General features: G+C 49.9%; 6 protein-coding genes across 10 annotated transcripts; 5 read left to right on the forward strand and 1 right to left on the reverse strand.

Moving 5' to 3' along the window:
* The first annotated feature begins 14,340 nt into the window (after nt 1-14,340).
* On the forward strand, nt 14,341-17,401 carry LOC143824359 (C-C motif chemokine 4 homolog). Its single transcript, XM_077311559.1, has 3 exons — nt 14,341-14,506; nt 15,620-15,734; nt 16,975-17,401. The coding sequence occupies exons 1-3, from the start codon at nt 14,422-14,424 to the stop codon at nt 17,060-17,062; spliced, it is 288 nt and encodes a 95-aa protein (XP_077167674.1). The 5' UTR covers nt 14,341-14,421; the 3' UTR covers nt 17,063-17,401.
* A 3,573-nt stretch (nt 17,402-20,974) lies between these two features.
* HIP1 (huntingtin interacting protein 1) lies at nt 20,975-67,826 on the forward strand. Of its 2 annotated transcripts, none has more exons than XM_077311794.1 (31): nt 20,975-21,177; nt 45,099-45,162; nt 45,601-45,743; nt 46,273-46,329; nt 46,445-46,525; nt 49,181-49,257; nt 50,099-50,160; nt 50,534-50,674; nt 51,879-51,936; nt 53,182-53,257; nt 53,491-53,625; nt 54,714-54,811; nt 55,090-55,162; nt 55,502-55,685; nt 56,828-56,916; nt 57,014-57,130; nt 57,447-57,548; nt 57,857-58,051; nt 58,516-58,663; nt 59,173-59,259; nt 59,572-59,679; nt 60,074-60,210; nt 60,427-60,537; nt 60,757-60,815; nt 61,348-61,441; nt 62,079-62,179; nt 62,315-62,420; nt 63,359-63,482; nt 63,718-63,782; nt 63,868-63,979; nt 64,785-67,826. In XM_077311794.1, the coding sequence occupies exons 1-31, from the start codon at nt 21,001-21,003 to the stop codon at nt 64,802-64,804; spliced, it is 3,201 nt and encodes a 1,066-aa protein (XP_077167909.1). In that variant the 5' UTR covers nt 20,975-21,000; the 3' UTR covers nt 64,805-67,826. The 2 variants fall into 2 exon arrangements, with proteins under 2 accessions (XP_077167909.1, XP_077167910.1); XM_077311795.1 differs by lacking the exon at nt 20,975-21,177 and adding an exon at nt 35,501-35,751.
* Nucleotides 67,827-69,291: 1,465 nt separating this feature from the next.
* On the forward strand, nt 69,292-81,810 carry LOC143824456 (nuclear envelope pore membrane protein POM 121C-like). The gene is made up of 13 exons (XM_077311793.1): nt 69,292-70,048; nt 72,862-73,071; nt 73,839-74,000; nt 74,551-74,631; nt 74,746-74,917; nt 75,142-75,254; nt 76,017-76,087; nt 76,437-76,561; nt 77,150-77,252; nt 77,509-77,679; nt 78,637-80,382; nt 81,092-81,211; nt 81,474-81,810. The coding sequence occupies exons 1-13, from the start codon at nt 69,615-69,617 to the stop codon at nt 81,566-81,568; spliced, it is 3,603 nt and encodes a 1,200-aa protein (XP_077167908.1). The 5' UTR covers nt 69,292-69,614; the 3' UTR covers nt 81,569-81,810.
* Nucleotides 81,811-85,287: 3,477 nt separating this feature from the next.
* On the reverse strand, nt 85,288-90,959 carry NSUN5 (NOP2/Sun RNA methyltransferase 5). The gene is made up of 10 exons (XM_077311797.1): nt 90,722-90,959; nt 90,328-90,450; nt 89,646-89,817; nt 89,019-89,124; nt 88,594-88,732; nt 88,268-88,383; nt 87,648-87,826; nt 86,446-86,647; nt 85,933-86,085; nt 85,288-85,563 (listed from the first exon to the last, which is right to left on the reverse strand). The coding sequence occupies exons 1-10, from the start codon at nt 90,860-90,862 to the stop codon at nt 85,467-85,469; spliced, it is 1,428 nt and encodes a 475-aa protein (XP_077167912.1). The 5' UTR covers nt 90,863-90,959; the 3' UTR covers nt 85,288-85,466.
* A 28-nt stretch (nt 90,960-90,987) lies between these two features.
* TRIM50 (tripartite motif containing 50) lies at nt 90,988-103,434 on the forward strand. The gene is made up of 7 exons (XM_077311796.1): nt 90,988-93,460; nt 94,433-94,968; nt 97,139-97,234; nt 99,170-99,400; nt 99,863-99,885; nt 100,687-100,811; nt 101,262-103,434. The coding sequence occupies exons 2-7, from the start codon at nt 94,564-94,566 to the stop codon at nt 101,873-101,875; spliced, it is 1,494 nt and encodes a 497-aa protein (XP_077167911.1). The 5' UTR covers nt 90,988-93,460; nt 94,433-94,563; the 3' UTR covers nt 101,876-103,434.
* Nucleotides 103,435-104,262: 828 nt separating this feature from the next.
* Nucleotides 104,263-115,710, forward strand: FKBP6 (FKBP prolyl isomerase family member 6 (inactive)). Of its 4 annotated transcripts, none has more exons than XM_077312132.1 (10): nt 104,263-104,383; nt 106,440-106,560; nt 107,627-107,716; nt 108,523-108,725; nt 109,400-109,519; nt 110,208-110,402; nt 110,585-110,694; nt 111,947-112,028; nt 114,309-114,364; nt 115,254-115,710. In XM_077312132.1, exons 1-9 carry the CDS (start codon nt 104,294-104,296, stop codon nt 114,351-114,353), a joined length of 1,056 nt encoding a protein of 351 aa, XP_077168247.1. In that variant the 5' UTR covers nt 104,263-104,293; the 3' UTR covers nt 114,354-114,364; nt 115,254-115,710. The 4 variants fall into 4 exon arrangements, with proteins under 4 accessions (XP_077168247.1, XP_077168248.1, XP_077168244.1 ...); XM_077312129.1 differs by having other exon boundaries at nt 104,271-104,443; XM_077312133.1 differs by lacking the exon at nt 114,309-114,364.
* Nucleotides 115,711-138,286: the final 22,576 nt, after the last annotated feature.

Here is a 138,286-nt window from a genome sequence, read left to right on the forward strand (position 1 = left end):
AGACAATAAATTCCTGCAAAGACTTCTCCAAGCTGGATTGTTTCCGAGGCCTAGCTCCAACTTAATGCTGTTTGAGACAACTCAAGTTGGGGAAGAAGAGGAAGAGGAAGAGGAAGAGGAAGAGGAAGAGGAAGAGGAAGAGGAAGAGGAAGAGGAAGAGGAAGAGGAAGAGGAAGAGTTGGCACTTATATGCCGCTTTTTTCTACCCAAAGGAGTCTCAAAATGGCTTATAGTCGACTTCCCTTTCCTCTCCCCACAACAGATACCCTGTGGGGTGGGTGAGGCTGAGAAAGCCCTGATATTACTGCTCGGTCAGAAAAGCTTTATCAGTGCCGTGGCAAGCCCAAGGTCACCCAGCTGGCTGCATGTGGGGGAACGCAGAATCGAACCCGGCTCGCCAGATTAGAAGTCCGCACTCCTAACCACTACACCAAACTCAATTGCCTCAATTATTCCAAGGAAACAGTGAATGTTATTCACTTATATATGGTTCAGTTTTTTATATGATACTCATGCCTAATGCAGGGACGGTAGGTCAACTTTTATAGTACGACCACTTACATGGGACTGGAATTTAGGGGCAAAGACCTCTTCCCAGATGGCCGTTCGTGCTGGTGGATAGTGGGGGAGCATAGGGTTGCCAACAGATTGAGAAATTCCTGGAGATTTGGGGATGGACCCTGGAGAGGGGCAAGTCCTAAGCAGCTTATAATGCCATAGAATCTATGCTCCACAGGAACCGTTTTGTGCAGGAGATGTGATCTCTGTCATCTGTAGATCAGTGCCTTTAAGACCCACAAAAATTTATTCAAAGTATAAGCTTTTGTGTTAATCCTTTGTATCTGAGGAAGTGTGCATGCACACAGAGGCTTATGCCTTGAATAAAATGTTGTGGGTCTTAAAGGTGCCCCTGGGCTCGAGCTTTGTTCTGTGGCTTCAGACCTACATGGCTACACACCTGTTGATCTGTTATGATTCCAGAGGATTTCCAGGCCCCACCTGGAGGCTGGCCTCCCTAGAGGGGGGAAATGTTAACAGTGGCCTAGTCGAGACTGAACAATGAGCCCAAGCAGGTGAACCAGGGAAAGGCAATATGGAACAATGCCATGCTAAAGCTCTGAGGTCAGCAGCTATTTCCCACTGCAAGTTGGATGCAGAGAAGTTTTCAGCAAGGAATGTGGAAAGTTACTCTCAAATCCTCCAGTTTGGAGGCAAAATGCTTCAGGTCCTGACTCCCGGTGCTTTTAAAGGGGCAGTTGCTTGTTCTTGCTCTCTCTCTCTCTCTCTGTCTCTCTCTCTCTGCATGACACTGTTGCAGGCCCTTGCTGATGGGGCCAGGTGTCTTAGGATCTCCAAAGAAGGGGGACAAGTGACAGTCAGGAGCTGGCATCACAGATATTCCTTCCTCTAGGAGCACCCTGTCATCTCCAGGAGGGGTCTTCTGCTGGATGGCTATTCCTTCCTACTCTGATTCTGAAGGCAGAGTTTGACTATGCAGACAGTGTGCAGCACCGGGCTGCTTTAAGAATAAAATAAGTTTTTATTCAGAAGAGAAACAACTAGGTACAGAAGGAGAGAGAGGGAGACCCAACTATCTTGCAAGCTCCAGTCATTCTTCATTCAACAACTGTTCCGAAGGCAAGCGGGGAGAAATAGTGCTCAGAAAGCAGGAATTCTCTTTGTTGAGCCCATCAGGACACTGGAGGAGATAATCTGAAAATCATCAGGAAGTTCCTAAGCTAGTTATGCTCAATATACATCTCCTCTGATGCCCCCTGCAGGACACCCTTTATATTCTGCCTAGTTAGGCACTGCAGAGCTTACATCTAGACCTTTGGCATGGAGTCATCTTACATGGTGCCAAGTCAGACTTCTGGCCTGCAGCATCTTCTGATATGGGTTTGGGGGAGAGTGCATGCTCCCATAACCATCTCAGCCTTGGGCTGCAGGAGGAGTTCACCAGTTCCTGCCAACTTCCTGTTGCAGCAGCTCTTGGCAAAGACGATCCCCAAAATCCAACAGCTGCGTATGGGCTCTTGTCACAGCTGGAAGTCAGGTGGGCTTTCCTGTTTCTCACTGCTTGTGAGAACGAGCTGGGATGTCTTGGAGAACAGGGCAAGGGGGAAGAAGCTTCCTCCAGCAAAAGCGCCACTCTGTTGTTCACTCGCTGTTCAGCGTGGCCGGAAGTCTCTTCCCCACTGCCTCCGCATGATTTGTGATGTGGCTAAATCAAGAAGCACCGCAATGACTAAGGAGTTTCACTTGAACTGATGTTCGTTCCATGCTCTGAGTTTGCCGGCAGTGCGCTCAAAGCAAATGCTTGGGGGTGGACTAGTTCAAGCAGGGTGCAGCTGACAATATTCGGCATAATTATTCATTTTATTATATTTATATTTATATTTATATACCGCTTTCCTCTTGCGGGTCAGGGAGGTTTACAGAGAACAAGAAACCCTAAGATAAACACAATATGTTCGATAACGACAGCATTTAAAGATAACAGTGATAGCAACAATAACGATTAATAATTAATAACAATTAATAACAATTATTTATTAATAACTATTAACTGAACTGTTACCATGTCGGCTGCAACTCCACAGATTGGTCAGTGCAGTTTGCCCCATGGTGTACTGAACATCCTCAAATGTTACATATAAGCAGAATGCAGGGGGTTTAAAGCAGGGATGGTCAACCTATGGTCCTCCAGATGTCCATGGACTACAATTCCCATGAGCCCCTGCCGACGTTTGCATAAACAGAACCCAGAGGCGGAAAGTAAAACCATAACCTCCTCCCCTTATTTATCAGCAATTCCCTCCTGGCACCTCAGGGAAGGTCCAGGGTGCCGTCAATCCAATCCTAATATAACAGATATCTAACCTGGAGGGGCCTTTCATAAAGAGTTAAAGGACAGACCAAGCAGATGTCTGAGTCCAGAATCAGCCCAGAGGTCAAGGAAGATCAACTCATCCGCTGGACCTGGGGGACTAGGCCTGTCCAAGCAGACACTCTCCAACTAACATAGCGTGTAAATCTGGTATCGGCCTCCCTTTATTCCTTAGTCAGTTGGAGAGAGGCCTAGGATGGCTGGTCCAGCATAACAACATCTACTGCTCGGTCAATGACACCACCACTGTCTTGCTCACCAGCTTCCCTAGAAAGGGTAAGGATCTTGGTGTTTCCTCAAACAAGTGCAAGGTCTTCTTCTGAACCTCTTCAGAAGCAGGAAGAGAGCTTTGTCAGAATCACGCCTGCAGGTTCTCTGCTGTTTTCCATGTATATGTGGACGCAAGAGAGGATTCTTTGAATGCACACTCAGCTCACATCCCTTTTTTTTTTTAATCAAAAAGGAAGTCTGAGGGCACGCAGCTCCCACTCGGTTGCAGGATAACGTTGCAAACTGTGGGCTGAATCAGTGGACACCTTGCTTTTGCCAATAAATATCTAGGAGAGTGATGTGGCTGTGGGGCCAAGCTCTTTTGCCATGCATCAGACCTCCCATTTAGATCCACCTGGCTGCCATATTCATTCCAGGAACTGGCCAGGTGGTTGCCGTGACAATGGTGAGGCATCTTGTTTCATTCTTCAGAACTCTTCCTCCTCCCCCCCCCCCCATGATGCTATTGTAATATTCTTCAGCAGAAAAGGGAATTGCAATGAGCTAACTGCTTGGGGGAAAGGACTCCAGGGCACACGTGGTATGATCTCACAGCCGGTCAAGTCTGCAAAGCTTTGGAATCATGGAGGAAATCGTACTGTGGCCATAGCTGGTGCTATTGTTATGCCCATTAAAGAAGACCAGCAATGCACAATGTGCATGGGAGAAATTAATATCATAGCAGTAGGTTGTAGGTTGAATAATTGTTATGCCATGAAATTAGGTTTGAGAACTTCACTTGCCTGGGATAGGGGAGAAAGCCAGTATATTTTTGAAATTTTTTCACAGTCAGAGTAGTTCAGCAGTGGAATAGGCTGCCTAAGGAGGTGATGAGCTCCCCCTCACTGGCAGTCTTCAAGCAAAGGTTGGATACACACTTTTCTTGGATGCTTTAGGATGCTTTGGGCTGATCCTGCGTTGAGCAGGGGGTTGGACTAGATGTCCTGTATGGCTCCTTCCAACTCTATGATTCTATGATTCTATATTTTGGAATTGTAGGTTTGGGTTGGTTTTTCAGACATGCATGTGTTTTCAGTTGTGTCTGGGTGCTGGGTAAAATAATCTGTATCGAATTTTTGGAGGGTAAACATAATCATTTTTTTTAATTTAAAAAAGGCAAAAAAAATGTTCCTGATCTCAGTCCAATCCAATAAAGGCATTGGTCAACACATGCAAAAGCAACAGTTGCTGTACTGGGATCGCCACATGCCTGCAGGCTATGCTGCTGATTTCATGTTTCCTTTTAGGCCGCAGAAAGTTTTTAACTTCCGATTTCTGCAAATAATGGATCTCTTCGAGGCAGAAGAGCCAGCCTAAGAATGTTTCACTTGGTCATTTGGCAACCTTAATAATAACAAAGGCAAAATGGGTGCCCAGTTTTTGCCCATCCCAGAAGAAAAAGGGTTATGCATGTCCCTACTTCACGGGAAAGACCCGGACGGAGTCTCGATAGGGCCAGATGAAGATGTCAGCACAGATCAATCAAACAGAGGAACTTGTTGAAAGTCCTGTGTTCAGCGAGGCCTTTGTTTTTCTTTCCAACTCCTTCGGGCCTTTGAAGAGCACAAATCATTTCCAGCCTTCTGGAAAGAGGCCTAGTTGGAAAATCCCAGAGAAACAGAAAGTGTGTTTTGATTCACTCACCCAGCAGAAGAGGCTGCTGGCTGCGACCCAAACGGAGCCACAGAGAGAAAGCACAGCGGCTCAGGGACTAAAATGAAACCGAGAGCAGGATGCGGGCTGGAAACGCTCCAGAGCAATTCCTGCCCTGTGGGTGTCATTCCCTCACCTCTGCTAAAGGCTTGAGTCCTTTCTTCCATGCTGTCTCCCGGCTGAAGCTCTCAAGGCCAGAGTTTGCAAATAATAAGGCACAACAAAGACGCCGTCACCAATAAAAGCAATCGAACTGACAACATTGGGCACAAAGGAAAGCAGCCAGAAAGAAGGAAAGGGTTTCTTATCTTTCTGCCTAATAAGTGAGTGTGGCTCATTTGGTAAAGGCCACATCTCAGGTGTGGCCATGGCTTAGTGGCAGAGGGTCTGCCTGACGTGCAGAAAGTCCCAGGTTCTATCCCTGGCGTTTCCAGTTTAAAAAGACCAGGCAGTAGGTCATGTGAAAGACGCCTGCCTGAGACCATGGTGAGCTTTGTCTTTAACTTCAGTATGCTCCAAAGATGTTCCTGGGTAGTAGCTGAGAAGCCGTGCCTGCTACTCTCTACAGATCAGGAATGTGCAAGAGCATGTTCTCCCATGTCAGCTTGGCATGCAGGCAGTCCCAAGCTCATATTGGCATCTCCAGCTAAAGGAGCTTGGGTAGGTGAGCTCAGAAAGACCCTCCATCTTGAAAACCTCCAGCTGTTTTTTTTCAGGGAGCCACTGAGATACAAGCACACGACAGGAAGTCATCAGAGTCATGTGACTGGAAGAGGAGCAGCCAAAGTTATGACTTCGTTGGTACCGAGGTCAGGACCATGGACAGCAGACCGGAAGACCCAAGGACAGAAAAATACAAGCCAGGCAGCATTAGGGCAGGGGTAACCAAACTATGGATATCCAGATGTCCATGAGCAGATGTCCATGAGCATGGCCAATTGGCAGGGGCTCCTGGTAACTGTAGTTCATGGACAAGAACTAGAGCGGTTTCTCAGTGGAACAGGCTTCCTCGGGAGGTGGTGGGTTCTCCATCTTTGGAGATTTTTAAACAGAGGCTGGAGAGCCATCTGACGGAGAGGCTGATTCTGTGAAGGCAAAGGAGTGGCAGGTTACAGTGGATGAGCAATTGGGATGTGAGTGTCCTGCATTGTGCAGGGGGCTGGACTAGATGACCCATGAGGTCCCTTCCAACTCTATTATTCTATGATTCAATGATTCTATGACATCTGGAGAGCCACAGTTTGGCCACCCCTGCATTAAGGGATCCCTCAGAATTAGAGCTCATCTCCAAACGACAGAGATGCTTTGGCACACAAACTCTATTGTATCCCACTGAGGTCCCTGGCTGCTCCTGGGTCCATCCCCCAATCTCCAAGAATTTCCCAACCTGGACCTGGCAGCCCTACCCCCATCTTCTCCTGGTGGCAAGGGGAGCCCTTGCAACTCTATGTACCAAGGTCCAGACACATGGAGGAACCTTTACTACCACTGAGTGCCTTCCTTTCACCGTCCTGTTCTTCTTAGCTTGCACACAAAGAGAGGCAAGAGGTATGGATCCCTTGCTCTCCACACAGCAGTGCTCTTTCAAAAGGCTTCCCCAAAAGTGTCAGCTGAACAGGGGCTCACTACCCATCAAGATGGCCTCCACAACCTATCCAAGTTGCCAAGCCATGGGTGGGAGGTCACTTTCCTTTAGCTTTTCCCTACAGCCCTCAACTTTGCTCCTAAACTAACTAATGCCCCCCCCCCAGGGAAAGGGCTCCAGTGTCTTGACTCTTTGGATTGTATTTTTCCAGTTCTAACACAACACTCAAAAGCTTAACATGACTGCACCATGCCAATCTGTAAAGGGTGAAGAGCAAAAAGTTTGCGATGGAACTACATGTCAGCATCTTTGGAGCCAGACAAACTAAAGAAATCCCCTCCGAGGAAGGGAAAAGAGGAAGGAAGGAAGCTGCCCAGTCTGCTTCAGAGCAGGAAAACCCGTGTTTCCCCCATCCTTTCCCCCCATGACATGTGGTTTGCCTTACTGGTTTGAATGGTCCTGAGCACAGCTCTCTGCTGACAGCGGACATCCGAAAGGGCGGGGCGTTGCCAGAGTGCAAACACTGTTTAGGGCCAGGTGAATCTGTAAAAATCTCCACGCAACTCTAAAAGGCACTCTTGATGGAAGGGGTTTCACATTGGCCAAGAAGCACCAAGGGCCTGTCCGTCATCTGGGGGCCTTTGAACTCCTTGGCCAGAAGACAGAATGGGTCAGCATCTTGTGCGTCAAGTGCTGTCAGGTCACATGGTCTTTGGGAGATAGCAGCAAAGGGCTTTCTTGGCAAGTGAGAGGCAGAGGTGAATGGCCTTGGCCAACTTTGGCAAAGTCTCCTTGGTGATCTCCCTTCCAAGTACTGACTCAACTTCCAAGATCTGATGAGACCGGTCTGAACCATGCCACTGTCCCTCTTGGTCAACGTCTTACTGAGCAAAAACAGAGCCTGAGTTTTTTGAGGTCTCTGAAACGAAAAACTTTAAAAGAAAACAACACCCTGAAAATTCAGGGATCTGGAGAATCCTTGGGGGGGGGGGATGTGCAAGTGCTTCCCCATTTTGCGGTTATACCCTTACTTCCCCCCCTCCTTGCTGGCTGTTTCAAAGCAGGGGTGGACTGGGAAGTGGAAATGCTCCTGGTAGGTTGCCAAGTCACAGGCACGGCCTGGAGTTTGCCCAGAATTGCAACAGGAGAGATTGGTTCCCCTGGAGAAAATAGCAACTTCAGGGGGTGGGTTACATGGCATTACATCCCTGCTGAGACACTGTTCTCTTCAGCAGCACCCCCCTCCCTCAATGTCCAGGGATTTCTCATCCTCGAGCTGGCACTCCTATCCTAAAGCAAGCCAAGCTGAGTGGCACCTGTGGAGTTACAAGCCCGCACTTCGGGGCCATTCAACTGAAAGGAGTCAGTGATGGGCAGCCATGCACAATGAACCCATTGGTAAACAGGGCCACAACCTCTAAGTGGGAACAGATAACTCTTCCACTGTGACATCTCCAGGCTACTGCGATCAGTTTCTATGGGGGGAAATGACTAAATCAGAGGGTGGACTCCGTGGCATGGTACCCTGCTGAGTGTTGGCAGAGTTTAAATATTCCAGGAGGAGCAGAGCACCAGGAAGCTTAAGAGAATAAAACAGTTTTATTTAGAAGAGAACTGTGCATCGAAAGAGAGAAGAGAGAGAGAGTCCTAAATAACAGTTCTGTTTTGTGTTAATTCAGTCTGTTGCGGACGTGAGCTCAAAGGAATAGGATGTCTCCTATTGGACACTGCAGGAGATGGTTTGAAAATCTTCAGGAGGTTCTAACTATGCTAAATACACATCGCCTCTGATGCCCCCTGCAGGACACTCTTTGCGTTCTGCTCAATCATGCACAGTGTAGATCTTGCGTCATCCAGCACTACGGTCCCTCCCCTTACCAGGGTCCGCCCCCAAAATTTCCAGGTGTTTCCCTACCCTAGCAGCAACCCACTAGGAACCCTCTCTATAAAATCATAGCCAGACTCTTCTCTCTTCCAGCTATCCCAGGCTGCAGTCACCTCCCCAGAGCTTCCCAAGCCATCCAGGCACCCTTGAATTGCTGTATAACCGACGCTGGAACCTGAGTCAGAAGTTCAAGTCCCGCTAACGGGGCAAGGCAGCTCTACGAGTTATCCACATCACGCTGTTGGCTGCATGGGAGTTTTTTCTGGGCATTGTGCAAGGGGGTGGGGGAGGGCTGGACCCCCAGGGTGTTGTGCTGAAAAAGAGTCCTTTTTGCTCGCACCAGTGAGATTTACAATAAAACCCGAAAGCAGATTCCTGGCACCCACGTGCAGGGCTTTTCCCCTCTGGAGGGTGCGGAGAAACCACAGCTGTGAGTGACGTTTCCCTGGCTCACGGAGGCCGTTCAGGAGCAAAAAATCCTTGGAACGCTTTGGCTGAATTGCTGGGACTCAGTCACTTCCCCTCCTCCGTCTCTGGAACATCTGGAGCTGGCCCGGCCTCAACATCGGGATGACTCGGTCACTCGGACATCCTCCGACACAAACCACAGGCTCCAGGTGGTTTGCAACTGTACTGCTCAGAGACCACTCTGAGGACTTCCTCTCCCTTCTCATGTGCTTGAAGCCTGTCCACCGGCCACAGAAATGACCTGGCTCCCTATAAAGCAGCATTGCCATAATATATGAAGCTAGCCAGATAAATGTGGCAGGATTTTCAGCCGGCTTGCCTCAAAGTATGTGCTGCACATCAACACATGAAGCTGCCTTCTAGCTCATCCTGTGATGGCTTTAACAATTCAATTGAATTAATTATTTTTAGAGAGGTGCTGGGGGCTTGAACCCAGCTTGCCCAGATCCTTGCCCAGCAATCTAACCAATTTTTGTAATTCGCTGTCAAGTCACCCCTGCCCGATGGTGACCCCATAAGGATTTCAAGGCAAGAGATGTTCAGAGAGAGTTGGCCACTGCCTTTCTCTGCATAGAGTCCCTGGATTTTCAAGGTGGTCTCCCATCCAAGTACCTACCAGGGCCAACCCTGCTTAGCTTTTAGGATGCAATGAGATAAGATAGCCTGAGCTATCCAGACCAAGGCAGCCCAGCCACTACACCACATGAAATGCAGGGATTTGGATGCCAACGTTATTCCTCACAGCAGCTCCCTTTTGGAATACTGGGCAGCTGGCATGCAAAGCTACTCCTTTAGGGTTGCCAGCTCTGGGCTGGGAATTATCTGGAAACTTTGGGGGTGGAGCCAGGAGTGGGTGGGAGGGACCTCACTGGAGTCTAATGCTATGGAGTCTACCCTCCAAAGGAACTGATCTCTTGAGTCTAGCGATGAGCCAGAATTCTGGGGATCCCCAGGTCTCCCCTGGAGGCTGGCATCCCTATGACTCCCCACTTGGTCAACTGTATGGAAGACCTACAAGGCTGATCTGATTGAAAGGGTTTTTGTTTTTCTTCCTCAGGGCTGTTTTACTGAGAGCTTGATGCTTAGTGCCTTTTATGGTTGGTGGTTTCTAATGCAAACTGGGTTTTTTTTTTTTACCTTATGGGCTCTTTGTAAAAAATGTTCCCGAGTTTTTGTAAAGGAAGAGCAATGAAAGGATTAGATTGAGAAGCTCCTAGGGATGCTTGGGGATGGTGTCAGTGTGGCACAAGCAGTTATTTCCTCCAGGGTATGATTCGGGGGGAAGGGGTTGCCAGGCCCTTCCTGGAGGCTGGCATCTCTGTGGAGTAAAGATGAAAGGAAACATGTGACCGGTTCTCTTGCGGTTAGGGAATATTTGGGCCGCTACAGCAAAAGTGAGGCATGGTCATCTGCCTGACAGGCTGTGTTTGCATTTCCTAAGTGGAGGCTTTAAATATTTGTTGGCTTTGTTTATTGTGGCAGATCAGGAGTTGTCCGCAAGACAACTTTTTGGTGGGTTGTGCAGGATGCAAATTTAAGTCGCAGTCATGTTGAATTGACTCGGGAGGCTCAATAATGGAAATCATGAAAATGCAGTTCAAGAATCTCTTACCAGGCTTTTTTGGGTTTCATACTAATGGACAAGATTATTCATAGAGAATCTTGATGGTTAATATTGCTTCCTGCTATTTATATGCAGGCATAATACTTCTGAGGAAACTATCCTGAAAACAGCATCTAGCTTGTGAGTGACTGAAGTGTTTCCTTACTGTTTCAAGAAAAAAAAACATTTTGTCACTCCCGAGGATTGTATTACTATCTCAAGAAAAATGCTTTATGGCTATTTCTTGACAAGCATTCGGTTTTCAGTTCAAGGAGAACCTTTAGTTACAATTTCAAGTATTTTTGCTCTCAATAAAGCATTTCAAGTGGATATTTTCTGCCTTGCATGGAATTGCTTTCTAAACTCCAGGAAGTAGGCAGAATAATCTTAAATGTATAGATTTCTACAAATGCCAGACATCTGGAGATTTGAGATCATTCTGCCTACCTCCTACGGGTACGAGAACTGAGTTGGGAAATACCCAGAGGTGGCAATCTGGAACTGGATGAAATTTGCAGAAATCACTAAACTTACCACTTTGATTAGAGGAAAAAACCATGTAACTCCAATTATTATTAATTGGAAACTCTTCATTGACATTTTGCAGAAAAGTGAAAAGAATAGCGCTAGGATGCTTGTGAATGTACGAAGTATGGGGAAAGAATCTAATTGTATTGAAGTTGATATTTATTAGAGATGTTAATAAATTTGTAACATCTGGTAATAATTTGTCGTTTGTCATAGTTTGAGCGTAAGTAAATTATTTCCAAGTAGACCACGCCACATTCTTTAATGCCAGCTTGGTGTAATGGTTAGGCATGTGGACTTCTAATCTGCTGAGCTGGGTTTGATTCCTCGCTCCCCCACATGCAGCCAGCTGGGTGACCTTGGGCTCATCACAGCTCTGATAAAGCTGTTCTGACCAAGCAGTAATATCAGGGCTCTCTCAGCCTCACCCACCTCACAGGGTGTCTGTTGTGGGGAGAGGAAAGGGAAGGTGAATGGAAGCCGCTTTGAGACTCCTTTGGGTAGAGAAAAGCGGCATATAAGAACCAACTCTTCTTCAGTAATATCAGGGTTCTCTCAGCCTCACCCACCTCACAGGGTGTCTGTTGTGGGGAGAGGAAAGGGAAGGCGACTGTAAGCCGCTTTGAGACTCCTTCGGGTAGAGAAAAGCGGCATAGAAGAACCAACTCTTCTTCTTCTTCTACTCGACTAATATATGCTGGATTGTAATCCGCATCTGAAACTGAGTTTGTCTTCACTTGCTTTCTTATTTGGATTATTTGCTTGGTCATGTTAGATTTCAAGGGAATTCATTTCACTGAAGCATTTTTGTGCTTAATCATAAACTCCGGCTGGCTTCTTAGAGGCTGAGTCAGAATGTCATCCTTTTAAAAAGAACTCGATTCAAGACTGTCTCTCCGAGTGATTCACAGCAATTGAAATTCTACGGACTGGGCATACGTGAAAACAAGATTCTGACTTACAATCACCTCAGGGAAGGGGCCGGAGGGAAAGATGGAGATCTGTTTGACCCACCAGAATAAAATGTGGTCTCCTTTCTAGGCATTAATATCCAGCTGGGGCAAGGCCAATGCCAACCCTAACCCAAAGGTCCTTAAACTCCAGTCTGTGATGTAGTGCCCTCCTACTAATCTGTGTAGTTACAAGCTGAATTTACTTTGAAATTACCTCTGAACAGGAAGAGAATATGGTTCGCTCGCTAGCGCTTTTCCTTGAGGGTATCCACACATCTGAGGTGACAAAGCAAAGCTGCCTGGTCACAGGGTGAGCCCCGGTACCTCCGTATTTAGAGGTTAACCACTCCTCTCCAGAAGTTAGTAGGTAGTTTCTTTGCTTCTGCATCTCGCCATCCAAGTCTGATCCTAAGGAATCTGAGAGAGCCCTGATACTACTGAAGAAGAAGAGTTGGTTCTTATATGCTGCTTTTCTCTATCTGAAGGAGGCTCAAAGAGGCTTACAATCGCCTTTCCTCTCCCCACAATAGACACCCTGTGAGGTGGGTGAGGCTGAGAGAGCCCTGATATCACTGCTCGGTCAGAACAGTTTTATCAGCGAGCCCAAGGTCACCCAGGTGGCTGCATGTGGGGGAGCGCAGAATCGAACCTGGCATGCCAGATTAGAAGTCCACACTCCTAACCACTACACCAAACTGGCTCTCAACAGGTGAGGAATGGGCCCTGCTCTCCACTGTTAGGAAGCCTAAATGGCAATCCTAAGCATAATTATTGTACAAATTTCTACCTCCATGAATATCAACAAAGCTTAGAAAGGAATAACTGTGGTTAGGACTGCACTCTTCGATGTGAGGGTGTCTATGCCCCCATGGCTTCATTGAGCCCAGAGATGTGAGCTAGTTTTGCCCGTGGGCTGGCGAAATTTCCGTCCTGCCCTGCTTTGTGATTTTAGTAAGTTTTCCTTAGACACTGCAGAAGCAGACACCAAATTTCTGTCGGTTCCGAAACCTCAACTCTTGCGCACATGAATATTTCAACACAGTGGTGAGCTCAAGGAAAGGGAAACCAAACACACGAGTTCGTTTTCTTTATGACGTTGCAAAAAGCTATACATCCACTTCATTTCTGCCCTGCAACTGGTCTCTCTCTCTCTCTCTCTCTCTCTCTCTCTCTCTCTCTCTCTCTCCCTCCCCCTCCCTCCCCCTCCCTCCCTCCCTTCCCAAGAACGGTGACAACAGAGTGAAGACCCTTCTTTGGGCAATGACTTGACATTTAGTTTTTTCCATCATATTATTAAAGTGGATGAGCTACAGCACTGATAACAGCATTAGGATGCTGTCTGATTTCTTTTCTGCCCTTTCCCGAATAATCCCAAATGTGAAATGTGCCCCTTTCACTCTACATTTTCACTGTACATCTCCACTGCAGCCCCAAAATGTGTATGGCTTTCTTCTAGTTTTTCTTTGGCTGCACCAGCCATTCTGTTGCCCGTTCACCTGAGCTGGAAGAGATCCTTCAAAAGGTCTTAGTCTTTTTGAGAAAGAGGAGGAAACTGTGGGCATTTGGACACTGATTCAAATGAGGGTTTCTGCTAGCCAAGGAACTGACCAATCAAAGGAACCTGATCACTCTGTTAGAGCCAATCCGATTGCTCTGCTTAGGGCCAATCCAACTGCTCCGCTTAGGGGCCAATCGGATTGCTCCACTAGAACCGATCGGATTGCTCTGCTTAAGGGCCAATTGGATTGCTCTGATTGCTCCACTAGGGCCAATCGGATTGCTCTGCTTAGAGCCAATCAGAGGCAGCAGCTGGCTGCCCGAAAGGTATAAAAGTGTAGGAGTTTGCCTGTTTTTCTCTGTTCAGTAGTTGTAGTCTGTTGCTGGAGTTGCTTAATAAAAAGAGCTGTTCTGAAGACTTGTGGAGTTTGGGATCACTGAACCTGCAGACTTAATAAAAACTGTATACTAGAGTACAGGCGTTGGAAATTTCACACACACTTTAAATAAATGTATGGTTTTCAGATGACAGCATCCCTCCCTCTCTTGCCCATGCCACAGAGATCCCCTCGATCTACTTTTAGCCCAGTTCCCCTAAATGAAAAAAAGAAAGAATTGAAAGAAAGATCTCTCTCTGCCTTTTGCCTCTTTCCTAGATTGCGCAAGTTAGCATTCTAAACTGAATGCTTTGTGAGGTTTTTTTTTTTTTTTAGGTTGACACAGCAAAACATTGTCTGGGGGAGAAAACCAAATCTCTCCCCCCCACCCCCCAGCTAATCTGCTCCCCTCTCCCTCCCTCTCTTGGCTACCCTGTGGTAAAATTCAAAAAGAAAAAACAGACTTGCAGCAAAGACTTGGAAGTCCTCTGTGTGAAAAGATGAGTCAGAGACTTCCTCTGCAGGTGATGAATTCTATTTTCTGCCTCATTTCAGAGTGACATCAGCTGGAAATTCCATTGCTTTCCTTGCTCAGCCCGTTCCAGCTGTGATATAAAGGCGGGTCGGGTGCCAGGAGAGGCTATCAGACATCGGCGCAGCCTCCAAGAGAATCTGGTTCCAGTCCAGCTCCTGCCACTCCTCTCTCCCAGCCATGAACATGAAGGTCAACGCGAGTGCCTGCACACTGACACTCATGCTTCTCTTCGCTATGTGCTGCCAGACCTTCGCTGCTCCAGGTCAGTTGCTTTCCATTGTGATCGCCATAGTAGATGAAGACAAGGTGTAGATATAAGAGGACCCCTTTTTCTCCTGGCCCAAGAAGGAGTCGACCCAGAAGAAGAAGCTTCAAACAGCGCCCTGCTTTGCTCCCAATCATTCCCACGGCTCACAACCTGCTGGGAAGTTCTCCTGTGCACGCCCTGTTGAAATCCAACAGGAAGAGTGCAAGAGCAACTTCTGTTCATTTCCATGTAGCAAAACGTCTTGGAGGACAGGAATCTGCCCTTCAAAACAGTGCGTGGAGCTTTGCCCCACAAAGAAGAGTGGGAAATCTGTGCTGTTAGATATTGGCAGCTAGATTTCCTACAGCATTTCTTCTACCAAAGTTTAGCCCAAAATATTATGCCATCTCCTTCTTCGTAGATTAATAGCAACCAACAGAAGCAGCGGACCATGCTTGGTGGCTTCAAAAGCTGCTGAGAGGTCCAGCAGAACTAACAGGGGCAATCTTGGTCCATCACCTCCCAGATAAACAAAGTATTGTCTGCCTCCAATTTCGGATGAGCATCTGTCTGAGTTGGTTTAGGTCGACGCAGAGAGTGGGAGACCCTTCAGGGCCTCCCGAGCTCTGCTTTGTTCAATTTTTCATGGGCTGGAAGATACCCTTGGGCTCCTTAGGCAGGGAGTGGATTAACCTCTGCCCCGTTTCCAAGGCCAGGCAAGCAAAGATGAAATGACCCCCAAGCTTTTGTGAGCATGTGCAGAGCCAGGAGGGTTCACTAGATCGGTGTGGTTGAAATTGCCTGAAACCGATTTGGACCATTAATTCACCTAGCCGTAAATCAAATAAGTAAGACAGACAGACAGACAGACAGACAGACAGACAGACAGACAGACAGACAGACAGACTACTAGAGGAAGCATCTCTCCAGATTTCTGGATCTGCTGTAGAAGATCCTTTAAGCAGAGATGCCAGTGCTTGAAACTGGATCCTTCTACATGAAGAGCAAGGACTGTGCCTCCAGATCAGCCAGTGCCTTACATTCGAGGACGAGAGATTCCAAGGCAGGATATCCCTGGTGGGTTCTCATTTTGGAATCCTGCTCATTTGTTTTCCTTTTCTCTTCCAGAGGGAATAGATCCCCCAACGTCTTGCTGCTTGAGCTACACATCAAAGAGAATCCCACGCCATTACCTTTCAAAGTACTATGAAACCAGCAGCAAGTGTCCTCAACCAGGTGTCGTGTAAGTAAAATGGCCATATTGCTTTAGAGGATGGGGAAAGGGGGAGCCGGGTATGTCCTCTGACTTAGCTAGAGGCCTGGCATCTGTAAGAGCTAGACGTCGTGATGTACGATGGACAGAAATCTAAACTTCTTTTGACCTGATGAGGTGCCTTCACTGGTTCATTCCACACTCATTTGTTAATGTGCTTTCATTGCATTTTAGTAGATTTTCCTGTTCCGCACAGGGACGTCCAGCTGCAAAAGCACATTGAAAGCGCATTATCCCATGTGTGCAGAATGGGCCCGGGATGGCCCAGGCTAGTATTTGGACGAGAGATCACCAAGGGAGTCCAAGGTTACTGTGCAGAGTCAGGCAACGGCAAGCCACCTCCGCTTCTCTTGCTTTGAAAACTCCACGGGGTTGACGTAAGCGGGCCGTGATTTAACGGCACTTGCACGGACCAGCAGCTAGTTTAGAAGAGCGGGGGAAATTTGGACACAAGTGGGTCAAAAATGAACCAGTCGTTCCTTTCACTGTGGCTTCTTCTGTGCGAAAGTCCCTTGGCATGGCAGATTCCTCTTCGGCAGCACAGTCGAAGGGGAACTCTCGCTGGCGTTCCACGCGGTTTCAAAAACGAACCCCGCACTCTACTCCCATTGATGTTGCCACGTTCCCACAAAACCTTATTTTGCTCAGAGCAGCCACCATATAGAAATGGTCAAGGTGCAGTGACATGGTGGAGGGCACTAATAAGTAACTCCAATTTCCAAATTAAGTCTAAAAGGGACTGTTTCTGTATCTGGAGGTGCCTGCAGCCATTGGCATCGCACGCCCTGGCAGAGGAAGCTTTGGGTTCTGTCCTTGAAGGCCCAGGACTGCCAAGAAATATTGGCAAATGGGCTGGCATCATTCAATACCTACCACTGAACATTTCTTTCCCATTTACTAAAGTTGTGGGGAGAACTAAAAGAAGGGGGCAGGAACAGGGAGGTCTTAAAGCAGGAGTAGTCAAACTGCGGCCCTCCAGATGTCCATGGACTGCAATTCCCATGAGCCCCTGCCAGCATTTGCTGGCAGGGGCTCATGGGAATTGTAGTCCATGGACATCTGGAGGGCCGCAGTTTGACTACCCCTGTCTTAGAGGAAGGGAAGGAGGCTGAAAATTCTCTCAGGCCAAGCAACGGCTAGAGGTTATCTGGTATCAAAAGAGGATAAGAAAATGAGTGTGCCATTTTGTTTTGTTTTTATTTTTGTCCAGGTTTGTTACAAGGAAAGGCGTTCTCATCTGTGCCAACCCCTTGGAGAAATGGGTCCAAGACCACATGGATTACTTGGGGCGCAAGTGAGCTGAGCTGGGATGGAATCGCTTCTAGAGTACTGTGAAATCCCCCGCCCACCCCAAGATTTCCTGCCAAGTAGAACAAAACTATTACCTCGAGTCTGCGTCGCCCTTTTCCAGGGGCGGCTGTCGTGGTATATTGACCCACTCAGGGATTTGTGAGGCTACTTTTAAGTTGTTTTGTCCGATCTGACGCTATTATTCCTGTTAATTATTTTATTTAAGTGAGCAGCCTTTTAAACTATCTTCTTATATGTATTTATTGGTGTGTGTTGTATGAGCTGGAACAAATAGAAAACAGGATTTTCTGCAATAAATATATATATATATATATATTTTTACAATATGGCTTTCCGAATGGTGACGTGTTTCTTTCCCTCTCCAAAACTCCGTACCTGACACCTCCGTACCTTCCCACCCCCTTGCAGGTCCATCACTGGCCACTCTGAGAGGGGACATTGTCCCCTATATACATGTGGGCAGAGGGAACAGCTTTAGCACTAGCAGAGTACTTAGAACTTGTGAACTTAGACAGATTGCAAGTGGATGGGCACAAGGGATTGTGTAAGTCTTGGCTCTTTTGGCCATTTCTTGCATTTTGCAGGGGGTTGGACTAAATGACCTTGGAGATCCCTTCCAATTCTATGATTCTAGAAGTAGAGGGCAAATAGTGGGAGAGTAGGGGAAGGCCAGGGGCTGAGGACAGATGTGTGTTTTCTCTCTCACTGCACGAACATACATGGAGTCAAGCCATGGCTTGTTCAGATCAGTTCTGCCATCTCTGATGGACAGCAGCTCTCCTGAGTTTTGGGCAGAGGTCTTTCCTGTCGCTGCTATCTGATCCTTTTGGCTGGGGATTGAACCGGGGACCTTTAGCTCGCCAAACATGCCAACCACTGAGCTGTGTCCCTTCTGCCACTTCACTGAGTGACGCTTTCCTACCATGTGCCTCTAGCCCAGTGGTTCTCAACCTGGGGGTCAGGACCCCTTTGGGGGTCGAACGACCCTTTCACAGGGGTTGTGGCAGGGCAAGCAGCTTGGCCGGGGGGGGGCGCCATCTACACAACAACCTTGCGGGGTAGATCGAGATAGAGCATTCGTCTGTCTGGAGCGAGATCGGCGTAGTGGGACAAGAGGCAGAGCTGAACTGAGAAACCCCAGGAAAAAAAAACAATTTATATACAATCATGAACAATGGGTCTTCAAGCCATTGGTCAGTTTTGGTTTAATTTCTGTGGAAGAACCCTTGCATAGTTTTATGGTTGGGGGGTCACCACAACATGAGGAACGGTATTAAAGGGTCGTGGCATTAGGAAGGTTGAGAACCACTGTTCTAGCCTCTGACTACAAAAGCCACAGGTCAGGTCGCTGTGAAAGATGGGGGCAGTGGGGGATTCTCACCCAAGTGTTCGAGAGAAACTTCAGCGGGGTGGGGAAGGACACTAAGCCATGGGCCGAATGCTAACATCTGGAAGCAGCTGTCCGAGAGCACCATCTAGTGGCTATTGCTGAAGAGCACTGTGTGAAGAAGCATGTGTAAGCATACCAAAGCTCCCACTTAAAAAAAACACACACACATGGTTGGTCTTTAGTTCTTGCGGAAGGAGATGCTTGAAGGACCTTGTGGAGAAAGCAAGGGTTTCTCACATGTGTTCCCCTTTGGGCAGGGGGTGCATAGACCCTCAGGACTGGGAGAAACCCGAGACTGCCTAGTCATAACTCCTACCCAATGATGATAGGGTCGCCAACTTCCTGGCGTGGCCTGGAGAGCCCCTGGACTTACTACTGACCACCAGATGGCAGCGATCAGTTTCCTTGGAGAAAAGGACTGCTTTGGTGGGTGCTCTGAATGCCATTACACCCCATAAAACCCCGATTTCACCTGGCAAACCTATAAGGTGATATGTTCTGTGCATGTTCTGTGAAGAGAAGTCTGAAGTCCCCGATATATTAGTTCTTATTCTTATGTATTTCTTTGGAAATAGCTTTTCTTTGGGCAGAGCCATTTTTCAAGGGGATGGTCACTACTCCAGCAGAGTTCAAGTCGTTATAGACCCAAATGGGGATCTTAGACAGACATGCACACCCCACTGCACATCGGCAGCTCAGGAGGGGGGGATCTGGCAATGCTATACCGTAGCAAGGTCCCAGCAATCCATCCTGTCATTCTTTGCATCCCCCACTATTATCAAAATGGGACTACAACTCCCAGGCTACATGCAGCCCAGGAATGGTATACCTGATGTTGGTCCTGTTGCTTTAAGTCACTTTTATCCTACGCTCTTTCAGGTTGAATCGCGGCACATACTTTTAAAACAACAACAACACTGAAGCATGCAAACCATAAAAAGTGCAGCAGGAAAAAAAAAAAACATTTTAGAACTCACAAGCCCCACTGTGAACAGCCAGACAAAAATATTAAAATGGCAGCAGGAGGATTAAAATACACACTGGCTCACAGTGTCAATAGCACGGATAGCCTAAAATTTATTTAAATGAACAAAACTCCTGGGTAGGTTTAAAAGAGTCTTAGGCTGGGGATGAAAACAACAGGCTCGGTGCCAGACAAATAGCTGTGGGAGAGAGTACTGCATAACGTATTATCTGCTCTGGTTACATTTTGGCATGCAGAGCGAAGCATTAGCAAATAAGACCTCTGCCCCATGGAGCATACAGTCTAAAGGCAGGCAATGGGGATTTTAAAATGCTGACAAAGGGGAGGATATGAACAAATGCAATTTTTCTGTCCCAGGAGGAGGACCAAAAGGGGTCAGAATCAAAAGTTTGCAAAAGAGGGAGGTTTTGAGGAGAGATTTACAGGAAAGGGGGAAGTGCCCCCTAGAACTGGCCCAGCACGCACTCGCTGCTGGAAATGACACATAGCTCTGCTTTCCTTCCTTGGCTTCCCCTCCGCAGCCCTCTGGGGCTTCCAGCATTTCAATTATTAATTGGCTGCTTTGTGCAGGCCCAGCTGTGGCGGCATGAAGTCCATTAGCTTCGTCTGGAACAGGCCCCAAACAAAGGGGGGCAGCTTTCTAAGCAACCCATTTAGAGAAGAGAGGACGGACAAGGTGGCGAGACGAGGAAGGGGTGGGCAGGAGGTGGCCTCGGTGAGCTTGCATGGCCCATAACATTTTTGACCAGCGGTGTACCAGTGGCTGAGGGGGAGGTGGAGAGGGGGCGCCACTATACTCACAACAGCCCTGTAAGGTAGGCGAGTTGCAAGGTGTGACTAGCCCAGCATCATCCAGCGGTGTACCAGTGGCTGGGGTGGAGGTGGAGAGGGGACGCCACTATGCTCACAACAGCCCTGTAAGGTAGGCGAGTTGCAAGGTGTGACTAGCCCAGCATCACCCAGCAAGCTCCCAGGAAGAGTCGGGATCCCAAATCCCAGTCTCCAAGATCGTGGTCCGGCACTCATCAGAATTGCCAAATTGGAGCAATGGGACGCAGAAGGTAATCTTGCACGTAATCAGAGAAAGTCCCATTCAAGAAGGTATTTCTGCACTTCTGTTTATATTTCTTCCTAAGCAGGCTGCCTTGGATGCGACTTGCGGCCGCTGCCAATCAAATCCTCCCCGTTTCCCTCCTTTGGGCGTGGCTAGCTCGAGGGGGCGTGTCCAAAATTGTCCCTTCCAGCGGCGACGGCAGGAGGAGAGCGGCAAAGGAGGAGGAACAATCAGGACACGAAACCCCGCCTCCTTCACCAATCTGCCCAATAGCGGCGAGCGATGCCCTCCGCGGACCAATGGGCAGAAACAGCAAGCCGTGCGGCTAATTCAGCGGCGAGGCGAGTCCGCCAGGGACGCGGATTGAAACACCGCCTCCTGCCGTCCGGCTGTCCAATAGCCGCACGGCGAGTGTGAGTGGCAGCCAGCGCGGGCCAATGGGCGGAGCGAACCGTGTCGCCGTCGAGCGGGCCGCCTGATCGCCCCGTGGCGGCTAATGGAGCGGCCGGGGGGCTCTGTCAGGCACGTCCCCAGCCCGCTGCCCAAAGGGCTCCTGAGCCGCCGCGGACTCTCCGGCCCGGCCTCGGCCCCAGCCGGAGGAGGAGCAGCGGCCGCTGTCGGCGGGACGGGTCTGGCGGACGCCGCCGAGAGAGAGGCGTTCGAGCGGGGGCAGGTACGGGAGGGAGGGGGCCTGAGGAGACTCCTGGGGAGGGGGAGGGGAGAGGCCCGGGGAGTGACGCGTCGTGACGTCAGCGCGTTCGGCTCTCGCGCCCCCCCCCCTCGCTGTGGGTGACCTTGGGGCTGACGCCTTACCTCCGCCTGGCTTCCCTTGCGGGGTTGTTGTGTAAGAAGAGAGGAGGAGGAGGAGGTGAGGGCCGGGTGTGTTGTCGCCCTGAGCTCCTTGGAGGAAGGTGTGGGATGGAGAGTGCATTTAAATGCTTGCTTTGAATAAATAAATCCATACGGCCTTGCTGTCTTGCGGTCATCCTTTAAAAACACAAAGCTAAACAAGAACAGAGTCCAATGCAGGCACATTTTCTTAGATGCAGTATAGTATATTGTATCAGAGGAATATAATGTATCAGAGGAAGTGTGGCTGCAAACTATAATATATTGTATCTGAGGAATGTAATATATATTGTATCGGGGGAAGTGTGGCTGCACAGGAAAGCTCATACCTTGAATAAAACTTTGTTGGTCTTAAAGGTGTCACTGGACTCTGCTGCTTCAGACCATGGCAACCCACTTGAATAAAAATTGGGAGACAGTGTCACAGTTAGAACAGACACGTTCAAATAGCTGGACCATACTTTTCATAGAAAATAACTTTGCCAAACAGTGTTATTTGTAATTGTGGGAGGTGTGAGGGCTTCCTTTTCAGACGGTCTGACCACTGTGCTGCACTTCTGCTTAATATAGTTCTTATCAATATACAGATAGTTTGTGTGGGCCAGATAGAAATAAAATATACATAGGATGATGTATAGCTAACACCATGCCTTTCTAAGGAGAATAGAGTGGAACAGCCTTGAAGAAAAGATTTCGACTTGGGTACATTCTCTTTCTGCTTCTTATCTAGTCTTACAGAAGCCACAACCCGATTAAGCAACACTAACTTACTTAAAAGAGCTGGGGTTTTTTTTATACACTGATTTTCACTACCCAAAGGGATTCCAAATCAGCTTACAAATACCTTTCCCTTCCTTTCCCAGCAACAGACATCCTGTTAGGTAGGGTGAGGCTGGGGGAGCTCTAAGAGAACTGTGACTAGCCCAAGATCACCCTACTGGCCTTATTTGGAAGAGTGGGAAATCAAACCCAGTTCTCCAGATTAGAGCCCTCCTCTCTAACCATTACATCATCCTGGCCTTAAAACCCTCACCTACCCATTCTTCCTTCTCTGTTGAAAATAGTCTCCTATCAGTTTTGTTGAGAAGCTAAATTTGTACGCAGGAAGTCAGGTTCTCTCAAAAGCGTCACAGCTATATTTGTTCTGAACAGCTATTTAAAGATCGCGTTGACACCAGTAGAGACAAAGGAGACGAACGGAAATGCTAGATATTTCACCTTCTAGTTTTTAGCTACTGTCTGATTGGCCACTATGCAGAGGTGTCTGTCTCCCGAATGAGATCCTAAATGCACGCAGTTGAGAGCAGTAAATGCTCACCCTACAAACTCTGCCTTTCTTCTTTCATTAACAGTTAACAGCCATGGGACTAAGCAAAGCATTTTAATCCTGGAGATGATGAGGTTCAAGCCTACTTGGTAAATGTAAACTGCCTTACTAGGTCAGATCAGTAGTCCATCTGTCTCTACATTCTGTCTGGGGCAATGGACAGCCAGGTGGCTTAGGGAAGCTCCCAGGAGGATGAGAATACTCCCCTTTGTTAAACCCAAGCCTCAGGTAATTGAAGGACTGTGCTTTCTTGGGCATAAAATCTCTCCCTGAGTGAAGAACTCTCTGTGTATGCAGTGAACAACAGACACACGTTTTGTGCTGCATCTAATATTGCTTTTGGAAGGTGAAGATTTCCTGAAGATGCAGAAAATGCTAAAACCCAAAGCGCGGGGGGGGGGGGGGAGGGGGGGGAGAAGTGGGCTACAGAACCAGCAAACACCATGCCCTTTTAACAAGGTGTGTTGAGAAGTAAAATATTTTCCTCAAACTATATTTGCACCACTAATCTCCATCTTATTTTGAACCATTTGTTAATTTAGTCTACCTTGGACCTCAAAGGATTTCTTGTCTAGCATCCAGGTACTTAGAATCATAGAGTTGGAAGGGACCTCATGGGTCATCTAGTCCAGACCCCTGCACTATGCAGGACACTCAAATCCCAATCGCTCATCCACTGTAACCTGCCACCCCCTTAAGCCTTCATTTAATGATTCAAAATCTGATGACATATGACAGAAGCAAGTGCCTGTAGTGCTCAGCCCATCTTATCATTTTAGAACAGTCTTAAATGGACTCAATACGGGCAAAGAGCTACAGCTCGGTGAAAACAGTGGGGAGGAAGCATGAGAACTAGTGGTGGGGAATTAAGACTGAAGCTCTGCTAGCTCCAGAACTGAGAGATGCAAGGGATTAGCATTGGTAGTGGGCTAGGGCAGAAGGCTCTTAGATAATGGGTTTAGGATGGAGGAGAGGATCTTCTGCTAGGCTCCACTAAAAAGGAATTCTGTAGCACCTAAAAAGCTAAAAAATATATTTTTGCATATACTTTCATGGGCTAGAACTTACGTTTTCAGATACTACACAGGGAGATATATATAAATGAGATCATGAAGAAGAAAAAATGTGAACCATAGGACAAAAGGGTCTTTAGAGGCAGGTATAATTATATAAAATTCACACCCCACAATTGATAGACCACTCAGCATAGCAGGGAATCTCCCTTTCTAAACAGTAGATATGAGACAATCAACCATTCAAGGAATACAGGGGCAGGGCAGAGAACTTGCTCAGTGGCAGAGAACTTGCTTTGCTTGCAGAATTTCCTGGATTGAGTACCTGGCATCTTCAGTTACCTTTCACTCAAGATGCCAGGGACGGAAGCCGGGAAATTCTGAAGTAGCAGGTGCTGGGAGAAGCCTTTGTGTGCCTGAGACCCTGGAGAGCTGACAACACGGGCTAATGGGGCCGGGTGGAGTTCCTGGAAGAGATGTCATCTGCTTGATAGCATAGTAGGAAGGCAGCAAAGATGAACTGTTCTCATTTGGGGTCAGCAGTGTCAACCCCATGGTGGTTTCTCATTTTCTGTCCCTAGGGTGCCTTCCTAATATGTGGATTTCACAGCCTGGCGCTCGCTTTTGCCGGATGACCTAATTCCTTTGTAGCAAGGCTGCGGCTTTGAAAGCCCGATCTGTAAGCTGCTGTGCGAATAACTCCATTATTCTGGCAGCTGGTGTCAACAACTATCAGTTGTAACACAGCAGAAGATGGCACATTAAATATTTAGCATACAGAAATGAGGCAACTTGCTGGAAATCGTTAGGGTTGGTAGAGCAACTGGTTTTAAGAGCTCTCTTGAATATGGCACAAGTAGCTTGGTTTTGTCTAGAATGTGCAGCCTTGGCCAATGGGGCTGTCCTGGGGGGGGGAGTAAGTACTGTATCTCATTAAAGAGCTTTTGCATGCTTAGTTTTTGCCCTTTGGGGAGGCCAAGGTACACTTTGAGTAGTGTGCCTGCTTAAATTGAGTGATTTCATAGTCTAGGTTATTTACTTATTTTACTTTTCGATTTATCCCCCCCCCCCCCGAGCATGCTGGCTTGGGGGGACTTCTACCATTTAAATTTGGCTTCCCACAATTGGAGTTTGTACAAAACTTCATAGCTCTTGTGGTAGTGACTAGTAGAAATTCTGATAATATCTGAGTATCAGGTTTAATAATGTCAAAAGAATCTGTTTTCTGAGAAGGAAGGGTATTGAGAGGTCCTTGTCTGAGATGTCATGTCCTCATCTAGGGAAGGCTAGGGGGATTATTGGAAGAAATTAGGGTACAATTAATTTGGCTAAAGTGACTGCAAGCTTAATACTTGCCACACCTTCACGGCTGAGGAGAGCAGATGAGTGGGGAACTACACCCAAAACTTTGTGCCAGCAAACTACCCTTATGTCATAGAACCCCCCCCAAGTTCCACAGAACCTTCACGTTGGCCCAGCTTAATCTTTTGGCATCTGCCCTTTGAGGACGGAGATACCTACATATTCGATGCTCCCAGTGCCTTTGCTTTTGTCAATCCAGCACAGTTGAAATGGTTGGGCATGTGTTACTACGTAAACTCTACAAAGGCATGTCCTCCATGCATCCCATCCCTCTTCTATCTAAATTCCCAGGCAGATTGGACAGATTATGCAAAGCCTTCCTCCTTGAAGACCACTCAAACAGTAATCTGCTCTTAAAACATCCTCTTTGTGATTTGCTCTGCAGAGGACAATTGGATCCAAGCTACCCTTCTATGTGGTTTAGTTAATGGTATCTTTTTCATAGATGACTTTTCCTAAGAATATTCTTGCAGCTGCTGCAGGGTGTTCAGTTTCCCGTGGTGCTCATTTCTGAGTGACGGTCAGTAGGTCACGATGACTTGAGTGACCCCATGTTCAGTTCTAGAGGAAGTCTCTTGGGGTGCAGGTGCTCTCACCCTGCAGTCTAGCTGTGTGGTTCTGCTTCTCACCAGTAGAAGGCAACAGATGATCACTATTAGTGCCCAGATTGGGGCCATATTCTAGGCACCCTGAGATTCTCTGCTGAAGCAGCTGAACATCTTGGAAACAAATGTTGGAACTTCTGATCTAGGAACAGTTGGCCATGAGAATGCACAGCGGGCTTTAAGTGCGTTTTACGTTTGGGTTTCCCTGTCCAGCTGCACAGATTTTGAAATTTCTCTATGTGGTTCCTGTATTTTTGGCCAACATAATGGGTTGCCCTGGAATAGGACTGTGGAACTACAGTGCAAAGGTCCCATTGCTCAACATGATGGCTTCTCTGTTTTCTGTGCAAAGCACAGCGAAGTTGTATCTCCTTGGAATTGGAGTTGTGTTTAAGCACGTTTGAGTTCCATGTTCTTTATTGGATTGGGATTCTACATTTGGAGTGTCTTTCACATGAGTGGGATGGGTGAAGACAGTGTAGGTCAGACATGTGGAGGAGTAGAGAGAGTTGGTGGTTGTAGAGCAGGGGTAGTCAACCTGTGGTCCTCCAGATGTCCATGGACTACAATTCCCAGGAGCCCCTGCCAGCAAATGCTGGCAGGGGCTCCTGGGAATTGTAGTCCATGGACATCTGGAGGACCACAGGTTGACTACCCCTGTTGTAGAGTGAAGTGTGCCAATTCAAAGGTATCTTTGCTTGGGCCAGACTCTCTGGAGTATTCTGACGTTCTCCCAGAAGGGGAGAATGGGCTGTCGGCCAAAAGACTTCATTGGTTAAACAAATCGGATCGGATGGTCAGAGGATGAGGGCAGTGTGAGAACACTACAGTATGCAGGTTAGGGAGGAAGAGTAATAAACTTCAGGTTACCAATGAATGCCTGTAAAACAGCCTCAAAGTGAAGCCTGAACTTATGTTTGGAGTCACTGAGGGCTTTGACTCTGTAGTATAGTCTAGCATACTTCTCCAGACACCTTGTGGAGTATTGTTCTTAAGAACATTGAAAACCAAAAAGATGTTGCTGTGCAGGTACTGTGTTGTTTTTAGATGGGAAGTTGTGTCCAACACATTGCGACCCCATGGACAATGATCCTGTCCTCTACCATTCCCCGGAGTCCATTTAAATTTGCACCGAGTGCTTCAGTGACTCCATCCAGCCACCTCATTCTCTGTCGTCCCCTTCTTCTTTTGCCCTCAGTCACTCCCAGCATTAGGCTCTTCTCCAGGGAGTCCTCCCGTCTCATGAGGTGGCCAAAGAATTTGAGTTTCATCTTCAGGATCTGGCCTTCTAAGGAGCAGTCAGGGCTGATCTCCTCTAGGACTGACCAGGCTGTGCAAGTACTGTGAGACCAACTCAAAACTGCCAGTGCTACCAGAGAAACAAAAGCATGGCACGCTTCTGCATAGACGCTTCCTTGTTTATTTAGAACCGTTTCATCTTTCGCTTGTCACAAATAGTGCCCAACGTGCTTCTTAACATTTAAGTGAAACAATAGTCATAAATCAGTCATTGAAATAAAGCCGAGCTACTGAAACTCAAAGAGCCATGAGCATAGAAACATAACCGGAAGCCTTAAAATATTCAGATGACTGTATAAAAGATCACAATAGAGACAGCAGCATAATTTTAATGAGCAAGCTTCACGGAGAAGATCAAGTGGAAATGTATAGGAAGCTCAGGAGAATAAAATCACTAAAGGGATAGAAATATTAAAATAAAATCATGTGGTGAAGCAACAAACCAAAGCCCTAGGAGAATTGTCTTTGTTTGGCACCTACAGCCTCCCCAAGGTCCTGGATGAGATTTTGTCAGCAGTATTTCAAGGGGCAGGTTTTTGTTCCCTGTAATGCTTTGTCAAAATTTTCCTGTTTTGCTTTGCTGCACGCAAGTGTGCATTTCAGGCTAGACACACCGAAATGGAGAGCGCAGATGAAAGGCTATGCATAGGACTGGAGTGTTGCTACTAAGGCTAAGAAGAGATAGTTGAGACTCTCTGATCCAGTAGCACTTGATCCCGCAAGGTTTCTTTCATAAAACTGACTTCTGTGCTTTCTCAGATTCTCTTGTGTTGCTTCCCAACAACTCTTTTGTTTTTAAAAGACCTCTCAGGTTTGTTTTTTTCCGGTTCTAACTAGGGAGTGTTTTGTGAAAGGAATGTGAAGCAGTGATTGTAATTGGCTCCCTCCTTTGGCCTCTATCCTCCCTGTTTATTTGCAAAAAATGTTTTTCAGAGGAAGTGTGTTCCGTTAACATGTTCCGCTACTGGAAAAGGATCACTTTCTGCAGTCAAGATCTGAGCATGGAGGACCCACTCCACCTGTGGATAAATGAAACTGAGAGGGGAAGTTTCTGTTGTGCCCTGTGTGAGCACACATGCACACGCTCCCTTTGCTCCGTCTGAAGTTCTTGCTATGCTGGGGCTGACTTTGAACTCTGGATGCGTGGATCTGCTTGGCAAAGACGTGCTTTTCCATTGTCTCTTCTTAGACTGCTCCCGAGAGAAGGAGGCAGTCAAGAGTGAAATTGGCCTGCTGAAAGAGGTTCACTAATGACAAACATGGATATAGAAGGTCAAAACCCTTGCAATCTGGCAGCTTTCCAAATATCTGTTCATGACCGGGGAGGAACCTGGAAGCCTGGGTAGGGCCCTGCTTGTTCAAATCCACAGAGCACTTATCTTCTGTTCATATTGACAGGAATGTCTAGCTCACTACTTCTTTCAAAATCAACAAGGTGCATTCTTTGCTTGGGAAAGTCATGTTGTGTCTCTTCTTCTCCCTGCTCCCATAACATTTTTGCTGGTTCTGTTGGGGGGGGGGCACGGATTGGAGCTAGGCTCTTTCAGTTTTGAAAGCCAGATGCCTCAAGCCATCTTGGAACACTTGAACTGTGCTCAGGTTTCACTTCTGAAGGGTTTCCAGTCTACCCTAGCTCCTTCCACTGGGGAAATTGCCTCAAAGAGGCAAAAGCCATTTTGAGCGGATAAATTACTGGTAAATGCTGCTTTAGGTGGAATTAGGGTAAAGCAAATAGCTGGTCGATGTGCATCAGATACTGGCCTTGGAGAGTTATGTGAATGAAAGAGTTTCTGGAGACTTGCTGGAGTCTGAATCCGGGCTGGAAATTGATTACAGACCATTAAAGTTGGCAATACATATATAAGGATCTCTGGCATATGCAAACAGTGCAACAATTGAGGGCTAATCCTTTAAACCTCTTTTTAAAAATGAAAAGCAGTTCCTCCTGAAGGCCAAGAAGCCAGCTTCCTAGCTAAAGATTTTCAGAGACGGGCTGCTTCTAAAAAGGCCCTTCTCTGTACCTCCGTAGAACTATCTCACTGCAAAGAGGGAATCTATAGGGTCCCTCCTCTAGTTCCTTATAGATGGGAGGACTCATTTGGGGAAGGGTGCTCCCAGGAGTCAAAATCTTGAATTGGGTTCAGAAGCTGGCAAGCAACCAGTTCTATTTAAGAAAGGCCTGCTGAATATTGTTCCCACCACTTTATTCCCATTGGTGAATTGACAACAGTGTTCTACATTTACCGAATTGCTGGAGCAGTCCAGGAGATTACAGGAGCATAGAGAATTGCTGCTAGATCCCTGCTTTCTTGGAAAGGATCTGAATGGAGCGAAGCTAATGAAATGTACTCCATGCACAGCCTGGGGGTGGGGGACAGGGACGGAAGGGATTCCTAGATTACAAACCTTTTACTGCTGGGGAAACATGATTTCATCGCAGCAAAAGAAGCACTTAGTCTTGAGAGTTGATTTCCATTATTAACTGGACTCAGGACCACACTTAAAACTCTTGTGCTTCTTTATAGAAACCATGTGTCTGACTGGTCTGGTTTTAAAGGACTGCTTGAAACATCCACTTAATTAACTTGAATTAATCCCATTAATCAGGGAACTCCACCCTGAAATGTGTGGGTAAGCTGATGAGAGAATCACTTATAGGAGAAAGAGGAAGCCCCAAGGGTTCCTTATGGCTCTGGGTGCCCCATTAATAAAATGAATAATTTTCTGGAGGCTGAGGAAGGAGCCTTTCCCCCAATTTTAGAGCTGGGAGCTCTTTGCCTCTCTGGTACATGCAGAGTAAAAAAAAGCAAGTTCTTGCTCATTTACTGTCTTTGGAGAGCTGGTTCTCTGAATTGGCTTAAAATGGAAACTCTTCCAAGGCTAGAACTACATTGCTTATTTCCTGGATGTGCTGTGCCCATGTGTTTTTACAGACTACTCTAAGGTGTTGCCTAGGTTTGCAGATGATTAAACTGGTCCCTGTGGCTGTTTCTTTAATATTAGCATGGTCTGCAGGCAATATTCAGATAGTTGTATATAACTTCACGCCATGAAAAGCTTCAGATGCCGCTTTCTGTGCATTAAGCCTCTATTAAAGGAACAGGACACCTGCCTCCATCTTCATTCTGTTCACTTCCTGGAGGCAGCTGAGTTCCCTTTCCAAGCCAATACAGTCTGTGGCCTCAAAAGCTGCATTTCAGGGGACGGTGTGAGGAATTGACACTATTGAATATTTCCTGAATAATTCATTTGCTCTAATCCTATTAAGGAGAGTAGAGAAATTGTGCCAAATTGATTTGGGAGGGAGGGCGTGGGGAATTCGTAGGCCTTCCAGGGCTCAGCTGGTGGGGTCATAGAGTCATCCTAGCTGGAGAGAGATGCCAGCTTAATAAACTTGTGTTGTTGGTATAATGCTGAAATGGGGTCTGTGACCAGTTATGTGAGAGCGTAACGTTTCCTCTGAAGAGCACTATGAGAGACGGCCACTGAAGGCTGGCACACCTGATGACGGCGTTCCAAGAGGTTCTCCGTTTCTATGGGTCAGACCCATTTCACAGGGATTTGAGACCCTCTGGAACCCTCTGAATTTCCGAGGGACCTTTGTGGCAAGATGAGCCCCTCCCTCAAATGTGTGCACCTGGTTTTCTGCATCCACCATTCTAGGGGAAGAAATGCCTCTCTGCTGGTGAAATAGGAGTGGTAAAATGCAAGGAGGAGAGGCTGTGTTTGCCTGGGATTTCTTTTCCTTCAGTTCCCAGAGAAATTGCTCAAGTTGCTGCTTCCTCTGCACTGCTTCTGCGCAAAGCTTAGAATTGTGACTGTCTTGACAAGAACGCGCTGGGCGAAAGGAGGTTAAAAATAGCCAGGGATCGATAATTACAGCATGAGATCTCTCTGCCTCTTGTTTCTCCTTTCCTTTAAAAAAAAAAAAGGCAATCGGTAGATTGGACAATGCTATCAAGGGAGACTTCTGCAGTGTTCTCATAGTCCAAGAATAGGTTCTCTACCTGCTCTTGCTGGCAGAGAGGGAAGGGCACTCAACATACTTCATCCTTGATCACGCAGATTGTTTCCAAGGGCTCTTAGCTTTCTCCTTGTTTCGTCCCTGCGCATTTTTGGCAGTTCAGAACCAGAGGCAAATGAACTCTCAGAACCAGAGGCAAACGAAACTCCCTACTGAAGGATGCACTTGAGAGCCAGCCTAGGTGCTGAGATGGTTGAACTAGGACTAGAGAGATCTGGGTTCGAATGTCTTGCTCGGCTGTGAAGTTCACTGCAGGGCCTTGACTCAGTCACGCACGCTCTGCCTTACCTAGCTCACAGTGTGGTTATTGTGAAGATCAAGTAGAGGAGGGGAGAGGCATTCAAGCCTGCCCAAATTCCTTCGAGGGAGGTTGGGATTGAAAATGTATAAATCTGAAAAAGACTACACGTAGTGACAGCAAATCCACAAATCATTGCTAGCTTGTCCTCAGCTGTAACACAGTTGCTTACCAAGAGGAGGTTGCAGAGTGTAGCTGCTGTGCATTTTGGGGCCTGGGGATCCCAAACTGTTGCTCATCTCTGACAGGTCTTCTAGGAAGTCTTGGTCAGAGAGTATGTTGGCCCATCCCTCTTTCCTGCATGTGCACCAGAGGACCGCCGGCAGCCAAATCTCACCGATCCTCAGGATGCTTAATGCAAAAGACCTTCAGTTGGGATGGGGTGAAGGAAGAACAGATGTGCACAGAGAACAACAGCTGTTTGGAAGTGCTGTGTGGGAGCGCTGGCAGCCTTCCACCCTGGAACTGTTCTGCATCTGTTGCTTCTCTTTGTCAGCTCAACCATGGACAAAACTGTGAAAGGGGCAGAGGATACTTCTTTACCATTACAGTTGATCCAGGCCTGCTTGCCCGTCCCGCTGTACCAAGATCACGTGGCAGGAGAAAACAATGAGGCAGCCACAGTAAGTGGGTCAGTGTGATCCTCGCCAGAGAGCCTTCCCTTCGTCTCTTCTGGCCACTGAAATGTGAGGTTGCAGGACACCCTATTCCTTTTACCTTACCTTGTGTCTCCCCTTCCCTTTTATAACCTCATGCACTGATGCCTTCTGGGTAAAAAAACATATTGTCTGACTTTGTTCTTGGTGTAGTGGTTAGGAGTGCGGACTTCTAATCTGGTGAGCCGGGTTCGATTCTGGCTGCCAGCTGGGTGACCTTGGGCTCACCACAGCACTGATGAAGCTGTTCTGACCGAGCAAGGCTCTCTCAGCTTCACCTCCTCACAGGGTGTCTGTTGCAGGGAGAGGAAAGGGATGGCGACTGTAAGCCGCTTTGAGACTCCTTCGGGTAGAGAAAAGCGGCACATAAGAACCAACTCTTCTTCTTCCTCCTCTTCTCTCTCTTGATCGCGAGGACATGCCTCCTCAACCCTGGCATCTTGCAGCTGGCAGAGTGAAATGGGCATAAAGTTTTTGAAAACTGATAGGACTGTATTGCTTTGAGGAAACAAAGGCTGCTTTCAGAAAAGGGATTTTTGGGAGAGGTTGAGGAAGATGCCATCAACTCCACAAATAAACTAAATATTCAGGATCGTTCAACTATTATTGCTGGGACGATTGTTGGACATCCCTGGGGCACCGATCATGATATGACTTGTGGCCCTGATATATGGATGGAGCATAATTCTCTCTATCACACCCCTCCCTCAAGCGGCTTGCAGATCACATACCAACAACTGCCTTAGGTGCTGTCACCAAAGTCTACTGTAAGTGAGCGATGAGCTAGAAATGGCCTGCTTGAAGAATAGGTTAGGACAGGGATAGTCAACCTGTGGTCCTCCAGATGTCCATGGACTGCAATTCCCATGAGCCCCTGCCAGCGAATGCTGGCAGGGACTCATGGGAATTGCAGTCCATGGACATCTGGAGGACCACAGGTTGACTACCCCTGGGTTAGGATATTTTAAGGAGAAGTTGAGGGCCTGCCCTCATCCTATTTGAAAACCATCACAGTCTCTCCAGGCTCTGAAAAGCCTGTTCAGCCACACACATGGCAGCATTGGTAGAACAAGGGTCCGCTCCGCTCTGCCCACTCACCGTGGAATCTCATGCCAGTGCAAAGAGGCGGGAGGTACATGGTTGGCTGCTGTTTCCCACGTAACCCAGGGGGAGTTGAATGGAGAGATGTGAACGGGTTTGTGTGTCAGGGAGCTTCCCTGCCGTGAGCCCGTGCAACCTGAAGGAGCTTCGGACCAGCAGTTTGAGGCAGCTGCTTTAATTTGGGTTCATTTGTGAGAGGGTCTGTCTTCCTATAAACGGAGCAGAGGGACGAGAATGGGAGGGATGGAGAATTCCCCTTGGGAACTGTGACTTGCTTCTTCTCGTTTATGCAAAAATGTAAACATAAATAAATAAATAATGTTTACACCATAGTGTATCTGCTAGTTAATGTATTCATTGTTGCTGCTGCAACTTGAGTGTGTGATCAAGGTGAATCTCAGCCAGGTGAGATTTGCTTGGGGAGGGAACAGTTCTGTCCTATTTTCCCACAAGAGACACAAGACCTTACTGTTTACACTAGACTAGATTTACCTCCTGCTTCCACTTCCCAGCTAACTTCTGAATGGTTTGGAGAAAGTGTCCCAGAATCCTAGAGTCTGCTGTCATATTCTGCTGTCATCAGTGTGTTGCATGGGAACCATGAACAAGAAACGGCAAAATACATGAGAAAAGGAGGATCAGACTCTTCCCGCTCAATTCCTTTACATCCTGGGCACTGGTACAGCTATAGCAGCTGTATAGCAGCTATAGCAGGCCAGCATTCTGTGTGCCTTCCAGCTATTGCCTTGGAAACAGGGAACTTTACAGGGCTGGCACCTGTGAACCCAGACATTTTCCTAGCCCTGTGGCGAGGTGTCTGCTACAGCTGCAAGCTAGTGAGGCTGTTTCTCAGCCCCCTTCGTGTGCTGCAGTCAAGCCATGTGCAAGTTGGCGTTCACTTTGGCAGGTAGCTTGTACAAAATGTCTCCTTAAATGACCTTCCAACACAGCAGCTTGGACAAGGCTGTTCTGATGTGGGCAGAAGGAGGGGAGTATTTTCCAGCTTCTGTTTAGGGAGGAGCTGGCTGTTAGCTTGCTTGGGATTTCATGGCAAGGGAAACTGCATATCCGTGCAAACTCCCATTCAGCCCCGCTTGGCGTGGGCATCCTGGGAGCTTTCTACTCTTGTTCTGTGCTCCTTGCACAATTTGTTCCCTTTTGCTTCTCCGTGTGGCTTCCAGCTATGATTTTTCTTACGATGCCTGTGGCAGGGGGGTGTCGGTGAACACCCCAAGACTTTAATTGTTGGAATAATGAAGCAGATGTTAGCTAACACGCTCTTACATGGAAAAGCTTGGTCCTGTTCCAGAGGTGCCCTTTAATCTACAATAATTGCTTTCGGCTGATGAAGCTATAAAAATTCAGTTCATTCTGCGGGAACAGCCATGTCACGTGTGCATTTCCTTACCTGTGCATTTATGTATGTGTGTCACCCTTGTATAAGAAGACAAACGTTCTGAAATGTCTGGAATGTGTTTCAAATAATGTAGAATAGAATAAACAGAAGAGAGTCATAGAGGTGGAAGAGGCCAGACAGGCCATCTATAAGGAGAAATAAGCACCCTCCTTCTGTTAGTGGGATCTGGCCAGGCCTTGATGGGCTGTTACCCAAGTGGGTGCTTGGACTGGCTTCCTGTCACTCAGGGGAAAGTGCCACATCACCCTTTGTGCAATACGGGCACATTCTTGCCATCGGTTGTTCCTTCCCTTGTGTCAGATGTTGGACTATAAACTATTCTGTGCAGACAAGCCTGTTTTCAGGGCTCTGTCAGCCTCACCCACCTCACAGGGTGTCTGTTGTGTTGAGAGGAAAGGGAAGGCGACTGTAAGCCGCTTTGAGCCTCCTTCGGATAGAAAAAAGTGGCATATAAGAACCAACTCTTCTTCTTCTTCAGTAACATCAGGGCTCTCTCAGCCCCACCTCCCTCACAGGGTTTTTGTTGTGGGGAGAGGAAAGGGAAGGCAATTGTAAGCCGCTTTGAGCCTCCTTCGGGTAGGGAAAAGCGGCATATAAGAGCCAGCTCTTCTTCTTCTCCTCCCTACCGTTATCCGCAGCATCAGTCGGGAAGGCGGTCGCCGGCTGCTTCTAATGGCGGAGAGCGGGCTGCTGCTGCTGCTCCCACCTTGTGCGGTCTGCCTTGTGCATGCAAAGCGCCGCTTGCAAGGAGGGGAGGCGAGGCGAGGCGCGGGTCCCCCCGAAGGCAGGAGACCCCGGGCGCTGTGACGCCCGCCGCGCCCTCCTTTGTGCCTGCCCGTCCCCCGGCGGGAGCATCTGCGCGGGGAGAGCCCTGCCCGCCCCCTCCCCGCCCACCCGCGGCCCTTCCGGGGAGGGGGAAGCGGCGCCGGAGCCTGCCAGCGCCGGCGGCCCTTTGTCATTCCAAGCGCGCATACACACAGAGGCGCGTGGCCGCGCGCGCTCCCGCCCTCTCCCCTCGGCTGGCGCGGCGCCTGGGCGCGGCGGCGGCGGCGGCGGCGGCCTCGGGTCGCCAGCATCGCCGCTGCCTCTCGGCGAGCGCCGGGGTCCGCCTTCCCTTCCCTTCCCGTCGCGGCCCGCCCTCGCCCTCGCCCTGGGCGCACGTCGCGAGGCAATCGGCGGGGCCAGCGCCGGGCATGGGCAGGGGGGCGCCGCCGCGGCAGTAGCCACCGGAGGGAGCCGCCCCGCCGCGCGTCCTGGCCCCGGCAGCCGCCTCTGGCCATGGAGGTGGGCAAGATGGTAAGGATCGGGGAGGGGATGAGATGAGATGGGGGGGGGGGGGGCTGCGCGGGGCCAGGTGGGGCATGGGCGGGGGTGGGGGGCGGAGGCCGGGGCGGTCAACAGGCGTCTGGGCTGCCCTGCCTTCCGAGCGGCGTGTTGGTCGGGAGGAGCGACGGGGAGCACGGGGTGGGTGGGTGGGGGGGGGGGTTGGTTGGTGGGGCTCCTTTGTTTCGCGAGGAAAGCCCCGGCGGCGATCTTTCCAGACGAGCCCGTGGAAGATGGCAGTCGCCGCCCCCCGCCTGCCGTCGATCCCCGGTGGGAAGCGTGGCCGCCGGCGCGGGGCTTGTCGCTGCGGCGGCCGGGCGGCCGAACTCGCCCGCCCTCCCCTCCGTCCGTCCGTCTGTCCGTCCGGGGTTGGCACGTCGCCCCCTCCGCCCCCTTCTGGATTCCGCGGGGGGATGCCAAAGGACTAGAAACTGCCTGCATGCCCAGGGCTGAATTCAGACACACACACACACACCGGCTCCTGCAGGCGTGCAGGGCATGACCTTCCTCCTGGTGGGCTTTCTGTGCCCCCTGGGAAGGGATCCAGGTTGCCCTCCAACCGGGGTCTCCCTTTCAAAGCAGGCTTCCTTTGTGTAGCTTTGCCCCTGGAGGGGGTGTGTTTTTGTGGGAGGGGGAGTGTCCTGCACTTTCCACCCCTTCACCCCCCCTCCCAAGGTGCAAAGGGTCTTTCTTGCCCAGGCATGGGCCAGGGTGCTGCAGGTGCCCAAGAGCAGCAGGTGGGGAGGGGAGGAGCCCAGTGCCTGCTTGCACTGGGGCTGCTCTGATGTCAGAGGGGCAAGGGCTGAGGAACCCCCCCCCCCTCTTGCAGCCCCAGAGCGCATTTGGGGAAGAAGGTAACCTTTGCAGGGAACTGGGGAGGGGGGCATGGAGGGCCCGGCTGAGCCTTGTATTGGGGGGAGAGCAATAAGTTCTTAATTGGCTGCCGATGACATCACGCCGTGTGGGTAATTAAGCCCCAATCGATGCTTTTAGGGAAAAGGGGGCTGATGGTCCCAGGAGGGCACCTGGCCTGGAGCTTAATGGAAGCCAGGGCTCTCAGTAGGCGCTCTTCAGGGTGTTTGTCCTGACAGAACGATGGGGCTGAGCTAAAGGAGGCAGAGCAGATGAGAGGAGAGGTGAATCCAACACCTCCTCCCATGGAAAAGGAAGCCATGTGTGAGTTCCGGAGCCCGGGCAAGCGTAGGCACAGGCCCCAAAATGCCTGTGATCTCATTGCTCAACTTCAGTGGCTGAAAATTGCCTGTACGGAGAGGTCTTGGCACCATTTAGGGAAGATGCTGAAGGGAGCAGCGGGTGGCACATGGGGGGGGGTTGATGTCAAGAGGGCATTGTTGTCCCATCCTGCCTGGATCCAAGGAGCAGCATCAAGAGGGCATCTTTCTGCTGAACTGAGAGAATAATCGGGCACTGAGGACTTCTTGGGTCAACACAAGTGGCTCAAAGGCCACGGGGGACAGAAGCTAAGATTGTGCAGCTAGCATCTCACTCCTGCCCAGAGTCAAGCACCTGCAAACTAATGAACCTGTGGCAATGGCAGGTGTGCACGGGGTGCAGTGAAGCTGCAAAAGTCTGACTGCTCATAGCCCTCCTCTTGTACCTGAGCAGGTGTCCATAAGGGCCATGGTGATGTTCTTCAGGACGATGGTGGTGAAGCTTCGGACACCAGATCTGTGCAGTTTCTAGCCAGTTTGGCTCCTGTCGTTTAGGCCAGGGGTAGTCAACCTGTGGTCCTCCAGATGTCCATGGACTACAATTCCCATGAGCCCCTGCCAGCGTTTGCTGGCAGGGGCTCATGGGAATTGTAGTCCATGGACATCTGGAGGACCACAGGTTGACTACCCCTGGTTTAGGCGGCAATCTTAGGAAAGAGGTGTTAAGAACCCTCGTGAACCAGTGATGGGGTTTTCGTGCATTTGGCTGTTGGGGTGTTTGCTCTCCCCAGGTTTGAAAAAGGTCTCTTGCCTGGCTGCCTATGGGAAGTGACACTCTCCTCCAAAGGGCCAAGCAGAGAAGGTCCCCTCTGCCTTCTTCTTTATGATAGAAAAGCCCCCCACTGCTTTCACTCCCAGAAGCATCACCGTTGTCAGAATCTCTCTCCTGCCATGTCTTCCCTGTGAGCTTGTGGTACTTCTTAGAGCTTGCTCGAAATCTGCTTGGGGGAGTGGAGAGCTGTGATGTGCTTGGGGAGAAAAGGGCTGCGGAGGACAGTAGTGGAATTTTCGGGAGAGGGGGGACAGTCTCTGTGTCTCTCGGACATCCCAAGTGACCTGGCACTGACGTGTGAGATCCCCCCAGGCGTTGCTTGGTTTCTTTCAGAGGAACTCTTGATTCAGTGGCTGAGCAACGGCGACCAGCGGGAAGTTGTGTAATTCAGACATGACGGTGGGTGAGCTAAGCTGGGTGTGGAACTGTCCTATGTGCATAAAAGGGCATATCTCGGTTGTTCCCTGAGCACCCCCTTGCCTCTCTGCACCTCTTGCGGGGATCGCAGTGTCGCTTGGGTGCCTTGGGAGATGTTGCTGAGCTGCTGCTGGCTTGTTTGCTTTCTTCCCTTAGAGAATCCAGGGCATTTGATCTGGCAGCTGCTGTCTCCCTTCTCGGCTGGGTGGGGCTGAGCCAGGTGGCCTGGAAGGACTGTGTGTGTGTGTGTATGTGGAGGGGGGGTGTTTTCAAGGAGGAAGAGTAACTTTAAAGAGGTTTTGGGATCTGTGTCTTCACTTTCAGCAAAACAGAGAAATCATTACGCTTCTAATGCAGCCAGACGCTGGCTTTTACTTTGTAAGTAAAATGGAGAGCAGAATAAGATGTTGTTGTTGCTGCTGTTTTAAAAAAGGAGGCCGCACAAAGTTTTTAGTCTCCTATTCTTTTTTCCTTTAGCTCTGGGGATGACACCCAAGGCAGGAACGCTGGCGCACCTCGTCCTCCACATAGAAGTCTAAATTTTGCCTTGTCCAAAAACTCCATCATTCCCTGCACCTTTCATTCACCCTCTGGTCCTCAAAATAAATAAATTATGATTGTTAATTTTAGGGACAGGAGGGCCATTATCGAAAATCTAGGTGGCCTTGAGGCCGAAGATGAGGCACTCTGGCACTCCATCCCCTGAGGTGCTCCATGCTCTGGACGAACTGATGTGCAGTGGGCTTCTTGCTACAGGAAAAGCTTGCAGTAGCTGTTGTGGGACTGGGACGCATTTAAGGATGTTGGACTCTTATGCTCCTCACTCACTCACTCAGGTGTCCCTGTGGCCATTGACTTAGGAAGTCTACAGTAGCTCAGGACCATTGCTCCGGACCAGCATTATGCAGGAGGGGAGCCTTTGGGGAGTGGACCTGTTCCATGTGCATGTACACCAACGGTCAGTGTCCATTTGCCTGGCTCAGTCCAGAAATCTATTGTTCTCTTCTTCTCTGGCTGACCTCCACTCTTGTGGCCCTTTAAGTGATGTTCGTGGAGATGCATTCTGTGTGATCCTCATCTGTGTTCAATTTGATTGTGATTTTAAAATAATGATCGCTCTACGGGTCCCTCAGGAAAGGGAGGTCTCCCTTGGAAATGTTCCGGGTGTCGAAGGAGCAAGATAAAGAAGCTTATTTTGATGAGCTTCTGCAGTCAGACTTCGGTTAGACTAAACACTTTCAAGGTTGTTAACACATTAGCCCTGTGCATCTGTTTGCTAGATCCTTTCATTGTGTGTGTGTCGTCTGTCCCCCCCCCCCATCCCACCCCAGACAAGAACTGAAGGCTTAAGCTGCAGCCAGAAACACCCAGGTCGGATGTCTGGACCGTCTTTTTGGCTGAAAGGGCCGCCAAGCACTTAAACTGCGTGCCAAGGGGGTAGAAGGACCTTCATCAATGGAGGATCTTGGAAGAATAAGAAGAGAAGCCTTGGGTTGGTGGCTGCTTCTGCAGTAGGGAACTGCTCTTCCATCTCAGAGGCATGCAGTTGTTTGTATAAGCTCAGCCATCAAAGAAGCTTTCCCTCCCTCTTTGTAGCCCAAGGGGTTTAGCCAGTCTGTCTGTCTCAGCACTTCCTCTGGAACTAAAGCTGCTCGAGCAGCCAGGAATCGAGGAATCCCTTCAGCCAGGAGCAACTGCTGTCCTCCCCCTGCTGCCCTTGAGAGGAATCCTGGGGGTGTGGCCCCTGCTTTGTGGTTGTGGTTGAAGCACACCTGCTCACAAAGGGGTCAACAGCAAGGGCCTGGTGCACTCGAGACAAGTCTTGAGACAGGGATCTGAACTAGGAGTGGGGGCATCTGCATTCTCAGGTGGCTTTTTAATGCAAACCTCATCGTTAATAGACCTCCTGTTATCCTGGGTCCATTCTGCACACATAGGATAATGCACTTGCAATGTGCTTTGGCAGCTGGATTTTCCTGTGCATTATCTACTGTGTGCAGAATAGGTCCTTGGTGGGGTGTGTGATCTTGGCCTTGAACTGCAGGTCTTCACCTGATCTGTGAATCCCAAATGCCCTCTGCAGGAATGCTGAGTCCGGAACTGGCCATTCCCAGCTACGGCCAGAACGACGCCTCTTGGACTGCTGTAGCTGCTGGGCCTTCGGCGTTTGCCTATGGCCAGCAATGCATGTTCTCTTCTTGCTGCCCCCAACTCCACTTTCTTCTCAGGTTTGTCCAGCAATGAGGCAGCCATAGATATGATCATGCTGTTTCCCCACCATATTCTCCATGGTGACACAAACTCTAGGGTTTCTTGAAGCCTGAAGAATGTTTCGGGGGTTTCTTAATGGTAACAAAGTAGAGAAAGACTGCCTTAGACCATTTTTGTCTGCATTTCCCCCCAGTTCTGTAATCTCATTTCACTGCACTGTTCGTTGGATGTCTCTGCAATGTAACTGAACTGTTTTTCGTCGTCTGTAATCCGCCTCGAGCCTCAGTGAGAAAGGCGGGCTATAATAGTAATTCAGAAATATTCTACGACTCAAACACTGGCTGCTACGAGGCCTTTATTAGGAAGCGGAACACACCAGCCTTCGCAATAATTAATAAATACACCTAAGAGCACCCCGCAGAATCGTTTTAGTACATGGTCATAAATCTGCGTCCACTTGGATTCCCTGGCAACAAAGCGGTTCTATCATTTCCCTTTCTGCAAAGCATCTCCAAGAGGCTCTTTAGTCCTATCCAGTCTTTTCCTGCCGTTCCTTTCACAAGCTGGTTATTTTAGCATCCACCTACCCCTCCGGCATGCCTAAAATATTTCATTCGCTTTTTTTTTTAAGAGCCATATTTGGTCCTCTACTGAGCAACGTTTGGCTCTTGAGCTGTAGGTTTTTAGGCCCTTGCTTTAGAGTCTCAGGGACTCTTCTTTCTGGTTTTGAATTGTCCAGAACTGAGCGTTTTGCCAGCCTGCCTTGCGTCCTTCTCCCTCGTTTTGCCGTGGCTGCCTGGGGTGCGTGGGAGAGGGCTGTGCATGTGTGCGATGGAGCTGGCGGTTTCCTCGGTGTGTCGCGACCGATAATTGCCTCTCCGGAACCGGACTCCGGACAGAGTTGCCGAAGCAGGAAGCGCTGGACAATGCCCCTCTTTCAGCTGCACACTGACCGCTTCCATTCCCAGTGGCTCCAGGAAAACCCTCCATTCAGCAAACGGGGAGTGCTCCCGATAAACCTTCCCCAAAAGAGCAGGGCGGCGGCTCTTGAACGTGAGCAGGAGGGAGGGAGCCGGGCTCCAGAATTCGGTCCCGTGCGGCCTGCCACCTCCCCCGCTGCTTCAGCAGAGAAGCTTCATTCAGGGCTTGCAGCTGGGCCTTTGGGGGGGGGCAGGCTTTTCAAAGCGCTCCCACTGGCTGTCAGCACAGTTGGACGGTGCGACTTCCGCTTCCTCCCTCTTCCCCAGATGATAATGCTCCTTTGTGGGGACGGCAAAGGGAATTCTCACGCGGCATTTGAAGCATCGGTGTCTCGCGGCAAGGCAAAGGGACCTCTGTGGGTTGGGGGGGAATGGCCAAAGTGATAACATCGTTCAAGTGCAAATCAAATGCTCCTGCTGGGAGGGCTGGAAAAAGCCCATCTGGCTTGCCAGCAGGCAGGATCCTGCTTTGGGGGCCAGCATTGCAACAGGTTCCTGACATCTCGGGGGATCCTGGCCTTCTAGCAGTGCTGGCAAACTGCTGCTGGTTTATGATGACCTTGTGGGGTTTTCAAGGCAGGAGATAAATAGAGATTTGCCGTTGCTGGCCTCTGTGTGGAACTCTGGCCTTCCTTGGTGGTTGCCCATTCGAGAATGAACTGGGATGGATTCTGCTTAGCTTCTGAGGTCTGATGAGGTTGGGCTAGGCTGGGCCATCCTGGTCAGGGAATTTTCTAGCCATGCCCCCCAGCCTGTCAGTGAAGATCTGCCTCTCAAGTCCTGCTCGCTGTGCCCCCACCTTCAGAGGTGAGACGGGTGGTAACAAGAGACAGAGCATTTTCGGTGGCGGCACCTCGCCTTTGGGACCCCTTGCCCTTGAGGTTCATCAGGTGCCCGTTTTACTTTCTTTGATGACCCTTTAATCCTAATTGGGAGTTTTAAATCTGACCAGCTTTTTAATGCCCTGCTTCTGTTTTATGGATTGTTCTTACGTTGCTTGTGTCCAACAGCTAAGTTTTTAATTATTGTGGTGATTGTAACTGTAAGCTGCCTGGAGAGGTGACACAGAGGTAGTCAAACTGCGGCCCTCCAGATGTCCATGGACTACAATTCCCATGAGCGAATGCTGGCAGGGGCTCATGGGAATTGTAGTCCGTGGACATCTGGAGGAATACAGGTTGACTACCCCTGGAAATAATTTGAAGAACTCCCTGTCCCAGGAAGTGTGACTGGCTCCATATCTGCAGAAGCATGTCTGTTGCAGGAAGCCTTGGCCTGAAATCTGAAGATTAATGAGGTTTCAACCAGGGTTGCCAACTCTGGGTTTGGAAACACCTGGAGATTTTGAGGGTGAAGCTGGAGAGGGGGCCATGGGGAGGGGAGGGACCTTGGCAGCATATAATGCAGCCTTTTTCAGCCTTTTGACCGTGAAGGTATCACAGAAATGTTTTTCAAGCTTTGGGGTACCAGGAAGTGACATCACCTGGCCACGCCTCCCCGCCACTGTCCCACAGAAGTGAGAAGATCCTCAGCTGGCAAAAGTTTAAATGACTGGGGCCCCTCCCCTTTCCACCCCCTCCAGGCCCATCACTGGCCAATTTGGGTGGGGGCGGGTCAACCTGCCCAAATAAGGTTAGAGATATACACAAACTTCATGTGTAATTCCAGCTCTCCCACACTCACCTGGAGATTGGCATCCATAGCTTTCAGCATGCTTTTTTTTTAAAAAAATGATTTTTCTTTTAAATCATGCCTACTTATTTTAAGCGTCTCAGTCGCCGTACTGCTTGCCACGGATGTGGGTAAACGGGATGGTGACGGAATGCAATAAATCAATGATACGTACTGCAAGGCAAAGCATAAAAAGTTTCGGGTAAGAGAAGGTTCCCCCTCCCCCCCACATGCAGCCAGCTGGGTGACCTTGGGCTTGCCACGGTGCTGATAAAACTGTTCTGACCAGGCAGTGATATCAGCACTCTCTCAGCCTCACCCACCCCACAGGGTGTCTGTTGTGGGGAGAGGAAAGGGAAGGCAACTGTAAGCCGCTTTGAGCCTCCTTCGGGTAGGGAAAAGCGGCATATAAGAACCAACTCTTCTTCTCCTTCTTCTCCCTTTAAAATGAGACCAGCCGTTCCAGACACAGCAAGAATGCAAACATGCGTTTCCTTTAGGATGGCTGCACATGGCGCCTGGCAGCAGATCGTGCTGAGTCATTCCCTTGGGGAGGATGAACAGTACTGTTGGCAAAATGTGCGGACTTTTCTATACACGGAGCACAGAAATCCATGGGCATGAAAGTTGCCCCTTCGGACCACTCTAGCAGCTCCGTCCGCCTTATTAGAAAACGCTCCGCTTTGCATGCCCCTCCTGCTCCGTTGAATGAAAGCCCAAAGAAGAGCCAGTGCTTGGAGCGCCCTATGGCCTTTCAGCCACCACCTGCCGTTCGTGGGACGGCTGCAGCTGCTGCGTGGCATTGTGTTGCGTCCGTTTGTAAGACACGAGGTGGCTGGGCTAGGCTCAGACCCATCGTCTTCTGATGCAGGCCAGGCAGCGAGGGAGCGGTGGGAACAAACAGTATCCCGGATCCTTTGCAGGGAAGAAAACTGAGGATATCTCAGTGAGCTAAGAAACCAAACTGGATTTGTTAGGGCAAGTACATAGAGCAGGAGTGGCCAAGTGGTTCTCCAGATGTCCAGGGACTACAATTCCCATGAGACATTGCGAGCACTGGGCATTGTAGTCCATGGACATCAGGAGAGCCACCGTTTGGCCACCCTTGACAGAGTGAAGCAGCATCTCTCTACAGACCTCCGTGGAATTCAAGAGCAGAGCAACCTCTAAACAGGGTGTGCCCTTCCCAGTCTGCAGAAAGCGGAGCCAGGAAATTTGTGGTTGGCCGTTACGTTGTACTGCCAGTTCTCTGACACCTGACTCCCGCCCCCACTGCCCAAAGGCAGGCGAGTGGTACATCACCAAACATTTGCTAGGGCATGGTTGGTGGGGCTCCTGCCCTTCCAAACAAACACAGAAACTTCCATGCCCCACTGCTTGAATTGTGTGAAGAAGGATATGAGCGATGGGGAGACAGTAAAGTGGACACTGAGACGCCCTGGCTGGAGGGGATGCTTGGAGGACAGGCACCTACCCTGCCTGCAGGCACAGATCCCGGATTCTCCTGGGCCTATTCTGCACACAATAAATAATGCACTTTCGAAGAGCATTTTCCTGTTCTGCACAGGGAAATCCAGCTGCCAAAGCACACTGAAAGTGCATTACCCTTTGTGTGCGGAATGGGCCCAGGAGAATCCAGAAGCCCGTGCTTGCCTTTTCCTTCAGGGGGCCTGCTGAGCCAGCCTCCATCCACACTATGCTACTTCCTGGGAAGACTAGCCTGGCTTGACCTTCCTCAGCTCTAAGCCAGCCTCCCTGGGAGTCTCCTCTGATAGCTTCACCACTGTGTTGGGCGAACAGCTCTTGGCAGCAGCCGCCGAACGCAGCAGCTGCCAGATCCTTCCCTGAAATGGATCCCGGAATTGGCAGAGTGCAGCGGACATGGGAGGCTAGTGCCAGCCATTGGCAGGTGCTCTGGGGGCGGTGGGGGTGGCAGCAGCGTGTCCGTTGGCCTCTGGCCCCCTGCCTTTCCTGCTCGGGCTTCCCTTCCTTTCTCTGAGGTCCCAACCCCCTTTCTTTTCTCTTTTTTTCTTCCAGACCGTCAGCATCAACAAGGCCATTAATGCTCAGGAAGTCGCCGTCAAGGAGAAACACGCCAGAAATATCCTCTCTAATCAGCAGTCTTGAAGGAGAGAGGCAGAGGTGGAAACTGCCAGGAAGTTGAGCCGTTGTGCCAAAACCTTGGCCAAGTGGAGCTGAGCTACCTGGGTTCGGGGCAGGGGGACAAGTGCTCTCAAGCCGGTCGTTCTGGGTCTCCAGGCTGCTGGAAGACTTTCCCTCTGAATCCTAAATATGCGTTGATAGGGATTCTGTCACCGTTGTTGGGCAGGATGTGGCTCTCTGCACGTGCTCTGAAGCACCTTCTTTGAAGCCTAATGAATTGGGGCTTAGGAGATAGCAAGGGGTTCTTTGGGCCAAGATGGCCCTCTAGCTATGGCCTGTCCCTCCACTTTGTTTATTCATTTGTCATCCTGCCCTCGAGGGATCCCAGGGCTCCTTTCCTTTGGCATATCAGACTTTTCCTTAGCCACCTTCTCACCATGTATCTTGGGGACGCACCACGAGAAAGGAGCCCACACCTTCTGGTCTGTTGTGAACCGCTTGCCTCTCTCCAGCAACGCTGTCCTCTGTTGGAAATTCTGCCACGTCTTCCACAAGCTCCTCCGGGACGGACACCCAAACGTAAGGCTGCCCCCCTCTCTTTCCCCTTCCCCAGCCCCTGCAGTCGAGGTGGGATCCAACCATGGTTCACACTAATCACTTTACCCTGGACAAGTTGTACCATGAGACCACCATTTAGCTTCTTGAAGTGAGAGCATGCAGGAGACCATGGTATTACGTGACCATTACTTTGTAAACAAAGAAGCGAGATGGGCAGGCAGACAACCTGAAACCATAGTCTGTAGCACTTAACAGTGTCTAACAAGGGTGTGCAAATCCACATCCAATCTGAAGCCATCATTTAGGCATGTCACCCCGACCCTGGCTAGGGAAAACCAACCATGGCTAAGTTTTATGGCCACACAGGTAAAACCGGGACTTCTTTGCAATGATATTACTGGGCGGCTGATTTTTGACACCGGCAGGTCCTCTGCCTATAATGTTGTTTTGATTAGCCTACTTGTTAATCAGCGCTTTTGATCCTTATTTCTGACAATCCGGCACAGAGGCCTCCAATGGCTGTCCTCTCGTCTCTCTCTTCCTCCGGTAGGTCTTGAAGGATTCTGTGAGGTACAAGAGCGAACTGAACGACATGAGCCGCATGTGGGTGAGTGCAAATGGCAGGCCCGTTGAGTGCCTATACAGAGGGGTGAGAGGGTTCTGGCCCTCGACTGCAAAGGATTTTGCCGGAGACGAGCCTCGCCATCTTCCTTCCTCCCCAGGGTCATCTGAGCGAGGGTTATGGACAGCTGTGCAGCATCTACCTCAAACTGCTGAGAACCAAGATGGAATTCCACACAAAAGTAGGTGGCTGTTCTTTCTCTTCCAAAAGCCGGTGATGCTGACTGCCCAGGGTTTTGTTTTGTTTTTGTTTTATTGGGGGGGGGGCTCCTTGCTGCATTCCCTGACCTCTGAAAGTCAGATCCGAGGAGTCTAGGAAAGATCGCAAAGTTGTCGTGTTTTCAATCCACAAGTGGTGATTGGGTAACTCCTGCTATTACAACTCATCTCCAGGTGCCAGAGATCAGCTTGCCTGGAGAAAATGGCTGCATTGGGGGGGGGGGGTGGACACCCAAACCCCACCCCCTTGACCTCCGCCCCCCAAATCTCCAGGTATTTTCCAACCTGGAGCTGGCAGCCCTAGAAAACGGGGAGGCCTCCAGTTAAAGGAGAGGTGGAAATAGCCTTACCGTGGATTTAATATTGAGCGGAAACTGGATTTTGCAGCTCACTGACTCTCAGGAATTTGGGGTCTTGGTTTTTCTCATGAGCATAAGAGAGAGAAGAACAGCCTGGACAGGATTCTGGAAACTTGTGGATCTGGCAACGTTTTGGAAAGTTGGTCTGCACCACGCTCCTTCACACTTTAAGGAGCAGTTATCTGGCTCTTCTTTTTCTCTTTTGAACAACTATTGAGATTACACCACTGATATCAGAGTCCAAAAGCTGGGCACACAGGAAAGAAGGGCAGCCTGCATCTCCTCTGCAATGTTTCCAGAGACACTCCTGTCCTTTCAGTGGAATCTTCTTAGAAGACAGTCATAGATTTTCTGCATCTCACCTGGCTCATCTGTTTATAGGGTCTGACCCATAATGAAAAGTTGCCCATTTGGAATTGCTCACGTTCACCTCTGAGCCTGTCTGAGCTGCAGGCTGCTCTTGTCTACTACTAAGTTGCTTGATCAGAGTGGGAGAGAGGGACTTTTGGCATTACATCTTCATACCTCTATTTCACTGAGCCAAGGGATCAGAGAGCGGCTGCAGCTCAGTGGCAGGGTATCTGCAGAAGGTCCCAGGTTCAACCCCCTGGTATCTCCAGTTAAAAGACCTGGCAGCAGTAGGTGATGTGAAAGACCTCTGCCTTTGACCTTGGAATGTCACTGCCAGTCTGAGAAGGCAATACTGACTTTGATGAACCAGAGTCCTGATTCAATATAAAGCAGTTTTATGTGTTCGTGGGGGGTGCCATCGTATCTGGCCGTTGTGTTTCCAGGTGCCTGCTTGTTGCTTATCCTTTCTGTCTCCTCCTTTAGTGCAGTGGTTCTCAACCTCCCTAATGCTGCGACCCCCGGCAGCACAGTGGCCTTGGCAACCCCTGGGAAAAGGGTCAATCGATCCCCCTTGCTTTTCAAGGACTTTTCTTCTCCATGTCCTTCTCCTCACCCTGTTTGCACTTCCTCCTTTTAAAACTCTTTCCTCTGTTGTCTTTTTTGAACGTGAGTTCCTTCCCCTTTCTCTGCCCTTCTTTTTCTCCTCTGCGCTTCACCTCAGTGTGTTTCCCCTCTCCAGCTGCCTCCATTCTCATGCTGAGCTCCTTACTGGGTCAAGGGGGTCGGGGGGCGATGACGACGACAACACGGCGGTATAGGTTTCCCCTGCCTGTCCATCATCTTCGCTGACCCAACGCACCATCTGCAACGCAAGCCCCCCTCTCAGACTTTGTGCTGCAGCCCAAGTTGTGGTTGGCTTCAGGCCTGTGGGTTTGTCTCAGCTGCATCCTATTTGGGAACGTTTGAGATGGAAACGACAAGTATTTATAGAATGGAATCTGGGCGGCTGGTGGCGTGTTCTGGACCAGGAAGCTCAGCTTAGGGCCCCGAGGCGAGCGCTTCGCAGGCCTCTGCTCAGAAGGCCAAAAGTATGTGCCTAATAAACAAACCGGCTGCAGCTTCTGCAAGCGAACGAGAACCAGCATGAGGCTCCTGTGGATGAAGGATGCCTGTGAAGAATGGGAGGGGGGGCGGCGGAATACTTCTGTCGACTAATTTTAGGGGAACGGCGGCTTCCGAAACTCCGGCCAAGCGTCTCCGCACCACTGCCAAGTTTCAGGATTAACTTAGCGAGTCTTCTGGGATCCTGTTTTCTTAAAGACCACTTTTCCAGGGATGACTCTGTAACCTCCGTTCTTGTTCTATCTTTTCTGGGTCAGAGGCTGATTAGGCGAGTCCCTGCAAGTAACAAATAAATGCCTCGTCCTTCTTCCCTCATTCTTTCTTTCCCAGGTTTTAAGCTAGGCTGTAGAGTGTCCATCCAAATTCAAGGGGGGGGGGGAATGATCTCTTAGGATATGTGTCCATCTGCCCAATGAGGTGATGAAGCGTTCCTAAGCCTCAGCTGGCCAGAGCTACCCCTGGCTGCGGTCCAGAGGCCTGCTTGTTATCCTTATTGGGCAACTGTACTCCTGTGGGTCTTGATAGGTAAGAGCTACACAGTTGTGCTTTACAGCAGCGGTAGTCAACCTGTGGTCCTCCAGATGTCCATGGACTACAATTCCCATGAGCCTCTGCCAGTGTTTGCTGGCAAGGGCTCATGGGACGTAGTCCATGGACATCTGGAGGACCACAGGTTGACTACCCCTGCTTTACAGGGAACATGCCTCCCAGATTTGTGTCTAGTTAGGCCACCATTGTACTTTCTAATAATTATGGTCCACGTCTTCTCTTCCCCACCCCTGGCAGAATCCCAGGTTCCCCGGAAACCTCCAGATGTCAGACAGGCAACTTGATGAGACGGGCGAGAATGACGTTAATAATTTGTAAGTGTTGCTCGGAAGGTGGCGGCCTACAAGGAGGGAGGGCTCGTGGGTCTGGCGCGACTGCTTGTTTTCCCACTGGAATTCTGGCAGCATCTGTGTTACTTATTTATTTGAAAGCGTTTTAGGGGAGGAGGAAGTCTGGGCTTGCTTTCCACCATGTATAGCTCTCAAGGGTTTTTTTCCCCTCATTGAAATGGCAAAGTAGCAACATGCCCTTACAGGGCTGTTCAGCAGATCTTTCAGTGCCTTCTCCCCTCGTCTTGAGGTTTTCCTGTCCTTCAATTGGTTGTTCCTCTTTCGTGGGTGAAAAAAATCCCTCTCCATCCCCCAGATACAGTTTTGCCAGATTTCTCTTGGCAACCAGAACTTGCCGGTCCCTGTGGGGGTGGACTTCTTCCTCCACTCCCGCCTGCTGGATGGGATGTCTGTCTACTGCCTCCCCCTCCCTTGGATGCTCTCGATGTTTGTGGCTAACACCTGGAGGGTGATATACCTGGCCTGACATAAGATGGGAGCAGAGGTCAGGCGGATGAAGGGCATGGGTGGCCCACCTTTCAAGGAGATGAAAAAGAATGAAAAGAAGGAGGGCTGGTAGATGCGTTGCCCGTTCTTCTTCCTCTTCCTCTTCCTCTTCTTCTTCTTCTTCTTCTTCTTGTTATTATTATTATTATTATTATTATTATTATTATTATTATTATTATTAAATTCTTGTTAGTGCCATGTTCGGTCCCTAATAAAGCACAAGGGGTTGCTTGCCGGCTTGCTGGGGACACTGCTCAATTGGGGTTGTGGTCCACTTTAATGGCGTCCATGCCATCTGACTCTGCTCTTTCTCTTATAGTTTCCAGCTCACTGTGGAGATGTTCGATTACCTGGAGTGCGAACTGAACCTATTCCAGACAGGTAAAGCTCCGTGGCCAGGGACGGTGGGTGCTTCTGTAAGACGTTAGTTGAGGAGGTGTGCCTTATTGTCTCGGCCATTCCTACACTCTTGATGGGAATGCCCCACCTCTGGAAACAGTTCATTTCCAGGGGAGCTAGAAGAGCTTCCGAGGAAACTGGTTGAGTGCGCGGGTCATTAGCACAGCTCCGTGTTCCAGCGCCATCCCTTCCTGGTGCTCCCAGACCGCCTCTCCACTGAGTCCCATTAAATTCAGCCCCACTCCACCCACAAGGTTTGGCTTCTCCCCACCCCATACTGTCCTCCTGGAACTTTCCTGGCCGTGCTTCCCAAGGAATCAGCCCCGAGTGCCGTGTTTTTGGGGTTCCTTCACAGTGTTCAATTCCTTGGACATGTCTCGCTCCGTGTCAGTCACCGCTGCTGGGCAGTGCCGGTTGGCCCCTCTGATCCAGGTGATCCTAGACTGCAGCCACCTCTACGACTACACCGTCAAGCTTCTCTTCAAGCTCCATTCCTGTAAGTAACAAGGCCGAAGGTGTCCTTTTGTGGCCTGGAGTCGATCGTAGCTGGTGGTGAGCTCTGGACTTCAGGTTTCCCAACCCTTGTTTCTACCCTGCCCTCTCCTGCTATCTCCAGGGCTCCTGATAGTTTTGCTTTTCCTTGAGCAAAGAGTGTTTCTAAAACATTCCTGCTTCTGTGAACGTTCCTCTTCTCAGACACCTAGGCCCTCAGCAGCACCCAGGCTGCTGTGTTTGAGCCGTGAACTTCCTGGATAGATCCTGGTAGACATACCCCCAAAAGAGCCCCCGGGCTAGTTTTTAGAGATTATCAGGTACATTTCTTTTCTCCCCCGCCCCTCTGCCACAGTTCCCAATGCGCTAATGTTATTTGAGCTTCTAAATCAGATTTTTACTTTATTTCGGTTTTTGGTTTGTGTGAAAGCAATAGGAACTGTCGATAAAAGACAAACACACCTTCGGGATTATGGACTGGTGAAGGTGCAGGCAGCTCCTTTTTATTTTTTAAGATAATGAGTTTTTTAAAAAATCCCAACTTAGCCAGGGAAGCGGAAATGGGGGAGGGTGTGTGAATCTGTTCTCCCACTCCTTCTCCTGGTCGCCAAGGCAGTCTTAACCTTTTGCAAAGCCGTTTTTGCTTTCAAGATTCAAGTTTATTGGATGATATATGGTTATGCAACTGGAAAGTTGCCGAACAACTGAGTCACAGCACGGATTAAGAAAACAGAAGGAAGTAGCAGAAATGTGCCTATTAAACAAGATTCAATATCTCTTCTGTTATAAAATCACTTGGTTTGTTTGTCCTCCCCCACAATCAGCCTTTCTCAACTTTTTTAACATTTAGAAAACCCTGAAACATTCTTCAGGCTTCGAGAAACCCCAGAAGTGGCGCCATCCTGCAGAATATGGTTGGGAAGCAGAGCTGGGACCCCCTCTCCTTCCCGCCCCCTGCAGGCCTATCAATAGCCATTGGGGGGGTCAACATGACCATATGTAGTCACATCACCCAATAATATATTTTAACTGACTATGGAAGTAACTAGAGGCAGGAACAACATCATTGGAGATGGGAAGCAGAAATCTTGGCATGTTCTATTGCTTGAATGTACACAACCCCCCCCCCCCCCCCGCCTCAGCATACTGTGGACTGCAACAGCTTGGAGGACTTCTGCTCAACCTGTTTCCCGTCATCTCTTTTCCAGGTCTCCCCGCTGACACACTCCAAGGCCACAGGGACCGTTTCCTGGAGCAGTTCAAGAAGTAAGTGTGTGCTGCTGGGCTCGTGTTCCTTTTGCAGGATGCGTCCCATGAAATTTGCATGTTTCTATAACTGCGCTTAGGACTGGCTGATCGGTTCATCTCGCCTAAGCTGTCTGCACCTTCCTGCATCCCCATTAAAAGCCTTATTGTATCGGGACAGTCAATTTGAGGTCTTAGTGGATGCAGAGAAACTCCCCTGGCCTGATTATTTACAAGGGACAGACACGAGGGGAGTCCTCTGCATTCTTTGACATGGCAGAAAGCTGAAACTTGGCCACATGGTGCAAAACCTTCCAATCCCGATGTCTCTGTGTCCCTGTGTTAAAGCAAACCCCATGCACCTTGACGAAACTCTCACCGCTATGATGAATTGAATTAATGTCCCAAGTAGTGGCCTGAATAATTGTTAAGAGCGCCAGCTTCTAATCTGGCGAGCCAGGTTTGATTCCCCACTCTTCCACATGCAGCCAGCTGGGTGACCTTGGACTAGTCACAGTCCTGATAAAGCTGTTCTCACAGAGCAGTAATGTCAGCTCTCTCAGCCTCACCTACCTCACAGGGTATCTGCTGTGGGGGGGGAAGGGAAGGTGATTTGAGACCCCTTCAAGTAGTGAAAATCAAGATATAAACATCCACTCTTCTTCTTCAACTACGATGTCGTTGTTAAGAGTGTCAGACTGGAGTCCCGGGTTCAGATCCCCACCTGACGTGAAGGTTGCTGGGTGACTTTGGGCCCATCACTCTCTGATGCAGCCAGCTGGGTGACCTTGGGCTAGTTGCAGTCCTGATAGTGCTGTTCTCACAGAGCAGTCCTATCAGAGCTCTTTCACCCCTACCTCACAGAGTGCCTGTTGTGGGGAAGGGAAGGCGATTGTAAGCCGCTTTGAGACTCCTTTGGGCAGTGAAAAGCAGGGTATAAAATCCAACTCTTCTTCTTCTTTTCATCGTAACGACTTTTGTGAACCTCCTTCTTTGTTACTCAGACTTGAGTTAGAGTGGGTGAAGGAGTACACATCCAACAGGCTAACATTCCTGGGTCTTGGGGTTCCTCTGACCTCATCAGTGACTCCTGGGTTGCTGGTACTGAAATTTTCTTGGCCGATCTAAGCGCAGGGAACAGAAATGCAACCAGTGGCCTGATTCTGGGCCGTCGGTTCAATCTGTTTCAGTGTTCAGGCCAGCAGTCCTTAACTGGAGTAGCCCAGGGTGCCCTCGGACTTGACTCTTTGCTCTTGAATTTTGCAGGCTGAAGGATCTGTTCTATCGCTCCAGCAACCTGCAGTATTTCAAGCGACTGATTCAGATCCCTCAGCTGCCCGAGGTGAGACCGTGTGGCCTGAGACAGACGTCTTCCACTTCCAGTTCCCCCCACAGCTCTTGAGCCGAAGGCCGCTTAGAGGTAGCGGCCCAAGCAAATGCGCACCTGTCCAAGGTGCCCTTGCCATGCCCCATGCCAAGACGGCAGCATTGCAGGAACAGGCTTACACTAACGGGATGTGCCTCCTTGCCGCAGTTCTGACTTTGCCAACTGCACCCCTCTTTCTGTTCTACCAGAACCCCCCTAATTTCCTGCGGGCTTCGGCACTCTCCGAGCACATCAGCCCCGTGGTCGTCATCCCGGTGGAAACTTCGTCCCCCGACAGCGAGCCAATCATGGAGCTTGTCGACATGGAAACGTCCTCGCAGCAGGTGAGAGGGAGAGCCGGGAAGCCACGGTTTTGGCACGAGCGGAGAAATCTGGAAGGCTCGTGTGTACCTTTGTCTCCTGTGCGGTTTCCCAGAATGCTCTTGTCCACCACAAAGGGCCACTTCCGCCTTTGAAAGCAAAGCTGCAGAAGACGTCAACCTGGCTGGTGTTCGAGAAATAGGGAAACGTACTCTTTGTGGCTGGTCCAGAAAGAATGTTTTGGTTTCTTGGTGTGCAGCTTACAGGCAGAGTAAGATCTCCGGTTTCCACCTGAGCTTCATGCTTTAAGGGGAGTGAACTCTCTTGCTCCTCCTGGCCAATCGCTTAGTCAAAAGTTGGGATGAGCAAAGGGTCTCCTTAAAACTCTTTGGGGTTATGCCTACATAACAAGAGTTCTGTACGGCAGGGGTAGTCAACCTGTGGTCCTCCAGATGTTCATGACTACAATTCCCATGAGCCCCTGCCAGTGTTTGCTGTCAGTGGCTCATGGGCATTGTAGTCCATGAACATTTGGAGGACCACAGGTTGACTACCCCTGCCCTACGGGATGTCTTAGGGCCATGAGAAGAAACTGTTTGCAGACATCTTGCCTGTTCAAAGCAGTGGGTGGAGCACTTTGGGCTTTAAGGTATCCCGGACCCAGAATCGCATTGCCTGCTTGCTACAGAAGGCCTCCCCATCTCGGATGGAGCTGGAAATGGTGAGGTTTCTCTGGAGGCTGACTTTCCCAGGCTTCATACACAGGCTTCAGCAAGCCTTCCCCTCCATTCAAACTGGGTTGGCCTCGTTGCATAAGGAAGGAAGTGTCCAGGGTGCATAATTTGATTGCACCTGTCTGCCCCTGCCCTGCCAGAACATATGGAAATACTCACCTGGCCTTGTCCTTGAGGGAGCTTTCAACCACCCTAGCCCAGAAGGATGCAACCCATTTGGGGCCCAAGGTGGAAAGAAGGTTGTAAGGCAAGGCCTTTGGGGTAGATGCCCGTTCCCTGTGACGCCCCACCACTGAACTGGGATAGCACCATGATTACAAGCGGGTGATGACTGCTGAACATTGCTAGGAGCCGACAATGTCTATCTTGTTTTCCAGAGTCTGCCTGAGAATAAGTTTGATGACATCTTTGGCAGTTCATTCAGCAATGACCCTTTCAACTTCAACAGCCAGAATGGGATGAACAGAGATGACAAGTGAGTCCTGATCCTCTGCTTCTGGATGCAGTAGACCTCGGACTGCCAATTGCGACAAGGCAGCCAAAAGGGGGAACTTTTGTGCTGGTCTGTTCCAACAGGGCTCTTCTTACGGTCAATGTGTGGGTTGGGTGAAGGGCAGGTGGGGCCCACCTGCCTGCACCCTGGATCGAACCTGCTTGTGTGGCCGTGAATGAAGATCCTTTTCCTGTGTCAGTTGTGTTCTGCCAAAGGCAATAATTCCACTGGGTGACGCAGTTGTCTCTCATTGCTTCCAGGGACCAGCTGATTGAGCAGCTGCACAGAGAGATCAGCAACCTCAAGGAGGAACTGAAAAACTTCAAGGCAGAGGTGAATATAAACACTTATCCCCCCCCCCCGCCACCCTCCGCCCTTCACTGACTCCCTAGTGGGATGCTGGAACCTGCTTGGGATGCAAGGAAGTCTGCAAGGGTTGGCGTGGGAGGCCAGAGTATACCTCTGGCAGGGAAGGGTCAGGTTTCGACAGGACCAGGTTCCCAGGACACAAGTTATATTAATATGCAGATAAAGGCTATAAAGCCTTTGCGCGTCCCATAGTGCAGCATCAGTATGCCTGAGCAAAGGAGTAAGAGATTGGGTTTGCAACTATAACAAAGATTAGAGGCATCCCTTTATAGCCCCGCTCCCCTAACTCTCTCTGGCCCACAGAGCCACCGTCTGGTGGTGCAGCTGAAGGGGCGGATCAGCGAGCTGGAGGCGGAGCTGGCGGAGCAGCAGCACCTGAAGCAGCAGGCGTTGGACGAGAGCGACTTCCTGCGGACCGAACTGGACGAGCTGAAGAAGCGACACGAAGACACCGAGAAGGCCCAGCGCAGCCTGACGGAGATTGAGAGTAAGGGCAGCAATGGGCAGTCCCCGGCCTCTTCTGGCAGGGTACCCGGGAGGAGGGGTGGTGGTGTAGACATGTGGGCATCTGATTGGCTCGTTGACTTCGCAAGGGAGGCTGTCCCATGGTGGACAGCCACTTGGCCTCACGTTGCTGCACGTCAGTCATATTATGATACTGTTAGCCCTAATGAATATATGAGTCTTTCTCAGCTCTTTTACCATTGAGAAACCCCTGAAACATTCTTCAGGCTTCGAGAAAACGCAGAAGTGGCGCAGAATACGGTTAGGAAGCCGAGCTGAGGACACGCCCACCCAAAGCCCCTCCCCTCCCCACCCTTCCAGGTCCATCATTGGCCATTTGGGGAGGGTCAACATGACCATATATGGTCATATCACCTGATAAATTTTGAATAAATTTTTAAAATATACGAATGATTAATTCACTCCCACTCATTCGGGAAGCCCTTCCAGAGCCATCAAGAAAACTCAGGGTTTCACGAAATCATGATTGAGAAAACCTGGAATATACAGTAGCCAAACTCAAATCATGCACACCGTGGCTCCCCCAAACTTCCTTGCAGCTATTTGTATAGGACAGATGGGTTTAAAATATATCAGTCCGTTTGTCCTTTCTCAAACCTGGGCACAATTCGAAAAGCGAGTCTAGAGATCCCATTTCAGAGATGCTTTCATGAACCAGGAGAGAGTTGTGGGAACAGGCCCCGTGATGCCCTTTTGTGGCTGCCAGCAGACAGCATGTTAGCAGTCCTTTGTGGAGTGTCCTCCTTCTGTAGGGCAGGGGTAGTCAACCTGCGGTCCTCCAGATGTCCATGGACTACAATTCCCATGAGCCCCTGCCAGCATTCGCTGGCAGGGGCTCATGAGAATTGTAGTCCATGGACATCTGGAGGACCGCAGGTTGACTACCCCTACTTTAGGGGATGGCCAAGACCGCAGCGGGATGCAGGGAAGAGGCCGGTGCATCAGTTGCTCGGGAACATTGGCTCAGGCTGCTACGGAGAGAGGAGGACCGAATTTTTACCCTGTCTCCCTTGCACTTTCGGGTTCTGTGTCAAAAGAAGAGCCATCTTTGCCAGCTCATCTTCCGGATGGGACCCTGGTTTGACAGCTCTGTTTCTGTTGCAGGGAAAGCACAAGCGACCGAGCAGCGTTACATGAAGCTAAAGGAAAAGTACAGTGAGCTCGTGCAGAACCACGCAGACCTCCTGCGCAAGGTAGCACCGCCGTCCTTCGCGTTTCGTCCTGGGAGGCAGAGCGGCAGCCCCAGTGACCCGGCCCCTACTTCTTTCCCTTTCTGCTTTTGCTGCTTAGAATGCCGAAGTCACCAAGCAGGTCACGGTGGCCAGGCAGGTCCAAGGCGACGTGGAACGAGAGAAGAAAGAGCTGGAGGACTCCTTTCAGCAGCTGAGCAAGCAGGCCCAGCGGAAGGTGAGGTGGCGGGCGGCAGGAGGCGTCCTCAATAGGGTTGCCAACCACCAGGTGGGTCCTGGAGATCCCCCCAGCATTACCACTGATGTCCAGCTCACACAGACCTGGAGGAAATGGCTCCTTTGGAAGCTGGACTCCATAGCATTCTCCCTGAGTTTGCTCTGCTCTCCAGGCTCTACCCCTCAAATCTCCACAAATCCCGTCCCTCTGAGTTGACAGCCTTCCTTGTGGGTGCCCCCATGCAAGGAGAAGTAGCGAGGGATTAGGGCTGTTGCTAGCAAGAGGGTGTAAAGACTCTCGGGCGCTCTGCTTGCAGACCCAGGAGCAGGCCGAAGTCTTGGAGACTTTGAAGAGGGAGCTCCTGGCCAGCAAGCAAGAAATCCAGAGCCTCCGAGGCACTGTTGAGAGCAGCACTCAGGTGAGTCCCTCTCGCCCTGCACTTCTCCCTCTGAAACATTTCTCAGGGTCTTTCTTCATCCTCCCCCCGCAGTGACCTCCCCCCAGTGTACTTTCCGGCATCTGCTGTCTTCCGCCCCCGGCTGGCTTTGAGATGTGTTCTCAATCATGATGTAACAGGGCAGTTGGGATGGGTTCAGAGGCTGGTCTTGCTAGCAGCAGCACAGGCAGGGGGGGTGGAGAAGCCAGGGGAGACGGATCAGGCCCACAGGGCTTCTGGGAGGCGGTCCTTGTGCAGCTGTGGCACTCTCCCTTTGGCTTGTCGGTTAGTCTGAAGCAGAGCAAAGCACCCAGCTGGCCGGCCTGCGGCAAGAGAGGGACACCCTGGCCGAGACCGTGGCCCAGCATGACCAGCAGAGGGCAACCTTGCAGGCCGAAATGGAGCAGCTCAAGGCAGCCCTGGAGAGGGAGAAGGAGAACAGCAGCAAGACCCTGGAAGAGCTGCAGTGTCGCTTGGGGGAAAAGGTATGCCTGGCCGGAGAGAGATGTTGCAAATGCCTTTCATTGATCCGCCTCCTTTCTTGCTGAGGCTCCAAGGGGATTACATAGTCCGACTCAATGCAATCAATAGGGCGGAACATCTGATTGTCTAGAGCTGTGGAAAAGTCCTGAGGGCTTGTGTTCCGTGTCCAGACAGGCTGTGCGGGCATCTACACCGTATCAGGCAGACCAAGACCCATCCTGATCTCCTGATCTTGTATTTGGGATGGTGTTTCGGACCTGTCCCCCGGTTCTGCAAATCAGATGGAATCTGTTTGACCCCCCAAACCAACAAGGTTTCCCAGAATTTCGGGTCTTAGTTCCTCTTAGTTCCTCCTTGGCAGGCCCTTGCTTTGCATGCTGGGATCTTGCACCGCAAAACAGGGAGAAGGCAGGCATGGAAAGGAGCCTCGTTGTGTACCAGCTGTCTTATCTTTGCCCGCCTGCAGGAGCGCAATGCACAGGACCTCCAGCAGCAGCTGCTGGACAAGCAGTTTGCTCTCCTGCAGTGCGCCTTGGGAGAGGCTGAGCAGATGGTCCAGGACGCCTTGAACCGACTGGATGACCCCGTTCACATCAGCTGCACAAGTTCTGCAGGTCAGTGTGGGAGGAGACATCTTCCTCCTCGCAGATGTCCATGTGCAGCACATGTGTGTTCTCCAGCCCTCGTGCGCCCAAAGGGAAACACGTAACTTTAGGATGCTTAGGGCTGATCCTGCATTGAGCAGGGGGTTGGACTAGATGGCCTGTATGGCCCCTTCCAACTCTATGATTCTATGATTCTATGGCCTGTATGGCCCCTTCCAACTCTATGATTCTATGAACTCTTCCATTTTTCTAGAACAGCCCATATGCACTTGGGCAGCTTCCCTATGAAGCCTGGGCTTCAGTGGACACAGGGATCAGGCCCACTTTGGGTCTTACTGACCCTCCTCCCTTTCGCTCTCTCTGCTCCTGGAAGATACTGCAAGTAACAGTGTCTGGGGCCTGCCAAATAGCAGAAAGAGTCCCGATGACATTGTGTTATGCATATCATTTTGAATGGGATGGTTCTTTTTTGCAATCGAGGGAAGTGTGTTTAATCCATCTTGGGCCTTTTGCTGCAGATTACCTTCTGTCTCGGACGGCGGCTGCCCTGAAGTCCACCGAGCAGCTTGAGGAGGCACGCGGCCAGTACCTTGCCGACCGGTCAGGTGAGAGCAACCAGAACCTCACTCAGTAGTCCAGGGTCAAGGTGAGTCCTGGTGGCCAGGGTAGCAGGCCGGAAGAATCTCAGCACATTCACAAGTCGCCAGGCCCCAGAGTCGGAGGCGTATGCTTTCCAGTGAGTTGCAGCAGGACTGACACACAGCCGCAGTGTTATCCTGAATGTCAGAGTTCTCCGTGGCTTCAAACTGATTCCACCTTCGCCCAGGCAGCTGAAGTGGGCAGCTTCGTTGGCCCGCTGGGGCAAGGACTCGATCAGCGCCCCATGTGCTGAGCGCTCTCTTCCATTTGCCCCCCAGATGTCAGCAGCCTGTTGTCAAGCGTGGCTCTTTTTGCCCACCTGACCGGAGACACCATCCTGCAAGCGAGTGCCACTTCGCACATGGCCCCCATGGAGCCAGCTGACCGTGAGTCTATGGCATCGTTTGTTAACCTTTTGACCGTGGTGGAAGTCCCTGAAATAATTTCTCAGGCTTCGAGGAGTCCTGGAAGTGATGTCAGTTGGCCACGCCCCCTGCCACACCTCAGGATGTGACATCACTACTCACACCCTTAACCCTTCTTTTGCTCCCTTCCCCCACTTTTACTACTACTATGGCAGCTCTGCCTTTTGTAGACCGGAAAGAATAGGAGCTGAGAAGCCAGCCCAGAACTCCCCATTCCATGCTCCTTCAGCGGTCCATGGGCCCTGGTGGAGAATCCCTGGTGTATTGCATTGGCGAGGGAGGGGGCAGGCAAGGAGAGGGCCTGGGACTTCCAGGGCTGCAGGGCTGAACGGTGCTTTCACTGGCGTTCTTCTAGTGTTGTTGGAGGCCTGCCGACAGTGTGGGAGTGAGGCCCTGCTCTATCTTGGGGCCCTGAAGGATGCAGCTTCGCTGGAGAGCGCTGATTGCGCAGCCTTGAGGAGCTGCCTTGGCCGGATCGCCACAATCGGGGAGGTGAGCTGCATCGCTTGAGGAAAGGTGAAAGGTCAGAGGGAGGCGAGGGGGTGGGGAGTCCCTAGTGAAGTCCAGGAGTAGCCAGGTGACTCTAACCCTGAAGTCTAAACCGGAGAGGCAGGGGGCTCTCTGCGTCTCTCTTCCTTTCATTTGAAGCTGGGATTGAGGGTGGAGATCCAAGAAGCACCTCTAAATGACCTGTCCCGTCTGCTGCAGGAGCTGCGCCCCAAAGGCCTCGATGTCCGGCAGGATGAACTGGGGGACCTGGTGGACAAGGAGATGGCGGCCACAGCGGCGGCCATCGAGACAGCTGCTGCCAGAATTGAGGTGAGAGAGGGGAAGGCATGGGCCCGCCTACCTCCCCTGATTGACACCCTTCAGAAAGACACGGCTGGGGCAGAGAACTTTGGCTCCAGCAGAGCTCCAGGGAGTGCGTGTGATGGTGGGGGTGGGGGTCTGTGGATTGGCAGTGGGTGTCTTTCATTTCCTGATGTGCCTGGGTGTGTCCCCTATAGTTCTGACACCTCCCCACTTTTGTCAAAACAGGAGATGCTGAGCAAATCACGGGCCGGGGACACCGGAGTGAAGCTTGAGGTCAACGAGAGGTTGGTAGGGAGGGTTGCTTTATCTATGCGAGCAGCTATGATTGGGGGAGGCAGAGGTGGTCAGCAAGCAGCAAGCAGGGTGGAAGGGGGTCCCCGTGCCCCATTTTTTGCCACACACATTCTATTCATGTCTAAAAAACGGGGTAACTTCCTTGTGCTGCCCAGCCCTTCCTGCTCTTGTCCCTCACGTTGATTGCCAAAATCCCCCGGCCTTATGGGAGGGCGGTATATAGAAATTTAATAAATAGATAAATAAATACCTTACCTCGCAGGCTTGTTGTGAGGATAAAATGGAGGAGACTGACACCAGCCGCTTTGGCTCCCCAGTGGAGCAAACAGCGAGGTATAAATGAAGGACTGAAATGAACAGCAATAAAAACTCTCGCTCTACCATGTTCTCCTTCCCCAGTTAACATGCTGTGGGGAAAGCCCTTCTCTTGCCCTCATCCTCTCCTTGACTGTGGCGCTTCTTCCGCCTGCTCTTTTGTCCTTCGGCTTGGGCTGAACTATGCCATGCCTTTGCCTCTTGTAGGATTCTAGGCTCCTGCACAGGCTTAATGCAGGCGATCCAGGATCTGGTGCTGGCTTCCAAGGACCTCCAGCGAGAGATTGTGGAGAGCGGAAGGGTGAGTTTTACCGCCTCTGCTCATTTTCATTCTTATTTTTAAAGCCGACGATCTCTGCTTCTAGCCGAGTCGAGAGGGAGAGGCAACTTGAACTTGCAAGTTGCTCACCAGCCTTCATTCTGATAGACAAGCCAAACCACTGGAATGGATGCTGCTACTGTTTGAATAACATGTGGCCACACCAAACAAGTAGTGGGCGGGTGGGGTGGTGAGAGGCTTGAAGGGGAGAGCCTGGCTTTGTTCCCTGTGCTCCTCCACCTACCTTCCAGGGTCACAGACTGAGAATTTGCTTGGTGGGTTGATGGTGAACGTAGAGCAGGGGTTGCCAAACTGTGGCTCTCCAGATGTTCATGGACTACAATTCCCATGAGTCCCTGCCAGCACACGCATGGGATTTTAGTCCATAGAGAGCCACAGTTTGCTCACCCCTGGTGTAGAGGGAGCCTGCAGGGTTTCTCCCAAGCAGGAAGCTGTTTCTCATGGTCTGTGGCTGGAATGTGTAGTTCTAGGGGGAAGTTCTTTTGTAATCTTCTGCGGTTTGCCAAGCTCTGGCCAGTCGTTTCGAGTCACCGCTGCGAACAACAGAAGAAATGAGCATGGGAATTATTTCCAATACTCAGATTTCCTTCTTGTCCAGGGAGCAGCGTCCCCCAAGGAGTTCTATGCCCGGAATTCCCGCTGGACAGAGGGGTTGATCTCCGCCTCCAAGGCCGTCGGATGGGGAGCGACTGTCATGGTGTAAGTGTCAGAGGAGGCCAACCTCTGGCTATCCCCTCTAAGTTTGCACATGGTCTACTGTAAACTAGATCAGCAGCTGGGCAGTGTCATGTGGTACTGGGAGGGGCCCAACCAGCCTGTGTCCGTTTCTAACAGGGATGCTGCTGATCTGGTGGTTCAAGGCAAAGGGAAGTTTGAGGAGCTGATGGTCTGCTCCCATGAAATTGCAGCCAGCACGGCTCAACTCGTTGCTGCTTCAAAGGTAAGTTCTTCCCCCTGATGGGCCAGGATGCTCATCTGAAGGCCAAGTGGACCAATGGAGCCCAAGTTCATGTGGGTAATGGCCAGTGATATGACTTAATAGGCGAAGGACCAGGAACATGCCTACAAGGTGAGGACTAAGATAGGGGTTTAGTTCTCTTGTAGAAGAGAGGTCCAGGACCACCTTAAAAACCAAGATTTCCCAGTTATAAGTTTTTGAGAATCAAGGCTTCCTTTGTCAAATTCTTTAACTCTTGAAAACTTATGCCATGGAAATTGTTTTTGTCTTTGAGGTGCTACTGGGCTTGGATCATGGTCTTCTCTAACCTGTGCCTGAACTTGAATTTTTGCTCTTTTATCATCAGTGCTACCCAGCTGGATCTAATTCTCCCATAGTTTCCAGAGGTTGTTTTGTTAGTTACTCTGTAGGCCTTCTTGAAGCAAGCTGGTGTTTTCCCCTCCACTAAAGAATGGCTCATGGTTGATTCCAGCTTGGGTTAGCTGCATTCTTGACAGCTGCTCTGTACCACAAAAGCCTGACAGATTTCTCCAGGAATGCACCTTAAATTCTCTGTAGGCTGCAGAAGGATTCTTCTGACACAGAGTTCCTAATAGTCTTACAGGACAAAAATAGCAAAACTTTTGGGGTGAAAAAAAGTGTTTTATGGGCTTTGTTGCTGGTTGGAATTGTATCTCTGAGAGCAAGCTGATCCTAACCCCCAGTGTGTGATTCACCAAGCTTGCTCTCTGGTGTTTCACTTGGCTGCAGAGGACCTTTCTGCCAGCAGGCAAATCTCTGTTTCTGAATTTTTATGGTCCTCCAAAGGCACGTTTTGGAGGCTGTTTGTTGCTAGTTCTGTTCTTTCACAGTGTGCCACAGGCAGGTAGCTGATGGATTTTTCCTTCCAGCATCTGACTCTGCCCAATTTGTTCCGGCAGGTGAAAGCGGATAAAGACAGCGCAAACCTCAGCAAACTTCAAGTCGCTTCTCGGGCTGTCAACCAAGCAACAGCGGGAGTGGTGGCCTCCACCAAGTCGGGGAAGTCGCAGATTGAGGAGAAAGGTAGGTAGTTTCCATGTCGGCTTTAGAGCTGGGTTGTGGCTTCTTCTAGCTGCCTCCACCCTCTATTTGGACATCCCCCTACCCCAGCGTGGCAATCCCCTGGCTAGGATCCCATGGATGCATCCATGCTTGCCGCTTAGTTTCCACCAGATCAGGGTGGGGCTGGAAGCAAGCGGCTTCTCAGGTAGCCACGAGTCCCTTTAATTAAAATGATTGAAATTGTGTGATTCTGCAGCAGACAGCATGGACTTCTCTGCCATGACTCTAACGCAAATCAAGCGGCAAGAAATGGACTCCCAGGTACATGGTGGCAAGGACGGGGCAGGGCGGGGCAGGGCCGGAACGGCAGCATGCTGATGGGAAAGTTCTTTTCCTCTCTTGCCAGGTGCGGGTGTTAGAGCTGGAGAGCCAGCTGCAGAAGGAACGGCAGCGCCTGGGCGACTTGCGCAAGAAACACTATGAACTGGCCGGGGTGGCTGAAGGCTGGGATGAGAATGGTAAGTTGAAAAGTGATGTGGGGGGGGGGGAGCTCTCTGGTCTCTTGAGTCTTGCCTGACTTTGGACCAGAGATCTGCATCAATTCCCTCTGTTTCTGGGGGGGGGGGGGTTGCAAGGACAGGCAAGATGAGGAGCAGTGTTTACCAAAGGCATTGCTATCGGCTCCTGTTACAAATACAACATTTTAATGTATTTATTTGGATGTTTGTACAACCCCTGGCCCGGGGTGGTTAGCAAAACAACAGGTACAACGTACGAGTTAAGATAACAATAGAAGAAAAACGCATTTAGTTAAAAAGTAATAAAACATCATTAAAAGACCTCTCTAAACTTCTGTTACTATTCCTATGTCTGAAGCACTTGAATATGAATATAGCCGTTTGCCCCGGGGGAGCTTGTTGCAGGAGGGGGCTGGCTTGGAGGATGTTGCTCTTTTGAAGGTGGTTTGCCGCCCAGAATAAAGGAAAAATCCCATGCAGGGAGGCTTTTCCCACCTTTGGGATGGGGCACACTTCAGAATGTTATGCCAGGGCCCAGCGAGCCAATGGAAAGGTTAGCAACATGTGGGTGAAAGCAAGCTAGGATTCCTTTCCAACTCAGGCTGTCGGTTCGGCCCTGCAGTCTTAAAGTTTCCGCAAGTCAGAGCCCCACAGCCGTGCATTTCAAAACTACTTCTCCCTCTAAGCACGTTGCTTTGGCTTTCATAATTCAATGTGCCACAGAAAGAGTCTTTTCAGAACAGCCCCTGCGAACTGCAGCCTTCGGATAAACCAGAGCTGAAACGCTAACTGCTTTCCTTCCCAGGCGCAGACTTGGCTCCTTGAGGCAGCTGGAAGAAGAGGCCCCTCCCGTTGATGAGACGAACTAGTTTGGAACGTACCGCAATGCCTGTGCCCACCAAGACATTCCTCTCTCTCTCTCTCTCTCTCTCACGCTGGTCAGGCTAGGGTGTCCTGCCGACTGAGGCGGCGGCCGTGCAGGCTGGAGAGGAGGAACGGTAGCTCTCTCCTAGGCAGCATCGATAGCATTGTCCCTCCATAGCCACAAGACACCAGCTCTGCACTCCATATGTATTACAGCTTTGCAGCATTGTTGCAGAGTTGCATTCTCTCCTCCTCCCCCCCCCTTCCAATTTCTTCCTTATTTGCACAGCCTCTGAGCTGCCGGTTGGCCTTGGCTCTTGACCATGCCAGGGACTGTGGTAGTCTCACTGTTCACGCTGCTGCTCCTTTCGCCTGTCTCTTCTCGGGATCAGAGCTGAAACGTTGGCAAGAGATTCTCATACTGTTTGTTTTGAGATGGGGGAAGCGGAGGGGTGTGGCGCCCGCCCTTTTCCAGCAAGCAAGAGGCCCAGCACAGGAATGCAAGGGTCGGAAGGAGCTTTAGGGGCAGCCATAACTGCACAAAGGGACCGGTCTGTGAGGCACTCAGTCCCTGGTGCAGAAGGCTTATGCGGGCTAAGCCATCCCAAGAGTTCCAGCCAATCTGACCTCCGAAAAGCCCTTCCAAAAGCTGTTTGGCGACTGGCAGGGCACACGCCTCGTCTCCGGGATCTTTCTCACTAGCCCAGTGCCTGCTCCGATCTTGCTTCAGCAAAATGGATCCTTTCTTGCTGCCCTGAAGGAGTTCACAGCATGTTGTGCCAGCCGTGAACTGCCGAGAATCCAGGTGCTGGAAAAGGTTCTGGTGCTGGGGGAGGAGGAGGGGGGGATGCTGATGGGGCCCAAACTGCTTCGTGTTTCAGATTGTCAGGGGCTCCAACTGCTGGTCGCACATGATACCGGTTGCCTTTCTGCAATGTGGACTTCATTGTCAAAGGAAGAGTTACTAGACCCAGAAAAGCCCAAATGCAGCCTCTCCCTGGGCCGTTGCAACCCGTCAGAGCCAGGGAGAAGCGGACAGAGAATCTAGGATGGAGCCTGGATTCTAACGTAGATCTGGCTTCTCTTTCTCACTGCTACTAGCAATTAGATGCAGTTGAGCTGAGCTGCCTCCGGCACCTCACAATCACTGTGACCCTCTTAAGGGAAGATGATGGCGCATGGCTGGAGGGAGAGGCAGAGGAAGAATGCCCTTCTGCCCAGAAGAGGGGTGTCTATGCAGGGAAGGGGACATGCCATGCCCTTGTTCATTCTGGCTCCTGAAGGAACGCACGGAGGAATTCAGTGTCGGTGCCCTAAGCACATGAAACCATATTTTTCAACCCAGGTCTTGCTATGCAGAGAGGCCTTGGGAAAGGGCTAGGCCACCTGTGTCTGGCTGAACAGGCCAGTAAAATGCACACATACCCTGAACAAAGATTGGCTAGGTGGTCGATTCCTCAGAGTCGCATCAACAGCTGTCAGAACTGCAATGTTTTCCTCCCAGGGTTCCCTTGCTGGGATAGTACCATTAGTAGCCAGAGAACATCTGGGGAGGGGATTGTCCCTTTTGCCTTGATGTAACTGATTCCCCCACCACCCAGCCAAAAAAACAAATTGGTTCAAACCTTCTAAGGTCAGACTCCTGGGTGGCTTCCTACTTCCACATCCCAGATAGGGTAGCATCCGCCTGAAGCTGCATAATGTCTTGCAGCCTTGGATAGTGTCCACCACAGATCTGGTTTCTACAGGCCCAGGGGTCTATTTCAGCCAGCAGGGGGGCTGGTGGGAAGAATTCAAGTCAGAAAACTCAGCAGAAGTGAACTGGGCAATGTGCCCTTGACCCCCTTCCTCATGGCAAGCTACACCTCGGAGCGAGCTGCCTGATCAGAGGTTTGTATGTAGCAGGCGTTGCTAATTGATCCAGCTTTAGAATTCTGCACTCCCCCACATGCAGCCAGCTGGGTTACCTTGGGCTTGCCACGGCACTGATAAAGCTGTTCTGACCAAGCAGATATATCAGGGCTCTCTCAGCCTCATCTCCCTCTCAGGGTGTCTGTTGTGGGGAGTGGAAAGGGATGGCAACTGTAAGCCGCTTTGAGCCTCCTTCAGGTAGAGTAAAGCAGCATGTAAGAACCAACTCTTCTTCTTGCTGATGGAGCCTTGGCCCTTGACCGTGTCAAGTCCGTGCCAGGCTTCTTTGCATCCCCCTCCCCGCAGGTATTACTCAACAAGAAGCCTGCCTGTTGCACACTGCCATTCTGGGGGCAGGGGAGTGTTTTGCTTTCCTGGTCCTTGAGAATCTCGAGTACCTGCCTATCCACTCCGGCCTCCACTGCTCAGATCGCCTAACAAACTGGTGCCTGTTATACCCCAGGCCTTCCTGCCGCTCGACTGGCAGACCAAGAACCAAATAGCACCCCTCCCACCGCCAGCTCGAATGAGGTTACTTGGCTGCCCATCCTCTCCGAAGCAATAGGAATGACCCTGTTGCCATAGCACAGGCAGTGGAGCTGATATGGTGTCGACCCCTCCCTCCAGTTCAAACTCTCCCAGGGACACCCCAACTCCCCCCCCCCATGCCCCTATACTACCTCAGGTTTTCAGGCTGATTTGCCACACATGTTGGGGGCAAAAAGGAAGAGGATGAGGACCAGCTGGAGAAGTTTGCCGTGACGCTAGCAGAAAAGGGCCATTTTGGCTGGGGACAGAACGATTCTTCCTCAAACGCTCGCTCTTTCTCTTCCTTTTACTTTTACTTAAATCCGGGGGTGGCGGTGAACAAACTTCCATCCGAGCAGTTCCCTGTAAGCGACTAAGTCCGCCCACCATGTGCTTTGGGCCCCCACCAATCGGTCCAGGCAGCCAGCTCTTTTTTTTCTTCTTCTTCCAACAAAACTTTTAATTATTGTATTAAATACAAGGAATTTTTTTGTATAATATGTTGAATGTGTGTTTTCAATTTTTAAATAAATATTTCAACCCACTCGTTCGTTCTCAGGCTTGGAAGGGAATGGGTAATTGCAGAGTTACTGCTTCGGTGGAAGCTGTCTTGCGGTGAGACCAAGGGGAATCTTCTGACGTGATCATACCAGCAGAGGTGCAGTGATTCCTTTAACACGGGGCTGAAGCGACCTCCCACCAGAGATGGAGGAATCAAACTTTTCCATGCCAGAATGGACTCCGTGCTAGCATGGGAAGCTGGTACCCAGAATGACTCTGCCCCAGTCACATCCTCAAGCCTCTCTCTAACTGCAGATATACTTTGAGACTGCTGCAAAATCTAGAAATAGTACTAGCTCTCCCCACCACCTTGAAGGCCAGAACTTTAGATGCACGCTGCTTGAGTTCTTGTTCTACTGTCCAGTTCTTCTAATCTGTAGAGTCCTACCTAGATGATCCCTCCAGGAGCCAAGTAAAAAGAATCTGTTTCAGCACAGAAAGGAGGCTTTAAGAAACATGTAGGTGCTGGATCAGACCAGTGGTCTGTTAGTCCTGCAGTCTGCCTTACAGTGACCAAACTGTTCCACTGGACCAGGGGTAGTCAAACTGCGGCCCTCCAGATGTCCATGAGCTCATGTATTATCGGGCCTGGATGAGATTCAGTTCCATGCACCACACCACGACGCCCACCCCAGGAAATCGAAAAGGCTACTCCCTGATGAGAAGTGCAGCTTCAGGTGGATACTGATGGAGGCTTCATGCATGGAGCGTAGCCATAAGGTCCTACGATTGACTGGCAGCCAAAAATTCCAGCTCCAGGGTGTGCCACCAAGGTCCCCACTGTGACTGTAGTGCAGCCCGTCAAACCATATTCCACCTGTCACAGAAACGTGCCCATCGTGCTTTCCAGGGAGATGTGATGGAGCTCTTTATGTTCTCCTGAGCTGCAACTGACCAGATGGAAAATGTAGATATCAGTACTGAGGATTGCCCTACCTGTCCGCTTAACCACTGCATAATGCGTGCAGCTTTGCCCAACGATAAATACTTATGATGCTGAATCGATCCACGCAACAAGATTTTTAGGGGGGGGAAGGGTTAACAATACATTCCAAATTCCTTGTGAAACTTCATAATTCTCTTTTTTCTTGAATTTCAAAACTATCTGGTACCACTGTGAATACGTCTTCACTGACTCAATGAATAGCCTTTCGTATTGTTTATTTTCTCTTTGGGTGGGGGCGAAACCCCCCCCCCCAAAAAAAACCCTCCCCAACGCCTTGCGCCGCGAAAAACGGGCCGTGGGGGTGGCCCAACCTCGCCTCAGCCTCCCCACGAAAAAGGCGGGAAAGGACCACACAGGGGCGCCCGCCTGCCTGCCTTTCGGCCGTTTGCCCCTGTCAATCACCCCCGTCCCTCCCAATCACGGACCAGGATGCGCCCCCAAGCCGTTGGCCGCCCCCGCGCGCGCATCGCCCCCTTCCCCTTCTCTCTACGGGGCAGAGAGAGAGAGAGAGAGAGAGAAGAGCCGGAAAGGGAATGGGCGAGGCGACGCTGCCTTTCCCTTCCCTCTCCTTCTCTCTCTCCCTCCCTCCCTCTGCTGGCCTGGCCCTCACAACCGCCCCGTGAGGTGGGCTAAGGCGAAGGCCGGCGGCGCTGGCTCCTCCCCCTCCTCCCCTCCCCGTTCCCTCAGCGGCGAAGGGCCGCCCTCATCCCAGCCCCGTCCCCTCGGCCGCGCGCGGTGCATGCCGGGCCGGGGAAGGGGCCGCGCGCGCGGAGCGGCGGGGGGGAGGGGGCGTCGGTGGCGGCGGCGGCGTCGCGTCAGGCCTGGATGTCTCGGGGCGGGTCGGCCCCCGGCTGGGGCTGGTGGCCTCCGTCGCGCCGGCGGCAGCAGCAGCAGCAGCAGCAACCCGGGAGGCGGCAGCGGCCTCAGCAGCAGCAGCAGCAGCGAGGGACTGCGGCGGAAGGGGATGGCGGCGGCGGCGCCGACGGGGGTCGGGCCTGGGCGCTGCCGGCCGTGGCGGGCTTGGCCGTGGCGGCGTCGCTCTCGCTGCTCGTCCTCCTGCTGGGCCTGTCCGGCGCGGCGCTGTCGGTGGCGGCGGCGGCGGGAGGAGCCTGGGTGGCGGCGGCCGCGGGAGCTGGGAAAGGCAGGAAGACGCCGCCGGCTGCGCGGCCCGCCCCTGCCGCCTGCTACAAGGCCGGCGCCCTGGCCAACGGGGGGCCTGCCCTGCGCGGCCTGCCCACCGAGCGGAGGCGTCTCTACGGGTGAGGCACGAGGGAGCCAGGCAGGGGCTGGGCGCTGCACGAGGGTCTGCCCCACGTGGGGAGGGGAGGTCTCAAGGGGAGGGCAAGGGTTTTTTTGGGGGGGGGGTCTGAAAGTATGGCCGCAGTTAATAAAGCTGCTCAAGTTCGAAGGTCCAGTCTGTTTCCCTTCTTAGTAGAAAAATCAAATCAAGCAGAAATGAGGCTCTGGATTACGCGCCCAGTGTTTTCCAGTGTTCAGAACACCTTCGCCAGGGGTAAGCCTCATAGCACATGGAATAATAGTCATCATCTCTTCTGTTAGTTATGTCCTCTCGGCAGTTCACGCTTCTAGTATCCACGTGGCTACCGGCTCTCAAAGTTTTCTGGGGACCCTCCCTGTCAGTTAGTAAATAGGGTCTCCCAAATGGCTAAAGATGACTTTGTGTTTGAACTTGAGTAGCTTTATCAATTGTTGGCCCTACTTGGGGACCCCATCAGGTGGCATTGCCTGGGGAAGGGCAAAAAACACACATTCCTTATGTTCAGATTCTTTCCTTTGTAGCTCCTCACAATGTGAGCAGGGATAATAATAATAATATTAACTATTTTTATAGCCTGCCTTTCCTGGTTGGCTCACTGATAGCAGGAAAGCTCATGTGCTAAGCATGGGGGAACTGTTTGCAGTTCACGCTTGCCAGGAAACTTACTCTGAGGTTAGAATTCCTCAGCCTAACCTGTCTCCCAGAGCTGCTGTAAGAATGAAATGGAGGTGGATTCAGTTCCTTCTATTACCTCCTTTGTCCTGCCGTTCTATCCCTGCCCTCAATGACCATTATTTCCAAGAGTGCTCTGATACCATTAAATCCTATCTATTACTTTAGTTATACCGTACCCTTTGTTGTAACATGATGGAGGCCCAGTCTTCTGAAATGAGGAATAGCCTGATCAGTGACCCCATTTTCACTGCTTGCTGGGCTACAATGGTAACACAGTTTCCTGACTTTTAAGGTTATTCCAGAGATGGTAAGGGCAGGAAATGAAAAGAGCTCATAGAGGCTTCTGTTCTCCTTTGGTCCTTAGCATGACGGGAAATTGTTTTATGAAAAACACCCCTGGTGCCTTGAGGCATCCTTGATGCTGATATGCCTGGCTTAAGTGGAAGGAAATGAGTGCTGTCCAGTTGCAACTCATCTGTAAGCTAGCTGGGGAAGGATCTTTGCTGGTGATGGACAGGAGCAGTTTATCCACCAAATAATTTAAAGCAAAATCAACCAAGGCTGCCATGAACGGAGAGGGGTGTGAGTGGCAGATAAGGAAGAATGGCAATTGGTTAACCTTGGCCCTTTAAACATTTTCTCTTCCTTGCTGACTGCAGAATGTTTACACTTGCACTATTGTTCCTGGGCATTTCTTCCAGAATCTCAGAAAACTTACATGGAACGTACTATATGTGAGCACCACAATATTTCTCTGAAGTTGGTTGGGTTGAGAGATTGTGGTTTGGATCCTGTTGAAAAGGTCTGTGCATGCAAGGAGGCGATCCCTTCGTATAGCAGCCCTCCCAACTCCTCTCTTGTATTGTGCTGGGATTCTTCCATCCCCCAAGAGTAGCATTTCAGGGGGCATTTCTAGCTGCTTGGGGGTGGGTGGGGAGGCAAGGAAGCATATGATTCAGAGGAGATATGAGGACCATCCATTGATTTTATGTCCAGGGGTCCTTGCATCCAAACAGCTCTAGCCACTAAATTGCACTGGTGTTTCAGTTTGTGTCACGTCCACAGTACCCTAAGCTGACTCTGAAAATGTTGGTAAAAGTTAGCCTTACAAACCCCATGAGACTCTTGAGGTGAGATGGGTAAGCACTTCTTTATCTGGCTTTCCTTGGGTTGTGAAGATGTCTTTGACACCAGTTTGTTGACTGTTTACCTTGTTTGAGGATAACCTTGTCTTGTCAATATTTTATTCGTATTTTCCATTTGTGCTTAGCCTGCTGCTGGAATTGAATGACCAAGCAAGATATTTTAATACATAGTTTTGTGGTGGGGGTAGATTGTATCTCATTTTATATTTTGTTCATGTTTTGTGAATCTCTTTTATTCATCCATAGGCTTGGTTGACAAGTATGTGTAAAATCTGTGCAGGAGGTGGATGCCTTCTTTCCCAGGAATGTCTGTAACGCCTTGCAACCCCCGAGAAATTGGAAAGGCTATAGAAAACCTTTCAACATTTTTATTCCATTCTTACTCCTTGGAGCCCAATGTGACATAAGTGGCTTCCTGTTCTCTATTTTATCCTCACAACCTTCTTGTGAGAACAGAGTTTGAGTCCAAGGGCACCTTTAAGACCAACAAAGTTTTATTCGAGGTATAAGCTTTTGTATGCATGCACACTTCCTCAGATACAAAGGCTGCACATGAACGCTTATACCTTGAATAAGACTACCTTGTTAGTCTTAAAGGTGCCACTGGACTCAAACGTGGTCCTGCTGCTTCAGACCAGCATAGCTCCCAACCTGAATCAACCTTCCTGCGAGTTGGCTGATCTTAGTGTCTAGCTCAAAGCTTACCTGTTGAGTTTCATGGTAAGCAAAGGTTGAACCTGCATCTCTTCAATCTCAGTTCAACATTGTAAATACTATATTGTGTAGTGCCTGTCTGTTGGGTTCATATAACTCTGGCAAGTAGAGAAAGTTGTTGCAAAAGATGCCCAGTTATGAAGGCGATGCCCGCTACAGCCTTCTGGTCTGCAAACTTAGCATGGAACATTTGCTCATGGGTAGTCTCATCCCTCTCCCCCTTGACTGATTGTGTGCTGTGTGGCTTTTGTCTCTCTAGGGATCACCTGACTCCACCGACTCCCTTATCGCTGCGCCGGCGCTACCCAATCAAGAAGGCCCAGTATACCTCCCTGGGCACCCTGCCTTCCATTTGCTGGGATGGTTATCGGCGAAAACCCAGGTTGTCTACTCACAATTCCCCCTTGGTCCAGAGCCCAGTGACAGTGAAAATAGCTCGGCCAGACAGCAGCATCAGCCGGACCCCGCTGTGAGTGTATTTCTAGATCCTTTGCTACAAGGTGTTTGCAGACAGTGTACAAGACAGATATCCAGGAAGGGCTTCATCAAGGATGAAACATCCCCTTTTTGTTTTGGCTGATTCTGCCTTCTAAACTGGAGGAGAGCAGATTGATTGCTGAGAAAGGGGAGTAAAGCCAACTCCATCCTGCTGTGGTCAGCTTGCACTTTTCCCAGGTGGCTGCCATGGTGGTTGTACTGTCTCCTCCCAGCTGCCACCCAGGAGCTGGGATGAGAACGTAGAGGGGCTAAGAGAAGTTAGGGGGTTGCTGGAGAGGATGGGCATTTGACTTCCATCCCTGACATAAAGTCTGCAGCTCAGAGATGCTTGCAGCTCACCCATTCCTCAATGGTCGTTTCAAGGTAGGGACTACCTGCTAACTACAAGCCCCTGCCGGGCAATGGCCTTGCTTGTTTACCTGAGATGTTGGGTAGGTGCCAGTTTAGGGAAGAATGCCTGGAAGAGGCACAGGTGGCTCTCAAGTCACTGAGTAAGTATCACTGCTCTGGAATGATTTTTAAAATTTACATCAGTGTGATGCTGTGACAGTGGTTTGTGAGGTCACAAGCCAGCCTTGAAGTAGATCTGGACAGGCTGCCTATATTCTGGCATTTCGCTTAGGGGCTCCGGTTGCAGTGGGTGGGAATGAGGGATGGGAGCGATTTGGGTCTCAAGGTGCCGCGTCATGGTCAGGGAGCTCTCTCACGCTCTATCACTACCCTGTTTTCATCTTTCAGGCTGGAGCAGCTGGCTTCTCCTTTGGCTTTCTCGCCAATGTCCAACAGTACCCTAGACCCATGTGCAAAGGAGACTGTGTTGAGTGCGCTTAAGGAGAGTAGAAAAAGAACTGTGGAAGACGGTGACCAAAGCTTCCGAAGCGGCCAGGACAACAAGAGACGGTAAGGAGCCAGCGTGCGGATTGGCATGGGAGCAGGGGAGAGACCTGGGATGGGATGTCTACAAGGAAGGTTTTGTTCAGGACTTAAAATCGTTGACATTGATTCTCTCTGGTGGTAGAAGAACAGGTAGGAGATTGTTAATTGCCTATCAAGCTCGTACCCAGGTCTTGTCTGCTCTTTCTGACTGGGGAGCAACTTGTCTGGGTTTCAGGCCTGGATCTTTGCGAGAGACAGATAAGCATTAGTTGTTGCAGGGATTAATTTGGATTCAGGGATTTTTTAGATGACAAGCAATCTGATGAGAGTGAAATAGCAAATTGCAAAGGAAAATGATCACAGATCTGAGGGAGCAAACCCAGGGACATCTGCACATTTTCCATTACACTAGCACCTTTGTGTGTCACACAGGTATAAGCACCCACAGGAACTTTCTCTGTAGCCATTTAAAATCACTAGGCCCTGGTTTAATACAACATTAGTTCAGCGATCCACTTGCCCCCTTGGTGTCCAGTGCTGAGTTTTTCATCTAGAATTGTTTTTCTTTCTGCAGGCGCCATGATAGCAGCGGGAGTGGACAGTCTGCGTTTGAGCCCCTGGTGGCCAATGGAGCCCCAGCATCTCTGGTGCCCAAGTGAGTCCTGAGACTTAGTTGTGTGCTCTTCCTTCCTGGGATGCCGCTTTGTTCGGCTGTGGGGGGAAGAACCACGGTTGGTGGTACTCTGGCCATCTTTGACTCTTTCTTTAGGCCCGGTTCCCTGAAGCGGAGCCTTGCCTCCCACAGTTTGGACAACGGCTCCTCCAAGAGGTCACGCACATCCTCCCTCAGTTCCGTGAACAGCCTTTACGTAGGCGGAATTCCTAGTTCCATCCGCAATGCCATCGCCAGCTCCTATAGCTCCACCCGAGGCCTGTCTCAGGTATGCTGTCCTTGGTGCTTGGGAGGGCACGTTGCTCTGAGTAGGCAGAGGCTGGCGTATTTCTGGGCTGGCCCTTTCAAGGACCTTGGCAGTCCCAGATAGTTCAGCTCTATAATTTTCAGCTGCCAAAGCATGCTGTTATTTCACCTGGTTTACAAGGTGATGCAGAAGAATGGGTGAAACTAATTCTTCTTGCTTCTCTGTCATGCTGTTCCCTCTCTCAGCTGTGGAAGAGAAGCGGTCCAAGTACCTCTCCTCTCTCCAGTCCGGCTTCTTCCCGTTCACAAACTCCTGAAAGACCGAACAAGAAAGCAAAGTACCCCGACATCAGCTTCATGTGAGTATTGCTTCTTCCTTACTCCTGATACAAGATATTGGGGTGTTTCTTCAGCAGAGCTTATTTTGGAGGAGCTTGATGTGATTGATATCTTTGAATTGTGATTGATATCTTTGTTTTTTCTTGGTGCTTCTCCACTGCATTTACCAGTAGCATTAAGCCAAGTTAGGTTTTAGGAGTTGGTGTAGCACAGCGGCTAAGGGCACAAGTTGTGATCTGGGAGGTTTTCCATTCAGAGCTCATTTCCTCCGTAAATCCACCTGAGCCCCTTCCTCTCATCTGCTTGGTTTAATATCATTGGCCTGCGTTCTGATGACTGTGGTTTTAATGGCTTGATTAGTTGTGAGCTGCCTCAAGCAGACCTTTTAAAGAGGTACCATGTACATTTTCTAAATAAAACAATAAAATCTACAGCATGAGTGTCAATAATACCGGCCTGTGGAATAGGGTTTCTTAGAAGGTGATATATGTGGTTGATTATATGTGAAAACCTCTTTAGAAATGTAGAAATACTCTTTGATATTTATGTGCTAGGTGCTCCAATAGCATCATTTTTCTATATAATAGTGTTTTTGGGGGGAGGGTGTTATAGTTATTCAGTGAAAAGATAGGATTGGCTCTTGTCCCAAGAACATTTTGTGGCTACTGCATGGGGAGGGGGTGAGTGGGATCTAACCTCAGACCAGAGACTGGCATTTGAAAAAGCAGTGAAAGAAGCAAGTCCTGAAGAATACTCTTACCTTTCTTCTCCTGCTACTGCAGAGAGTCAGAGTCTCACCAGTCCAGCACATCCACACCTGTGAAGGCAAACACGGAAAAACAGACAGAGAAGAGTGAGTATGAATGCTGGCAGGTTGTGCAGTAAGAGAGGGGGCATATTGGACAGGAGCATCAGTGAGTTTTCTGCCAGGGTGGGATTGAATCAGTGTGAGAAACTTCTGTTATGTCAAATTTCTTCTGACAGGGTGGGAAGACAAACCTTTCTCTGTAAGTGCATGTGGAAAAACTACATGCTTTTTGCAATGTGTAGCTGTGTAATGTCTCCTGGCATAATTTTGAAGCGCTTGGGACGTACAGACAAAAGGCTGCCAGATGCTAGCGGTGTGCAAGGACCTATCTCCTTTGGGCTAAGCATTGTTGCATCCATAAACCAGGCTTGCTGACTCTGGCTTCCTTCTTCAGATGCAGAAACACCTGTGCAGAACAGATACAGCTCTCTAAGCTTGCAGCCCTCATCGGGCAGCAATGGCAAGCGCAAGCGTAAGATCCAGCTGCTCTCTGCTCGACGTGGCGAGAATTTTGCCTTGGTATGCATCTTCCATCCTTGAGTGTCTCTTTCCTTGTCCTGAGAGTTCAGGCTGCCTTGTGCAGCAAGCTAGTGATGGGTTGTCCAAGAGGTAATGATGCAGGTACTGAATTCAAGTCCTGCTCTTTGCTCTGTGTCTGTATGAGCATACAGTTGGTTCACATGTTCTGAGAGTGAACCCTAAGGGCGAGCAGCTTGCCATTCTTATTGGTGTCTGCTCAGTGGCAGGATATAGTGCAGACTTTCTCCATTTCTTTTTACTGTTGAGAAACCCCAGAAGTGGTGCAATTGTGCAGAATATGGTTGGGGAGTAGAGCTATAGACACACCTATCCAGGGCCCCTCCCCACCCCCTCCAAGCCCTTCATTGGCCATTTTGGGGGGCAGAGGCGGGTCAGTATATTGTTGTTATCACCTGATAATGAATTTTAAAATATATATTTTAAAAAATTATTTAACTCCCACTCATTCAGGAAACCCTTCCAGAGCCATCGAGAAATCTGAGGGTTTCATGAACCCTGGTTGAGAGAGCCTGGTATAGTGCACTCTGGAGATAACTGCTGAATTTGCATTTCTCTCTGAATTTGCAGCCTCCTCCCCCTCAGCTGGGTTATGCTGTCACTTCTGAGGACTTGGATGCAGAAAAAAAAGCAACCTTGCAGTGGTTCAACAAGGTCTTGGAGGACAAAACTGGTAAGCAAGTGAGACTCCTTTGCTCCAGGTTCCCTATGTATGAATTTCTACAAATTCTAGAACTGAGAGGGGAGTACCTCCAATAGCAAAAGAAATGGAAGATTGATGGATTACAAATGGAAAAGGTAGAGGGACATTGGGTCAACCTGCTTAGGCTTTGAAACTAACCAATCCACACAATTTCTTGAGGACATTCAGCTGGTTTCATGGCTCTGGAGCCTGGCTGCATTTCTTGTACGGTTTTCTTCCCCAACAGATTTGACCCCAAGTACGTCTGCCGAGATTGCCTCCCCACCCAGTACCCTGTCCTCGCTGATGCCAGCTAAGTCTGCCTCTGTGCCGTTGATGGGCATGGCTACAGGAACCAATCCCCTGTTGGAGAGCTTGAAGAAAATGCAAGAAGGGCACAGTGGGGCAGTGCAAGCGGGTAAGTGGGGGATTAAAGATAATGAACATTTTCCTCTTTGGGGCGGCCTTTGGGATTGCATTGGGGGCTTTTTTCTTCAAACATGTTAGTTTAGAGGACGTTACAACAATTGGCCTTGGTTCATACGTTAAAAGAGAAGTCAGAAATGTATTGATAGGCCAAGAGTGTCAACTCTTGCTGGATTTTTGAGATTAGGAAGTGCTTGCCACCATCAAACACTATGGTGGAGGCTGGAGCAGATCACAGAATGGCTGTCAATTGGGCATTGTAGTCCATCACCCTGTGTTGGGGTGATTGTAAGCCATGCATCTCTCTACTATGGAGGCTTCTGTTTCTTATGGGGCTCAATGGTGATGCCTCCTGGGTACTTCTGAAGCTTCTCCTGCTCCCTTGAGGCCAAAGAAAGCCAGCATTGGCTGTTTGCTTTGGTGAAGGTGATTTGAGGATGGAGCAAAAGGGTGCCGTAGTGTCCACAGGCACCACATCAAAGATCATTGTGATGGGCCTTTTGGTGACTTGGGCCAGAACCTTCATGAAACGATTCCCAGACCTATTAAAGTGGACCCACAGCATTAGCTCAAGAAGACCAATTTTCAGGGATTAAGGAATAAACTTTTTAATGTCATCCAAGCGTGCACTATGGAATTGGGAGGTTTTTGCCAAGCATCATAGGTGGGCATATCCTTAACACACATTCTCCCCATCATGCTTGACAATAAGCCACTGAATAGTCTGCTTCTGTCATGCGTACACATTTGGACGTCACCTACAGATTGTACATTTAGCCTTCCTTCTGCCAGGGTGATTCTTGTCCCTCTTTGACCTGCACGAATTATTGTGATCTGCATTCTAGGTTCATTAGTCAAAAAAGAAAAGAGTGTGTCTCGGCTGTCCTGAGCACTGTCCTTCTTGCAGATACTAGAATTATGAACTTTCCTTGTTTTTTTTCTTCCCCAGATTCTGTTTCTGCCAATCAAACTCCTGAAACAACGGCACCTGCTGTTTCTCTGGATTCTGGCTCCCCTGCCTCTGTGACCTCACCTGAGGCCAAGCCCTCACTCACACTAAGCGTACCTCCTTCCTTGGCGCCTCCTCCCTCCACTGCTGTCCAGCCTGCCAGCAGTATAAGTAGCTTCGTCACAACTTCCTCTGAATTGGGCCAGACCCCATCGAGGCCCTCCTCCGCCCCAAAGCCAAGCATCCTCTTTGGAATTCTCACCAGCCCTCCTGCCAGCCAGCCGACTGCAACGACGACAGCAACAGCAGCAATCTCTTCCGCTTCCAACCCAGCGCCCATCTTCAAACCCATCTTTGGCAATGTTACAAAAATAGAGAGCCCGGCTTTCTCTGCGGGCAGCACCTCTTTGACTGTTGCAGCATCCCCTGGGACGATGCCCTCCTCCGTATCTCCTTCTGTTACTCCCAGCAGCAGCACGTTCAAGCCCATCTTTGGGAGCGTGCCACCACTGGCAACTGCGGCTCCACCCACCACCACCGCCTCTTTCTTTGCATTCAAGAACAGCCCCCAGGCGGCCCCAGCCACCAGCCTGCCCACCACCGCCTCGAGCACGTCATCCGGGTTTCCTGTTCTCTCCGAGTCCGCTGCGACGACAGCCATGTCCCCCTCAAGCACCATGAACGTGACGACTATCTCCAATAGCACACCGGTGTTCAGCTTCGACCTCGGCATGCCGACCTCCACCTCGTCTGCACCGAGCACCACGACAGCGGCCACCACCGCATCGTCGCAGCCCTTCCTGTTCGGTGTCTCCTCCAGTGGCGGGACAGCGTCTACCACAGCCACAGCACGGTTGTTCCAGTTCGGGAAACCGGCTACCACTGCGGGGCCCAGCAACGCCTTGGCAAGCTCTGCCTTCAGCCAGGCATCTGCCAGCACAGCAGAACCTGTTCCTAGCAGCAGCACCACGGCGGCCGTGGGCTTCAGTATCTTTGGCAGCGGGGGCAGCAGTACCGGCACCTCTCAGGCTCCTTCTGCTGCACCACCTTCGACGCAGCCTACACTGACATTTGGGTCTGGCCCCTCTGCTTTCAGCGGGGCCTTTGGTACCCCTTCGAAACCACCCCCGCCATACACAGCGGACACCAGCCAGCTGACTTTTGAGCCTAGCGTCCCTGATAGGCAACAGCAGCAGCAGCTTGCTACTAAGCCGGCAGCTGGCCCAGTGAGCTTTGGAACACCTTTCAATTTCTCTAGCTCGGTTGCTCAACCGGCCGCACAGCCGGCATTCGGCAGCACCACGCAGACGACCTTTGGTGGGACTGGGCCTCTAACATCCTTCAGCGCCAAAAGTACCACCCAGCCGGCGTTTGGATCCACGACATCCATCTTCCCGTTCGGGACGGCCACCACCACAGCCGTGTCAGGGTTTGGCTCCAACACCCAGACTACAAACAGCAGCACAGGGGGCTCAGTGTTTGGTACCTCCACCCCATCTCCCTTCACGTTTGGGGCATCTCCTGCACCAGCGGCAACAGGCAGTACCTTTGGCATTGGTGCTGCAGCTGCTGCAGCCTCCAACCCCTCCATGGTGGGCTTCAGTTTTGGGGGACTGAGTGGGACTGCGGGTGCAGCGACACCCTTTGCTGCTTCCTTGGCACAAAACCCGCTGGGTGCCCAGAACCAGGGTACACCTTTTGCTTTCAGTATCCCTGGTACTCCGGAAAACAAGCCAGCTTTTGGAGGTGAGGCTTCTTTTGACAGTTCAACAGCCAGCTCTCTTTGGCATGGGGTGGGGGGAGAGCAGGGGGCCTGATGCAGCCAAGTTCTGTTTTGTTGCAGCTGTTTAATTAAGGATGCGGGCGGTCTCATATCCACTGTGGAAGTAAGCCTTTGTCAGTGATGAGTCTGCATCCAGAGATGCACCTTGTAAAAATTTCTGGAATGAGCGTGCAGAGATCGGTGTGCTCTTTGGTGTGAATTTCTGCTTTGGGGCTTCACTTTTCCTGCACTGTGGAGTATATTCTGAGCTTTGCTTTGGCACAGGGCAGGCATAAGCGGAGTTTGAAGAGGCAGGGTCATTTCTGGGAAGTTAGATGTTGATTTTTGTTTTGTGCCATGGGCCTTATTTTGGGGAGAGATGCCATAGAAGGGAGTTATTGTGAAAACCAGTGTCTTCGCTCCTTGCTAAGAAAAAGGGGGGTGGGGGGAGAAGAGGACCTGATTCCTGACTTTTTCCCCATTGACTGTAGTAGAGATCAAGGCACATGTTGGATAATGCATTTGTGGCGTGTTTTTGCAGCTGGGTTTTGCTGTACAGAACAGGTAAATGATTTCTGAAGTGCATTCTCCAAAGTGTGCATAATGGATCCAGGCCTCCAGATCCTTTACTGTTTGCCTCTTCATAATTTGTTCCCCATGCTCCTGTAACCCAACCATTATTTTGTGTTCTAGGAACTCCTACCCCCGCTTTTGGGCAGAGCTCACCTGCGCCACGAGGAACTACTGGGGGCAGTAATCTTTCTTTTGGAACCCCCATTATCCCAAACTTTGGAGGATCAGGGCCTACATTTGGTAAGGATCTGGGGTTCTGTGCATCAGGCTTTCGGCCTTATTTCCCTGTCCCTCAAGCTCGTGAGGGGAAGGGTAGGGATAGAAAAACTTGCTTGGCAGTTCCCTTAAGTTTGTGTCATGCTTGCGTCTTGTGGAGCAAAAGGGATCTGAAAGGATATTGAGGCTGCTGCACATAAACTGTTGTGTTTTATTTGAGGGGGGTGGGTGGGTTCTGCCTTGGTAAAAGGCTGAAGAAGGCCTTGCTTCTCTTCTCTTCTTCCAGGGCAACCGACACCCGCATTTTCCATTGGGGCAGGATCCAAAACCCTGAGCCGGCAGCGCTTGCAGGCCCGACGGCAGCACACCCGTAAAAAGTAGCCAGGAGATTCTCTCTTGGACTTCAGCTTCTGGCTCTAACCCGTTCAGAGGCCTGGTTGGGCATACGGATCAAGGGAGGTGCGTTCTGGCCTCCGTCCTTTGCAAGGCTGGCCCAACCGCCTCGTTCTGTGAAATCCACAGGAAATTACTTTGGATCGCAGCAGTTGTCTTTTTTTCCACCCCACCCCACCCCCTCAAGTGGGACAGGAAACCAAGCCCTTTTTACTTGAACAATCCATGGCCGAGACTGGATGGAATTTTGTATGTATCCGCTACCTTCCCTCTCCCCCCCCCCCAACACTCCCCCATGGGTTTGTCTTCCCCAAAATCTTTGCCTCCTCTGACCTCAGCCTGACACCCAAATTTGGCCGCCAAGCAAAGGTGGTGTGTAAGGGGGGAGGGCGGGAGATGCTTGGTTGTTGGTGTGTGCCCAGTTGCAACCAGCTCCTTTTCTGTCATCCCCTCTCCATCTCCCTCCCTGTTCCCCCTTTGTATTTTAAAACTCCTTAATATGGTCCCTAATATGTCCCCTGATCCTGACACAGGCCAGCTCTTAGAAGCCCTTCCCCAGGATGCTGCTGTGCATCTCCAGTCTCAACTCACCTCTAAAGGGAACCCTCTCCCATTAGTGGAGCATCCTTTTTTTTTCTCCCACGATCTAAGCAAGGAGGAGAAAGCCCATCCGGTCATGGTTTTGTGGTTTCGCAGGGCCTCTTGGTTGAAACACTAATCACAGTTAACAAAGGCTGCAGGACTGGTCAGAAGTCCCAGTGAACTGAAAAGATGGATCTTCCTGAGCGAGGAGGCGCAGAGGGAAGGCCCCCATCCTCTGTGCTGCTTGCGTGAGCCAGTGGCAAGAGAGGCGCTGCTGCTCTGTTGAAGTACCCTGTTATTTTCTCTCCCCAAATTCTGTGTTTGTTCACTGTATGTTTGTGCTCTAATTCTTCTTCTTTTTTTTTAATTTGCTCTGTGAATCGAGTTTGGAGGAAGAACTTAATTGTATGTATGGCGGCATGTTGATAATGCCGGACTTGCTGTAAACATTTTTTGGGGGTTGCCTGTCTCCAGCGGAGACCAGCCCTGCCTAATTGGGTGTGGACGGTAGCATCACTGTGTGGCTACAAGCGTTGAATGAACCTGATCGTGAAGTGCTGATTGGAAGGCTGGCGGCCGGAGGGGGTGGGGCCCTCTTGCCAACAACTCACTGGTTCTAGGGCCCAACTTGGAGGTTCGATGCCTCACTTTCCCGTATGTCGGGAGGGACGCATGTCCTCTTGTGGAAGGGCTTCTCTCAGCACCCCAGCGGAAAAGAAATCACTGCAAAAAGAATTTACCTGATTCTTGGCCTAAGCCAGAATACACCCCACTTCTCAGTGGTTTCCTCTTGCATTTGCAGGCACTGTAAAAGAGGGACTTGACAAACAGAATTCCTCCCTCTCCCAGGAAAGGGGATTGGTATAAGAACTCCTGTTCCTGCCACCACCTCCCCCTAGTCTTGGAAGTGCAAATCCAGCTGCCAGCTCTTTTTAAGAACATGGGAGACAACAGCGTGAATGTGTGCGTGCGCCTGCCTAACTCTAAATTAAAAAAAAAATATTTAAACATTTTTTAACAAAATAAAACTTTATTTTTATATTTAAGCTAAATTGCCTTCAAATTCCTTCAAGCTTGGTTCATAGAGGTGTGAAAGTACAAAGCTGTTTGTTAGGATTCGGCCTGTGTGGTTTGGGGGGGTGGGGGCAGTAACGGTCATGGCCCAGGCCTCTTGCCTTGCCTGATGGCTTCGGGGAGGACGCAGGCTTGCCGCTTGGCTTGCTGCCGCCTCCCTGCACAGGCCAGTGTTTTGTATGTTCTTGTGTTTAGAATGTGGACGTGGCTAAGTTTCTGTTCAATGCTTTGAGAGCTCTTGCACGTTTAGATGGTGTCCGTGGGGGTGGGGGGGTGTTCTGTCTGGGCCATCCAGCATCCCGAGTGCCGAGGGGAGAGATCTGACAGGCTGCTGGATGCGTCGTCAAGAATGCGCATGGCTTGCAGAGGTGCTGGCCCGATTTGAGGGGTCAACAGCTGACATAACACCACGGGACCAGTGCCGTCTTCAAGGTTTCCGTGGCAGAGGTTTTAACCTAGGGCTAGCCCATAATGTGTCTATGTACATTATGTGTTGCGTGTGTGTGTGTGTGGGAGGGTAACTACTGCTTCTGTCATTGTGGAGTCAATGTGACATCGTGTCTCCTCCGATCTGACAGAGGAGATTAAATTCTCACTCCTCTCCTATCCCAGGGGAGCGACTCCGCAGTCAGTTATCAAACCTGCCTGGGGAAGCAGGCAGTCCTTCGGTTGCAGAAGGGCCTTTGCAGAGCACCCTGTTGCTGGGAGAGGCTGTGTGAGTGGGGTGCAGTATGTGAATATGGGAAGAATGGATCTGACCTTTTTTTAAAAAAATGTTGCAATGAATACTTGGATCATTCCTGTTGAGGGTTTTAGTGTGAATGTGCAATTCTCCTTCCCCCTTGCTTACGTTGATTTAAAATAAAAACAAAACTGCTTGAGCCACGGCCTCTCCCTTTTCTGTTCCTATTTTGGTCATCAGGCTGTTGCCTGGGAATTTGGGGTGTAGCTGCAGTTCTGGGCCTCATCACAGAGGCCTTTCTTCGTGTTCAGGCTGCTGCCAGTGGGAGCCATCCCAGGTTGCTCTGCAGAGTGGTTCTGCTTGGGTGAGACTAGCCAGTTTGAGCCTACCCCTTAGCAATAAGATGTCTTGCTTCTAAGATGGGGCTAGGAGCCTATGAACACAAAGACCTTAGCTTGTACCTCCATGAAGGCTTTGGGTGGATTCTCATTGAATTTCAGGAGTTGGGGTCATAGGGTAAACCCTCAAGAGCAGGTAGCCTTTTACACTACTGCAGGCCTTTGTGATCTGAAAGGGAATGGGTTTCCAAGCCCAACAGCTGTCCCGAGGAAGTAAGTTCAGGCTACGTTGTGTGACTTTTGCCTCTTCCAGTAAGAGAACAGTAGGAGATATCCCTTTTCTGTGCGTAGTGCCTGCTTTTGGAAGAACATTTCAAGGCTTCTGTTCAGTCTTCCTATGACTGCATCTAACAAGTGACAGGGAAGCCACATTGGTGTTAACTTTTCTTTCCTGTTTCCAAGCAGTGGTTAATGTACACATATTTTCTACTGAGAACACAGAACAAGAGAGTATCCCATAAAGTATCTTTAACTCCTTGTGGTTCTAAGCCTAGGAAGGGAACACAGAAATTTGCTGGGCTTTGTGGATAGTAACCTGGATCTCCAAGTAGATGGGAGTTCAGTGACTTAGATGCTTCCGACCATACAAGACAGTGCATTTATCACCTTCCTGTGCCAGATTGAAGCCTGTGAGTGCTTATCAAGCAGCAGTACTGTGGTCCCCTAGGGCCTAGCAAATCCCTCTTGGTTTCTCCTCCTTTTTTTGGCAGATTTGCTAGTGAGGCTACAGGTGTCTGTTTCCTTCTCGCTTTTCTCTCTGTTGAACAGCAATTATTTGGTGACTTGTTTTACTTTCTATACCCCTCCCCATGAACAGTCTCGGGAAAGTTCAGTGTTGAAACAACCTCCCCCACACAAGTAAAAAAACTAGACTAGTAATAACCCCTCACTTCCCACACCACCACACTGGATGCACCCAGGACAAAATGGGATGTCTGGGCTTCTAAGAAAGCTGTCTGCACAGCATGACGAACATTGCAGATGTTTATTCAGAGCAGGGGGATGAGAACTGTGCACCGAAACATAGAAGAAGGAATGGGGGGAGAGACTAGGTCATTTTTCCTTTTCTTACGGCTACAAGCTGTCTCAGCCTGCTATGCTGCGGTTCATATAGCCAGTCTTTGTCTCTCGCCCAGCTCCAGAAACAAGGTCATAAAGCTCTTCTTGCTTGTTTTGCCCTCTTTTTGGAAACGGGGCAAGAGTCTTCTTTTGTAGTGTTTTCTGCCTTGTGAAGAACAGCTGAGAAACTAGAAAAGACATAAGCAGAAGAGCTGAAACAGATGTCCCTTACCTGGCACGCTGGACCTAACTAAAATGAAACATTTGCACCTTTCTGCAGGAAGGCAAAACAGCTGGTGACCAGAACAGTTGACTCCTGTTTAAAGCTTGAAGGATTTGATCATTTATTTAAATGCACTGATATTTGCTTAAGCCACAGCCTACAATTTAGAGTCCTACTCTTAAATTTGTGCCTCTCCACTTGATGAGATCTTTAAACAAAGGCCTTTTTTAAATGCCATCTCCTATTTGAAACTTCCCTAATACCTGAGTAAGGATGCCAAGGGGGACACTTGAGTTTGACACTGAAGTGGGTCACAAAAGTTCTGCACCCTCACCTTTCCTCAGAGTGTTCTCCGTTCCACCTCTCCAGTACCGCAACGAAGAACCCATTTGTCAGAGTTTCCTTTGGGGATGCCCGGAGGCAGAACTTGGCCTCAGCAAAGGTGCCTGAACCGCGATGTGCCCAAGAGGGCAGGATTTTCACCAGCCTGTCAAAGAAGAAGAACAGGCCCTGCATGAGTGGCAGATTGCTCCTTCTCCGTACAGGTGCCTGAAGTGTTTGTGGCCTTCAGGTGAAAGCCAAGAGTGGATGTTTCTCCAGTTCTTTAATTGCAGTGCTAAGGAGGTTGAAGACCTCCTTAAATAAAGCCATTCTGAATCGCCCTGGCCCTCAGGGAAGGGCGGTATACAAATGTAATAAATAAATAAACTCAGATACTGACTGAGGCCAAAGAATGCAGTTCTACTTTGGACCAGACAAGGGGGGGAACTCAAGACAAACACCTCCATCCAGGGGAGGCTTGCTTCATGCTTAGCATCCTCCTTGCTCCTGCCCCCCTCCCTGGTACCTGAAGTCTTTTTCCCGCTGCTGCAGCACGTCCCACACCACATCTTCATTCTCCTCCTGGTACACTGAGCAGGTGGAATAAACTAGACGCTGGAGGGCAGGGAAGCTCAAGGCATGAGCCAGCATTTTTTTCTGAAATCCAGCCAGTGCTTGCAGCCGCTCAGGGGGAGGAGCCTTCTCCGCTGGCAACCGGCTGGCCATTCCTGAGGAGGGAAAGGGACGCTCATGGAGCAGGGTGTGAGAGCCCTGTAGGGGCTGATGGAACTCCCCCCGTCCTACTTCGCAGCTGCTGGCAACACCACTGTCTTGTTTCAATTCCTTGGGATACTAGCAATTCACTCTCACAGGAAACTGCCAGCTTGTGCCGCCCTACACAGTCCCTAACTAGGCAGCCTTCGAGCTACGGGCTGTCCACAGCCAACAGCAGGTTACTATTGTGAGCCCAGAAAGAGACACGAGCAAAGCTATCATAAGCCAAGACAATGTTTTATTCTGGTTTTATGTTTTTAGGGACCTCCATGTATTTGAAGATTGAGGGGTCTTTGCTAAAAGTTGACAAAATAAGATTTCCCTGGTGGTAGTGAAGCCTGAGGATGACTAGGATTTCTGTTTTCAGAACTTCCTTCTTGAGATCCACTGTGGTGGGAACGGTTAAGAATATAGTCTAGTTTGTGGAAGGCACAGGTTCAAATCCCCGGGTTGCCGAGCAGCCCTGCGCCCAGCCATGCACACGTAACCAAATCACTCTCACAATGTTGCTAAGGATAAAATGGAGAGGACAGTGATGCAAGCTGCTCTTAGCTAAAAATGAATGAAGTCAATGAACAATGATCAGCTTCTCCAGCTTTCCCTGCACTGGAGCAAACAAGAACTGGTCAAAGACCAAACACAGAGCCCTGCTTCCATAGGCAAAAGGGAGGAGCTGCCATTATACCTCCAAGCCAAAGGATGGGCTACAGTCAAGCCAATCTAATAGTGGTACGGCAGCACAGTGAATGCTCTGCCTTGTACCCCAGTTTCCCTTTCAGGTCACTTTTGAGTACCAGCCTCTTTGTGATTCAGCAGCTGTGCTTGTAACCTCCCTCCCTCTATATTTCCTTTCTTGGTCTCGTTTTCACCCATTTGCTTACAATACCGCAGGAATAAAGGTTGGAAGACCCTGCGGTAGGAAGCTCCTTCTCGACGCCCATCCTCCCCATTCACCTGAGCCACTGCATGAGGGGTCCAGAAGGATGTATCTCACTTGGCTGTACTTGGGGTCCTCGGGGTCCGTGGTCAAGAAGTCTTGGTGAGCCAGCTGGTAGCAGGTGGCTCCGGCCCGCATCAACATTGTGCTCATGGTGGCCAGGCGCTTGGCATCAAGGTCAAAGGCGAAGATCCGGCTGCGTTTCAAAGACAAAGTCAATGCGGGTGCATGCTGAGAGTGGGAGATGCTGCTGCTGCTGCAAGATGGGAAAACACAGCATCTCCAGGGGTCAGCAGAGGAAAGAAGGGTTTCTCTGAGCACCTGCTCCACCTGCTGTTCCCCAAAAGACAGCTCTGCTCTTTAACATTATGACATGCTGATCTCTTTTGACAGACCACACACTGACCTGCTCTGCAGATGCTGGAAAACAAGCCAGGAAATGGGGAAGGGGAAATCTATGCTTCAGCATATAGTAGTAGTTCTTTCTTGGAAAAGGCAGGGAAACTCAGAAACCTAGATTCGTGGCAGAATACTCTTTAAATTCCCGAAGTTTTTTCCTCGCCAGAATACGTAGAAGCCACTGGTCCTAACCAGAGCACCTCTCATCTGTGGACCCTCCCTAATCATGGTCTCTCACCCCTTGTTCTTCATGATAGCAGCCAGGTGGCTGGTCTTGTTCCCAGGTGCAGCGCAGGCATCGATCACGTGGGACCCTGGCGGCGGGTTGAGAAGAAAAGCTGGGAGGCAGCTTGCCTGGGAAAGAGAGACAGAGTCACTTAGAAGGTCCGAACGTTCTGGGCCACCTCTTTCAACCAGACCGTCAGTACCAGGATGTGAAGAAAGGCAACACAGCAGCTGACCGGTTAAGAAGAAATTCCTGAAATGCACTCCATCCTTCCCCGTCACTCTGAGCGGCCTACCACATCCCCTGCTTGGCTCTACCTCCACCCCAGCCAGGCTCACCTTGTCTTGCAAGATAATATGCCCTGCCACATACAGCTGATTGTCATGGAAATCCATCTGCGGGGGAAAGATCAGCAGCTCCGGGAGGTGGGGGTCCAGAAAGAACTTCTTTCCTGACAAGGAACGTACTTCCTCCAAGCTAAAGAAGAGAGGAGACAGACGTGGCAGTTTGCTTGGTCCAAGCAAGTGTACCACTAGAGAATCTTCCCAATGCTGGAAAGTCTGCACCACAACTGAAAAAAAAAACACTTCTTTAAAAAAAAGACAAGGACTTCTCAGAGCTAGCTATTTGCCAGAAACCACCCGTACATCCAGGAGGGAGCAGGGTGGGAATAGAAGGAAACCAGCAAGAAAGACCCTGGCATGGTCAGAGTGAGCACCCACCTCCCCAGGAGTGGGCAGGAGCCAGGATTGGCCACCCTCACCTGCCAGCCTTGCCCTGATAAGAGTGCTGCTGCCGTTTGAAATAATCCACAACATCATCCAGGTGCGTTTTCAGTGTGTTCACCCGGACGTAGCGGGGCACCTGAGCTGGAATGGCAAGAATGGGGATGTATTAAAGTCGAGGTTGTCACGCGCAAAGCCTTTTTCCTCGTATCCCATTTGACAGGCTGAGTGCAACCTCCTGAATCATCCCTACTTTCAACCCCGCCAGACCTCACTCAAACTATTTGGTTGCTTCTTGACGCCTCCCATTTCTGGATCACATTTTCCCTGGAAGGTACACATGGAGCTCCCGTGGTCAGACCCTTGGACTGTCAAAATCAGTATTGTCTGCTCAGACCGGGAGCAGGCTACTCCAGGGTCCCCAGTAGAAATCTTTCACATCACCTGCTCCCTAATCACATCAACTGGAGATGCTGGGATTTGAACCTGGGACCTTCTGTAATAAAAGCAGATGGTTCCACCACTAAGCCAAGCCCCCCTCTCCCCAGGTAACTGCAGCCTGTAAGCTGTCTCATTACAAAGACCAGGTTTTGATTTACAGTTTTTAAATTGCAGCTTTAGGGCTGTCACGGTTAAATACACCACAAGCCTCCCCTCACACACACCTTGTTCAGCTCCTCCTGCAGGGGGTAGCAGGTCTTCGTTGCGGCTCACCTTCTTCTGGACTTTCAGGCGCGCCAGCTCAGCCTGCAGCCGCGCCTGGTGCTTCAGCACCAGGGCCTTCCAACGCCCTCCACCGCGCAGCCCCTTGCCCAACAGTAAGTCGTATGCCAGCACCTGCAAAAGAAAAGGTGGCCTCATAAAGGAGACATCAGTGGTGAGCTAAAGGAGAAATTGCCAGTTATGAGTGCAAAAACACTAGAGAAACCACATCTGGGCCATGTTTTGTTAGATCCTTTTAATTTTTTTAGATTTTCCCCTGTTCCCAAAGCCTCACTGGCTTCAGACAGTGGCCAGGAAGAAGGAAAAGATAAAACTGTCAGCTGGTAAAGCAGTGACCTCATATCTTTCTCACCTACTTCAATTAATAGAAGTGCAGTGGTGTGGACAGATATCGGGATAGACCAGTAGCCCCAAATATTGAGCAGCACCAAGATTTTTCTGATGTGGTTTCTTGTTGGCCAAGAGAGAGTGGCCAAGTGATTAACTTCACTTCAGCAGGCCCAAAAAGTTGCAGTGGTACAAAAGGAACGAGTTCATTTTGATACGGATAGAACGTAAGGGGCTCCAGAGAATCGACTTGAGTTCTTATGAGTAGGGAAGGATGAAAAGGACCATCCTGTTCACCTTGGCCAAGTGTGGTTGCAGCTTTTTTTCAATGCGGAGCAAACCAGCAGCGCCCAAGACAGAGTCCAGCACATCGGAATAGCGCAGAGTCTCAGAAACGAGAGCATACAGTGGCCGGGGGTTCTGAAAAAGACAAAAGGCAGCATTGATTGGGGCATGCCTGAACAAGGGTGTGGGGAGCATTTGCTTCCTTGCTATTATTAATAGTGTCCATAACGACGCAATCTGGCAGCATAAGCCCGAGCAAATCTACTCAGGGGTGTCCCCACGGCTGAGTGCAATGGGAGTCACTTCTTAGGATGTATGACACCACCTTTCGCGTGTCTGTTTTGAAGATGCCAATAAAGGACCTTTTCCTAAGGTTTCCCATTACTGCAAAGCTATTTAGACTTGCCTGGAAGCTACTTCCGTACACGAGGTTCTTTAGGGACCCTTCCCCGTTTTCCACGCCTGCCAGAACTGAGGCTGCCGCCCCGTAGAGTCCGGGACCGCTCCGTCCTCCTCCTCCGCCGCCGCCTCTTCTCCGCTCCGCCATCGCTATCCCACCCCTCCTTTAGGAAGACCCCCAATGCTCCAGAAGCACGCGTCAAATACCGGAAGAGCCCACGCCTGCGTACTTGGAAGGCTTCAGACAAGCTCTTGCGCAGGCGCCAGATTCTCAACGCGCATTGGCTACTCTCCGAAGTAAGAGTTGCGCATGCGTACATAGGAAGCCGTCTAGTAGGAACGAGAACGCGTCGCCTTGCGTCACTGATTGGTGTTCACGGAGTGGGCGGAGCGCACTGAGTACCGGCCAACCGAGCCTTCGAGGGCAGTGCTTAAAGCCTCGCGAGTAAAGTTGTTGTTGTTGAGGAAGTATCGCGAGATTTAGGGAGGTGGTTTGTACTGTTTCATCAGTGATGGCTAGATGGGAAAAGGGCAGTTTTGTGGGGTTTATGTAGTTGTATTTACATTTATTATTATTTATAGATAGGTTATAGATATGTTTAAAATGCACATTATAAGGAGCAGCTGTGTAGTGTTTATACTTAAAGCCTACTGTCTGTAGGTCACCTGTGGGGCATTTTTCTTTCAAATCTGCAGTACTTCCATGGGAATTTCCGTTTTAAACAGGGACCCCATTTATGGCTCTGTTTATCGCTATCTACTTGCATTGGTTGCCTGATACCTTGTTTATTGGCTGTTTCAGACTGCAGTGGTCAGGTTCTTCACTCTGTGGGTTGGAATCTGCTGGTGGTTCCTGGCATCCAGGAGGGCGCGCCTGGCTTCAACCAGGGCCAGGGCCTTTTTGGTCCTGGCCCCGCCTGGTGAAACAATCCCCCAGAAGAGCTAAGGGCCCTGCTGGAATTGTCAGTGTTCCACAGGGCCTGTAAAACAGCTCTTCCACCAGGCAATTGGTTGAAGCCGGGCCAGGAAGATGGGCTCCCTCCCTACATGGCCCTATAGAAAGCTGTTGGATACTCTCTGAAGCTACCTCCTGGAGGGTTGACAGCTGTACGTGAGGGGGTTGGGGCTGAGGGGATGAAGGTGTCTCTTGAAGGGGATGAAAAGCCTCTTGTGGCACAGAGTGGTAAGGCAGCAGACATGCAGTCTGAAAGCTCTGCCCATGAGGCTGGGAGTTCAATCCCAGCAGCTGGCTCAAGGTTGACTCAGCCTTCCAAACTTCCGAGGTTGGTAAAATGAGTACCCAGCTTGCTGGGGGGTAAACGGTAATGACTGGGGAAGGCACTGGCAAACCACCCCGTATTGAGTCTGCCATGAAAACACTAGAAGGTGTCACCCCCAAGGGTCAGACATGACCTGGTGCTTGCACAGGGGATACCTTTACCTTAAGAGATTATAATGCTACAGTGATACCTTTATAGTGTTTTTCCAACATCTGGGTTTCTTTTAGACTTGTTGGGCATTGTTTTCTGTGGAGTTTTAAATGTTATGTTAAACAGCCACAAGCCAGCCGTGCTGAGTGGCGGTCAACAAAAATAATAATTATACTAAAGTTGCCCTCTGGGACACAGCGAAAGCCTGTTGTTGCCCCAGTACTCACAGAAAAACAAACAGGCAGTGTGCACGGCTTCCAAGACAAATACAGCCCTTTTTCTTTTTGGTGGTTTTCAGTGGGAGTCCCTGTGGAAGTTGGATGGATGGCCATGAGGCAGCAGCCTGTTTTTGTTCATTTTTTCCCTAGATATGGGAAGAAACATGTACAATTTCAAATGTGCCATGGAATTTTCCCCTTGAATCTCAAATAGCATAAAGAAGTATCTGGAACGCTGCTAATGACTCACAGGGCTCAGCAAGAGACCTAAATGCCCTTAAATGCAAACAAAACTCATTACAGCTCAACTAGGGTTGCCAACCTTCAGGTGGGGCCTGGAGTTTTTACAAAAGTACAACTTATCTATAAGCAACAGAGAACAGTTCCTCTGGGAAATGTAGTTTCAATGTCAGGCCCTATAGGACTACATTTCCAATAGTGCTTTGGATGCATCAGAAAGGTTATCTGAGTCAGCAGAGGAGATAAATTCTCAGCTGGTACTCCCCCCTTGCATCTTCAGAGGTTGGACTCTGCAGCATTGCATCTCTGCTGAACTGTTCCCCTCTCAGACTCCACCTTTGCCAGACATTAATACCAAATCTCCAGGAATTTGCCAGGCCAGGGTTGGCACTCATAAACAACCAACATAAAAAGTGGGGAAAGCTCTGTATAGCCACATGTAGGTGTAGGTCTGTTTTGCAAAGTGAATTTTAACAATTAAGGGTGCATACCTGTGACCAGTCTGATTTTCGGTAGGCCACAACCCACAGAGGCTTGAGGGAGAGAGTCAGTCAGGCGTGGCTAAGGGAGTTGCCTCTTTAAAAGTCCAAGGATTGGTGCAGGCAAGAAAACGTGGTGTGGCTGTCAGGGGTCTACCCCAAGGTGAAGTCAAGGAACTGAGAACACACCTTGCTGAGTTTCTCCTTCAGTCAGAGCAAATTTGGCAGGGACTTTTCCAAAGGAGCAGGATTTCCATGGTGGGTCATCCATCAAGCTGAGGAATACTGCAATTAAACATCATTAGAAAGGCCTTTTTCTCCAGCATGGCAGAAAAGAGAAGGAGGATGACCAGGGAATAGGAACGCTGAACACTGGCAGGTGAGCTAACCCTTTGTCTTTGCTAAAATTTAGACTAGCAAGGAAGGAAACAATAATTAACATGCAACTGGACTTGCATGTGCTAACAGAAGAATTCTACCTGACCAGGATTATATAATGTTTAATTACTGCTGGTGCAATAACTGAGGCTGAAATCCTGTTGTGACTTTTTATCCTGTACTTCTAAGAGGTTCAGAGTGTCTGACGTGGATTCCCCTTCCCTTAATTTAATCTTCCAACAGCACTGTGAGCTAGATCTGACAGAGAGAAAGTGCTACTGGCTCAGCCTTGAAACAAGTAAAGTGTAGAGTAGGCACAGAAAGCATGTCTCTTCTCAAATGCAACTTGGATGGGGGATAAAAATCCTTTCAAAGCAGAGAACAATTTTTCAACCCAGGTTTGAACTCCATCATGCTGTATCCATGTTCAGTGTTATATGACAGCTGTTTTTAACTACATAAAAGATAGATCTGTTGAAGAGGGGGCCAACTTGTTTACTGCAGCTTTAGAGACAAGGGCTAGGAGCAAGGGGTTAAATTTATATGACAGGAGGTTCAACAAATATTAAAAAGCATTTCCTGATGGTGAGGGATGTTTGTAGATGGAAGACAATGCCTTGGCAGATGGTGGCATCTCCTTTGTGGGAATTTTTGACGGGATTAGAGGAGCACCAGTCAGGAGGGTGGGATTTTTAGGTCCCTGAGAAGGTGGGCCTGGATGGACAGCTCTGTGTGATTTGATTCTGCTCCCAAACCCCAGGACCTCTTCGCGTCAGAATGCCATTTGTGTCAGCTCCGCCAATCCAATCCCCTCTCAGACAATCTTTTTGTGCTTCTCTTTCTTCTTGTGAATTTTTATCCCCACCCACCCAGTCGCAGGTTCACTTTCATTCTCCACACGTGCATGCTCTGTCTTCTTACTTTAAAGGTCACATGACTTCTTTGCCCTTAATCTTATCTGTTGTCATTGCAGCGGATCTGCCCGTTGGACATAGCAGGGAAAAGCCATTTCCAATCCCCATACCTGAGGGTTTTGCAGCTCAGGTCACTTGACCTCCAGGGTTGTGCTGCAGAGAGCCTCTCTGTGAAAAAGGCCGCTTCACGATGGCTCGGAAGATGAGCATGGTTGAGCTGGAGGACCAGCTGCTGTGTCCCATTTGCTTGGAAATCTTCAAGGAGCCGCTGATGCTCCAGTGCGGCCACTCCTATTGCAAGTCCTGCGTGGTGTCCCTCTCGGGAGACCTGGAGAAGCAGTTCCTGTGCCCCGTGTGCCGGAAAGCCGTGGACTGCAGCAGCTCTCCGCCCAACGTGAACCTGGCCCGCATCATCGAGGCGCTGCACACTGTGAGCAACTCGGATCCCAACGAGGAGTCCTGTCCTGACCATCGTAACCCCCTCAGTCTCTTCTGTGAGCAAGACCGGGAGGTGATCTGCGGACTGTGTGGCACCATCGGCACCCACCAGCAGCACAAAGTTATGCCTGTCTCCACTGTTTACAGCCGGATGAAGGCAGGTGATGGGGGGGAGGGGGAATCGGGTTGGAGGGGCTCAAGCCTCCTAGGTTTTTTGCCAAGGATGCTGGATTAGGTGGATCCTGGTTTCAGGAAGCCAGCCAGAAAGGTACATTCTCGAGCAGGAGTTCAGAGTCTGGAGAACCGAGCATGGATTAAGGAGATCCTGACTCTGCACTCCTAGTGTTGTAATGCAAACAAATGGGCCATGGAAATTGTTATAATAATGCAGTCAAAGTCTGACATCACTCCTGCCCTGAGTTGGGGAGATTGCTGTAACCTTCTCCTCCCCTGTGGCTCAGTCTTAGAACCTCTGCTTGGCGTGCGGAAGGTCCCAGGTTCAATCCCCAGCATCTCCAGTTAAAAGGACCAGGTATCAGGTAAAATGAACGATCGCTGAGTTAGTACTGACCTTGATGGGCGAAGGGTCTGATTCATTATTAATGTGTTTAAAATTCCTGGGTCAGATTAGGGTTCAGGAGTGTCTCATCCTGGCCAAACTACACAGTCAGGGTTTTAACAAGTTGGGTTTGGGTCCCCCACAGCCGCCCAGTACCTGTTTTCCATTGGTGGATTTTGCACCCCACTTTTCTTTTAAAGCAGAGTTCCTAAAACAGGTGTGCAGTATTTGTAAAATGAAACATCTGCAAAAGCTGTGAATGTGATGACTTATTTTGCTGCAAAAGCCTTAACACTTCCGCTCCTTTAGAAAATTATTCTGGGATGTGTTTGAGAATCCAGCGTCTCTCTGTCGCTTTGTGCGAGTGTGTGTTTGGGGCAGGTGTGTGGGGAGGGTCATGTGAAAGGAAGAAGATAAGGAGTTGGGCCGGCTGAACTCCCTGATAAACAGCAGGAGTGGGAAACAATGCAGCACAGAGTGTGCATGGCAAACAAGAAGGGGCCTTCCGAGGGAATGGAAAAGCAACCCCTGGCGTTCCTGCCACCAGGTAGGACAAAGAGATAACACTGGAAACATACAAGTCTTTCTGGCGCAGAGAGGTGGCTTTTAGAGGACTTGCTCAAAAACAGTGTGTTGAATCACAGTGGAGCCAAAGCCTGACCATGAACTACTTCTGTCCTACCCACAGATAATCCAAGAGAGGATAAGGCACTTTGCACATGCTCAGAATGATGCACCATTAAAAAAAAAAATCATTTTCCTCTGTAGCTCTTTCTAGGCTTCCATCCTGTCACTTAAAATAGATTCGGACTAGAATCCCAGCTGAAGTTCAACATAGAGCATAACTTTACAGACCTTTTCAGGGCTGTCAGGTGCTGCTTCACAGGTCCCCAAACTGATCTTATGACATCTTCAAACCAAATCCTCCCTGTTGTTAACTTTCAGTGATGAGTCAGGAAAAGTGGTGTTCAAGGTAAGAGGTGGGTCGATCACTCCCCATTAGTCGTCCCCTTAAAGAAAAAATAAAGGGATGGCCGATAGCTCAGTGGGAAAGCATGGGTTCTGTGTGGGAGATGCTCTCCAGTTGCATCTCTCCAGCTCAAAAGGACCTCAAGTAACAAGACTGGGAGGCGCCTCTTTCCACCTGAGGTCTTGTTTAGCCAGTTGAGCTCCAAGAAGGTAACACTGAGCTGAGTGGACCTACAGTCAAAGGCATTTTTTAATGCCCAGATGTTTTTACCACTCCTGGGTTGTTCTTTCGCACATATCTGCTAAAAATCATGAGGGATGTTTGTAGTAGGTGACAATCTATCTAAAATGTGTAGGCCCAACTTCTGAGCTTCAGGCATATTCAGGAGAATGGTAATGAAATGGCGGTCACAAAATGGCTTCTGCAGGAGGCAGCCAGCTATGCAGTGATTGCCACTGCTTAATTTTAGTACCATAATGCAGGTCCTTGTGCGATGGTGGTGGTGGTGGCGGCAGATGTGGCCGAAACACAGCCCATCAAATCTCCGGTAGTCAAGAAGCCTTGCTGGATGAAGCCCTACCTGGCCTCGCCCACTTCCTGCAACTACTTGGTGGGCATCGGAAGAGGTGTTGGTAGTTGCCATGGATCCTACAGACACCACATTGGGGATCCCTGGCAAAGCATCCTTGTGCCCTGAGTATGAACCTCCAAAAGGTATCTGGTATGCAAATCAATTGGACTCATCCACCCTGTGCCTGGTCCAATAATCAGCTAATCCTGACGATTCTTCCTCCTCAGGAGGAACTCGCTGCGTTGATAACCGAAGTGCAGCAGCAAAAAAGGAGCCTGGATGAACATGTCAGCAAGCTGATGAACAACAAAACTCGCATAGCAGTAAGCATTGGACCCTATTGCCAATTTCTGCCTGTTCCCCACCCCTACCCCCTGTCCAGTGCCGTAACCACTCACACCTTTCCCTTCCCCATCCCCTTGCCTAGCGCTGCAAATATGACAGTGCTGGCTGTAATATATACGTAAAGCAGGGTTCCCTAACATGCAGCCTCTGGACACCATGGGGCTCCTCAGTAGTTCCCCAGGAGGCCACTGAGCTTTTCAGTAAAGCAGGGTTTGTTGCTGGCTGTCCTCATTCAAAGGAAATGGGTTTTGACAGCTACAATAGCAACCACAACCCCTGGAGGATCAGCAAGATCGTGAGGCACCCAACGTTTTGGTTCTATTCCTCCATCAGGCTTTCCTTTTATTCCCTCTTCCTTTTTATTCCCTCTTCTTCCTTCTGGGCTTCCTTTCTTTTGCTTCCTGATGCTTTTGCCAAGCAAGGGAGTGAAGCTTGTGTTTGCCTCCTGCGGAAGCCATTTTCTCGTTGCCTCTGCTCCTTTGGGCTGTCACTCATCATCCCCTCTCAAAATCCCACGGGTGTCCGCAGGCTCAAAATGTTCAGGGACTCCTGGCATAAATCACAAAAGGGAGATTTGCCTCTGTAAACGCTGAGGGTGAACTTGTGTCAGAGAGAGAGAGAGCTTCCAAAGTTTTATCCCCAGCCTGTTTGGAAATGTTCACACACGTTTTCTGCACAGATGTTGACGTGGCCGCCCCGAACAACTTCTTGCCTTTCCATCACCGCTTTGATTAACTTCTTCCATTCTTGGAGGGAGGATTTCTGCCTCCCGAAACGGCAACCCCATAATTAACCAAGCTGATGAGAAATTATATTGGAATTCAAGTAAATGCAGTTCGTTTGGAACTTAAAATGGCAAACTTTCTGGCGTTCTCAGAATTTTTGTTTTAACACTTGATTTTTAAGAGAGGCTTGAAAGAAGATGATAGTGAATCTTAATTCTTGACAAATAACATTAACATGTGCCTTGACACTGCAGTCCTAGCTCCAGTTTAATCCTAGATCTCACATCTGTTTTCTAAACGTCTGGCTGGACCCCAAAGCGAAAGCTGAAATAAGATTCCAGCGAGGTGGGTAAACTTGAATTTTTGTGTGGAAATGTGAATCAGAAACTTGCTGAAGGTTTTTGTTTGGCTGGTCAGTTTCAAATTCATTTGACAGCGAATCTGATGGTGCATCAGCTGAGAAAGATGGTCTGAGCCCTGGAGGTCTTTCTGTCCTGTGGCCTTGATACCAAATTTCTCAGAGGAAGCAATGGATGTACCTGAGAGTACCTGGAAGGAGATAAAAGCACAGCACAGCCATGTGATTCCAGAGCAATTTGTACCAATGCACCTGCTGCTGCACTATCAGTGTTGATCTTTTGGGATTGCTGGCTGTAGCCCAGGTGTTTTCTGTATTCTTTGATCTTGCCGTCAAGGACATGGTGTCAAAGCAGCTCTGAACAGCAGGTGCCCTGCCACCCATGTGGCTGTTGGCGAGGAGTGTTTGGGCAGATGGCTCCCTTGGTCATCAGGAAAGCCAGTCCCTGTAGGTCAGGTGCCCTCTGTGGCACCCACCACCATCTTACCTGGGGTCCACCAAAAAGCAGTTGAAGCCAGGTGGGCCTATCATCTGTAGGATACCAGAGATCTGATTGGCCGTGCCAGTTGTCTCTCACTCCTTTTTCCAAGTGTATTTTAAAATTATCCCTCTTCTCCCTTGCATTTGGACGTACTCTGGGGCAGTGGTGACTCCGCCCCCCCTCCCCTCAGCAGCCATTTTGTGGTTGCACCCACCATCCTGTGCCAGAATTTCGCAGGCTCAAAAAGGCTGGGGTCCCCTGCTGTAGGTTAGCATCTTTGACCCCCCCCTCCATCCAGCTAACTAAACCCAGCATTCCCCTTGTGATTACCACCCCAAATCTCTCTCAGAACGAATCCGATGTCTTCAAACGTGTGATCCGGAAGCAGTTCCAGGACCTGCACAAGTACATCGAGAAAGAGGAGGCCAACTTCCTGGAGCAGATTGAGAGAAAGGCAGCCCACCTCATCGCCTCCATCGAGGTCCAAGTGAAGCAGATGACGGACGCCCTGCAGAAGCTGAAGGAGCTGGAGAGATCCTTGGAGAAACTCAACAACGAAGGCCATCTGGATTTCATTAGGGTATGCCCGCCTGTTAGGGATGCCAACCTCCAGGCTGGTCTCCAAAAGATCAGCTCCCTGAGGAAAATGGCTGCTTTAGAGGGTGGGCTCTGTGGTGGGATATTCTGCTGAGATCCCTCCCCAAATCCCTCCCACTCCCGACTCCATTCCCAAAACCTCCAGATATTTCCCAACTCAGAGCTGGCAACTCTACTGGCTGTTCTGGGGAAACTTTTGGCTTCAGAACAGTTAAATCAAAACGGCACCACCCCAGCTAGTTAAAATGGAGCACAGTTCTGCAGGGAGCTCTCCAAAGCAAGCCTCATGGGAACAAAGCTGATCCTGTTGATCTGAGCGGGGCTTATGTGGATTTCTGCTTCCCACCCCTTTCTGAATCTTACTTGCAGAACTCAGGCAACTCCAGAACAGAATTGCTAAACCTTTCTGCATCTCTCTCTCTCTCTCTCTCGTTTTTTTTAACAGAAATATGGATCTCTACCCTCAAGGTATGTGAAACAAGAGATCGAGTTGATGAGTAATGTGGAGTTAGGGGAGAAAGAAAGCCAGCTAGTCTTAAGAGAGCAGGGGTAGTCAACCTGTGGTCCTCCAGATGTCCATGGACTACAATTCCCAGGAGCCCCTGCCAGCATTTGCTTTGGTTTTCTTCCTTGAGCATAAGGGAGCATTCCCAAAGGTAGTTATTGCATGTTCTAAAAATCTAAATCTATCTAAGCTGTGGCAAAGGGAGAGAGCATTCCCAAGGCTTTGTTCTCAGGACTGAAAACTGGTGTGCTGTAATGTATGAATGCAGCTAACATGCTGCCCTGTGTTACCTGCCCAGCCTGTGGCTCATTCAGGTACCTCCTTTCCCACTACACATGGCAGGATTTACCAACCAGAGTTCTGGGGAGCCCCAGGCTTATGCGAGAATTACATGGCCCATCCCAGAAGTCCAGATGGCCACCGTCATCATCACTAGATATAACTAGTACTCTACAGGCCTAGTCTTTTTATGTGCAGTGGAAATGCTAAATGATCAATTGATCGGCTGGCTCCCGCCTCTTATGTCCCCGCCCACTTCTCCAAAGGGGCGTGTCTCCACTTCTGTGGTTGCTCAAAGCCTGAAAAATATTTCAGGGCTTCCTCCAGAGTCAAAAGGTGGGAAAAGGCTGATGCATGGGGTGAGGGCCGGCCCTGTTTGGGTCTGGGGTAGCCCTCCAGGTCATTGGGAGGCCTTAATGGCCCATCTGCCTCTGGCTTGCTGCCTTCCTTAGGAGGCCATGCTAACACTAGTAAACCTGCACCAGGTCCGAGCTCCCTCGCCAGCACCCGGCCGACGGCACGTACAGCGCGGTGTCTTTCAACCCCGGCTTCCACCAAGATGACATCAAGATGACGGTGTGGAAGCATCTGCTACGCAAAGTTCTACCAGGTACGCACAGTGTGTGTATGTGTGTAGGGGGGTGGTGCGGGGGAGGATGTCTGAAGGTGGGTAGCATCAAGAATAGGGATGCCTGTCTGCAGGTGAGCCCTGGGGATCCCCTGGGATTATGGCTGTCCCCCTGCTTTGGAGTGTGGGTTCTACTGAGGTTTCTCCCTGCCACAAATCCCGCCCACTCCCAGCTCGACCCCAAAGTCTCCAGGTATTTCCCGACCCACAGCTGGCAACCCGCATCACTAGTTCTCAAGTGTTTTGTGTCACGTTATGGCCACCTTGGTCACGCTATTATTTCCCAAGGCTGGCAGGAGGCGGGAGGCGGCTGCATGCTATCCATCTCAGAGAATATTTCCTCGAACGTTGCCAGCTAGACTGCCCCAGCCGTTTGCCTGACCCTTTCTCAGACCCTCAGGAGCCCTCTTGGTTTTCGCCCCTTCCTCTTAGCGCCCGAGATGCTGAAACTCGACCCCGTGACGGCCCACCCCATGCTGGAGCTCTCCAAGGGGAACACCGTGGTGCAGTGCGGGAACCTTCTCTACCAGCGGCGAGACAGCACCTCCGACCGTTTCGACTACAGCAACTGTATCCTGGCCAGCAAAGGGTTTTCGTGGGGGAAGCACTACTGGGAGGTCATCGTGGGCACCAAGAGCCACTGGCGACTGGGCATCGTCAAGGGCTCGGTCAGCCGCAAAGGGAAGCTGAACAAAAGCCCAGAGCACGGGGTATGGCTCATTGGCTTGAAGGAAGGCAAGGTCTACGAGGCCTTCAGCATCCCCCGGGTGGTGTTGCCGCTCACAGCCCGCCCCCAGCGCATCGGGGTGTACCTGCACTACGAGAAGGGTGAACTGACCTTCTACAATGCTGACAGCCCTGACGAGCTGGTGGCCATCTACACTTTCCAGGCGGAGTTCCAGGGCAAGCTGTACCCCATCCTGGACTTGTGTTGGCATGACCGAGGCACCAACACCGTGCCCATCATCCTGCCGACTCCCGCCGTGCTGCAGGATTCTTGGGCCCAAGAAAGCGGCCTTGATGCTCAAGAGCCCACTAAGTTATAGAGCTCCTACCTGGGATATTTCTACCTGTTGCCAAGCGAGGCACGCCCCAACTGCGGGGCAGCTTCACGTCGCCATGGCATGGCACCTCCAGCCTCTTGCCACGTAGCTAGCTGAGTTTAGCAGCGCCTTGCTGAGGTGGAGCGTTCGTTGTGCCCTCAGGAAGGGTGGGCGGCCGTTCCCAAACACAGCTTGAGTTGCGTTGTCTGTTTTCTGCTTTTCGGAACGGAAGTCACGGGGCGTTTTGGTTTAAGAAACTGAGCAGGACTAGAGCAAGCAGCAGGGCTGGGAAGATTTAAGGGGGCAGATTTAATTTCATCTAAAGGGTCGATAGGCGTTGATGCAACACTGGTGTGCATTGGACTGTCTTGCCATGACCTGGAAGGGGCTGCAGGCAGCTGTTAGGGAACTCACTGGCAGGGGCAGCTCTCACTCGTCAGGGGTCTGGAGCCTCTGAGTCCAAGAAGGAGGGGGGGCGGGGGTGAGGGATGGTTTGCCATTTTCCTCTTCCATACAGTGAACCCCATCTTCCTTGATAGGTTCCCCTCCACAAACTGGTTGTGGTGGACCTTGCTTAGTTCCTAAGTTCTGAAGAACCTGGACTAAACTGGGCTACTCAGGCTTCTCACTAGTATAAGGCCACAGTCAGCTCTGCGTGGTGAATTGGAGATTTACCAGCCCTACACACACCTGCGAGCATCAGACACAAAAAGGGAACTTGAGAATGAATGTGGGTGAAGGAAAGGGGCAAAACTGAAGACCTGCTTGCAGGTAGATGTACGTATACACAAGGACAGTGTCATATCTGGGTAGACATCAATTGGGAGTGGTTCTCCGGCATCTCAGTGCAGAATGGCCCTTCTCATAGGATCATAGAATAATAAGAGTTGGAAGGGAACTCATGGGTCATCTAGTCCAACCCCCTGCACTATGCAGGACACTCACAACCCTATTGCTCATCCACTGTAACCTGCCACCCCCTTGAACCTTCACCGAATCAGCCTCCAGTCCTTTAACTGGAGATGGCAGGGACTCAATCTGGTGCTACCGCTGAGCTCTAGGTTCTTCAGGGAGCCCAGAATAAGAGTAACGTGTGAATGAACATCTACCTAGAGAACTAGCATGACGCAGGCACTGGAGAGGTTCCAGTGTTGCCTTAGCAAGAATGCCCAGTTGTCCTCTGGTTGGATAAATAAATAAATTTTGTTGTCCTCTGGTTGGATAAATATCAACCCAGCAAATGTTGCAGGGTGTTTACTGTACAGAGTCTAAAGTGCAAACGGTGGATGGATGTTTTCATCTGCCCCCTTGGGAGCTTCACGCCTCTTTCAAAGTTCTACTTGGGCCGAGACCTTTTGATTTCTAAAAGCTTTTGGGAAACTGTTGGCTGAATAAAACGGTTGTTATGTCCGCTTGTCTTTATACTTTGGTAACTGTATCTGTTTTGGTTGTCAATTTCATGTTTCTCAATGTCTCTTAAAGTAGTTTGTATTGTAAAGCTGCCCCGAGGTCCCTGGCAGGGGGTCTGAGGATGTGAAATAAAGCTTAGTATTTCAAAGAAATGGTTGAGTGTTGATTTTTTTTTCTTTTTTTAGTTCAGGCTCCTTTTGCACGCAATTCAGTGTAATAAACATTTTTTTGTAAAATGATGCCCATTTCCCCCCCCCAGATGATTACATAATAATTAAAATAATATCTTGTCAAGTTTCTAACCAGTCTGAAAGCGCTACAGATGTGTGCATGTAGAAAAAGAGTTTTTATACCCCGCTTTTTCACTGCCAGATGGGGTCTCATAGTGAGCTTCCCTTCCTTTCCCCACAACAGACACCCTGTGAGGTAGGCGGGGCTGAAATGCTAGTTACGTCCCTTCGCTAACAAACCTCCTAATACAAATGTCTATAGACTACAATTACCATGAGCCCCTGCCAGCATGGATTACAATAACCTCCATTATGCTATATATTAAAATAAATAAAAAATGCTATAGGGCTTCTGCCAGCATGGACTACATTTACCATAAGCCTTTGCCAGCGTGGACTACAATATGTCCAATTATTATAATTATTATAATTAAAAAGTAAAAATCCCCACAGGGCTTCTGTCAGCATGAACTACAATTGCATGCACTACAATAAGTCCAACTATAAATAAATACATTTAAAAAACATTACCATGAGTCCCTGCCTGCAGAACAGCATGAACTAAAATTAGCGTGGCAGAGCCTCATGGTCCTTGTAGTCCAGGGACGTCTGGCAAGCCACAGTTTGGTCTCTGCATTAGGGGGACGCGGTTGGTCGGGGGCGTGGCGAGCAGCCGCCTCGCGTGCCTATTGGGCGAGCCGCTCAAGGGGGCGGGGCCGCCTCCGGCGCGTGCTATAGTCAGGCGCAGGAGGCGGGGCCAGCGGGCTGCGGGGCGCGCGAGATGGAGGCGGGCGACTGTTGGCGCGGGGCGGCCCGCGAGAAGCGCAACGGGGCTTGCCCGCCGGCCGGAGACGACGAAGGCGACGCTGCGGTGAGGGAGGGAGGGACACAGACGCGGGAAGCTCGGGGACGTGCAGGAATCTGGAGCAGAGTGCGTTTCTGGTTGCCCCCTGAGCATGTGCAGAGCGTTTTGTGCACCCCCTGAGCATGTGCAGAGCGTTTTGTGCACCAAGGTCCTCTATTGCTTGCTGGCAAATTCCTCCGCCCGCGGTCAAAGAGCAGAGCCTCCCCACCAAAGAGAAGGGACGGAGTTTTCAGGTCAATTTCGTCGGAACCGAATGGCACCTTGCTGACAGAGAAAAGGCGTTGCACTTCCACAAATCAAACCGCCTGGGGAAAAGGAGTTTGGCAGTTGTAGTCAAACTGCGGCCCTCCAGATGTCCATGGACTACAATTCCCATGAGCCCCTGCCAGGGGCTCATGGGAATTGTAGTCCATGGACATCTGGAGGGCCGCAGTTTGACTACCCCTGGTCTAAGGAGTGGCTTTCTGAGTTGGGTTTTTTGTGCAGGGTTGCCAACTTTCCTGGACTTTGAGGCGTTAAGCCTGGGGATGGGAGAGGGGAGGGAGCTGAGCGGGGGCAAGTTGTCAATAGAGTCCATCCTCCAAAGCAGACATCTTTTTCCAGGGGGATTCAGTTTTGTAATCCAGACACCAGGAGATTTGTCTCCCCTTGGGAGATTGGCATCCCTGCGATGTAATTCCTCTGAGCATATATAGACTGCCCCTAGGAACAAAAGGAAAGCTATATTACAGAGGCACTGTTGTCAGTTTCGGTTCTCCTAAAACGTTTTCTTTGTAGGGGAAAAGAGGATGTGGAGAAAGATACGGTGCGTATACAAGAAGCAGCGCTTCTAAAGACGTAAATAAATACATACATAAATAAACACAGATCAATAAGTACAGTGGCTTTCTTAATATAGGTAGGATGTTTCATCTTCCATTCATGCATTTCCACAGATAGGACCTTTGATTTCTGAGGACAGCAAGGAAAAGATGGGCAGCATTGTTAGGGCACAGAGATGCTGTACGCTTTGACCTTTTAAAGACAGCTGCTGCTTTCCCTTCATAGAGAATGAAAGAATTTTACATGCAACGCTATAACCTTGATCTTACTGGAAACGGGGCTCCAAGGCAAAACACTTAGCTAAGTATGTTGTTGGGTTTTTAGAAATAATTTTAGAGAAGGTAGAGGAATTATAACCCAAAGCACTGAATACCTAAAATACTTTTTGGTTTCACATTCTTGTTTTCTGGCAGCTGGGGAGGATGAAGTTCTGCCAGCTAGCCGGGGGCTGTTCTGTTCCAGGCCTTTTAGCAGAAGCTTGATTTGCAAAAATCCAAAAAGCAAAGCTTTTCATTGCCTAAAACTAAATTGATCAGTAGGAGTGGCCCAAAAGCTTCTTTGTATATCTGATTGCCCCATTTGGACCCCTTCCTTTCTTCAGTGACCCTAGTCCAGTGGCATCTTTCACTAGTACTTTTATGCTGTCTGTCTGCACTCTTTTTGATTCTAAAATTTGCCGTGAGTCTCATCCAGAAAGGCAGGTATAAATAAAGTAAATACACAAATATGGTTCTCAGCGGAGTTCTTGTTCCTGCAAATGTAATAATGTTCCCAGGGCCAGCAGAGTGTCCATGTTGTCAATTTTTCTGCACTGTTCCTGATTCCGCCCTCTTCCCATGGCCAATCGGCAACTGCCCTTGATCCCTGCAAGGTGTCAATTACTGGTTTAAGAGACCTCTGGTGATGTGGGGATTGGAAGCCCTGGGGAAAGGAAGATGGCAGCAATGCTATTGAGACCTGCAAAACAGTCTACCCTCCTGTCTACACAGTGCAAATGTGCCTTGATTGTGATCTTGCCTCCATTTTTGGGAAATGTCTCAGCGAAGCAGAAAAACCTGGGAAGTGGACATTTAGCAGATGATGTCATGTTGTGGATGCTCCAGAAAAGAACTGCTGCTCCAGATTGAATCCTCAAGGGAGCATCTCCTCGATCTGGATGCAGCTTGATGGGTTTGGCCTTTCTGGAACGTGTCCTGTTGATTATGTACTTGCTCTCTGTTTTTGTTTTCGCTGCTCCTAGTCTCCTTACTACCGTTTGAGTCAGCGGATGCAGGACGTCACCGGTGACAGAGGAGTGTTGAAGGAGGTCATTCGTGCTGGGACTGGTGATGATGTAGTGCCTCCTGATGCTTCTGTATTAGGTGAAACGTTTTGTGTTGAATGGCTGTTGTTGCAAGGATTTAATTGAACTTCACAATGCCTTTGGTTCATTTGTCACCGTGGGCGGTCTTGTCTAGTGATGTCCACTGGACTAGCTGGTGTGACACAGCAGTTAGAAGAATTGCTGGTTACTATACCCCGCTTTTCACTGCCCGAAGAAATCTCAAAGCAGCTTACAGTCGTCTTCCTGACAGGTCTGCTCTGTCAGAACAGCTCTATCAGGGCTGTGATGAGCCCAAGGTCACCCGGCTAGCTGCATGTGGGGGAGTGGGGAATCAAACCCGGCTCTCCAGATTAGAAGCCACTGTTCTTAACCACTACCCCACGCTGGCTCTCTGTTAGAATTATTTATTTACTAGGGGCCAAGCCCGTTGCATTCAGGAATACAGTGGGAGCTAGATTAGGGGGGGGGGGGTGGAAGAACTCTGCAGACGGAAGAACTCCCCCTCCCCCCAGGACCTGGAAAGGCTGTTAGGGAACTCACTGGCAGGGGCAGCTATCATGCAGCAGGGATCTGCAGCCTCTGAGCCTCGGAGGAAAGTGGAAGGAGGAGGGGGTGGTCAGGGGTGGGGGACGGAAGGTGATTGGCTGGCCGCTGGACAGACAGGCAAGCCAGTTGGAGGAGGAGGCACTCAGGGGCGGGACAGCCGCCCTGAGTGGGTGTTAAGGTCTGAGTGGCACTTAAGCCACGAGCCATGCTCCTCCTCCAAGGTCTTACCAGAAATATATTATGTGGAACAGATTGCCTGGCGTGTGTAGTGTACCGACGAGATCTGAGGATTTGTCTGGCAGCCAGGCAAAGGATGTTCAGACGTGGTTGACCATGATCTGCTTCCATGTCATGACCCCTAGTGTTCCCGAAGTAACATGGGCAAATCTGATGCCATCTTGCAGTATAGGGCAGTTGCTGCGTGCACTCTCAACCACAGCAAAACCTAGCACGTGGTACAAAGGAGAGTCAAGAGTTGTCTGCTCCATGACCTAAGTAATGTGTAGGGTGTTCCCACCTTTTCTAACTTGTTCCCATCTGATTTTGAACTTCCTCAGTGAAATTTTCAGGGTACTTGGAGCACATGGACAGACCCTTTGACACAAACTGCTTCAAAAGAAATCTGAGACTCATGAAGCTTGGCGATGGTGAGTGCAAATTATAATATTATGGGGCACAAAAATGATTCATGCTCTGTGCCGGCTTTGCTGCCCACTGGCAACAGTCACGGTCTGAAATTCACTTCCTCTCTTCTCCTGTCCTTTGTGTCTTTACCTGCAATCCTTTAGGGTCATTCTGCCCTACCTGCTATCAGTGATTCCTTCCTCTCCCATCCATTGGCCTCTTGCCAAGGGAGTTCTGATGCCTGCAGTCATCATGCCTCAATTACGTGGGGTTAGCCGGTGACGGGAGTTGCAGGGTATAAATTAAATTATAAATAAATAAATAAACAGTACGGGGGCTCTTTCGTCTTGTTGAGTCTGCAGGCCCTTTTGGAATTTTAAGAAAGAGCACTGCCCTGGGTGCCACTACAGAATGGCTGCCACAATTCACATGGATTGTGCAGATAAATGTTCTGTCTGCTGTTCTCTCTTGTCTGACAGCGTATCCAGTTCAGTTAAGTCACTTGTTTCCTATTCATTGTTCAAACCATGTTGTCCAGTTGCTTGAGGACTTGTGTTTATGACTTGTGCCACTTAGGAAGCAAAAATTAAAAAAACCAAAATGACAACATCCTAGGATAAAAGCAATTGTTTTCGAATGGGGGCTCCTTGAAGACACAAAGGTGGTGAATCTGGGGCTTCTCTGGAACGCCTTCTGTTCTAAATAAGATGATCATAATCGGCTTTGTGCTTTGGAGAAGGAAGAGGGCGCCGTGTTGGGGATCATTGGAATGGTAGCATGGCATATGCATTTCAGAAAAAAATGGTTATCTCCCTTTTAATTTTTCCAGATATCACGCTGCGGGGTATGGCAGTCGGGCTCATGACCATGACAAAAGGGGAGCTGGCACGATTCCTCTTCAGGCCAGATTATGCCTTTGGAATAGCGGGCTGCCCACCCTTGATCCCTCCCAATGCTACCGTCTTGTTCGAGATTGAACTTTTGGATTTCTTAGACACCGCAGAATCCGATGACTTCTTCGAACTGACTCCTGTGAGCGATTGATCCAAGTACTGAGTTGTCTGAACTAGTTTAGGCCTTTTGCACTGCCTAATGTAAAACATCAACATCCTAGTAAGCAGAATTTGGGCTTTTCCACATTCTTGTTTTCCTTGGGTGTGGGAGAGGGCGGAGTCTGTTCTGCATGTGATTTACTCCCTCTAGTGGTCAGTTCAATGTTACAGCAGTTATGCCCAGGAAAATAATGCACAGTTTATATATCTGACATAAACCGCTGTGATATCACGCCCACCAGCAGAAGGGGGAAAACCCATGCAGAACAGACCCCACCCCCAAGAATCAGGAACTTGCAGGTGATGAAAATGAGAATGCAGGAAAGCCTGTTGAAAGCATAAAACCTCCTAAAACAGCCAAGCATCTGCATGAAAAAAACAAAAACAGTTCTCATGCCTTGGAGGGGAGGAGGCTATAATTTTGAAGTCAGTAACCTGTATCTGGAGCGATCTGGTGTCCTGCTCTTTTCTACTGCTAACCACGTGCTAACATGGCTACCCATCTTGATGTGGTTCATTTCAGCTGTAAGAGGCTTCAAACCAAATGCACCTGTGGGATGATAAGTAGGAAACCGCTCTCTGGTGTGTGTTCCACTTCCTATGCTGCCCCTCAGTAATGCTGCCTCTCTTGACCAGGCTGGCTTCTTCACACAGGAGCAACAGGAGAGGTTCCCCCTGCAGAAGGTGCTAAAGGTGGCAGAAACAGAGCGAGAGTTCGGCAATTACCTCTTCCGACAGAAGAATTTCATGGATGCCAGAGAAAGATACAAGCGGGTAAGCAGGGAAAAGCTGGGAAGGTAGGAGGAACAGGCGTTTCGGAGTAGTGCATAAACAAAGAGCAGGCATCGCCTGGGTCCCTGGAGCCTTATGGCTCATGAGAAAGCCCTTACTGCTTTGCATATAAGTGACCCTGGTTATGTAACCCCATTTTACTATTTTGTTGAAATTTTAAACCCTATTTTTATATGTCTTATACATTTTATGCCAATAAAAGGTTACTGACTGATATAAGTGACCCACTTATTCTAAACAATAATGTTAAAAACAGTCCCTATGCCATTCCCTCCCCAGCCCATGCTAAGGCTGCCTTCTGCCATGCATCCAAGGAAGGTGTCTAATATTGGAACATGGGAGGAGGGACCATAGATCTTTCTCAGCCTGGCTTCAACCACACGCCTGGTGGAAGAGCTCCATCTTGCAGGCCCTGTGGAACCAAGTCAGTTCCGTCAGGGACCTGAGTTCTGTTTGCCTGTGAAAACCTAACACAGTTTGCATGACAATGCTGCATCATCGCAAGTTGGTCCAATGGGAGATTTTATGTACTTTGTTTCACGTTTCAAATCTGTTTGTTGAATGATTTTTAAAAATTTTTAAAAAATTATAGCCTCCGGGGAGGGCGGTATAGAAGTATGATAAATAGACGTATGATAAATAAAAATGCTTGGTTGTTATATACGCATAGGCTTCCTCGGTCTTGCATCGGGTGGTTGCCAGAGAGGACGAACAAACCAAAGTAGATACTGCCAAGCTGCTAGTCCTCTTGAACTTGTCCATCACTTACCTGAAGCTACAGCACCCTGCTCGGGCACTTTGCTACGGAGAAAGGGCCTTGGAACTCGATCAGAAAAATGCCAAAGCCCTCTTCAGGTGTGGCCAGGTAAGGAACTGTTTTGAGCGAGTGGCTTATGCTATATATCTTTACCCTGCTTTGTGAACCGCCACGAGGCGGCTGGTCCGGGAGTTTTGGCGGTATAGAAATTTAATAATAAATAAATAAATAACAAAATGAGCCTCCTCTGTAGGTTAACTGTGTTCCTCTGATGTCCTTCTGGATTTCAGGCATGCCTTTCCCTGGCGGAGTACGAGAGAGCTCGGGATTTCCTCGTGCGAGCGCAAAAAGAGCAGCCCTTTAACCATGACATCAACAACGAGCTGAAGAAGTTGGCCAGGTGAGGGAGCCCTTTCTTCGCTTGTCCCGCTGAAACGGAACAAGACCGTGGCATCTTTAGGGAGCAGATAATTTATTGTGGCAAAACCTTTTGTGGGTTGGGGCTCACACTGTCAGAGCCCGATGCTCGCTTCATCCGCTTTTGTGGTATAATAAGACTAAATGTATTCCTTGGAAGTTCTTTTAAGGTTTATGTATCCTCCAGACGTGGTCCATTAAACCCCGGCTTCCATACGCCGCAAGTCTTTTGCATTTGTGTAAATGCTGTTTAAGGATATCTCTCGGGACTAAGGAGACATTACATCTTACTTGTTAACTCCCACGGGAGCTTGCAGCTATGAGCCCCCCCCCCCCCGTGGGAATTGAATCCTGATTAGCACTGCAGGGACCTGGCTTGTATCAACGTGGGTGGGTGGGTGGGTGACTTCATCCCTTGCCTGGTGCTGTTTTCCTGACCTGCTGGGGACAGAGGACTACCCCAGGGCTGTTTTGGCCCAGGAGAACAGTGGGGGAAGGCAGGTCAAAGCTCCTTGTCCTCTCATACCACAGTCCCATTCTGAATTGGGCCCCTGTGCCATTGTCAGCATTGAGTTCCAATGGGGTTGTAGCTGCAAGTTCCCATGGCAGCCATGAGTTAGGTGTCATTCACTGGGGGTGTTTTGTATATAGAGTATCATCTTAAATCTGTCAAACACTTAACCAAGCCCCTCCCCCTAGAATTTTATCTATAATGAAGAGGAGGCTTATTAAAAACCTAAATTAATTAAAAAAATCTAATTCAGAAATATCTAATGGATTATATTATGTTATTTGAATGTATTGTCTAATGTTGGTGTTACTCACCTTGAGCCTACGAGGAAGGGTGGGCTTTAAGTTGTTGTTGTTGTTAAAAATAGCAAGTGTGGTCCTTGGTGCATTCGTGAAGCTGGTGTGGTGTAGTGATTAAGAGTGTCAAACTAGTGTCTGGGAGACCTGAGTTCGAATCCCCACTCTGCCACGGAAGCTCACTGCATGACCTTCAGCCAGTCATGCTACCTCAGCCTAACCAACCTCATAGGGTTGTTGGAAGGATAAAACTAAGGAGATGGGAATGGTGTAAGCATCTTTGGGTCCCCATAAGAGTGAATGAAATAAATTTCACTTGTGTCGGAGCTGTCGTGCTCCTCCTGTTGTGTGTTGAAGCTTCATGTCCACAGGCGTGCTTTTTAAGCAGAGCGGGCAATCCTGTGACCCAGATCTGTGGTCTTTTGCAGCTGTTACAGAGACTACAAGGACAAGGAGAAGGAGATGTGCACCAGAATGTTCAACTCTGTTTCACTGGAAGACGAATTAGAGGTAATGAAGCTGACGCATCACTGTAGCATTATAATGTCTTAAGGTAAATTATAATGTCTTAAGGTAAAGGTATCCCCTGTGCAAGCACCGGGTCATGTCTGACCCTTGGGGTGACGCCCTCGAGCGTTTTCATGGCAGACTCAATACGGGGTGGTTGGCCAGTGCCTTCCCCAGTCATTACCGTTTACCCCCCAGCAAGCTGGGTACTCATTTTACCGACCTCAGAAGGATGGAAGGCTGAGTCAACCTTGAGCCGGCTGCTGGGATCGAACTCCCAGCCTCATGGGCAGAGCTTTCAGACTGCATGACTGCTGCCTTACCACTCTGCGCCACTAGAGGCTCTTAGCAGTGTAAAAAAAGAAATATAGCCAGCAAAAAAGATTCTTCCATGGCATTTGGAAGGGATGGTGGCTGCAAGGGGGCAACTGGAGAAAGTACTGTGGAAAGTCCCCGGCGGACACTCAGTAACCGCCACGAATGTCTCTGCACTTGCCGTGACGCTGAGCCTACCACAGAGAATCGTCACTGTGTAGAGACATCCTTAATGGGTCTGCATGGGCCATCAGCACGGGATCCCGTGACACTTCCAGCTAAGCGGAAAGATTAGACAAGACCGCAGCATTGTCGATGGCTCCTTTAAAGGGCTTGGCAGGCAGCGGGCACCGTGAAGAAACACCTCTCTCATGCAAACAGAGTCAAATCCTGATAAAGTCATAAGAGTTTGCAGCCTGGGTCACAGAGCTTGCATCAAATAGGCCTGATGGGCATTTGAAACCTACTGTAAACAAAGCAGTGCTCAGGTCTTGTTTTGCAAGCGTGATGCTCTTTAGGTGTTCCAGGAAGATATCGGGACATTCTCCCCACCCCCCTTTGTCTCTGTGCTGCTTTTGTAGTGCCTGAACATTGCCAGAGCGCATCCGGCTGGCAATGCTCCCCTTGTGGCCCCATCCAAGGTATACCTTTGCTTGGCCAGCCGCTCAAAGCTTCTGATGGATTGTCTCCTCCACCCTTGGGGGTTTCTGGTGCTAGAGAGCAGCTGCTTGCTCTCCTAGGTCTGGATGTATTATCATTGCACACAGTGGTCCAACCTCTTATTGTTTCCAGTTATTTCCAGATGCAAGCTGGCAGCTGCATAGGACACAGGTTCCTGCGGGGGAGAAGAAGGGAGTCCCATGAATTAGTTTAAATAGTCATTCTCCTCTTTATGAAGCTCTGGAAAATGCGATTTTGCCTTCGCCCCTTTCGTAGTTGCCCACCTGCTTCAGCACCTCCCTATTCAACTAATGCATAAACATCCTAGAGAGAGCAGAGGCTAGGCAGCATTGTGGCGAGCAGAGCGTTAAGAATCTGATTACATTTTTAAAATCCTTGTTGCTTTCCTAACCATTCATCCTTCAAGGAGGACCGGGGGAAGTTGCAAGTAAGATAGGCCAGCAAGGTGTAATCTCTGATACAGGCATGCGGTGCGTGCCTAGTTTGTTCCCTTGTTTCCAGGCCTGTGTTTGCAAGCAGAGGAAGCGCCCTTGTAGCAGCACGCTCTCCTTGTAGCTGCAGGAGCAGGCCTCGCTTTGAAGGTCGTGGCGCCCACCTCAGCCGCACAGTCCCCCCACCTCCCCTCCGGCTCCGTTTTTGATTCCGTAGCCAAAGGACGGGAATGAAAGAAACGACCGGATCAAATGGGCCTCCAGATAGCTAAAGGGTTCCAGCTCCAGTGCTTCTTGCTCCCTTCCCCCCCCTCCTCCCTTTTTAATTAGCTACATGCAAAGACTTGAGACTGGATGCATTCAAAGAGGACGACGGGATATATATTTTAGTTTGAACCCCCCCCCCCATGCTTGTTACTGAGCAAAGGTATCTTTGTAACTCTGGGTGCTGTTTCTTGTCCAAATTTATGCAACAACAACAAAAAGTGTGCAAAGAGGAGGTGTGAAATTGGCAAGGTAGAATTGAGGCCTTTTAGCAAGGTGCCCCAAATGCTACATGATCTGTTTTCGCACCTTTAAAAATATAGCCGTGTTTGGCTTGCCCTTTTCAGGCCGTTCCAGAGGCATTGGGCTGGGCTAGAGCAGAGCTGAGCAGGCAAGAGGCAGACTGAGTAGCTGGAGCTTAAGGTCAAGGTTCATCCTGTCCCTAATTTAGAAACCATATTGAATACCAAGTAAAGAACCAACCGTAACGGCTTCTAGATAAATGCCGTAGGTGTACTTGTAACCTTTCATTTTGAGTTATGACATAATTTACCTATCTGATATCTGTACTAATTGTGCTTTTTGAACTTAGGACACAACCACTGACGAAAAGCAATTGAAAACGGTGTTGATCTAGAAACCGTTATGGTTGGTTCTTTATTTGGAATTAAATATTGGGGGGGGGGGACCAGATTGTCAAACCGTTAACTTATTTGGAAAATTGTATACATTACATATTGCAGCAATATAGCCTTGGGAGAGGTTCCCTCCTTTTCTGTAGAATTTCTACTGTGAACCATCCCCCTTCTTTTCGTGTTGTAACCTAACTTAGAGACAGCCACGCCGGTGGGTAAAGGTTTGTGCCTGGCAGGTCCCGCCTACCAAAGTCCTGGAGTGACCACTTTAGATGCTTCCTTGGCTATTCGCTAATAGGTAGAAGTGTTTCTTCCCCCATTCTCCAACCTGGATAGCCCAGATAGAAGAAGACCAAGTTGGTTCTTCTATGCCGCTTTTCTCTACCCGAAGGAGGCTCAAAGCGGCTTACAGTCGCCTTCCCTTTCCTCTCCCCACAACAGACACCCTGTGAGGTGGGTGAGGCTGAGAGAGTCCTGATATTACTGCTCGGTCAGAACAGCTTTATCAGTGCTGTGGTGAGCCCAAGGTCACCCAGCTGGTTGCATGTGGGGGAGCAGGGAATCAAACCCAGTTTGCCAGATTAGAAATCAATATTCCTAACCACTCCACCAACCTGGCTCTCTTGTGCAAGCTTGTCAGATTCTGGGAGCTAAGTGGGGTTGGATGAGGCTAGTGCTTGGATGGGAGACCACCAAGGCAGCCCAGGGTATCTCTGCAGAGGCAGACAGTGGCAAGCCCCCTCTGAACGTCTCACCTGGGGAAACACTACAGAACTTTCTCATGTCAGCTGCAACTCGAGGGCGCAAATTGTCGTGATTGTGACAGTTTTACTCTGTTATGCTTTGGAAAGCGTTGCTCTCGGTTGAGGGCCTTCGACTGATGGTGGCGTTGGTCCTTTCAGCATCCTGCTGTGCAGAAGAAAGAAGCAGACCCGTAACGGGAAGGGACGTGCTGCTTTCGGCCTCGTCCGGACGAGCGAGCGGAGGACCGCATGTTCCGTTCAAAATTTGGAGCAGAGAAGATGGTGAGGTGGTTTGGTTTTCTTTAAAAACAAATGCCGTGTTTGTCCAGGTGTCGCTCCTGGCCGGTGGGGTTGTGAAGCCAAGAGTATTAAAAGCTCCCGTTGAAAAGAAGACGTTTCCCGGCACCCTTTCCTTGATGGGAAGAGAACCCGCAGACACCGAGATCTGGTTACTTTATTCCAAGGATGGCCTGCATGCCGTGCTTTTTTGCCATCACAGGGAATTGCGCCATTCCTGTGTTTTGTTTTGTTTTTGTCGATCCGAGAATGTTCTTAGTTATGATACGTTCCCTGGCTGGAGAAAATAAACTTGCTTCTGAGCGGAAAATCCTTATAAGGCTGGTGCCGGTTCATTGTGCAGAGATGAGCCTCTGGATGCAGAGAAAGAAGCCACTGTTTTGAGTTTGGTTTGGCGATGCTGCTGATTCGGAGGGATGGATGTGAAGTGGCCGTTCTTTTTGTTAGCTGGGGCATTCTTTGGTTTTGCTGTTTTGAGGCCAACATTAACGCCTTCCCTAATACAGGCGGTTTGATTGACTCTTCCTTTCTCTCTCCCGCGCTGGTGTCCTCTTGTGGATTGGGACTTGTAACTGGGCTTCCCCGCCAGCAGCATGACAAGCTTTTGCCTCCGTTAAAATAAAAAGAGAGAGGAGGGGAAGCAGGGCAAATGAGAAGGGGAATAGGCAGAGAGGGGACCGGGGAGATATAATAAACAGAAAGGGAGCCAGCGTGGTGTCGTTAAGAGCAATGGCCTCTGATCTGGAGAAATGGCTTTGATTCCTGACTCCTCCTCCACAGGCAGCCAGCTGGGTGACCTTGGGCCAGTCACAGTTCTCTCAGAGCTCTCTCTGCCCCACCCACCTCACAGAGTGTCTGTCGTGGGGAGAAGTGTTTGTAAGTCGCTTTGAGACTCCTTGGGGTAGTGAAATGCGCGTTATAAAACGCGGCTTCTGATGAAAAGTACAGATTTGAGCCTAAGAGGAGTCCCAAATGTGAGAATAGGAAGGCTTTCGGCTTCCAAAGAGTTCGGTTGGAAGTAGGTAAGTAGCTACACCACCATTCCTGGAATAGGCAATGCCAGGTGTACAAAGGAGAGAGGAAGGGCCGGGAAGGGGCAGCAAGAAGACTGATAAGATAGAGATGCCAGCCCCTTTATCTCCAAATATGAGTCTGTCTCCAAATTGCCACTCTTAGATCAATACCCTGTTTCGTCTAGGACGTTCCACACTTGGCCTCTCTCTCTCTCTGTCCGCCAGTGATGTAGCTCAGACCTCTCTCGGTCTCTTCCCCACCCAGTTCCTGATTCAAGCTTTATCTATACTTCAATCAGGCTGTGAACCTTCGCTGAGCTAATTACTCTGCCAGCAGCCATCTCCCTTGGGGGTGTGATCAGAGGACACCTCACGCACCAGGGTGATGGGAGCCCTCCGGGACAGACTGCTCCCTCTCAACTTTGAGTTCCATGTCAGAAGAAAGCCAGGATGTAAATGCAATAATTCCCATCCAACACTCTGTCCGCTGTAAAAAGAGGATGACTCATAGAATCATAGACACCTACCCACCTTTTATAGAGCTGTGGTTGGGTTTACCACTGCAACCCAGGTGTGCAAACACGTGGCCACTGGATCTCTGCGCAGAACTTTAGCGGGAGCCTGGAGATCTCCTGGAATTACAACTGACTTCTGCAGCGGCCTCAGAGGGTAGACCCTGTGGCATAATAGCCTGTTGAGGTCCCTCTCCAGGCTCAAATCTCCAGAAATTTCCCAACCCAGAGGTGGCAACCGTAGCTAAGCCAAACTGCAGAAAGGTCTTGCCTGTGCTGAAGGACTGATCCTCCCTGGTTTAACTTCTCACAGCCTGATTTGTATTTATGGCCAGACCTGACAGTACGGTTGAGTTGGGTAGCTTGAGAAAGAATACTTAGCACTATTCGTTTTAAAAATGTTTAAACTGTGATTTTGGAAACGATGTGTATGTATATACACGTCGTGAACTGCCCCTAGACTGTATGCGGGAAAAGGCGGTAAAGGTAAAGGTAAAGGTATCCCCTGTGCAAGCACCGAGTCATGTCTGACCCTTGGGGTGACGCCCTCCAGCGTTTTCATGGCAGACTCAATACGGGGTGGTTTGCCAGTGCCTTCCCCAGTCATTACCGTTTACCCCCCAGCAGCAAGCTGGGTACTCATTTTACCGTCCTCGGAAGGATGGAAGGCTGAGTCAACCTTGAGCCGGCTGCTGGGATCGAACTCCCAGCCTCATGGGCAAAGCTTTCAGACGGCTGCCTTACCACTCTGCGCCACAAGAGGCTCTAAAAGGCGGTACATCAGATTAAAAATAATAATTCTTGGGGCCTGCACAGAGCTGCAAGCGTGGAATTGAAAACGGACTTTGCAAAGAGAGTCGCAGCCATCTTGTGCATGCAGCACAGGGCCAAGAAGCACAGAAGGCAGCAGGTGGCAGCAGATGGCTGGCTAATTCGGGACTCTTAGCTGGTTCTGCGTGAACTGGCCGCAAGGGGCCCCTCCCACATTGTCGGTCCAGCAGGCCCCTTCTCCTACCCGAGCTTATACATTCTCAAGGCTGCTGCCATGGATTGGGCGAAGTATGCCGAGTCAGCGTTGCCTAAATATATCCCACCTTTCCTTTGTATGTTTTAGGTCTGATTTAAAGGTGATGCCAGAAAGGCCAAATAAAACACTTGTGTGGGCTTTGCATCCACAGAGGCTTGTTTGAACTGGACTGGCCCCCGTGCGAAGTGGCGGGGCCTGTGGGAGAGAGGCCCTTGGGGCGAGGGTCTTCCGCCACAACCAGCCTTGTGCTTAAACCAGGCCTTAGTTAGACTGTTGAGCAATCTAATTGGTTTTTGAGGAATTCCTCTTATATTCTGCTGAATGTATAATGAATCGGTGCCGTTGCCTAGGGAAGGAGATTTGGGCGTGTTAAAGATTCTGGGGAGGGGAGCGGTGGGAAGGTGAGTTCAGAAGGAAGAATCTGGTCCTGATTCCCCCTTATCTCTTTTCCTTTGAACGGAAGTTGCATGATATCAGATCTCCGTGAGGACTGGAAGCTTGCTTTTTGAAGTGAAATTCTCTCCGACGTTATTCTCCCCAGCTTTGTCCCAGTCAATCATATTTCTCACACCCCAAATCATTTTTGGAGGTAATGTAGTATAGGGCAGGGGTAGTCAACCTGTGGTCCTCCAGATGTGCATGGACTACAAATCCCATGAGCCCCTGCCAGCAAACGCCTCTGCCACTTGGCCATACTGCCAGGGATCCATAGCCATTACAGTCCATGAATATCTGGGGAGCCACAGTTTGCAATAGGATTAGGGTGGTAGACTCAATCAGAGATCTTAAAAAAAACAGAACTGTAGTGTGACAGGTGAACTGGTGCAAAATTACACAGTAGGACCCTAGTTTCAATAAACCCATGATGGGGTTTCAGGTGCGGAGGGATGCCGCCTGCCTGGCCTTGACCCTGCGGAGAAATTCCTTCCTGGAGCCAAAAATGAGCCTTGGATTTGGAGCCAATGAGATTCGTTCCGCTGGGCGGAGTGTGCGCGTCCCTTTTCTCAATGCCTCGTTCTCGTCTCTGTTCCATGCGTGCAGTTTTCTGAGCCGAATCGCTCAGGCACTTGGTCACTGTACGAGTTCCTCACGGTAGACGGCCTGTAGCAAAAGCAAGCTCGGAAGGGAACAGGGACTGCCTTTTCCGTACAGCTCAGCTGCCGCGTCTGGGGCTGAGCAGAGCGGAGTCCACGCTCTCTGGCGCCAGCTGAAGTGCTGCCGTAAAGCCTCCGACTGGCACCTTCGGGCTTCCTGACTTGGGGCGTGTGTGTTTTTTCTGCTCCACTGGCGGGGGGGGGGGGGAGATGTTGGTTGAAATGTTCTCCCTGTCCCTGCCCCTTAGTTTGTGTTGGCAACCGCCGGGGAATGGAGCTGATTTAACTGGCAGTTGTATTTCTGCGGCCGGGGGGACTATGAAAAGCTTTTCTGTCTTTCCTCTCCGAGGTTAGCGCTGAATGTTTTCCTTCTTAATACACTGTTCGCTTCATTATTAGCTAAAAGAGGCTCTCTTGTAATATTAAAAAAAAAGGAAAGCTTCTTTCACACACACACACACACTCCCTTCTCCCCGCTTTTCCGAAAAAATATCTATGAAAAGTCCCTTCATGCTGCTGCGTTCTGGAAGCCAGGAAGTCCCACGGACAGGAAGCTCGGAACCTGTTGGTCGGCATGATTGATACTGGAATTCCTTTCTTCCCCAGCGGAGGACAGAGGGGGCGATGTGTCAGTTTGCGGCTGGCTGCCTGGCTGCAAACTCCGGCCATTGTTACTCCTTTTGTCCCGCATGGCAAGCGAGCCGCTTTTGTTCAAAAGTGATGAATGAGGTGTTTCTTTGAGCCGGGAATTCAGAGGAGGCTCCCAGGAGCAAGGCGGCTCAGGACAGCCACTTTATCCCCTTTAGAAGTTTCCTGCCCCTTTCTTTGTTCCTGTGTCGGCTGGGGTTCTTTCTCTCCGGAGCCGGAGCGATGAGGACCGTTGTCGGGCTTGATGCTCCCGGGGCAGCCTTAACCCCTTCGGTGCAGCTCTTTTTCTTCTCTGCCGCCGACCAGGCAGAGCCTCGGGAAATCTTGATGTGAGTTTCATCTGAACGGCTTGGAGGCTTTCCCCTGTGTCTGCAACCAGGTTCTCAAATTGTTGGGGTTTTTTTTTTCTTTTTTCTGTGCAACCAGACAAACGGTGCAGTTCCAGGAAAAAATGTGCTGTTCTCAAAGAACACTGGTGCAGTTCAAAAATTCAAGTCATGCGATATTATGTTAGCTGGTATATATATTTGTAAAAGACTGAGGACAATGTAGAAAATAAAGTGAGGTGTCCAAGCTTCTCCATGAACCAGACTCTCGTGGTTCTATCTAGATAGGATGTAGGATAAGGATTAAGGCCTGTTGACCTGGTGAATTGTGTGCATACAGCTGTGGGTTTTTTCCTTATATTCTTCCTTTTTAAAAAAAATCCCTCACTCCAAATAGCCACTTTTGGACTTCATGATGATTCTAGTGCAGAGGTTCTCAACCTTCGGAATGCCGCGACCCTTGAATACAGTTCCTCATGTGGTGGTGACCCCCAATCATAAAATTATACAAGTGTTCTTTCGCAGAAATTAAACCGAAACTGACCAATGGCGGTTGGACACTTAGACTGTTGGTCCATCAAGGTGAGTATTGTCTACACAGACTGACAGAAGTCTTTCACATCACCTGCTACCCGATCCCTTGAAACCAGAGGTGCCAAGGGTTGAACCTGGGACCTTCTGCTCGCCAAACAGATGTTCTGCCACCGATCTATGTTTCAATTACATAGAATTTCTCTTTGTGGAGCACATGCCATGTTTTCCATCGCATTCTTTCTTGCCGTTGGCAAAATGGACACCCTGCTCTTAACCTAGGCACCAGAGCTGTGGTGGTCCTTGTAGGTGGAGACCAAGGGAAATGTTAATTTGGCCAGTAGGGCAAAGACAACTCTCCCTGCATTCCCTTAAGGCTGGGTTAGTCAACCTGTGGTCCTCCAGATGTTCATGGACTACAATTCCCATGAGCCCCTGCCAGCATTTGCTGGCAGGGGCTCATGGGAATTGTAGTCCATGAACATCTGGAGGACCACAGGTTGACTACCCCTGCCTTAAGGAACAAAAAAATTCTCAACTGTGCCAGATGGTAGGTTCTGCGTTTCTCATCCGCGTTGGCAGTCACACAGCCTCGGAGACTATAGCTTAATAAAGGCGCTGCAGGCCCCACAACCCAGGCAGTCAAGCCTGGCAACTGTATTTTTTTTTTCTAATTTGAAAGGAATGTAAACACAGGAGCTCTCCCACTGAGCCTGGCTGAAAAATTCTGGAAGGCAGGACATGCGCCCTTCCCCCCCTGTGGTTGGTGCCATCATATTTTGCCGTCCTGCAGAATGCATTAGGGGCCCCAGCCGCAAAGGAGTGGTGATTCAGGCCTCCTTGGTTATTGTTAACCATGAGCATTTGCCCTTTGGGATGGCTTGCTTTTTTGGAGAGTTTTGGTTTGTTAGGGGGGGGGGTTGCTGCAGCTGTTATGCAGAGCAAGGCTAGACTTCTTGTGAGACTTTTGCAGGCGTGTTTCCCTTGTGGCTCCTGTTGCCGTTAAGGTTGGTCCTGCAGGAAAGCAGAGAAGCGTTCAGGTGCTTTAAGTTGGGTTAATTAGGACCCGAAAGGTTGGGTGTCTCTGCAAATCGGGCAGCGGGTCACAAAAATATAACCCGTTGTCCAATTTGTGCAGACATTCAACCTTTTAGGAGCTAACTCATTCCGGTTGGGTTTTTTTTGTTTTCTGTTCCACGTAACGTTTCTCCTCTCCTTGTTCTTGGCTTTAAGTCGGATGCTAGGGGGAAGGGGGCTTAGCAAAAATAAAAGAGTTTTTGCCGCGAGGAATTGCTGAGCAGTCAAGTTATTCTGTGCTGATTCATGAGTCCCAACGCTGGGTGCTCTTAAGAGGGTTTCCACCTGGAAAAGCCAGCAAGGGGATTTATGAGCAGGTGAGCTACACGTCCCACCTTGAAGGGGAACCTGTTGGACGCATTTCAAAGCATTGTGTTTGAGGTGAGAGATAACAGAGTCCCGCCTCTGGTGTTCGGTCTGTGCCAGCAAGCAAGTCTTCAGAAGGTGTGTCGGTTCACAACTAATGAACATTACCAGCCCTGAAGTGATGGGGAGGTTCCTTTGAGAGTCCCCACACACAAACACATGGGAAGGGGAGGGGCTCTGCTCTCCCTCTTATCCTGCCCTCCCTCCAGGGAGCTTATGGTTCTTTCACCCCTCGCTCCTTTTATGTTCTCACAACAACCCTGTGTGGTAAGTTAGGATGAGAAGGCTTTAGAGGCTTACGGTCACCCCTGGGGCTGTTTAGCAATCACATGCATTTGCAGAAGATGGTTATATGAATCTGCCTCGTCCTGAATTAGGACAAGAGGAAGGCAAGGGGACGGGGGTGCACAGGCTGAAGACAAAATCCAAAAGGCACCCCAAGGTGACCTCTGTGCATTAAGGGAATCAATGCTAATAAGCAAATTATCCAATCGAGATGTATTTTAGATTTAGCTTTATGAATGTTTCTCAAGTTCTAAGAAGGGATTGTCCAATATTTTTTGTGAAGGGAGTTTCTTAACCATGCATATGAGTACTTGAAACATGAAGACAAGAAACAATTATAACTTTATACAGTCCTGATAAACCAAGTCACAGTAACATCTTATTGAATGTAAAATAATATTTGTAAAATATTTATTATAATATTCAGTCAGTTTAATGTATTGTTCTGTTACCTTCTATGTGAACCGCCCCGAGCCTTAGGGGAGGGTGGTATACAAATGTAATAAAATAAATATTTCTGTTAAGGCCCTGGAGGAATGTGTCTCATGGCTTAAGTGCCACTCAGCGCTTAACACCCACTCAGGGCAGCTGTCCCACCCCTGAGTGCCTTCCCCTCCAATCAGCTTGCCTGTCTGTCCAGCAGTCAGCCAATCACCTTCTGTCACCCACCCCTGACCACGCCCCACCCCCTCCTCCTTCCACTTCCCTCCGAGGCTTGGAGGCTGCAGATCCCTGTTGTGTGATAGCTGCCCCTGCCGGTGAGTTCCCTTCCCGGGGGCCTCCAGCCTGCAGCCTTTCCAGGTCCTGAGGGGAAGGAAAGGCCAGCCACAGAGTTCTTCCACTCCACTCCCTCAATCCAGCGCCCACTATATTCCTGAATGCAACAGGCTGGGCCCCTAGCAGATAAATGTTATCAGGCTCATACAAAATACAGGTAAGCTCCTTAACACAGGAAGTCCCACCCAGCGGCAGTCTGAAGCCACACAGTTTTACAGCAGTTATATTCTGCTCAGGATGTGACCTATTTATTATCGTCTGGCTCGTGTGTAGTATAGCCAGGGGATCCTCGGATCATCTGGCAGCCAGGCACGAAGACGTTCAGAGATGGTTTGTCATCGCCTGCCTCTACATCATGGCCCTAGCTTTTCCTTGGAGTCTCTCATCCAAATGCTAGCCAGGGTCAGCCCTGCTTAGCATCAGAGATCTGATGAGATTGACTTTGCCTGGATTATCTAGGGCTCATTCCACACTCATAGGATAATGCACTTTCAATGTGCTTTGGCAGCTGGATTTTCCTGTGCGGAACAGGAAAATCTACTTTTAAAGTGCATTGAAAGTGCATTATCTATTGTATGTAGAATAAGCCTAGGTCAGGGCTGGGTGTCAACTGCTTTGCTCAATAGGGGAAAAGCATTAGAGGGAACGTCGATCTATGCTGTACCGTGCAGCTTGGCTCACTGGCTCAAGGCAGCTGAGGTTTTTCCCTGCAAGTTCCCCTCCCGCTGTGCACCTACTTACAGCCTCCTGCTCTCTGGATTGTCTCTCTGAATGACTCTGCCTGAGTGGCAGAAGGGGAAGAGGTTGAGACACAGATCTGCACCTGTTGCATTTCAATAGCACCACTCCATCATTCAGGGAGGTTTCCTCGCAGGATCCTTGAACGCCTCGTTCCAGGATTTCTCCTTCAACTTCAATCCATCTCTTTTCCAACCTGTCCCTCCCTACCCACACACCTGTGACTGCATCCTGGTTACCTGCATCCCCATCCTGGCAGTGCACCTCAGCTGGAAGCTTTGAACTTTTTGCAACCGCTCTTGAGTAAACAGCCCTCGATGGAGAAAGTCAGGCTGCCCTCCCATCCGAGGGACACGTAGCCATTTGACTGCTCATTCTCCACCCTAAATATATCTGTGGATTGTTCCTCTTTCCAGATACTTGTTCTGTCATGTGTGGTTTTTCTTTTGGAAGGGGGGGGGGTCAGGTTTAGGAAGTTCTTCTGGGTCATGCTGTCTGCACCCACCTTTCTGTTTAACTTCAGCTGTGTTGGGGGGCGGATTCCCATATTTAAAGGTAAAGGTATCCCCTGTGCAAGCACCAAGTCATGGCAGACTCAATACAGCAGGGGTAGTTAAACTGCGGCCCTCCAGATGTCCATGGACTACAATTCCCAGGAGCCCCCTGCCAGCATTCGCTGGTAGGGGGCTCCTGGGAATTGTAGTCCATGGACATCTGGAGGGCTGCAGTTTGACTACCCCTGCAATACAGGGTGGTTTGCCAGTGCCTTCCCCAGTCATTACCATTTTACCCCCCAGCAAGCTGGGTACTCATTTTACCAACCTCGGAAGGATGGAAGGCTGATTCAACCTTGAGCCGGCTGCTGGGATCGAATTCTCAGCCTCATGGACAGACATCTTCAGACAGCATATCTGCCGCTTACCACTCTGCGCCATCTTTACACACACACAAACACACAAAATCAGGTGGCTACCAAACAGCAGCATTTTTCTTGGTGAAAAGTGCCTTTCTAGCACTTTGTTTCATGTTTTGCATCGGGTGTGTTTGTCTAAAGAGTAGGAGAGAAACAGATACACAATCTCATGAGCGCTGTCAGATGGCACGAACAGAACCCTTAAAAAAACACACAACCAAACTGCTGAGTTTTGTTGAATCAATGTTTATTTGTCTTAGAAGCGTAAGAGTGGGATTACCAAGCAGAAGGGTAGCTAATATTTTGGTTGAGCATACCTGAAGGTTTTTCCATGAAGAATTCCCTCATGCCCAGCCAGGGCAAAACTATTCAGGGGGCGTTGATTGAAAGAAAAATCCTTTTACACTTGAGGAAAATACAGCCATGAACAGGGGTGGGGGGTGGGCTTTGAGTGTGGCTTCCCCTCAGAGATTAAAAAGAGATGGGGGGGAGTATCTAGCTCCTCAGATGATCCCTGAGCAGATTTAGAAGAAGAAGAAAAGTTGGTTCTTAAATACCGCTTTTCCCTACCCAAAGGAGGCTCAAAGCGGCTTACAACCTTCCCTTTCCTCTCCCCACAACAGACACCCTGTGAGGTGGGTGAGGCTGAGAGAGCCCTGATATTCCTGCTTGATCAGGTCAGCTTTACCAGTGCCGTGGCAAGCCCAGGGTCACCCAGCTGGTTGAATGTGGGGGAGCAGGGAATCACATCCGGTTCAACAGATTAGAGGTCCGCACTCCTAACCACTACACCAAGCTGGCTCTCGGGGTGCTCTGTTTTACTGGCTCTTCTGTGTGTCTGTCACATTCGACCTGTTCTTTTCAGTGACCACCAAAGGAGTCTATATCCATATCTCTTATCACTGCTGGAGAAAGAGGGTGTGAGGGAAGACCGGCTGCTTGTCCTGAAAGTTCCCTGTGAGCTTTTCTAGCCGAAGGTCAGTGACGTCCTATTCTAGTGGCAGGGTCAAGGCCTGGTCACACGAGTCCTTGCCGGAGCATACAGCTCAGCTGTGCAGGAGATTCTTGACATACCGAGTTTCTGTGCAGAGCACGGGAATTGCGTTGGGAGCGTAGCAGGTAGATTAGGTCCCGAAGGGAATCCAGATTGAAAAACCTGCAGAATCGTCATCTTATAGAACTCTTCCGGAACTTAACTCCCGGTTGGAGGGGGATGAATTGTAGCTGTCCTTTGAGGAGCTATGGCGGAGCAGAGTGCTTCTCAGTGGTGCTGAAATGCTGAAACCTCATTCCACGAACATCTCCTGTCGCAAAGCACTCTTGTATCTCTTTGCCGCGCTGCCTTTGAAGGCTTTCTGGGTCTTTGCTGTTGTCTCTTTTTCACCGTCTTTGCAGACACGCCCCCCTCTTCAGCTCCCGCTGGACTCAAAGGAGAAGCAAGGGGACTGGAATAGGGATCTGATTGTTTCCAGCTTATTTGGATAACCAGCTTTGAACGTAGACTGCCCCACACGCAAAAATGCCGTTCCCGCGACCACACTCCAAGGCTGATTGGCAAGTTTAAGATTTCTGTTTATTTCACGAAAGGCTTCCTTTCCTCCTTCAAATCAGAAGGGCTCCTGGCATTCCGTTTCTTTCGAAACACATGCCCTAGCCTTCCACACACGCCCAGCAAGGGTTCCCGAGGCAGCTTTCCAAGTGAAAGATAAATCAAATAATAACAACAGCCATAATAATCATGCAAATAAAAGTAACCACAACTCAGTACGAGATCAGATAGATCGCATAAAACCGTCCATAAAGCACAACGAGCTGCAGCCGAGAGCGGTCATGAAATATATAAGAGGCCTGCCAATCCGGCATCAATAAAACAGTGGTGCACGTGAGCCTCGGAAAAAGGAGAGGAAAAGAAAAGAGAAATTATTAAAAGCGCGGACAAGAAGAGCTGCTTTCACCTGGTGCCCGAGGCTAATCAGACAAGGCGCCCGGCAGATCTCCGGAAGGATGGGATGCTACCGAACCAAGGGCCGCCCACCCTAGAGGAGACGCCCCCACTCAACAGAGCACATGTGCCTTATCTGAGCAGCTGTTGTGAAAGCCCTTCCTTGGACCAAGAACTGCTGCCGGTCAGAGCTTCATCCGATGACATTTGGTGGCAGAAAGTGCTGGCAAGCTGCAGCCGAATTACAGCGACCCCAGCCAAGGTTTTTAAGACAATGTGTAGTGCAGGGGTAGTCAAACTGCGGCCCTCCAGATATCCATGGACTACAATTCCCAGGAGCCCCTGCCAGCATTCGCTGGCAGGGGCTCCTGGGAATTGTAGTCCATGGACATCTGGAGGGTCACAGTTTGACTACCCCTGGTGTAGTGACTCTGCTATTCCTCAGAGGTCTCCCATCAAAATTCTGGCCAGGGGCCGCCTTACTTAGCTTCCAAGATCTGACAAGATGGAGCTAGCCCAGGCCATCCAGATGATATTTACTAATAGAGGAAGTTAAAAAGAGGAAGGATCGAAACAGGGGAGAGTGACTCACAGCAAGGATATTAAAGTGTGGGAGAAGCACAGCGGTGATAAGAAGTGTGGAAGGGGAGAGAACGGGCTAAAAGGTCAGCCAAGGGAACATCATGCTTGTCTCCCCAACAGAATGTTGCAGGCTGCAGTGTGGACAGGCTAAGTAGCCCTTGGTGCTTCCGGCCACTCCGCCCCACTCTGTCCACCCAGAGAGGAGTAACCCCTCGCCCCACCCCGGGACCTATTTCCCAAGGCCGGCCCCGATCTCGTCCTCCACTGAATCTCCAAGACAGCCTTGCCTTTTTTCCCCCCCCTCCTATTTATTTATTTCTGTTGGGAATGTAATAAAACTCCTTCAGGAAATGGAGCCGGTTCCATGAAATTCTCCGCAGCCCGCTGCCGGGAAGACCGAACAAGGAGCCACTTTGTGCGAGAAGAGCCTTTGCTGCCAGCCAGGGCCGAGGCCGGCCGCCGGGCCGGGGGGAAGAGGGAACGTGGGGGTAGGCGAAGAAAGGGGGATCTGTGCCGAGCCCTCCCCCCGTCCCTGCCATGCCCCGGGCCTTGCCACCGCTGCCAGACGAGGACCAACGCAAGGGGAGAGGGAGGGCCTATTTTTGTGGTCTGCCCCCATGTTGTTGTTGCCATCCCCCCGCCCCAAACAAAACACAGCAGGGAACACTGAAAGAAGAAGCCTTCTGTGCCGTGCACGGAAAGCCCATTTACCGGGATGCGGAGCTGGAGTCTAGAGCCGGGCTGCGTGCCACTCCCTCGAGGAATCCAGAGAGCCTGGCTGGGGGCAGAGGGCATCGCCTCCTTGTCCCACGGGCGGGTGAGGAAGTCATCCAGAGGGCTGAGGAAGGGAGTCGGAGTGCTGCCACTGCAGGGGTCGTTGCAAATGGCCTATCGGTGCTTTGCTTCTCAGCATTACCAAGGACGTGGTTCCGCCTCCTTGTGAGCCTCTGTGCTCCCATCACTTATTAGCCACAGAGAGGGAGTAGCAGAGCGCTGATGGAGGCCAGTGTGGTGTAGTGGTTAGGGTGTCCAGCTAGGATGTGGGTGACCCAGGTTCGAACCCTCCGGTCTGCCTCCGCTTACCAAGCCTGCAATGGATGGCTTGGCCGTATTGCTTCAAAATCTGCATGCGCCTTCGCCTGTTCTGATAGCTCTCTGCAGAACGGTGGCATGTTGGTCCCTTGCACCTGTGTTAATCAGTATATCGTTTCATGCTCTGTTGTGTTCTTTGTTTGTGACTCTTCCAAACGTAGCTAACCAGGGTGGTACCCACTAAAAGTTCCTGATTCCTGACATCTGATTCTGTCTTGGACCATCTTGCTGGCTTTTCCTTTTACACTTCCATAGCTTCGTTGGTGAGTTAACCTGTCCAGGCTGTATGAGCATAAGAATCCACATGGTGTAGGTTTTGCTGGGCTTTCCATTGAAGTATTATGGAGGAGTACTGAAGCTGTCTGCCCATGAGGCTGGGAGTTCGATCCCAGCAGCCGGCTCAAGGTTGACTCAGCCTTCCATCCTTCTGAGGTCGGTATAATGAGGACCCAGCTTGCTGGGGGGTAAACGGTAATGACTGGGGAAGGCACTGGCAAACCACCCCGTATTGAGTCTGCCATGAAAACGCTAGAGGGCATCACCCCAAGGGTCAGACATGACCCGGTGCTTGCACAGGGGATACCTTTACCTTTACTCTGCACAAACTGGGTGGATAGGTGTTCATGTTTTCTGAAGAACACTCTTGGTTGTATAGTTTTTGCAAGCAAGAGCGAAAGGTCAATGCGGATGTCTCAGTACCAAATAGCCATTTGGAGGATTATTTGGGGAATGCTATAACCAGGGTGTGGTGGTGGGCAGTGCCGTGTAGTCTCAGTCAACTGATGGCAGCCCTTTGCCAGGGTAGCCAAACTTGGCTCTCCAGATGGCCATGGACTATAATTCATAGGAATTGTAGTCCATGGCCATCTGGAGACCCACAGTTGGGCTACCCCTGCCAGCAGGGGCTCATAGGAATTGTAGTCCATGGCCATCTGGAGACCCACAGTTGGGCTACCCCTGCCAGCAGGGGCTCATAGGAATTGTAGTCCATGGCCACCTGGAGACCCACAGTTGGGCCACTCCTGCCAGCAGGGGCTCATGGGAATTGTAGTCCATGGCCATCTGGAGACCCACAGTTGGGCCACCCCCTTTTACCATGACAGTTTTGTGGGTGACATCGGACTGATGACTCACGCTCAACCGGTCTTTGCCCAGACAAAATGGAGAAGAGAATCATTGGGGGGAAAAGGTGGGGTATAAATGAGGGAAATAAAACTGTGCTTTGCAAAGGGAGGGTCCATAACACAATGACAGGGTAGCTGCTTTGCATGAGAAAGACTCACGGTTCAGTCTTCCGCACCTCCTGCTAAAGAGCTTTGAACCCAGGGAAGACCTCTCCGCTGCCGGAGGAATTTTTGTTTTTCCTGCAGAGGGGAAGACGGACTCGGAATAAGGCAGCTTCATACATGTCGAAGGCCCTCATCTCCTCGGTCAATATTATTGGCACGCCATTGGCTTGGAGGGGGAGAAAATTAACATTACAGGGCGCCTTGAATAGAGGCCTCTCATCCCTACGGATTGGTGAATCGGTCTACACGCGCCGTATCTGGTTTTAAGCTCCTGGCTGCGAAGCCCAGAAAAGCGGAGAGCTTGTGATCCCCTACACAGAGCTGCCTTTTCCCCCTCTCCGCTTGGATTGGAATTGGCAGGACAGCACAGAGTCAGAGTTCCCTCACGACCTTTTTACGGGGCATGTAGTACAATCGGCCTTTCAGGTGAGCCGTGAGCAGCGGGGGAAGAAAAACACCGCACTTTCCAAAGAACCGAGGGGAGGGAAAACGAGGGGGCTTAACTGGGTAGGGTGGGATGGGACGGGGGGGGGGTAAGCAGAACCCGGAATGGCTGGTGGGGCACAGGCGGCCCCTGTTCTACCCACATGAAGGGATTTTCTGAGGTAGAAATGCAAAGGATGCCGCAGCCTTGGCTCAGCTACGTCCTCTGACGTTTTTCGGCCCCTCGCTATCCGGTTCGAGGAAGAGGATTGTGGGGCACACAAAAGAAGAGTGTTGCGCTAATGGCTCAGGATGACTTTCCTGCCCAATTTAGCTCTTACAGCTGCTAGAATTACCACTGCTGCGCACAGGGGGAGGCCTCACTGGCAAAACCTCTTGGGGGGGAAGTTAACCGAGCTGACAGAACAGAAGCTTCTGTCTGCAGAAAAGGGTATATTTGTCTTTCTGTGTGTATGAACATGAGTACATGCCCTGAGCTGACGACCGGGGCTCCGGTGTATACACGGGCTGCAGTAGGAGTCCACGGAGGGAGATTCCCTTTCTTGTCCTTTGCAGCGGTAACGGGAGAAGAGCGCTCCCCTTATCATGAAGCATCATGAAGTGGATCCTCGGAGGCAGTGCCGTGTTCCCCGACTTCAGGACTTGGGTGTCATTTTGAAAAGCGAGCTCTCAGCACCGTTTGGACTTTTCCTGTGTGAAAATATCTGAAGTCCGTCTGGTTGGAAAAGCCACGAGTCTGTGCTTCTCTGCGGCCAGGGTCCAGTGGATCTTCCCTGCACCATAGAAGTCCGACTACAGGAAATGCTGGGGAAAGACTTATAAACACCCGTGGCCTGACCAGCTGAACCTCTGTGGTGCCGTTTTGAATACGTGAGGCTGCCTTATGTCACATCGGCCCACCGATCCATCAGAGACTGCATTGTCTGTTCAGAGAGGTCCGGCATTCTGCATACACTAGATAATGCACTTTAAAAGTAGATTTTCCCATTCTGCACAGGAAAATCCAGCTACAAAAGCACACTGAAAGTGCATTATCCAATGTGTGCGGAATGGGCCAGGGTCTCAGGCAAGATTTCCCATATCAAGGTCTCTTGATCAGCTAGCAAGTGCAGCTGCGTCCTAAGAGCCAAATCTCTGCCCTCCTGCTTCTGCCCAGCCTCCCCCCAGGTTGGTTTTTGCAATGCCTCTGGGGTTCCCTCACTGCTTTCCACTTTGCCTTTGTTCACAGGTGTCAGGGCAGTCGCTGTCCCCGTGTTTACCTGCCGTGCCACCTGCCCGCAGGAAGAGAACCTGATCTTTGGAGAACAGCATTTTGCAGTCCCCTCCAAAGCTATCCTTCCCTAGATCAGGTTTCCTTCCCAATGCCAGGCAGTTGCAGGAAATGCCAGCGAGCTTAACGCAGACCCCAGCATAAAAATAACGCCAGCTTGGCCTTGGGTTTATAGCTGGCGGGATTGCTAATTCTCCCTGTGCCGAGTCTCTCATGAAGCTCCTGCAGTTGATACCCGTTGGGGATAAAACAGAAAAACACGGTTTTTGTGGGTGTGCAAGCCCTTCTTTGTGATCCTGTTCCCAACCGTCAAGAGATTGCTTGTTATATCCGTAACCCTTTGAATGGGTCTGGGAGATGGCTTGAGGGTAAGAAATGAGAGAGCCAGTTTGGTGTAGTGGTTAGGAGTGCAGACTTCTCATGTGGCGAGCTGGGTTCAAATCTGCACTCCCCCACTTGCAGCCAGCTGGGTGACCTTGGGCTCGCCATGGCACTGATAAAACTGTTCTGACCGAGCAGGAATATCAGGGCTCTCTCAGCCTCCCCTACCTCACAGGGGGTCTGTTGTGCGGAGAGGAAGGGAAGGCGATTGCAAGCCACTTTGAGACTCCTTTGGGTAGAGAAAAGCAGCATATAAGAATCAGTAATATCAGGGCTCTCTCAGCCTCACCCACTTCACAGGGTGTCTGTTGTGGGGAGAGGAAAGGGAAGACAAATGTAAGCCGCTTTGAGACTCCTTCGGATAGAGAAAAGCGGCATATAAGAACCAACTCTTCTTCTTCTTCTTCGAAGGAAGGGCTTGGTTCGGATTATGCCATGGCTATGAACATACCGGCCACAGGCAGGCCATTATTCTGAGCCGCCCAGTCTACCCTACCCATTCCATCAACAGCACGGGAATAACAGTACCATCCATTGCACAGCTGTTGCATGGATGGCGAGGCTTTGAGCATTCATGAAGAGCAATATAAATGATATTAACGCCATCCGCGATGCACCTGCACCGCCCCTGCATCTCTATCGCTTTCAGCTTCCATCGGAATGAAGACTTGACTTTTTTGCTTCTTTAGAAGCTGAAGAGGACTCCTCTCCGGAGACCAGCTCCAGCCCTATGGCAACGAAAGCAATGCAATAAAACAAGCCAGAGCAAAACAACAACATAAACCAATCTAAAATGATATTGTAGCAGATCTGGGAAGCTCAGCTGGACTGTCCCTAGTTAGTGCTTGGAAGGGACACCGAGGAGGACTATACAGAGGCAAGCCATGATAAGCCACCTGCTGGTCTCTTGGCTTGAGGGGGGCCCAGGTGGCATGTATACTACACAGCCTTCCCAACTGTATTCTGCACGATCGCACCCCTTCTGGGGTTTCTCGTAGCCTGGAGAATATTTCCAGGGGTTTTCCAGTAGTAATAAAAGGTTGACAAAGGCTGGTCCACCGAAATGATTCCGAGATGCCAAGAAAGCTTCCTTCCCATTGTTACGGGGTCATTCAGGCAACTTCATCCTGGCAGAGGAAAGATCAAGGCCTTCATTCCGGAATACCTGGGGCTGAACAGCATCTGCGCATTCCACAGCCCAGGAGAATGCAGGACAGCCAGCCTGTGCTGTGGCCGGCAGGATCCGACCAGACGGGGGAACGCTTTGCCCATGGATTTCTGTCTCTGTAGCCGTTCCAAGACACGGAGCAGGATGAAGCTGGCGGCCCGGAAGATCTGAAACATGATTCGGTTACGTAGGGCTGTCCTGATAATTAGGGGAGGGCGTCACATATTTGGGGATAGTTAGTGTCCACTCCCCCTCCCTCCCTCCAGAAGCCTGCTGGCTCCATGCTCAGCGTTGCCTCCGATAGCCCTTTGAAACCCGAACCCAGAGCCCTTTCGCTCCATCTATTTCTGTAAAATTCCAGAGGAAGATAATTTTATCTCTCAAGGATCAACCCGAATGAGTGTGTTCGCTTCAGACAGAACGCCCTCCATGACGGCGGGGTGGACCCGTGGGAGGGCTTCCCCTAGACTCAATGCTAAGCCAGGAACTGATATTCCTAGAGAAGCGGGGCTCCTATGGGTCTCTTGACCTCTGGGGTGTCAAGGGAAGGTTCACTCATTGGCTGGCTGGAGCTGGTGTGACCAGAAATGCCCCCTTCCGAAGAAGCAAGGTGGGTCATCAGCCGCCTCGAGGGATGAGGGCTTGATACTGTCCCACTGTGACAGAAAATCCTCCTTTCCCATGAGAAGTTATTGCATTTATATTTGTGTCCCATTTTTCTTCTCAATGGGAGCGACGGCAGCATGGTGGCTCCATGTCTAAGAAGGCCGGATTTGATTCCTCACCGTTCTTCCACGTGACCTTGGACTACTCACAGTTCTCAGATCTGTCTCAACCTCACCGTGGAGAGAAGGGAAGGCGATTAAAAGAGGTGTTGAGCTCCTTAAGGCAGGGGTAGTCAACCCGTGGTCCTCCAGATGTTCATGGACTACAATTCCCATGAGTCCCTGCCAGCAAATGCTGGCAGGGGCTCATGGGAATCGTAGATCATGAACATCTGGAGGACCACAGGTTGACTACCCCTGCCTTAAGGTCGAGAAAAAGGTAAAGGTATCCCCTGTGCAAGCACCGAGTCATGTCTGACCTTTGGGGTGACGCCCTCTAGCGTTTTCATGGTAGACTCAATACGGGGTGGTTTGCCATTCCCTTCCGCAGTCATTACCGTTTACCCCCCAGCAAGCTGGGTACTCATTTTACCGACCTCGGAAGGATGGAAGGCCTAGTCAACTTTGAGCCGGCTGCTGGGATCGAACTCCCAGCCTCATGGTCAGAGCTTCAGACAGCATGTTGGCTGCGCTACCACCCTGCGCCACAAGAGGCTATATCAAGGTAGAGAAAGGTCCCGGGGAATGCAAGAGCACCCCTAGGAATTACACGGCCTTTCCCAGAAATCCAGATGGCTGTTGACATCACTAGATGTCACAGGAGTCCATTTCCCCTGTTGCTCTATAGGCATAATGGAAACAGTAAATGATCGATTGGTTGACTCCTGTATCTTACTCCTATACCCACTTCTCTGATGGGTCATTTGCCCATTTCTGAAGTTCCTCAAAGCCTGAAAAATATTCTAGGGGTTATTCCATGGTCAAAAAGTTGGAAAAGACCATCTTAGACCCTGGTCTAACCACTACATCACACCTGCTCTCCCCTTATAGCAATGAAATACCTGTTTACTTCTCCATCCTTTGACGGTTGAGTTTTTTAAGTACAGGTAAGGGAGTTTGGTTTCTTTTATCCATTTTAATCTGTTTTTAAGAGGGATATTCTGTCTGCACAAAGGACTCGCCGTTGCTGTAGACAAAGCTTTTGCCCGTTCAGTCTAAAGAACCTGCAAAGAGCAGGTCCCCTCTGATTTATTTAATAGAATTCTATCCTGCGCTCTCCTCCCGAAATCGCCCAAGGCCGTTTCCAGACTAAAAAGAATCTGCAAAAAAAAAATAAAGCAAAACTAAAACAATAAGCCAACAAAAACAGCATATAATAGAAAGTATAAAAATAGGATAAAGGCACGGCAAGCGTTTGAAAAACCTGCTGTGCAAATTAAAAGTAGACTCGCAACATAGGTCAAATAAAACCACATATAAAAGGAAGCCCTGAAACCAGTGGGGAAGGCCAACTCTTGTGAAATACCTGGAGATTTTGAGGAGGGCAGAGCTGGAGGAAGGGGGACCTCAGCAGTATCTAATGCCACCAAGTCTACCCTCCAAAGAGATCAGTTGTAAATATGGGATGTCTCTTGGCAGCTTTAGGCATCTAGGTCTTAGACTACTTTGACTGTAAAAGTCCAATGCAGCCTGTTGGCTTGTGCTTGCAGTAGCCCTGCCAATCTCCAGCTCATGGCTGGAGATATCCTACTATTACAACTGAACCGGCCACTTTATAAGGCCATCTACATGGTGTTGTACCCATGGCAGTCCCTCTCCTTCCCAAACCATGCCCTCGTCAGGCTGGAGCTGGCAACTCTAGCTGCAAGACAAGCAGCCTTTTTGGCCTCTAATATTCAGATTCTCACCCCCCCCAAAAAAAACCCCTACTACCCAGACCCTAGCTCATTGTTTATTGAAAGACCCATCTTGTTGATTTGATCGATTCACTCCGTGTAATCTGTCTTGAATCCAAGCGAGAAAGGCGAATTATAAATATAATAATGAAAAAACTAATTACAGAAACAGCTTCTTCCCCTCCTTTCCTCAGCTCTTTCCCACCATCTGACCGCCTTCCTCTGGCCTCTGCTACCCCCTCTGGCTGTCCTGTCCTCGCACTGTCTTGGCTTTTGACCGGCAGCCTGCTCGTCTTCCTTCTTTTCCTTCTCCCAATGCCCCAGGGAGATGCCTGCCTTTGCATAGGGCAAAGCAGACTGGATGGGCTCACTCCACTTCCTGATTGTGTTGATAGATTTGCTACAGTCAGATGGGCTTCTTGGGACGCCTGGTCTGGGAACGGCAGGGCACAGATTTGTCAGAACGCTTTTCCAGCCCGCCGTTCCCTCCCTCCCTCCACGCAATTTCCAAGCTTCATCTGTTGAGAAGAAAAGGAGAAAGCGAGGAGCTGCGAGGGTGCCAAAAACCACAGTCTCCCGGCTTCCTGAGATACAACTTTGCCTTCGTCTGCCCCTTCTATCCTGAACGGGTTCTGGACAGGCTCCCCGTCCGAGTTCTATGCCTCCTTTCTTCTGGCTATTGATATTGGATCTCCTTCCAGGGCCATAAAGAAAGGTGATCTATCCTTCCACGGAGAGCGTTTGGCCTCCCCTCTGAAAGTCTTCCAGTCCTGGCAGAACAGGGGCCGATGCGCAAGGACCATTTCCAGCATTCGAGAGACCAGGCTGTTGTTAACTGTGCTTTCGAGCAGAGCGCAGACCTCTTGCGTATTCAGCCCAGAGTTCAGTGCCCGTTATTATCCCTGGGAGAACAACTGTCTACACCAAAAGGAATTTCAGGTTGTTTCAGCCACTCACGTTGCCTCGTTGGCAAGCCGGCTGCATTTCTGGCCTGCTGCAAGGGATTCTGGGACACGTGTGAAGGCACACATTGGACTGAGGCACTGTTTGAACTGAACGTGTGCCCTAGAAAGGGGTGGCCAGACTTTTCCAGATCTCAGCGAAGGGGCAGTTTGCAAGTTTTCTCAGAGCTTCGCTCACAAGAAAGAAGATTTATACACCGCTGTGGGTTCTTAGGACAAGCAGCGGTATATGAATCTAAAAATAAAATAAATAAATATTTCCAAATGGTAACTAATGGAGATCTATCGCAAATGCAAGCAACATTCTTTGGGGGGGCCGGTATGTAATAGCTATTTAATAAGTTTTTGTCTTACCCATCTTTCAAGAAGCAAACAGCCTAGGACAAACTATTTGAGTTTGCAGACATTTTTGGCATTTGAGAAAGGGTCGTGGGCATCACCAACTAAAATATCTGCCTTTAGGGACACGACGAGCCTTGTGCTTTGCCATCTAGTTTTGGGGACGATTCACTCCCCGTGTGGTCCCCCAAAGAGATTTGCCAGGCTTAGAGATAAAGGAAAGGCTCTGCTTATGGATAAACCATGAAATGCTTGCCCAGGATTTCTAATGCTTGCTAGCCAGTCCAATCAATCAATCAATCAATCAATCAATCAATCAATCAATCAATTTTATTTACGGTCATAGACCAACCAATAGAAAACATAAAATTACAGATATAAAATCAATTGTGAATAGATAAAAACTAAGAAATAAGAACAGTTGTATATGGTATAAAAGTGTAGGGTTGGTCCAGCTCTGCCTTATTTTTATAGCTACCCAAGCAAATTTAGCAATAATTTTTGTTAGGTCTTTATTGTGTCTGGCAGTATTATCTTAAGACACTGTTTCCTCAGACCTCTGGGACATTCTGCAAGCCAGTCAGCTTGTGGAGAGTAACTTGAAGCTTCTTGGCTTGTCTGTCTCCCTTCAAAACCCAATCTCTGGTCCACAAGGTTCCCAAAGCACCAAAAAAGCCAACAGTGAGCCCCGTGGCACCTGTGGATCACTCCGGGGATCGCTGCCCTATCTGCTACTATCAACAGGATACTCCCACGCGAGCCGGAGGCGTACGCAGGTAGCAACAGGAACCAATTTGGAAAGCTCCTCTCCACGGTTTCCTCTGCCCCTGTTTCCCTTCTGGGATGCCTCTTCCCCAGGTGCATCAGTCAGGAAATACAATTAACACCCTGGAGACGGATCAGAGGGGCTAGCAGCCTGACGGCAGGGGTAGGGTTGGGTAGGCGTCCTCTCTCTGCCCCCCAGGCTTCCTCGCAGTGGATTTGAGGGGCAGCTTCTTTGAAGGAAGTCCAAGGGAAGGCGTTTCAGTGCACGATGGAGCCCCTGCACTCAAGGGCTTTTCTCAGTAGCCTGCCTTGTGTCTGCTTTAAAAAATGCCCCTTGACTTCAAAAAACCACATAGGGTTCTTGGTACCTCTGGCCAAGAGCAACAGCTTTACATATTACATCTAAATTAAATTAAAAGGTGTGTTTGTATAGTTCCCCCCAACTTCATGACCTCCCTCCCCATTGGCCGTTAACTCTTTCCTCTCTGTTCTGTCTCGGAAGAATCTAGGCCAGGCTTTCTCAACCAGGGATTTGTGGAAGTGACCTTCACCTATAGTGAGCAATTCCCTAAAGCACCCTACAGTGTGGGACTATAGCAGGTCACGAGCTAGCAAACTGCAAGATTGCCTCTTTTTCCCCTGCGGAATATTAGTTTAGTTCTCCAGTGCTGATCGAAAGGAAAAGTCAGGCACCGTCCCAGGGGTGCAAACAGATGTCTCTCGGCAGTGGGAATTTTGCAAGCTGCCGGCAATCAACGGGCAGGCCCCCCGAGGCTCAGTCCCGGGACAGCTCTAATAGCTAACCGAAACCTTGAGATTAGGAGCTGCAGAGAAAGACACGAGAAAACACTGGA

This window comes from Paroedura picta, chromosome 15 (assembly GCF_049243985.1).
Source record: "Paroedura picta isolate Pp20150507F chromosome 15, Ppicta_v3.0, whole genome shotgun sequence".
Lineage (NCBI taxonomy): Eukaryota > Metazoa > Chordata > Lepidosauria > Squamata > Gekkonidae > Paroedura > Paroedura picta.

Coding starts and splice junctions, on each gene's coding strand:
- LOC143824456 (XM_077311793.1), top strand. CDS start 69,615: ATGTCTCGGGGCGGGTCGGCCCCCGGCTGGGGCTGGTGGCCTCCGTCG. Junction 76,088..76,436: donor GGAAAAACAGACAGAGAAGA/GTGAGTATGAAT, acceptor TTCCTTCTTCAG/ATGCAGAAACACCTGTGCAG. Junction 76,562..77,149: donor GTGGCGAGAATTTTGCCTTG/GTATGCATCTTC, acceptor CTGAATTTGCAG/CCTCCTCCCCCTCAGCTGGG.
- FKBP6 (XM_077312129.1), top strand. CDS start 104,294: ATGGAGGCGGGCGACTGTTGGCGCGGGGCGGCCCGCGAGAAGCGCAAC. Junction 104,444..106,439: donor GTGCAGGAATCTGGAGCAGA/GTGCGTTTCTGG, acceptor CGCTGCTCCTAG/TCTCCTTACTACCGTTTGAG. Junction 109,520..110,207: donor CCAGAGAAAGATACAAGCGG/GTAAGCAGGGAA, acceptor ATATACGCATAG/GCTTCCTCGGTCTTGCATCG.
- NSUN5 (XM_077311797.1), bottom strand. CDS start 90,862: ATGGCGGAGCGGAGAAGAGGCGGCGGCGGAGGAGGAGGACGGAGCGGT. Junction 88,733..89,018: donor TATCAGGGCAAGGCTGGCAG/GTGAGGGTGGCC, acceptor TCTCTTCTTTAG/CTTGGAGGAAGTACGTTCCT. Junction 85,564..85,932: donor GGAGAACACTCTGAGGAAAG/GTGAGGGTGCAG, acceptor TGTCTTTTCTAG/TTTCTCAGCTGTTCTTCACA.
- LOC143824359 (XM_077311559.1), top strand. CDS start 14,422: ATGAACATGAAGGTCAACGCGAGTGCCTGCACACTGACACTCATGCTT. Junction 14,507..15,619: donor CCAGACCTTCGCTGCTCCAG/GTCAGTTGCTTT, acceptor TTTCTCTTCCAG/AGGGAATAGATCCCCCAACG. Junction 15,735..16,974: donor TGTCCTCAACCAGGTGTCGT/GTAAGTAAAATG, acceptor ATTTTTGTCCAG/GTTTGTTACAAGGAAAGGCG.
- TRIM50 (XM_077311796.1), top strand. CDS start 94,564: ATGGCTCGGAAGATGAGCATGGTTGAGCTGGAGGACCAGCTGCTGTGT. Junction 99,886..100,686: donor TATGGATCTCTACCCTCAAG/GTATGTGAAACA, acceptor AACCTGCACCAG/GTCCGAGCTCCCTCGCCAGC. Junction 100,812..101,261: donor GCTACGCAAAGTTCTACCAG/GTACGCACAGTG, acceptor CCTTCCTCTTAG/CGCCCGAGATGCTGAAACTC.
- HIP1 (XM_077311794.1), top strand. CDS start 21,001: ATGGAGCGGCCGGGGGGCTCTGTCAGGCACGTCCCCAGCCCGCTGCCC. Junction 53,626..54,713: donor TGGAAACGTCCTCGCAGCAG/GTGAGAGGGAGA, acceptor CTTGTTTTCCAG/AGTCTGCCTGAGAATAAGTT. Junction 60,816..61,347: donor AAGCTTGAGGTCAACGAGAG/GTTGGTAGGGAG, acceptor TGCCTCTTGTAG/GATTCTAGGCTCCTGCACAG.